This window comes from Vidua chalybeata, chromosome 10, assembly GCF_026979565.1.
Source record: "Vidua chalybeata isolate OUT-0048 chromosome 10, bVidCha1 merged haplotype, whole genome shotgun sequence".
Classification (NCBI taxonomy): domain Eukaryota; kingdom Metazoa; phylum Chordata; class Aves; order Passeriformes; family Viduidae; genus Vidua; species Vidua chalybeata.
The window spans coordinates 6,891,135-6,996,171 of NC_071539.1; the positions used below are offsets into that span (position 1 = coordinate 6,891,135).

General features: G+C 41.7%; 4 protein-coding genes across 13 annotated transcripts; 3 read left to right on the forward strand and 1 right to left on the reverse strand.

The window, feature by feature from the left end:
• Window positions 1-365: 365 nt before the first annotated feature.
• On the forward strand, window positions 366-36,111 carry PIK3CA (phosphatidylinositol-4,5-bisphosphate 3-kinase catalytic subunit alpha). 5 transcript variants are annotated; one of them, XM_053951990.1, is made up of 23 exons: window positions 3,895-4,006; window positions 4,316-4,422; window positions 4,752-4,833; window positions 10,877-11,281; window positions 12,790-12,999; window positions 13,628-13,878; window positions 15,339-15,584; window positions 16,379-16,464; window positions 17,909-18,014; window positions 19,083-19,235; window positions 19,339-19,473; window positions 21,090-21,214; window positions 21,583-21,664; window positions 22,123-22,287; window positions 22,850-22,953; window positions 23,664-23,835; window positions 24,166-24,272; window positions 24,771-24,892; window positions 25,425-25,503; window positions 26,365-26,535; window positions 26,763-26,880; window positions 27,046-27,197; window positions 28,183-36,111. In XM_053951990.1, the coding sequence occupies exons 4-23, from the start codon at window positions 10,930-10,932 to the stop codon at window positions 28,451-28,453; spliced, it is 3,207 nt and encodes a 1,068-aa protein (XP_053807965.1). In that variant the 5' UTR covers window positions 3,895-4,006; window positions 4,316-4,422; window positions 4,752-4,833; window positions 10,877-10,929; the 3' UTR covers window positions 28,454-36,111. The 5 variants fall into 5 exon arrangements, with proteins under 5 accessions (XP_053807968.1, XP_053807963.1, XP_053807965.1 ...); XM_053951993.1 differs by lacking the exons at window positions 4,316-4,422; window positions 4,752-4,833 and adding an exon at window positions 366-2,237 and having other exon boundaries at window positions 3,904-4,006; XM_053951991.1 differs by lacking the exon at window positions 4,752-4,833.
• A 3,591-nt stretch (window positions 36,112-39,702) lies between these two features.
• Window positions 39,703-44,513, forward strand: ZNF639 (zinc finger protein 639). Of its 4 annotated transcripts, XM_053951951.1 has the most exons (7): window positions 39,718-39,804; window positions 40,116-40,272; window positions 40,828-40,932; window positions 41,309-41,385; window positions 41,916-42,011; window positions 42,866-43,000; window positions 43,277-44,513. In XM_053951951.1, the coding sequence occupies exons 4-7, from the start codon at window positions 41,328-41,330 to the stop codon at window positions 44,422-44,424; spliced, it is 1,437 nt and encodes a 478-aa protein (XP_053807926.1). In that variant the 5' UTR covers window positions 39,718-39,804; window positions 40,116-40,272; window positions 40,828-40,932; window positions 41,309-41,327; the 3' UTR covers window positions 44,425-44,513. The 4 variants fall into 4 exon arrangements, with proteins under 4 accessions (XP_053807927.1, XP_053807926.1, XP_053807925.1 ...); XM_053951952.1 differs by lacking the exon at window positions 40,116-40,272 and having other exon boundaries at window positions 39,703-39,804; XM_053951950.1 differs by lacking the exon at window positions 39,718-39,804 and having other exon boundaries at window positions 39,881-40,272.
• Window positions 44,514-47,752: 3,239 nt separating this feature from the next.
• Window positions 47,753-69,016, forward strand: MFN1 (mitofusin 1). Of its 2 annotated transcripts, none has more exons than XM_053951947.1 (18): window positions 47,753-47,853; window positions 48,460-48,581; window positions 49,398-49,533; window positions 50,570-50,732; window positions 51,380-51,504; window positions 52,933-53,041; window positions 55,324-55,431; window positions 56,068-56,221; window positions 56,345-56,412; window positions 60,723-60,844; window positions 62,333-62,459; window positions 62,733-62,837; window positions 63,910-64,012; window positions 65,133-65,362; window positions 65,832-65,987; window positions 66,491-66,687; window positions 67,865-67,999; window positions 68,688-69,016. In XM_053951947.1, exons 2-18 carry the CDS (start codon window positions 48,467-48,469, stop codon window positions 68,755-68,757), a joined length of 2,223 nt encoding a protein of 740 aa, XP_053807922.1. In that variant the 5' UTR covers window positions 47,753-47,853; window positions 48,460-48,466; the 3' UTR covers window positions 68,758-69,016. The 2 variants fall into 2 exon arrangements, with proteins under 2 accessions (XP_053807922.1, XP_053807923.1); XM_053951948.1 differs by lacking the exon at window positions 47,753-47,853 and adding an exon at window positions 47,893-47,910.
• A 1,314-nt stretch (window positions 69,017-70,330) lies between these two features.
• On the reverse strand, window positions 70,331-101,233 carry GNB4 (G protein subunit beta 4). 2 transcript variants are annotated; one of them, XM_053951954.1, is made up of 10 exons: window positions 101,104-101,233; window positions 85,223-85,322; window positions 80,936-80,974; window positions 80,131-80,237; window positions 79,213-79,276; window positions 78,304-78,466; window positions 78,063-78,129; window positions 77,726-77,927; window positions 76,345-76,561; window positions 70,331-75,137 (listed from the first exon to the last, which is right to left on the reverse strand). In XM_053951954.1, the coding sequence occupies exons 2-10, from the start codon at window positions 85,277-85,279 to the stop codon at window positions 75,031-75,033; spliced, it is 1,023 nt and encodes a 340-aa protein (XP_053807929.1). In that variant the 5' UTR covers window positions 85,280-85,322; window positions 101,104-101,233; the 3' UTR covers window positions 70,331-75,030. The 2 variants fall into 2 exon arrangements, with proteins under 2 accessions (XP_053807929.1, XP_053807930.1); XM_053951955.1 differs by lacking the exon at window positions 101,104-101,233 and adding an exon at window positions 90,929-90,998.
• Between the last annotated feature and the right edge of the window lie 3,804 nt (window positions 101,234-105,037).

The following is a 105,037-nucleotide window of genomic DNA, read 5'->3' on the forward strand; positions in this document are numbered from 1 at the left end:
GCCTATGTGGATGTTGAACAACCAGTTCTACTTACCAGTTTATCAAGGCAGTCTCCACTGGTGGGAGGGAAGTGATAAATATATTTTGTTTTATCTTCATGCAGTTTCATGCTGTCACCTCTGAAATATTCAATTTCCAGGTGTTAAGTACTGTAAAAGAGCACTTGTCCCAAGAAAGCCTCTGGTGTTTAAGAGCTAATTTTTAAGCAACAACCAGACATCTGGAATAGTTTTGATTATGATGTATAATTGAGGATGTGCCTGTGAGTTCCACTGCCAATCTAACAAGTTTTTCACAAAGATTGATTTGTGATAAATTGCATTTGTATTTCAGTGTAAGATGGTAATAAATGAAATTGTAATGCTGTAATTGGAGAGGATAAACTTATACAGTTACCTTAAGTTTTTGGATAAGAGATTGCTAGTTAAAATAAAGGGCTTAAATTGATTTTAACATTTTATTTGAGAAGGTAGAGATTAACTCTTTTGCTCGTGTTCAACCAAAGTTGAACATATAAAATTCTAATAACTTGCCTCCCTCTTCAGCTTGCTCTGAAATGGAGCATAAAGCACTGCTGCTGTTATCACAGCTCAGCAGCACTGCCTTGATCTCAGATAGCTCCAGCTTGGAATGTTTTGACAGTTCGGGAGCGATGGCAAAAACTGCCACCAAGAGATAAAGATGAAAACAGAAGTGAACAGGCAATAAAATGGCAGAGTTTATACATGAAGAAAAGGATAGCAAAACCTATTCCTGACTATGGAAACTCTTCTTAAATACGTTGTCAAAGTGCTTTGTAATCCAGCTCTTCAGGTCTTCTTTCATCACCTCTTTTCCAGGCTTTTCACTGCACATCAGCAGATAGTGCAGTATCACAAACAGCTTCAGGGTGATATGAGAAGTGTAACCATGATTATAGATTCCAGTCTCTTGTTGTCCTGGTAGGTGAGCAGGCATTTATTTAAACAACAAAAAAGATGCTTTGCAAGATAGATATGCTTCCCTAATTGCTGTTTTTTTAATGGGTGGAAATTAAATCCAAAACACTTGAGCTTTTGTTGTCTTCTGTTCTATTCTATGTTTAAATTTCACCAGGATGAAAACTGATGTCAGTCTTTTTGAATATACAAACCTACAAAAACATTAATGAAGAAGAACCATCCATGTATTTAAAAAAATACTTCATTTTGTGTGTAAATGTGTAAAATTTCCTCAATAGCAGTGACTGATTACTACCAGTATCTTTTTGACTTTTTTAAAGTAAAGGCCTTTCAATTTAATATATCCTTCTTACAGAGCTCTGATTGTAGTAGTAAGTAGGCTGCATGTGCCTTAGTCTCAAACCATTTAATCTGGATATGAAAGTGACTTTCTAAACTGAGAAGCTGGGAAATCCTTAAACTACTACAGAGAGGTGGCTGATAGTCACTGCTTAAATACCTATGAGCTTATGTCACTTCTTTGGAAGTTCATGTTCACTGCAAACATTATCTATTTAGACAAACACTAGCAATTTCTTTCTGATGCATCAACCACAAATTGCTGGTATGTTGACCTTGTTAGAGAAACAATTTGGGTTACAGCTTGAAGTAGAGGAAAAAGGGATGCACAACACACAGCTTCGTGTCTCAGTAGCCCCATGCTTACCAAGCTTGTGTTGCACAACATGGTTTGCAAAGCAGATGCTGTAAGGAAAGGGGTATTAACATTTCCAGCATCTGCTTTAAACACTTGCTTAGTGGTGAAACTTGTTGCAGAAATACCAGAGCTGCCTGTGCATGAGCCACAAAAATGAAGAGTTTCAGTTCTGACCAAAAGCAGTGCTTTTCACAGCAATGCTCATGGGGTGTGTTATAGAACAAGTGTGTAACTGCACAAGCCAAGGAGTGGGGTCACAAAGAGGACTCTTGGTTTTGGGGGTGTGTGCCTTGTATGACCCACAGAGGAGACCCTTAATGACCACCAAAATAAGACCTGACCATGTGCAATGGTGAGACCACACCCACTCTCACCTCTCATGCTAATGAGGAGCCAAAAACCACTCCCACTCTGCCTCATGCTAATGAGGATCTGGAAAACCACGCCTACTCTCACCTCTCATGCTAATGAGGAAACAAAAACCACTCAAGCTTCTCATGGTCGCGAGAGGGACTGGGAGGGAGCCACGTGGGATTCTGCCACCGCTGTGAAGAAGCCCAGGGCACTGCAGGACCAGCGGGACACCACAGGATCCATGGTGGTGACCTTCTCTCTCTCTTGCTTGCACTCTCTCTCTCCTCTTTCCCTTGTACACTTAATGTGGCAGAATAATGTTGATATAGTTTAACAGGCATTTGGTTTCATCTGCAGCGTAACTTCTGCAGGAAACTTTAACATCAAATCGTAGCAGATGTTTCTAAAGTCATGTACAGGAGTGATAGCCATTTGATTAAGGATGCTAAAGAACCATGTCCCCGTTTACCAGAGCTGGTTTTGAGCTTCAGGCTGGAGTGTGCAGGGCCTGCTGACACAGACAGTCACAGTGAATCGTGTTTGTTTGCACTTGTTGAACACAGATGCAAATGTATTGATGTCTTGAGCATCACGATTGTGGTATCCAGCCTGTAAATGCAGAGAAAAGTGCTGTTCAACCAGGGTCAACAGCTACAATGAGAATAAACACTCCTTGAGGTTTCAGAGAAACTTTTCTTTGTAACTTACATGAAGCAGTCAGATAAGCTTACAGAATCGGGAATTTAGTCTTGCAGTGTTGTTTCATATAGAAGGCCCAGTTTTCCTGTGTGCTTAAGTGCAGTACACCAGTGTGATCTGTGACCTTTAGGGAGATGAAGCCTGATGGGAGCAATTAGTGTTGCCAAATTCTTTGCAGATGAGTATTATCCCCACTTGGTGTGGGGGGTAGGCAGGACAATCTTGGTCTGTTGAAAATATTTTGTGGAAAACTGTTGCTGTTTACCTCTCAGCAGGGTTATCATCTACTGCCAAATGAATATTTAGTTAATCACCATTGACTGTATCACAAACAAGTGATAGGGAGTAGGACTTCATTTGTGACTGACCCTTGAAAAGCTGTGGTATTTTCTTGTTGTGATTGTAGCTTGTGTGGAGGTAGACAACAGCTTCCACAGGGCAGGGTTTGCACGGCACCGGATTTGTTTGCTGCTGACTTATTCCATGTGTCTTTCATAGGATAACCTGCTAAGAACTGTGTGAGTTTCAGCTGTTTATAGGACAAGTGTATTTAGCTGCAGAATTGAGTTTTTTCATTATAGTGGCTGTGCCTTTGTGTTAACTCTGCTACAAACTTCCTTCGCTCAACAAATGGTTTTGAAAAGGGAGCTAAGGAGTAGCTCAGTGGAGAAGCATTGTTTTAGTTTTTCAGTTGAGGAGTTTAAACAAAGAGAAAAATAAAACAATCTGCTTCCATGGCTTTTGCTGAGGCATGTGGTTCCTTACAAATCCTCTAACAGAAATGAAGTTGTGTGCTATCCTCTGTTTGCCAGTAAATAAAAGATAATGATTTCTGCTAACTGAATTCAGTAAGTCCATGCAGACTAAACCCATGCTCCTGTTAAGTACTATTTGGCTGCAGAAGTCTGTAAAGATAGCATAATTGGAAAGCTAATTTATATTTGGATTACAGAACTGAAACTTATGTTTCCAGTTCAGTGTTCTAGGCTTACTATTAAAAATCTGTGAAGATGCAAGAATGGTGCTATCCACTGCCACTGCAAAAGCTTTTCTGGTTTTACACATTGGCTGCTTTCAAGGTCTGGAGTAACTTAGTACAGCAGAAACACTTTATCTCAATTTAAAGTTGCTGCCAGACTGCATCCTAAGAAACGTTATATGGGAAGTAAACAAGATACTGTAAGTCAGTCTGAGTCTGATGTCTTTTTCAGCTGCTTCTCAGGAAAGAAAGGGCTCACAGGATGACTATTCTGTGCAAAGATGAATGTAAATTAATAATTGAACACTCCTGACACCGTTGCTCGTGTCAGAGAGGTAAGTGTAACTGTGTGAGGTCTGCAGTACCTCCGGAGTTTTGTTGCGGTTCTTTCCCTGCCTTTCTGGGTAGGGACAGTTGGGAGAGGAAATCTTTCCTCTTCCTCAGTGCAGCTGGAGGTTCATCGTGCTGCAGCAGTTACTTCTGAAAGCCAAGGTGACAAATTTGGGGAGATCAACACTGGGAAAGGCCCTGGATCTGAGTTACAGGTCTGCTACACAGCTGCTTATGTTGGGTGGGGGTTCAGACTAGACTGGAGCACAGAACACCTGGATTAACTCTGCTTTGGTTCCTTGTCTGTGTGCCAGCACTTCCTGTTTTTAAAGATCCTGTTTACTGTCTGCATTCCAAATATCCCAGGAAGGTGGGAGGATGGGAAGAAACATGGAAAGAAAAGTAAACAGAATTATTTAAGGTGGATTTTTTTTTTGTTATATAACCAGCATTTTTACTTCTCAAACCTGGTTTCATTAGTTACATTCTAGAGTAAGCTTTTGTTTACATCGTCTGGCACTAATTTCCAAAAGTAGAACTGCATGTGAAAGCTGACATTGAAACCATTAATATTTGCAGCAAGGAGCAGAGTAAGGTTTTGTGGTGTGCTTTGGCTTTGTGTTTTTCCTGATGTTCACATAAAACAATGTTTTTCAGCCATATGAAATGGAGTATTAAACAAAAATATGTAATCAAAGGAAAACCTTATTTCTATGGGTACAAAATGGCATGTTGCTCTGATTTAAACAGCTTGAAAGAATTTGGGTGCTGCTCACTGACCTTCAGAGCTCACAGCCTACTGTGCAGGAACAGCACAGAGCCAGGTGGAAAGGTAATTCTCATCCTGCTACACACGAAGCCAAGCTAATTGCTGAAATAATGAGTAAGCAGATATGTGAAGTGTAAATAGATGATATGTTGCTTTTCTAATTTTTTATTGTGCTTTATGACTACTGGTCCTCTATAAATAACAAAATCCTGTCCTTTGAGGTGGAGCTAGGGATGGAATTACTGAATGATTTTGGACTAAAAAGGAAAATTTAATTCCAGGCTTTTCTTTGTTTAACAAAGAGAAAAAGTTCTCTGCCTTTAGCTGGAAGAAAATGTTCTAGGACAGATATTCTGCCTTTGGCATGTCATGGGATCCCTAGGGAGAAGGCACAGTCATAGTGGGAGTTCTGGAGGTCACCAGCAACTTGAAAATGCTTCTTTCTCGTGATCCTGTTTTCATGGCTCCCAGACAGTGAGGGAAGCTATAAACACTGTGCCTGCATGGATGGGGGAGGGCAAGCAAGGGGATTTCAGAATACGAATTCACAAAGGTCTTTTGGTTCACTTGGAAAGGAAAAAAATACTCCAGCAATAGTAAATATTTTTAAATTGATCATCTTGGATTTGTTTCAGCTGTTTGATCCTGCAGCAACATAGCACACATAGTTCCTCTTGGGAAATACTTTGTAGTGAGTTCTTCTTTTTTCAGGATGACCTCACCATTACTTTTATTCATAGTATCTGAGAGTCACTAGGAGAATATTGTATTCTGAAAAACAATCTGGATGTAAGATAACTTTAAAGAGAACAGCTCTGAAACGTAGCCACCCCATATTCTCATATCTAACTAAACTGAAACTGCTTTTCACTAAATTCTAGTGAGCTTTTGCATTCAGGAAAAAAAAAAAGATCTAGTATTTCAGCAGTACTATTATTCTACAGATGTTGCCAGTAATTTTAGGGGTCTTTAGCTCAGTCTAGAACAAGGCAAATGTACTCAGCACTGGTTTTGAAGGGTGGAAGAAATGGGTAACTACAAATAAAATTGGTAGTGTTTGGAAATACTTGCCTGCTTCAGAAGGAAACAAAATGCTAAGATGTTTTTGACGGTGTTAAATCCTCCTGTTTGCTTCCCTTGGGCTGCTGTTTGTGATCAGATAAGGAGTTCCGGGTATCTGCATGTTTTCTGGGAAATACGGACGAAAGCAATACGCATGAATTAGACACGCCTGCAGTGCAAGAGTCTGCTGTTTTCTGTTCTGAACAAAGCAGTATTTTTACCAGCTAAATCTGTGTGTAATAATGTTTTCATGGAGGACAGTTTCAGACATCTTTGTACTAGCCTTCCTGGATTCTGGAAGAGTGCCAGCTTGTCAAACAGGAAGAACAAAAGGACAGTACTGAAAATACCTAGTCTGGGGCAGTCTCACTGTCACCACACAGCAGGTTTGGACAGCAGCAAAATTAGACAGACAATTCTGTTCAGTTCTCTTCATGTTTTAGAGTGTCTGATCTGTCTGATGGTGAGAATAAAACATTTTGGCATTTAGAAATGTCCCTTGCATTCTGAAAAGTGTTATTCTTGTTCCAGGAACTCTTTTATTTGCACAAACTCACAGCTTCTGTTCTGGGGATTACACAAAAAAAGCTTATTTGGGTTCATACCTGTAATTGATACTTCTGTCAGTGTGATAGAGAATCAGGAAAATCATTTAACCTACAGATGAGTGCACAGTAAATCAGGATCATAAATTGTTGGACTGTTAAATGAATAGAAGGCAATGCTAGGAGTCTAAAGAAAACTTCTGCCTGGAAAAGAAATCAAATCCAGACACAAATCCTAATGAGCAGCTCACTGATACCAAAGATGCCACAAAATATTATAAAACATTGCTACATCCTGTCTGTAAAAACAGTGTAATGGGATTTGTCTTGTGACTGGAGAAACTAATGGACTTCAATTAAAGTGTAACAGTTTGCTGAATGACTCATTCAGTCTCAACCGTGGGCTGATAAAATTGTATGGAGCGTTCAGTCTGTCCTTTTGAATGGGTTTTGAAACAGTGGCTGATGTGTACAGCAGTGCAGATTGCTCAGTCACTGGGATGTATGTACTTCTTTCCATGAGCATCCCATACTTTATACTTCAGTACAATATTACAGCACAGTGCACTTTTTGCTTCCTTGTATGCTTGTTAACATTTCTTGCTAGTTGGTTCTTTAGAGAGGGAAGAACTTCTCGCAGAGCCTCAAAAGTAACTGTAGGTACTTATGCTGATGACAGACAGGCTATGTCTGCTAAAGTGAACAATAATATTTTTTTCCTCTAGATTGCCCCTCTGACATGCAGAGCATGTTTTCATCTGTGAGGCAATAGAACTGTCATAGTTTACTGAAACCAAATTTTCTAAACTTGGAATATTATATTCTTAATAAGGAACTATACAGTCTATATTAGATGATATTATTTATGTAACCTATAAGAAAATAGGTTATATAAATTAGTATTCATATGCTAAGTGTGTCTGGAAGCAAGTAGGAATCTGTATTATGGAAGGCATATTTATCTTCCTGCTGTCTTTCCTCATGTATGTTTATTCTTTTTGAATGGATTCCCAAAACTAGAGATTGTTTTGTGCTAGTCCAGATGTCCCAAAGCTTTTGGCAGGAGAAAAAATGTTTAAGGTGCTTTAGGAAGGTCAGGGATTGCAGGTGTGATGAAGTGTTCATTTGGAGTTTGATTTAAATAACATCTCTCTAGAATTCCCTTAAAATTACAGTCCTTTTACTGTCCTTTTACTGTCGAAGAACATAATTGATTCTATTTATTCCAGGCAGCCTTCCAGATTTTAAAGTGTACACAGAAACACAAGCTGCCAGCTATACTTCAAAACCGTTTCTGTTTACATTCTTGCTTTCCAAATCCAAACCCTGGAGGCGTGCTTACATGTGCAAGTAGAATGAATGTGCACACAGTCACTGTATGCACCATTCTAGCACATGCCTGTATCCCAGCTTGGAACAAAAGCTGCTGTCTTGGTGCAGTTGCTCTAAAAATTGTAGATTTTAGTATGTCACATTTGGACCATTTATAAGTTTTTAAAGAAAAGGTACTGAGTTGTCATTTAAGGTTTGAATTCTTTAAGGAAAGGCAAGGCTGATGTTTATTTTGAAGAGATGCTTGGCTAAAAGGATTTACATTTATCCCCCCCACTCCTGTCTCTGTTTCTTTGTTGCTGGTAAGGAGGGAGGAAAACTTGCAGTGGCACGAGGCACCATCCTTGCAGCTGCTCTTGCCCAGCCCTGCTGCAGTCAGGCAGCCCCCAGTGCAGACCTGCATTAGGCTGACTCCATGGGGATCTCAGGAAGGAGCTAAAGCAACAGAAGGCAGCACAAGAAAGGGAAAGTGAGTTGTTCTCTGCCTCTTCCATCCATCTGACCTGGAACAGTTGGCTCAGGGAGCCCCAGTGCCAGCAGGGTGAGGAGTGAGAACACACACCTTGGGCAGGCTGAAAATGGGCTCTCATGGTTCCGAAGAGCCTCAGCAGGATGCTGGAACTGAAATTAAAAGGCTGCTGGTATAAGCTGAGTCTGTGTTGTGAATATTTAATTTGGTTGCGTCCATCTGTACTATCATTGTGTGTGTGTGGACAGGAAAGCTCATATGACTGCATATTCTTGTTTGTTTGGGGGCTTTGTGCTGGTTTGTGCCATAACAGTGATGTGCTTCTGCCTGTGTTTGCAGTTAAGAAATGTAAATAGGCATGTGATTCAGTGATCAAAAAGATGCCATTTAACTTGTGTATTTCATTTTATCTGTGAGCTGAGGATAGTTATCAGTGGTTTGGAACCCTCGGAGTTAGTCTGAATGGTGTTATTTGGGTTCACTGGTAATGTTTTGTAATTGGTAAGCTTCCCAGTTTTGTCTCTGTAAATACACTGTGTGTGCTGAGATCTTTCAGCATCCGCTCACTGAGGCTATCACAATGATGGGGGAAATAAAACAGCTTCTTTAAGCACTTTCTTAAAAAGAAGTCAGTTGCAAAGCGTTTCTAAATATGCATGAGGTGGTAGTGGAGAAGCATTTTTCTAAATCTGCAGTGGCACTTCAAAACTTTTGTGGATATTTTTAAAAGCCCAAACTACAACTACAAAGGAGGGATTAAAAAGACAACCCTATTGCTACTCAGAGTTGCTTAGGAAGCAGTGAATTTGGGAAAACCTCATTTTCATTCTGATGTTTCTTTGTAAGAACCTGAAGCGTGGCAAGAGCAGGTACTGGATGTACTTGGAAGAAAACTTTTTAGAAAAGAAATGCTAATGCAGTAGGGAGGATCACTTTTTCTTTACTTATGTATAAAATGTTACACATTAATTTTATATGTACATAATTTAATTAATATATATAGAAATGTATTTTCATATAGATGCATAGTTTTAAAACTTGCTGAGCAAAGGGCAAGCATTGCAGCCATTGCTTTTCCACAGTGAGAGCTTTCAGGAAGTTGATCCAACAGAAGACATGTGAAGCTGTTGGCTTGTGGGTTTCCCATCCTTTCTGTTGTGAAGCAAACTGAGATACAGGGCCAGTCCTAAGAGGGCTTGTGACTGTAGGACACAGAGGACAAGGAGTAATGGGTACAAACTGAATGAGGGTAAATTTAGGCTAGGTAGATGTTAGGAAGAAATTCATGATTGTGAGGAAGGGGAGACCGTGGCACAGGTTGCCCAGAGAAGCTGTGGCTGCCCCATCCCTGAAGTGTCCAAGGCCAGGTTGGACAGGGCTTGGGGCAACCTGGGATAGTGGAAATGGGAGCTGGAATGAGATGCTCTTTAGGGTTCCTTCCAATCCTTAACATTCTATGATTCTGTGATGGATCTATCCAAAATTAAGAGCAATGAATGCACAGATAAGCAACTTTATTTCATTACAGAAAAATCTAGGATACTGTGTGAAAATATCAGGATTCCAGTAAAAAAGACTAAATATTTTGTAAACATGAAGTGTTCTTCAGTCTTGTCACAGGATGCCAACAGTTTGTATGTGAAAACATTCTGAACAAACTGGATTTCTTTTGCAAATACACAAATACTGCCTCTGGTTAAAGAAATTAAAAATAGGTAGGGATTAGGAGTGTTTATTGGTGAAGTGTCACTGTGTGCCTGCTGGGTAGTTCTGGCATCTCCCCTCACCCACTGGGCTATAAAACATCTCTGCTCTGTCCAGACTCTGGTTTTCTCTTACTCTGTCCCATTCTCATTTTCTCTCTTTCTCATACTCACTTCCTCTGCTCTAAGATGGCCTGAGCAGCACAGATACAGGGTCACACGTGTTCCCCTCCTTTCCTTTGGCTTGGCAGGGACATTCATGCAGCTGCCAAAGGGAACTGGAACAGGGCATTGGCACTAAATAAAACAAGCCCAACTACAAAGTGTTAGTGGGGCTCAATTCTTCTGTCTCATTAATGGAAAAAAGGGTTTGTTGTTGGTGTAGGTAGCTTATACTGATCTGAAGCAGCTATGGCCAAGTCTTGTGTGTACATGGATTCTTAAAATCAAGTTTAGAGCTTTTAGTAAATATTTACAACTATAATGTAAGTGTTGTTTCAATATTTAGAGGTTTGATATGAGAAAAAAAATTAAATGTGGAAGCCTTGGTGTAGCTAAACTTAAAAGAGCTGATGGTTTGTATCATCCAAATTATAGTAAATGCTTCACTTTCCAAATGAAAACTGTGGAGAATTTGGCTTGAGATTTGGTTTAAAATTTCTATAATAATTTGAGTATTAGGTATTTTCATCCCTCTGCTATTGAAGTGTTCTATTAATGAATTAAAAGTTCAGATAAAAAAAAATTCCTCTATTCTTAAGACTATATGTATATTGGCATTTTTCCAAACTAGTATTAACTGTTTTGTTTGAGTAGATATTTAGATTCAAATACAAGTTCTTAGGCTTATTTTTATCAAGTCCTTTTTATGAATGTAAAATACAGCCCTGCATATTCATCTGCAGTTGTAAGTGGCGTTTGAACCATTTTATCTGAAATTCTCGGTGATGTTTGTATTTTAAATTTTGACATTTAAATTTCTGATTTTCACTCAGGTTTACACGTACGAATCACTGTTTGAAGTCCAAAGTTACCCCAAGACTTAAAAATGCCTCCACGGCCATCATCTGGTGAACTATGGGGCATCCACTTGATGCCCCCCAGGATCCTGGTGGAGTGTCTCCTCCCAAATGGAATGATAGTGACTCTAGAATGCCTCCGTGAGGCCACCTTACTGACTATTAAACATGAACTCTTTAAAGAAGCAAGGAAGTACCCTCTCTATCAGCTCCTTCAAGATGAATCTTCTTACATTTTTGTAAGTGTTACACAGGAAGCAGAGAGAGAAGAGTTTTTCGATGAAACACGGAGACTTTGTGACCTGCGACTGTTTCAGCCTTTTCTGAAAGTTATTGAACCAGTAGGTAACAGAGAAGAAAAGATTCTTAACAGAGAAATAGGTGAGATTATATATATATTTTTTTTTTGCAACACTGTTTAACTGATACTCCTCCTCAAAATATAAAAAACTGAAATGGGTCGTGTTTGTCACCTGTATCTGTCATGTTTCACAGCTGCCAGTTGTTGCATCAAATGTCCAAAAATGCTGATCATAGTAAAGCCAATACTTATAATCAGTGACTGAAACTCCTGTTTTCTGATCTGTTTCATTCACCTTGGCTTTGTAAAGCATATTTGTAGTTGCCTGTGGGTTAGAGGGTATCTTTTTGTTCATCTTTTTTTAGCAGGATTTCATATTATTACAGAGCAACGCCTGTCCTATTATTTGGGAAGTCAGTTATAATTTAGTTTGGAGTTTACAGAATTATAAATTTTAGATTTAACTACAAATCTTAAACCACGTTTGTGGGCACAGATTTTAATACTGCTCTAGCTTGCTTAGAAAGTCAAATTTCAGAAATTAGGTTTTCTCACCTTTCTTCTTCCCCCTTCTGACACAAGAGCATAGGGAGAGGAGGGAAACAAACCACTTGAGATTGGAGATGCGAAGGCGAGAGAAATTGATGTTTTGAATCATCTCTGGAGTAGCTTCTGATTTTCCATGATCCGTTGTGGAAGCACAGGGAATCTGACATTTGTTCAAACATCTTGGTTAAGAATTAAATTGAGGCAATACAAACATACCCACTCCTGTTTCATTGCTAACAAATGTGTACTGCAGTGGCAGAGACTTGTCAACTGGAAATACTTGTTCTGAGGTACTGCTAATTGTTAAATTATTTAATTGTGACAAATGCATAATAAGTAAATTACTTCTGTTTTGTAAAGCTCAACGTGTTCAGGAGTTGGGGAGAGCAGTGGTTGGGTAACCATGCAACACAATTGAAAGTTTCCATTTGAACACTCATGCATAAATGATGATTTATCCAAGTAATCCCATTAAAGTAAATGGAATTACATCTGAGACTGAGGACCTGAAAGAAAAGCACTGTTATTATGTGGACCTGTGTCAAAGAGCTTAAGTTCAGTGTCTCTTGGAGTGCTCACTTAAATAATGTAGATCATTAAAAAAAAAATTAATAGCTGTCATTCCATTGTAAGCAAAGTTGATTATGGTCCTAATAGCTACCAATAATCCTGCCAGGGTTTGAGAAAAAATCAAATTTCACAGCTCCTCTGGAAACTCTGTGCTGACTTCAAAGGAAGTTGAGTCCTGGTCCTTTACCTCCAGGAGGAATGTTGGCTGTGAGAGCAATGATTTAAGGCTTCCAGGATCTTCAGGGAATGTACAGCTGTTTTCTAACCTTTTCTGTGTCTGCTGAGTGCACTTAACTTTAGAACTGTGTAGTTCTCGAATGTTTTAAAACAATTATGTATGCATGTAGAAGCTGGCATGTATTTTAGGCTGTATTTTGCTTTATGATGGCTTTTTTTGTGACTGATTGAAGAAATTTTTAGCTCTACTTGTCAGTTACAATTTTATCCTCATGCTGCTCCAATGCTGTAGGTTTTGCTATTGGCATGCCTGTCTGTGAGTTTGACATGGTGAAGGATCCAGAAGTACAAGACTTCAGAAGAAACATTCTGAACGTGTGCAAAGAAGCCGTGGATCTGCGGGATGCCAATGCCCCACACAGCAGAGCACTGTATGTCTATCCTCCAAATGTAGAGTCCTCAGCTGAACTCCCCAAACACATATACAACAAACTAGACAAAGGTAAGGGCAATATTTACAGCAGAAACATATTTTCAGTGTTTGGAATCAAGGAGTACAGCTGTTGACTTAGGTAGATCACTGTTTTATGTGCTGTATTTAGTACACTCCAGCAATATGTAACAGCTTAAGTTATTGAGAATAATCTTCTTGATGGACTCTACATTCAAAAGGATATTCAAAATTGTGCTATTCTAACTGAATCTTGAAATATAACTCAGTAAATAGAGGTGACTTTTTTAGTGGGTGGGAACAACTTGTTGGCTTTGGTTTTCTATGGCATTCAGATATCTGAATGCAATAATAATGCTGAATCATTGAGTTACTTTGCAGTCCTCAAATGTGAAAGAGTTACTGCTGGTTTTTGAAGGCCAAATAGTAGTTTTCAGTTAATAAAAATATTCTTAACCTCAGGGCTAAACATTTGAATTTCCACTAGAGACAAAAATAAACTTAATGCATCTAGTTCCTTGCAGAAATTATAAACCCTCTCTCAGTTTGGGCAATGAATCTTGTTTACATCTTCTTTTAATACTAAAAGCAAATCTTTGTGTTGTGGAGGCATGGGAGTTGTTTGTTTGAAAACTGCATTGAAAATTATAGGCCTGACATTATTTTATATTTATTCCAGGGCAAATTATAGTGGTGATTTGGGTAATAGTCTCACCAAACAATGATAAGCAGAAATACACCTTAAAAATCAATCATGACTGTGTGCCTGAGCAAGTTATTGCTGAAGCAATTAGGAAGAAAACTAGAAGTATGTTGCTGTCATCTGAACAACTGAAACTTTGTGTCTTGGAGTACCAGGGCAAATATATTTTAAAAGTCTGTGGCTGTGATGAATACTTGCTAGAAAAATGTCCACTGAGCCAGTATAAGGTGAGTAACATAAAGGATTTCTTTTGAACTACACCAAAGTAATCCAAATTTATGCAGAGAAAAATGATCAGTATTAAGTCTGGCTTTTTCATTATATTAATCCAAAACATAGGAAGTGACATAGCACAAATTGGCTAGTCCATGTGCTTCAGAAGGGAGAGGGGGAAGAAAAGGTAGTTTGAACTAGAATTTGTATCACTCATGTAATTTTTCTTCTTTGAATGTTTCCCTCTAATGTTAGTGCTAAATCTAACGTAGGTATTTTCAGAAATATCCTAGATTTTTAATGGCAAAAGATGAGCTATATTTGAATGGTTCTGATGTAATGAAACAGGAAATTTGATCAGACTGTAAATTATGAAACAACCATTACTGTAAATCCTGTCCTGAAGGGGTGGTAAAAGAGAAAACCGTTTTCCTGTTACAGCTTTATCGTTACTTTAATAAGATAAAAAATGTAGACATCCAGCACTGCAGAAATCATTGCTGAGTCTTCCTTGTGTCTGTCTGTCCGTCCTTCACTGCCTGGGTTTGTTAGTGGTGGGAGTGTGAGACAGAACATGGGACAGAGGAGCATCTGAGCAGCTGCTGCTGCTTCCTCTTGAAGGAATGTATTGTTGTAATAAACTGCTCCCATTCCCTTGGCTAAAATGGTTGACAATCTGATCTTCAGAGCAGTGGAGGAGAGAAGGAGGGGTGGGGTATCCTGAATAATGGGAAAAGTATCTCTGTACTCTGGGAGCTGGGGAACAAGTGCAGGCATATGTGAATAATTTTGCCGAGTCATCTGAAGATCAAACACCAGACCTATTTGATCTAGCGTGGTTTCTTCAGAAGCATCTGGTCTGCCTTTGCTGTGCCCCAGCAGAGCCTGCTCATTAACTCCAGGCTGGACCTGTCCTAACACACTGTGTTTTGTGGTAGTGTTGCCAGACTAAATGCTCTCAGCACTCAGACCTGAATGGACAGGTGAAGTGTGTCAGGATCAGTGCTGAGCGTAAGGTAATGAGCACAACTGAGCCAAAAATGAGCGTGTCTGCTGCTTACCTTGTGCTCCCTGCCTGGGACTGGCACTGTCAGTCACCTGTGCTGCACTGCAGGCTGCTGTTCCAAAACATCTCAGTTGCTTCCAGGAACAGCTCAAATCCATCTGCTCTGTGCTGTGCTGGGGCTGAGGAGCTCTACAACAAACCCAGCTGGTGTTTTTTTCAGCTCCCATCTCTCTCTCCAGTTCAGCCTTCCATTATTGTAGATCTTCACATCTCAGAACATGAGATGTGGCTGTGTGACCCTACTCACCAACATGTCCAGACTGCTGTACCTGCTATCACTGTGCAGGGTGTGCATGCAGGACACGATAAGCTCTTTCACTTTCCTGTCTCCCCAAGTATCTTTTTAGGTTTCCATTACCAAGAGTGTAGGCTTTGAAAAGACACAGCACTTAGGTTGTTTCCTTGCAGTACATAAGGAGCTGCATCATGCTTGGCCGCATGCCCAACCTGATGCTGATGGCCAAGGAGAGCCTGTACACGCAGCTGCCCCTGGACACCTTCACCATGCCATCCTACTCCAGGCGCATCTCCACGGCCACGCCCTACATGAACGGAGAGGCTACCACCAAATCCCTCTGGACCATCAACAGTGCTCTCAGAATAAGGATCCTCTGTGCTACCTATGTAAATGTGAACATTAGAGACATAGACAAGGTACGGCGTCACTTGGTGGCTTTTCAGCAGCTCATGGTTTCCCTCCTGAGTGTTTTGACATTGGAAAAGAGTTGTTATTTAACATGTTAGAAAATGATACCACTCTTTTACTTAAATTGGAGTATTTAATTCTAAAGAACACACCCATGATTTAGCATCTGGAAATTTTTTTATACTGCTTAAAAAGTGTGAGTTGTGGTAATCAGCTAAATATTCTGCCTGGTAGAAGGAGGAGACAGCTTGTGAAGCACTTCAGCAGAGATTGTAATGGATAGAAAAAGAAATGTTATCTGTCTTCTAAGTAATTATGTTTAAGAATGTATTACAGTAACTGATGAGGGCATGCTGTCTTTGTTTAGGGAAGTGAAGATGTGGGGTAATAGGGGACAAAAAGCAGGTGTAGTGTTCAGTTCCATTTAAGACATCTACAACCCCGGCTCTCTTTCCTTGGAATTCCTTTCACAACACCTTAGCACAGGAAGAATGGAGAATAAATTCCAGGGGTGATTTTTAGTGTTCATTTCAAGTTTGTCACCGTATTTTTTAAGAAGTAGTATTGCAATTAATGAGGAGAAAGACCAAAACACTTTTTCTAGACTGATATGCTTATAAACACCCAACAGAGCATGAATTAATTTGAGGAGTGCTGGAGCTGTTTGGTTTTCAGTTTTGGTTTTGTTTTTCACTTGCTGAAAATGAAAGGATAATGTGTTGTAATCATGGTATGTGTTGACTGCAATGAAAACATTTGTTTGCAGTAACATTTCAAAGACTAATATGGATGTTATTTTCAGATCTATGTTAGGACAGGTATCTACCATGGAGGGGAACCTTTGTGTGACAATGTGAATACTCAGAGGGTACCTTGTTCTAATCCCAGGTAAGATGAATACCTAAGTGACTGTAGAGAACCTGACTTTCAGGGCATCATAAATGATAGCACTGAAGGAGTAAAGGCTTGACTTAGCCATTACTCAGGTAGAGTTCCTTGCTGGGAATCCTTTACCTTAAGTTTTGTAAAAATATATTACACAACCCTATAAATATATATGTCATTAATTTAATTCAAACACAAGCATTTTATCTTGCACATAATAGTACAGTATAGAATATATTTTCAGGATGTTTGACAAACCATCAATATTACCTGGAAAAAATGAATCACCTGAACTTACAAGTGCAAAAAGAAGTTTTATATGAGTATATATAAACATTAGGGATATCTTTTAGCCACCTGTTCTCATAACTTTAGCTAATGAAAAAGTGTGAAATTTCAGCACCTGCTAAGATTAGATGCAAAATATGTGTGCAGAGGTAATTCTTTGCTTGCATTTTCTGATTTCATGTCTTTAATAATAATTTTTGAAACTCTTATTTTTATCTGTACATTTTCTATGAATATGATTAGGTTTTATAATTAAAGAACTAATAATATGCATAGTTGGTGAAAAATAGGCTCTCCTCCTGAATTGCCCTGAATACTGCTGTACTTGAGCTGATAATTTCTACTATGTTAGAGATAAAATCTTGGAAAGGTGGTGAAGGTTATGCCTTAAAATCATGGATATGGTCACACAGATCTGTATTATATGAAATGAACACATAAGAAAAATGAATTAAAGTTTATCTGCCAATTTCTTTATTCCTAGAGAAGGGCTTTCACAGTTATTTCTTTGTAAAACTGCTTTCAGTAGCTACAGATACATTGAAAAATTAATGCCATCCTTGAAAATACAGAAAATTCTGTATGACAATCTGCTTAGGAGAAGAAACTGGATCAGAAGTTCCTCTTCAAAAGCACAGTTCTACCAACTGAGAGCTAAATTCTGCTTAGAGAAGTTCATGAAAACAAACTATTCCAGTAGAACCAATCTGTGCTATTATTACTATAGTAAATAGAAAAATATTTGACTTGGGAATATTGCTTTGGGTTTCCATGTTCTATCCCCATCTTGCAGATATCTTTTTATGTTCCAGCAGTTGAAGTTTAGTTTGGTTTTGAAAGCTATTTTTCCCAGTTGCCTTTTTCCCTGAAGGGAAAACTCTTTCACAAGCTAAACCTTACATCAGTGTAGCATATATGCAAATCCATTATCTTTAGGTTGCAGGAACTGAACTGAACATGGCTTTTTAAACAGTGTTGGGGCTAGAAGGCTATTCCCAAAAGCGGTGAATATGGTCAAATGCATATGTGGGGACTCTTTTTCAGTAACAAAGTATGCTCTGTATGCAAATACACAGTTTAGGAATATAACAAATGCCTTTTGGTTGAGTGAATGATGTCTCCTTTAACCTGGTTTAATTCTGCCTTTTGAATCCTGCAGATGGAATGAGTGGCTGCTGTATGACATGTACATTCCTGATCTCCCACGTGCTGCTCGGCTCTGCCTTTCCATCTGCTCTGTTAAAGGCAGGAAGGGTGCTAAGGAGGTAAAACACCTCATGGATGTATTGCACTAATGAGCCAAAGCTACTTAAATCAAGTTTGGGAAGATATTTGGTAAATGCTGTCCTGGCAATGAGTCTTAGTGCAATGTTTGATTTGAATCTGATTAAAATACGGGTGTTTCTTTCCTTGTGGGTTTTTTTTTGTGTTTGGAAATTAAACAACAAAGAAGAAAGCTTACCAATTCAGCACTGTAACTCATACCTATACTGCATTGCCAGACACAAAGACCAGTGTTAGTGTTTTGAGGTGGAAGTGCTTTTAAAATTAATTTTCAAAACCCATGTTGCTAATGTATTTATTTTTAAAAGACAATATTTGTACCTTTAAACTTGAATTTTCAAGTAAAGAAATTCTGTGTTCCTTTAGCATTTAATGCGAGATACCAAATAGTATTTTTGAATAATCTACATGCAACATTTAATTTTTAGCCAGCAGCATCACTACATTGGGTTTGAGTGTGTGTCACAGGTAATATATAGGATGTTTGTCTATGAGCCTTACAGAATGATACCTTACAGAATCATTTGGGTTAGAAGGGATCCTTAAAGGTCATTCAGTTCCATCCCCCTTCCACTATCCCAGGTTGCTCAAAGCCCCATCCAACCTGGCATTGAACACTTCCAGGAGTGGGGCAGCCACAGCTTCTCTGGGCAACTGGTGCCAGTGTCTGACTACCCTTATCATAAAAATACATATTTCCTTTGTCCAGTCTAGAAATACCAGCCTCAAGTTTAAAACTGCTGCCTCTTGTCCTGTCACTACAGGACTTGGTAAAAAATCTCTTTGTCAGAAAAGCTTTTTCCATCATCCTGACTTAGTCTGGTGTGAGGAAGATACGTGCATGTATTTAGAATTAATTTAGTATCAGTTTGTTAAAGGGCTGCCATGACAGCCATTCCTAGAAAAACATGGTAAAGCTTCCACAACTTGCTTTCTGCTAATCTGAGAATGTAACAACTTGATCTGGGGTGAAAATGTTATTTCTCCTGACTCGCTCTGCAGTAATCCATAGATGATACTGAAAAAAATCATATTTTGATCTCTTTAAGGAGCACTGTCCATTGGCTTGGGGAAATATAAACATGTTCGATTACACAGACACTCTGGTATCTGGGAAAATGGCTTTGAATCTTTGGGCAGTACCTCATGGGCTGGAGGATTTGTTGAATCCTATTGGTGTTACTGGATCAAATCCAAATAAGGTATTTGCATGCCAGCTTCCCCCTTAAGAGTGCATTTTCAAAATATGCTTTATTCTAGTTGCTATCATTCAGCAGAAAAGTAATTTGAATTCCCTTGACGTAGGAAACTCCATGCTTAGAGCTGGAATTTGATTGGTTTAGCAACCCTGTAAAGTTTCCAGATATGACAGTGATTGAAGAACATGCAAATTGGACAATTTCACGGGAACTGGGATTCAACTACAGCTACGCAGGGCAGGTAAGGCAAACTCCCCCTCCAGGATTAGCTATTCAAATATGAAAGTATTATTTACTACTTTATTTTACCCAGTGTATCAGTGACAAAACTTCTTTTTTTACATCCTCATTTATTGTAAAATCAAAAAATCAAAATTTTGTTGTCTGTTTGGTAAAATGGGCAATATATTCTCCTTTCTTTGTATTACCAGTAAAGTGCCCTAATGTTTCACTGACCAACCAAAACACCCCAAAGAAAAACTGTTTTACAGTGTTTTTGACATTTTTGTATCACTAATTCGGGTGTTAAACTACTTAGTTTAACTTTTTAAAAGTTGCAATTGTCCTTCAATTATACTGTTTTTCTTTGTTGCAGTTTCATGGTTGTACTTAGGCTTTCCTGTGTAACTCAAAGGTGCTTAGAACTCTTTCCTGTCTGTTTTATGGGGTAGTTATGACCACAAGCACAGGGAATTTTGAGGGAATTGATTGACATACACATGGGTGTAGTCCTTTATCTCACTTTTTCCACAAACAGAGCTTGTGCATTACAATTGGCTTTTTGGTGAGGTTTGGAGCTTTCTTCAAAGCACTTTTTTGGATGATGAAAAGAAGTAAAAACAGAAAAGCAGTAAAGCTAAAAATGCTCCTTATTTAAAGCCAAGGCTGTGAAATTGGTTGGTGTGTTTCACATTTTCTTCTGGAGGCTGGTTCAAAGCCTTGGATTTGCCCAAGGAGCTCTGTGCTCTGTATGAAGAGCTCTGTGGTGGGAGTTTGGCTGTGCCAGAGAGCATGGAGGTGGAGGGAGCTTCCAGAGTGGGAATTCTGGGGGTGTTTGCAGCATTCCTGTCCTAGTGTATCCTGAACGACAGGCTGTGGGCATTGGATTTCTCTTGATACTCAGCAGGATGTCCATCATAGAGTAGCATTTCTGCTCTTTATGCTGCGACTGAGCAGGGTCTTAATAAATGCTTAAAGGACAGTTGTCTTCTTGGTAAATAACATTCCCCAGCCTCTTACCTGGGCTTCTGTACTCTCAGCTCGTTGTTTTGTTCTGTCTGGCACAAAGAAAAAAATGGTGAGGAGGATAAACTCACTTCACTGACAACGAAGTTAATTTCTGCTTGTAGCAGTTCTGTTTTCTCTGCTCTTTGGGGAATGTCTTACACTGATTGTGATTTAATATTTTCCATCCTCCTGTTACTCAGGCATTCCTACAGCATTCTACCCCTTATTTACCTGTTTTCATACCACATGTTCTGCTTTTTCAGTTCCAAATCCTTTTCACTCCTTTTAACAGTTCTCAGCAATCCCAAGCTGGGGTCAGAAATTATTAGTCTCACTTTGTGCTGCATTGTGTCATTCATCAGATGTCAACTGCTGCTATTTCTTCTCACAGCTGATTTAGTTGAAATGTGCCTCCTCTTGTGCCAGCAGTGACTAAAAGCAGTTGTGGAGATCAAAGGGCCTAGTCTTTCATCTTCTTTCTAATTTTTGAGCTTCCAGTTTTAACAAGTGGATACAGCAAGATAGTATTGCATGACACAGTGGTTGCTGTGCTGTTCAAATACTGTATTTTATGTGTGTGGTTTGGCACTAGAAGTTGTGTGGAGGGCTAAAGTGCCACTGTCTCTGCAGAGTAACAGAATAGCTCGGGATAGTGAATTAACAGAGAGTGACAAGGAGCAACTGCGAGCCATTTGTACCCGAGACCCTTTGTCTGAAATCACTGAGCAAGAGAAGGACTTCCTCTGGAGACACAGGTATTGCAAATCAAAAACCAAACCAAAGAAAAAAACCTTCTTGGCATAAGCAAACTTCACCCCATTCATTCCAAATTTGTCATGGGTTTTGTTTCCTTTTCTTCCATGCTGAGGAGTTGGTGTTTTAGACAAGGCTTGTAAAGCATTCTGCATTGTGTGGTTTGGTTATAATCCTGTGGAAAAAAGTAAGTTGTTGAATGAGCTCCCATTTTCCTTATTACTGCAGTTTTACCTGCATGGATGGATCCTGACAGCACCTTGCTTACAAAGGAAGAAAAAGGTGCAAGGCTATAGGGACATATAGTTGATGGTTATCAAAGCAAAAGTGTTGTTTAGTACATGCAACTTTTCTTTTTCCTCTTTTGCAGACACTATTGCGTGAATACTCCAGAAATTCTACCCAAATTACTTTTGTCTGTCAAGTGGAATTCTAGAGATGAAGTGGCCCAGGTAACATAAAGCACTGAAGAAGTGTTAGATTTTGAAGAAGCTTTAAAATATGCTATTTTAAAGAAAATTTCTGGAAGTTAAAAGCTTATTATGTGTGCATGAGACATTGAATGAATAGTTGGAGTTGCCACTATGATTGACAGGTGTCTCTGGTCCATAGTTCTTGATCTTTAGCTCAGTCTGAAGATTTCCTCTTGCTGGCATTACTTGAATCCCTCTTATGTTGCCAACTTGTCAATTACAGTTAAATGTGAGGCTTTGTTTTCAGTCTTTTTAGAGTGGATAAAACAACAAAGTCAACTGGCAACTAATACCAGATTGTTGATTGAGAGGAGCAGCAATTAAACAGCTTCTACTCAGATGTAGTTTGTGTCTGACAATGCCTTCTAATGGCTGTGTGTTACAGCTTCTTCCTGACCAGTGCAAAGGCGTAAGGTGCTTGTTCTTCTTGCCCACAGATGTACTGCTTGGTAAAGGACTGGCCCTCAATCAAACCAGAGCAGGCCATGGAGCTGCTGGACTGCAATTACCCAGACCCCATGGTGCGAGCTTTTGCAGTTCGGTGTCTGGAGAAGTCCCTGACCGATGACAAACTGTCTCAGTACCTAATCCAGCTGGTACAGGTACTGAGCATATTTTGGCATGTTTGTTGTCTTGTTTATATACAGTGATCACAGAGGCTTAAAACACAGCAAAAGTTAAGTTGTTGTGAAAAAGAGGTCATCAAAAGTGTGTTTGCTTTGTGGATTTTTTAGGAGGAGATGAAATGTTAATTTTTCTGTAGTGCTGTGGTTTTGCTTGTTGGTGCTTAAATGCCAGCATTCTGCAGAGATACAAAACTGTTCCACCAACTGGAACAGGCAGCTATTTCAGCTGTCCTAACATATGGGAAAGGATGAGAAGAAGCATCTTCTCAAAATTTTGAGCAAGTTGAGGCTAAAATATTTGGTAACAGTAAAGCAAGCATCAGATGGTAAGTTCCTGAAATAGAGGCAGCCAGTGAACAGTTGGCATATATTGTTCAAAGCCTAACACATGCAAATATTAATACCAAGATCAGTCATTCCAGAAAAAAAAAGTAAAACATAGATGGCTTTTTATTTAACTGCCTTTAATCTGTATATTGTTCATAGAAATAATAACTGCATCTGTTTTTTTTTTTATTTTCTCTTTATCCTTAACTAGGTCCTGAAATATGAGCAGTATTTAGATAATCAGCTTGTGAGATTTTTACTCAAGAAGGCACTGACCAATCAAAGGATAGGACACTTCTTCTTTTGGCATTTAAAGTAAGCTTATTATCATGTTAAGGGGTGGTGGGCTTCCTATTAGCTGTAAATTATTAGTTGTTCTAAAGGTTTGACATACTAAATGTCCTTTCTTAGAAAAACATTACCACTTGAAATAAAGATTGGGTTATACTGGTTAAGAGTTTGAATACATAGTTTGGTGACAGAAATCATGCCTTGCAGTTTCAAAAGCTACTTAATAGTACTTGGATATGTACTTCTTTTTATCTAATGATGTTTATTCTGAAAACAAGGTAGTCTGAGACTGCTGAAAGCCTCCCATATTGTTAGCTGCCTGATGCCCCATCAATTTTTCCAGAAAACTTTACAAATATATGAGACCTAACGAAAGCCACCCAATTCAACAAGGTAAAGCTTTGAAAAAGACTAGTAAAAACTTTATTTTTACTTCCTTATTAAAGGCTTCTTATAGAGCTTGATAGCTCAATCTGCAACATATTGGGTTGTATCTAGAGGTCACCTAAAAATTCTGTTCTAAGCTGGTGTAATCAGACCAGAAATAGAAGCAAGGCATCTTTGCTGTACTCTCAGTTTTCTACTTGCCTCGGTGTCATCAAGGATAAGGGAGGGGATTGTTTGAGGGGATGTATTTTAGGACTCTATAAAGATGTCACAAGTACAGCTTCATTTTTGGCACCTCTAAGTGGTCTTGTCTCTAAGCTGTAACTGTTCTTCCTCCCTGTGTGTAGGTCTGAAATGCACAACAAAACTGTCAGTCAGAGGTTTGGTTTACTTCTGGAGTCCTACTGTCGAGCGTGTGGAATGTACCTGAAGCACCTGAGCAGGCAGGTGGAGGCCATGGAGAAGTTGATTAACCTCACAGATATTCTCAAGCAGGAAAAAAAGGATGAGACCCAGAAGGTATCAAAAGCTGTCCTTATATCAAAAGTGCTGCTATTGAGTCACAGGAAATACTTAGAACTGTTCTATTTGATCAGGGAGGAAAGTGTTAATGCTAATTTCAGTAGGTGCTATGTTTCCTGGGGAGCTGCAGTATTTTCTGTGCAATGCCATTGTCTAACTCTCAAGGCAATAGAACTAAAGTTAAAGGTTTCAATTTGTGTACTATGTAGCTGAGCTGTACTTAGATTAGAACTGTGCAAAACCATGCTTGAAAACCAAAGCTAAAATCTGATACCTTAATTTACATGTTAATAGTGTTCTCAAGACTTGAATGTGCTTATTGATCAGGTGCAGATGAAGTTTCTTGTTGAACAAATGAGACGGCCAGATTTCATGGATGCCTTGCAAGGTTTTATCTCTCCTCTTAATCCTGCCCATCAACTGGGAAACCTTCGGTATTGTATTCACTTTTGAAGTTTATCTAGATGCTTAAGTAAATGTTTAGTAATGGTAACAATAACAGTGTTGAGGTTGTTAACTTAGTAAGTATCTCCAAAGTGCACTGAATAGAATTTGTAGCAGAGTAATCCATAAAGAGTAGAGTAATTTCAATCTAATGGTTTAACAAACCAGGGAACAACGTGACCTTCAGTTGTTCATTTAAGGTGCCAGGAACTTCAGTCCTTTTTCCAGTTGTCAGGAGCTCATACTGCCAAAGGAATATTTACAATATTCCCTTACAACACAACCCTTCTGTTGGTCTTAGCAAACGGTTAACATAGCATTTACTAATTTAAGTTTGAGTCTGGAAGTGAAAGTGGTCAGTTATCTTTGCATCTTTGATTTGGTGCTGGTTCAGAGTTTGACCAACACAGGGAGAACTTAGCAGTATTAGAGAAATATGGTATAAGGATCAAATTATGCCTATTTCATAGAAATCTTATCTCTTTTAGGCTTGAGGAGTGCAGGATAATGTCATCTGCAAAAAGGCCGCTGTGGTTGAACTGGGAAAACCCAGATATTATGTCTGAATTGTTATTTCAGAACAATGAGATAATATTTAAAAATGGAGATGGTAAGGAAAGATAAGTGTAATTCAAAAGCTACATACCTGTCTCTTTTCCTAACCTTTTACTTAGTGTTTTTTATAACCTTATAAAATACATACATTAAAAAAAAAATCAGCTGAGCAAAGCTATTTTCTTTTCCAGAAAAATTAAGCATAGACAGATGAGTATTTATCTCAGTCAAGTACAAATTTTATATGTCCTAAGGTGCTCAGTCTGGCAGGGTGGAACACGATACTATTTAATATTTGTTCTTTTAAATTGTAAATGTCTTCAAGATATTACAGATGTGTAAACTGTGATTCCATTGTCCTGGTTTTAGTGTATGTTTTTAAAATCACCACGACAACTTTATATTCATTTTTTACTACTTAAAACCTGCTTTTCTCTACTGAGGGAACAAAATCTGCACAAAACCATGCAAACTTTATTACCTTTAGACATACTTAGACATAGTTTTGGGGAAGAAAGGAAACTAAGATCTAACCAAAGATTCTGGTGTTACAAAATTTGCAAATTTAACCTGTTTGACTATTTCAGACTTGCGTCAGGATATGCTGACACTTCAGATAATTCGAATTATGGAAAACATCTGGCAAAATCAGGGTCTTGATCTTCGGTAAGCATTAGAGGTCATTCCCAAGTAATGCTGATCTTAATGGTTTTGGCATTGGTTTGTTCCCAGAGATTGCTTCTGTCTTCCCAAGGGTAATAAATCAAATGCTATAAATAGACATTTTTTTTTGTTAACTAAACTACTGGATTTTATAAACACAAGATCATATTTGAAAAATACTTAATTCTAATTCTTAATTCTAATTCAATTCTAATTCTAATTCAATTCAAGGGTCTGAGTGAGCTGCATACAAGGAATGGATACAAGAGCCAAGGCACAGTAGCCACCCTGTGGCCAAGTGATTGTGTCTGTAGGTTTGGCTTTAAACAAGGTGCCAAACCCTCAGCCCTGCTGAGCAGTGACTCTTTGTAATTGGTATCTTCACTTCAGTCCACACAGAGACATTTCCCAGTTTGCGTGAGCTTTTCCACCTTCAGACAGTCTGTGGGTGCAGCAGCTTCTGCAAGGCATTCAGGATAAACTGTTCTGCTTCTGGTAAACTGTTCCTAGACAGGTTACACCTTCAAATTTGTGTTTGCTGTGTGGTACGTTTTCAGGTGGGAACGAAGGAGCTGCCTGAGCACTGTCTAGAAACCCCCAGTTTTCACTTCCTTATCTAGACAAAAGGACCTGTTGGTTTATGTTATCTCTCATGGGTCACAGTTTTGTCTCCAGTACTGTAATGAGTGGCAGAATTAAGCCTTTGCCCGAGAATGGTTTGCAGAATGGTTACAGTTCCCCATGTCTTAAAGAGTAGCCAGATAGAGGAATCTGCAAGAGTACATCCTCTCCCACCTCTTGCCACCATTCTCTATAAACGAAGAAAAAAACAACCCAACAAAACAACGAACCTTTGTCTTCCAGGATGTTGCCCTATGGTTGTTTGTCAATTGGTGACTGTGTGGGACTCATCGAGGTCGTGAGGAGCTCTCACACCATCATGCAGATTCAGTGTAAAGGAGGCTTAAAAGGAGCACTGCAGTTCAACAGCCACACATTGCACCAGTGGCTCAAGGACAAGAACAAAGGAGACATGTAAGATTCCCTGTCACCTGTTTTTCTTGGCCATATGCTTATTTTTGATTGAAACTTCAAGACAACTAAAGTTCATCAAGTGGGAGATTATGTCCATAACTATGTCCATCTGGTTATGGTTTTGTTTTCTTTTTTACCTGTCCTTGTTTGCTCTTTTGCAAAAGAAAAATGTGCATGTCTGTGTTATTAGAATGTCTGAGGGAAGTGTCTCCTGTTTGTTGGAATAGGTATGATGCAGCTATTGACCTGTTTACACGTTCTTGTGCTGGCTACTGCGTTGCCACCTTTATCCTGGGCATTGGTGATCGCCACAACAGTAACATCATGGTCAAAGATGATGGACAAGTAAGAGATGTTTTCTAAAATCACACCCTAAGGTCATCCTCACTTTGGTGTGAGTTTGTTTTGGAAAAAAAAAATTATTGGAACTGTAAGTAAATGATCAATTTTACTGTGACTTCATTTAAACAAGGAATTACTAATCTTAAAATACCTTTCTGTCTCTCCAAGCTGTTTCACATTGACTTTGGACACTTCCTCGATCACAAGAAGAAAAAATTTGGTTACAAAAGAGAGCGTGTGCCATTTGTCTTAACACAAGACTTCTTAATAGTGATTAGTAAAGGAGCCCAAGAATGTACCAAAACAAGGGAGTTTGAAAGGTGAGCTTTCTTTTATGCATTTAACCTCCAGAGTGTTTTGTACCTAAAATGCCCTTTAGTACTGGTGACCTTTAATAATTAGACCTTTTAAGTGAACAGTAGTATTTTAATTGGCTGGCAGTGGGAATGTTCTAGTTCTTCAGCTGAAGATCAGCCATCCACTTGTAAGTCAGTGGGTAACCTTGCTGATCATGCAGCCACACTTTTCTCTCCTATAGCTGCTCTGATATCAGCTCTTCAGCTGGCCTGTGTAGTTTGTGACAATGGCCAGAACCTGCTGAGCAAGAACTTTAAAATAATAACAGTAAAGAAATAAATCTGTTGCTGTAGTCATTCTTAATACCTCTTTCCAGCAATCCAGTCTTTGAGAGGTTTCAATTTTAATCTTAATTTCATTATGTTGATGACAATGGAAGACAGAATGTGAATTATAGTGTCTGTCTGAATACTGCAGTGAAGCTCTTTTGCATTTTTTCCCTTAACCTGTGTATTTCTTAGCCAGTGTGATATAGTAAATGCCCCTGTTTTCAGTGCATTCTTCAGAGTACCTAAGAAGCAACAGCTGCTGCCCTTGTAAAACTACAGGAGAAATGCAACTCTGAAGATAGCCAGGAAAGCAGTGATTTTAGCAGTGTGTCAGAAATTACCTTTGAAATCTGAAATGTCAGTAGCAGTGACAAAAATGGCCCTGTGAGCTCACAGAAATTCGTGTTGAACAGTTGTGTGAATTGCAGATGGGGTTTAAGACTAGAAAGCCTGTCTTTGGATGTTGTGTTAGTCTGACCACTATTAATCCTTACACAATTAAACTAAGTAGGAGAATGAGTGCATCTTCTCAGCTACATTATGGTGTTCTTACTAGACTATAAGACTGTCTGCTTTTTTAGCATCTGGTTACCTCTAAAACTGTTTTGGAGCTGAAGTAGTGATATGGAGTGATCCAGTAGAGAAATGCACTGAGCTTTTTCCCCCTGGTCTCTTGCAGGTTTCAGGAGATGTGTTATAAGGCTTACCTAGCAATCCGGCAGCATGCCAATCTCTTCATCAATCTTTTCTCCATGATGCTTGGCTCAGGAATGCCAGAACTGCAGTCCTTTGATGATATTGCATACATTCGAAAGACCCTTGCATTGGACAAAACTGAGCAGGAGGCTCTTGAGTACTTCATGAAGCAAATGAATGATGCTCACCATGGTGGCTGGACGACAAAAATGGACTGGATCTTCCACACAATAAAGCAACACGCTTTGAACTGAACTGACAGCAAAGAAAACAAGAACTGATACCCAGCCTCGTGGGTACTGCACTGTTAATACCCATTAGCAGCAAAGACTGGTTGCATAGGAATTGCACAAACCATGAACAACATTAGAATTTATGGCAAGAAAAGAGATGAATTGTTCAGACAACTGTTGGAAAATGATGTAAAACAGGGTTTCAGATAGCACTAAAATTATAAACTTCAAAAATTAAGCTTTAGTACGATGTGTGCAGGGACCTTGATAAATTAGAGAGATGGGCAATCACCAAGTGTATGAAGTTTAACAAGGGCAAGTGCCAGATCCTGCACCTGCAATGGGGCAATCCTGGTTGTGTGTATGGACTGCGGAGTGAGAGGCTGGACAGCAGCTGCAGAAAGGGACCTGGGGGTCCTCGTCGATGGCAGGTTGAACATGAGCCAGCAGTGCCCTGCAGCCAGGAGGGCCACCTGTGTCCTGGGGGCATCAGGCACAGCATGGCCAGCTGGGCAAGGGAGGGCAGTGGCCCACTCTGCTTTGCACTGGGGCAGCCTCACCTTGAATATTGCGGGCAGTTTTGGGTGCCACAATCTAACAAAAAATTAAGCTATTAGAGAGTGTCCAAAGGAGGGCCACGAGGATGGTGAGGGGTCTGGAGGGGAAGCTGTATGAGGAGCAGCTGAGGTCACTTGGTCTGTTCAGCCTGGAGAAGAGGAGACTGAGCTCAGACTTCAAGGTCTGCACCTTCCTCACGAAGGAAGTGGAAGGGCAGGTACCAATCTCTTCTCTCTGGTGGCCAGTGACAGGACTTGAGGAAAAGGCATGGAGCTGAGTCAGGGGAGTTTTAGGTTGGATATTAGGAAAAGGTTTTTCACCCAGAGGGTGGTTGGGCACTGAACAGGCTCCCAGGGAAGTGGTCACAGCCCTGAGTCTGACAGAGTGTTTGGACACGGCTCTCAGGCCCAGGGGGTGAATCCTGGGTGTCTGTGCAGGGCCAGGAGTTGGACTCTGTGATCATTGTGGGTCCCTTCCAACTCAGCGTACTCTATGATTCGATGATTCATGTTATGCCTTAAGCTCAAAAAGGTAAACTTGGAAGAATGTTTCCTTTTCTCATTTGATAAGATAAATTAGAAGGAAAAAGAAAATAGTGCTAGTGTGAACGTAAGAGTCCATCACGTCTTACCTTAGATCTGGTACAGCAGGTGGAGACTATGCTGGATTGTGAAGAATGGAAAAAGAATTCAAGTGATAGCAAATACTTAAATGCAGCATAGTTTAAAGAGAAGGAGTTTGAAGCTCAAAGATCTAAAAACATTAGTTAGAGGACAGTGCCTTTTTAAATGTGCTCAGAGGCATTAACATTTGTGGGGTTTGGGTGGCCCTTCGATTTCTGGGTCCGTCATCTGCACAGTTTCTGAAAGCAGTAGGAAATAGGCCCACTCAGTATGGTGTTTCTTCTGCTCAGTATTTCTAGGTGTGCAATTCATACTTTCACAAAGCAACTCCCTATCATCCCCAAAAACTGACTAACCTGGAAATTGAATGGTCGGAATTGGGTTTAGTGCAACAGAGAGCTGTAGTGTTCATCTTAGGTTTGCTTTAATCTAACTTGAACTGAATAGATTTTTTTCATACATGTTTTCCAGAACCTAAAGAAAGGTGAGTTATTAAAATTATTGAAAGATTATTTTTTTATAAAAGCTATTTATATAATAGGAACTATTATTAATATATATTCTTTATTTACATGATTTGTCCAATATTAACTCTCTTAATTTTGCAACCCAGTTCTATCTGTCCAAGACTCCCGTTTTCATTAACGTCACTGAAGGTGACCAGACAAACTCCTAGGACCAAATTCAGCCCTAGTGAAAGAGGACACAAGTACCAGTGAAGTAGTGGGAATATACCCACTAAAGCCAAAGGTGAACTTGGCCTAAGTCTCTAAAAAAATCTGGGAAATCACTCTTCACATTACTGAAGTGATATGCTGGCTATCCCAAGAACGCTCATTTAAACCCTCAAAATTTGGGTCTACCATTTCTCCTCTTTCTTCCTCCTTTGGAAGTGGTTTTTGACTCCAGTAAGATACATCAGAAATAGCAATTTAGATTTTCAATATGATCAATAATTAGCAGTTCAGCAGACAGATATGTTGGCTAGCTCAAAGCATGTGGAGTTACCAAACATTTTATAGCTTCGTCTGTTTCGTGCGTGTGTGTAATATATATTTGTAAATCTAGTTGTTGTCCTTTAACACAATTACAATGTGTGCAATCAATGAAATTGGCACCATGTTTTGAAACTGGTCAGAGTACTGAGGATTTCAGATTGCCCTTATGCACAACTTCAGGTAGGACTGTTTTTCTAATTCCTAAACAGGTTTTTTTTTAAAGTTAGCAAAGCCCATAATAGTTCTGCGGGTGAAGTTCACCCTAACATTTTAAACTTGCTAGATTGGCAGCACTTGAATTCCAAAGGTTTGCAGCTTTTGGGGGTTCAGCTTGTTCACTTGCAAACACACACACCAAGGTGCCACTCAGAAAGTGCAATACCACGTGTAATATAAAATATGCTGACAGTTGGTGTTAGACTAGAATATAAGCATATAAATAAACTGTGCTTCGTGCAGGCTGTACTGATGAGGTAATGAGTGGTTGGCTTCATTTAGCAAATTGTAATATATTAAAAATGTGCAATCAATTACGTTATGAAAGACTTTGGGGATTGTAAAGGCAAGGCTTTGGTGTTTCAAGACACTTTCAGAGTCAGCATCCTGCAGCTGATTACTGCATGCATGGATACTTGATGTTGTGGGGAGAAACCTGGTTTTGTGAAAACTACAGAAGCCCTGAGAATAGTATGGGAAATGTGAAGTTTTATTTCCTTAGTTCTATGAAATATTTCAGAGTAGTCCAATAGACTTCCCATTGCTCTTTTTATTGACTGTTACATATTCCTTTTTGTTCATATGAATGTTTTAACTCCTGCTAAGCTTGGTTGTACTTTCTAAAGCAAAGTTACCCTTGTATCAATTACTTTGCAGTCAACACACAATAATGGTTTAGCTCCTAAAATGGGTTAGTTTCAGTTTAAGTTTAGTTCACAAAATCTGAAACCCTGTTGGCTATAATTCTTAATTTAACTGAGTAAAACTGTTGCACAGACATCACATTAGGTGCTATATTATCTGTATTTATCTGGTGTTGAAACAATGCTTTACCTCGTTTATGCAAGAAGTGGTCAGCCTTTTCCAGCCTGGGTGAAAAGATCAACTCAAATTTATTGGATGTTATGAAGCCAAATTTGTTTGTACTTTGCCCCTTCCTAGCCCTTCTGTAAATATGAGTATAAATATCTTTCAGTTCAAGCACAGTATTCTGCACCCTTTTTTCCCGAACCGAGGTATGAGGAGTCAGGCTCTGTTTCCAGAAGTTACTGCAATTAAATGTTGTGCATAAGCTGTAGAAGTTATTATGAGAATCAAATAGTAAAAGAAAGGAAACCTCAGAGTAGTAAAAACATAATACAGTTCGGGGTAATTGTAGCCTTTCAGCAATTTTTTTACCAAGTAGGAGAAGCTGCTGGGCTTTACCCAGTTCTTTGCATAACCATGATGGGCATTTGAAAAACTTTCTGCCAGTGTTTCACAGAAAACAACAATCTTTTTCTCAAAGTGTTGAACCCTAATTACTGTATCCTGCCACAGCAGTTCTGTGCTGCTGTAACTTCACTGAGGATAGTGGAGGCACTGTTTGCTTTTGGTGGAAATGAGAGGATGTCATCTGCTCCCAATATCAGAAAGAAGATCTGCTTGCAGACCATGAAAGCACTTGTAACTGAGTCCTAGTTTTTTACAGAAATAGCTTGGAATTTGGCTTATTTTTAACTATTCCCACTTCATGGAGATTTGAAAATTCTCCCTTTGTTCTGGGAATCAGATGCACAAAACACTAAAGTAGTTTATTTTGGGCTTGAAGTGAATCTGGGCACCTTGCTCCTGCAGAACTTCCTTTAAGACTGCCAGAGCAAGGAGCCCAGGACTGGGCCATGTGTTTTATCACAAAGCATTAGGAAATGGTGTTTTAGTGAAATGAAATTTAAAACCAGTAACTTTTTCAGCTGTGAAACTGTGTTTGATATAATGACAGAACAGGCTGCTGCATATTAGCTTTACTTAGAATTACATCCATTGCTTTCCTAAATGTAGCAGAAAAAGTACCTGTATTGATTTTATATATGCATACTCCTTTGTCTGAAGGGGTGCATTAGTAGTTTTTACATAGGTGAAACAGACTTCCATTATAATTTTTATTTTTTAAAAAAAAGGCTTTTAATTAAAACCAAAATTGTAGGTGGTTTGGCATCTTGTGGAAAAGATATGAGCCTGCATATTGAAGACAATATAGAAATTACCAGGTTTATAAGAACTTTGTATGTGATGACCCTGCTGTTGGTGGTATGGTGAGTTTTTTGTGGGTGTTAATCCAACTTTCCTTTTTCTGTAAAGTATTAAATGCCCTTTAGTGGTCAGTCGGCCATGTTAGTTGACAATTTGAAGGTATTGTCTTTGCTTTGTCATTATGTAACTGGCATGTTCAAATGTCTGTTCGTATTAGTCATTATGAATTCCTCCTGTTTTGCATGTCTGTACAGGTTGCAGACCTGGGCTGGACCCATTCAAAAAACAAATATCAGAAACACCACTTGAAATTACTATTTTTGTTGATGTCTTTGACATCTTGAAAATACTTCAAGTTAATGAAAATGGTGTGGTATTACAGAAAGAATTGTAACTTGCTGCTTCTAGGATTTTTTTTAACTTCTTTCACTTGTTTTAGTTTTACTTGAATGGAAGAACCACACTTGTTTTTTAAAAACACTATAGCTGTGGATGTTGTTGCAGACTGTTGAATCCCAATTTAATTTTGCAATACATGTTTCATACAAATAATGAATTTGCATCTTTTTATTTTGTGCTGGAAGTTGTCTCAGTTTAGGAAAGGCTCTGTCTGTACAAAATGATGTGTAGCTCACTACCCCTGCAGCTAGTATTGGTTTGGGGTTGTTTAGTTTTACTTTTTTTTAACATCTGTGTTAATGAAGGGAAGCCAATTGGAAACTGGCTGTAGAAGTTCTCTATTTGCATACACTAACCAAACCCATAGGTGCTCTGCTCTTTGAGAAATTCTGATTTCACTTTATGCTGATACAACACTCACTTCATCAGAATTGCTCTGGATTCACAACAGCATATGAAATCAGAATTAGGCAGTATGTATATCAAAGTTCCAGATTATTTATTTCTATGATTCAGTATGAAAGGTTCTCTTAAGGAGAGGAATGTTTAGTAGCAGCCCAGTTAAACACTTATTAATTTTACTTTGAAATAGTCTTTATTAACAAAGTAGCCTTTTCAGCTCTCCAAAAGAACAGTAATCTTGTCTACAGTTTGTTTCATTCTTGACACGTCAATATTTTTGTTCCTTGCTAGCTTAAATGTTTCCTCTTCCTAATCTTTTGTACCATACAGAATTGTTGAATCCACACTCAGGAAAAATCACCGTTCTTCATTTGCCATACAAAGTTCTGAACGTCTGAGGTTTATGGGATAGACTCTGAAAAGTCTAAGGTCTTTCTGTGTTAGTGCTCCTGACTCAAAGCCAGAGGTGAATCCCTCTGTCCCTTCTCTTCTCTCTCCAACACCCCTCTGGGACATGTCCAGAGCATGAGAACATAAAAAATATTTGTGAGAGATCAATTGAAGCAATGTTCTGCCTGTACTTTGAAGTTAGTGTCCCCACTGGTTTGTGTACGTGTGTTTTAAGTGTCCTTACTGTCACTTCTGTATGTGATGCAATATTCCTACAGCAGAAGGAAGGCAAAAAATACACTATACTGTCTTGATTCTTTTTGAAATTCTGGTGCCTGATTCCCAGTAGTTATTAAACTGCTTCAGGAGCCATTCAGTTCAGCGTAACTGCATTCATTTTGTTAGGCTCCCGTTCCAGTCATAAAATTAATCACAACTAAACCTGACTTAATTGTATTACTGAAGTTACTGAAAGCCTAATTCAGGCAGAAGGTGTTTTTTTCAAGAATCTTTATGTCTGTTGTAGTTTAGTTAATTCTTGTGAGCCAAAATATGGATATTCATAGTTGGAATCTCATTCTGCCTTGTTTCTTTAACTATTTTTAATCTATTTTCAGGCTTTATTAATAATGTTCTATGTCCTGAATTATCAACTGCCCCAGGCTGTCCAAAATTGTCTTACTGTTTTATTTGGGGCTGAGGAATGAAAAGGAGTAGATTAATTTTCTTATCTTATAGCAGTTGTGGTCCAAATTCTTCATTTCTCATGTGAAGATAAATGTGTAATTCATTATCTGGGAGTATCATCCTTTCTCTTTGCCCCCTTGCACCTCTTCAAGTTTTAACTGTGAATATCCACTACACTATGAAAATCTACTTCCCTGGTGGAAAAAAGGCTTTAAATATATATATATGGCTGCAGTCTGATGTCCTGGATTCTCGGGTTTGAAATTTTGTAAGTATTGTTGTCATTGTAAAAGGCAACACAACTGCAGAATTTTCACAGAACTACTGAGGTTGGCAAAGACCTTTGGAGTTCATTTAGCCCAGACACCCTGTTCAAAGCAGAGTCAGCAATAGAACAGGATGCCCAGGCCATTGCCTAGGTGGGTTTAGAGTCTGTCTGAGAAAGAAGAACCCACAGCCAATTTTTTTTTCATAATGTTTATATGAAATCCCTTCTATTTCATTGCCTGTTGTCCTGTCAGTGGACACCTAGAAAAGCTTTGCCTGTCTTTACTCTTCCCTACCAAGTATTTATGTACATTGACCAGATGCCCCCCAGGCTTTCTCTTTGACCAGGATACCAATCCCAGCCCTCTCAGCCTCCTCTATCCATCCCCTTGATAGCCCTTCATGGACCCATTCCAGCACATCCACGTCAGGTTTGTACTGGGAGCCCAGGGCTCCAGGTGTGGCCTCACCAGTGCCGAGCAGAGGGGCAGGGGCAAGGCTCACCTCCCTTGACCTGCTCCTCCTAAGGCAGCCCAGGATCCTGTTGGCATTTTGGGTACAAACAGAGCCCAGGAGGGTGTCAGCTCTCGGTGCTTCTGTGTAACTTCATTGAAGCTGAGAGCAGTTACCTGTCTGCATCAAAGGGAAAGTAAAAACCCCCACCAGTGCTTCAATTATCTTTTAAAAATGAGACAATTACCTTTGAAATAACCACTACTGGGGCGGGGGGGATGTTGCCATGTGTGTGTCATTCTGTGATAAAGATCTGTGGTAAAGTAGGTAGAAAGCAAGACATTTTTAGTAATAATGGGCCAAAAAGTATTTAAGATGCAGCAAGATGCATGTGTTGTCATACTGAGAATAGTCTTGCAGTACTTTAAATAAAAAAAAAAAACACAACCCCTTTTTTAACCCTTCTGCTGTGCTACTCAAGTAACAAAAGTTTGGCCTATGATACTTATTGTAGTTCATGTTCATGGGAAACTGTAAAAAGTCTGCTTTTTATTTATCTTCGCGGTCTGTATCATGTTGTTTATTAAAAAAAAACTACTTTTGTTTGGTTTTTATCACATTTTTGAGTGTTAATGTATATACTAACAACTAAATTAAAATTATATGGTTGGTACACCTGTGAATTATGAAGTGAGAATTTAAGGAATATTCAGTCTTGGTGTGTGATTTGGTGTTGCAGCTCTGCCTTTGAAAAAGGCTAGAAGAGAGGAAATGGAAATTGCATACCTCAGTTAATTTGGGGGGAACAGAAATAGAATTTGCATTATTTAGGGGTGAAAAGTCCAATATGCATGTGGCATTTGTTCTTGTAAGCGCTGATCCACAAAATAAGTAATTTTATTTTAGTTTTATACGTGGGCTGTAAAAATCTGTGACAAGAAAGATGATGTTATTGAAGTGTTTCAGCTTGGTGGTTTACAGTCCCTGCTAAATCAATGTGGTTTTGAAAAATATGCTTCATGCTTTCATTACAAAAATTATAATTTAAAAAAACAAACAAACAAGGTTATATTTTTGTATCCAATGCTAATTTTGAAAAAGTGACAAACATATTTGGGGAAATAACTCACTGGCAGTATAATAGCATGAGGCTGCAAAGAAACTCCTCCTGTGGCCATGTTGGCCTACTTTGGACTCCAGTTGCTAACAAACTGGGAAGGATTTGAGTTCTCTTGTGAGGATTTCACTTTTTTTAGAAGGATGAGGCAAGTGTCAGGGCTTTTAATCAGGCCCCTTCAAAACATTTTTGTCCCCAGTCAGCTCTAAACTTTGTACACTGGTCAGTTCTGTTTCAGGTACACTGCCCAGCTTTGAGAAGGGCTGTGTTCCAGCAGGTGCTCAGTCTGTGCTGGACCAACCCCATAATAAAAGATGGACATCATCATCATCCTTACATTTATTTTGAAGCTTCAGAAGAGCTCTGGTCTGAAAAGTATGGCTGGGGCTTTGGAACTAGCTACTTCAATAACCCGAACTAACAGGTTAAACTTATGTTTATTATACATAAGGTGAGTTTTACCTTTGCCTAATAATTATGAAATGGTTGTGAGTGGCTACAACTGTGTGTTAGTTGCACAGGATGGTTCAGGGTAAGAGGATCATCAGCTCTTGTTCAAATACAAATTTTAGACTTTAGTGCCATTTAGTGCCAGGGTGTGATTTTTGTGGTAGTTCTAAGTCTAAACATGAAAAAATCACAGAAAATTTGAAAATTAATGCTGGTGAAACAAGAAAGATTTGCAATGTGGGCAGTTTGCTTTAGCGTGGGAATCTCAGTAAGCCCTCCTGATTTTATGCTCAGAAATCAGTCTGCTTTCCAACCTGCCTTGGAAAGACACAATCTGAAGTCTGAACCCATGTAACAAAAGAGCAAAGAACCTGATACTAGACCTCAAATAACCTCCTACATGACTTTTAAACACTAACAAACCTACCTCCAGTGAAGGTTATCCTCATGAGCTGTGCTAACTGCTTTCATTGAAGAAAGAGCTTACCCCATGCTTATTTTGGTTAGGATACATCCCCACTAATTGAAATGAACATCATCTATGCTGCCCACTTAAACAAGAATGTCAATGTCACATAGGCTTTTCTGTATTTTCAGTTCTGAGTGATTAAAACCTCACCCAGAGCTCTCTCAACATCCCAAGCACGTGGTGGTTTAAAAAACAAGACTCATTTAGGCTCTTCTGTCTAAAGCATTGACAGCTCTGTTTGATGCGTGTGACTTTGAACTGGAGCTGCAGCTTCAAAGGGGATCCTCCTCAGATGTTCTTTCACTTAAAGCCTTTTAAAGTCTTTTTATCTGACATAAGTGGTGTTGGGCTGCGCCGCTTTGGGTGGAGAATAAACCAGTCAAAAAGCACAGAAGATGCTTTGGTCCGCCTGAGTTTGCCTCACAAGCAGGACTGAATTCAAAGCAAAGGCTTGGGTTTGTTTTTTTCCCCTCTCCCTTTGCTGTGTGTGGATTTTAGGTTCTCATCACTGCCCTCCGCTGGGTACTGGGGAAAGTGCTTTCCTGGAACGCCTGTATGGAAAACATTTTGGCGAATAGAGGGAGAGGTACGTGGGCATCCGCCCTTTTGGGTGGCTATAGCCAATCTGTGAGACCTGTAACACCAGCTGTGCTGGGGAAATCTCAGCAACCATGACTGGAATAAAAAGCAGAGAATAAACTGAACTGGGAGACCAGGCTCTTGTTTGATTGGTAACTCAGTGCAGGAGATTGTAGGCATACAACATTTATTTTGTGTCTGAGGGCTCAGCAGTGTGGCAGCAAAAGGACACTTTTAGTTCTGTTTTGCTGCTTACCACCAAAACTCCTGTGTGATCATAGCATGAAACTCTTTCCATCTGGCTCTGAGCAAGTCTCGTTACCCTAAGGACATATTTCCAGCCTCAGGACTGGTAGGATTTTATAGACAGAGTAAGTCCAGTTTCATTTGCCAGATAATGAATAAAACTAAGGCCAGAAGCAGGGTATAGTTTCTTTTTTTTACTAATCACTGGAGCAACACCATTAGGGATATGCTAATTCAAAACTTTTTCATAGAACTAGGTAAATTCAGGCTAAGCCTGAGCTAAACAATTCAATGAATGCAACACTTAGCAAAATTCCATAAATTATTTTAAGTCATGGAAATAAGGGACTGTCGTGGCCTCCCTCATGTCTTCAAAATTATTGAGGTATTTTTTTAAATAGGAAAATGCTGCTTGAAGTGTTCTGCTTTGTGAACCAATACAATTTGGTGCTTTTTCCTGTGGCATATAAAAAGTGAAGATTAAATCAGCAAAAAGGGATGTGACTATAAATTTGGAAAAGGGAGAGTTGCTGATTTTAATTTTCAAATCCTTATTTATATGTATTTCACAGAATCATGGAATTGATTGTTTTTGAAGGCACCTCTGGAGATCATCCAGTCCAAGGCATGGTCACCTGGAGCAGGTAACACAGAAACACATCCAGGTGAGTTTGGGATGTCTCCAGAGAGGGAGAATCCACAACCTCCCTGGGCAGCTGTTCCAGTGCTCTACCATCCTCAGTGTGAAGAAGTTTTCCCTCATGTTGATGTCAAACTTCTTGTGTTTTAGTTTATGGCCATTGCTCCTCATCCTGTTGCTCAGAACCACCAAAATGAGTCTGGCACCATCTTCTGGCCCTTGCCTTTGAAATATTTATGTGCATTGATGAGATGCCCTGTCAGAGGTCTCTTCCCCAGACTAACCAGGCCCAGTCCTGCAGTCTCTCCTCACAAGAGATGCTCCAGACCCCAAACCACCTTTGTGCCTCCCGGGACCCTCTCCAGCAGCTCCTTGTCTTTCTTGTATGTATATATTTTTTTCCTGTACTGTACATATTTATGATACGCTTTATATTGATTCTCCTACACAGTAGCTCTAAGGGACAGCTTCTACATTGACACAAAAAGTAAAGTTGAGCTTTATAAGGTTCCGGCTTTGACATCGCCGTCTCATTTGTGTAAAATGGGAGTGCTGACAGTGTTCTGAAGCAGGCTTACCTGCTGCCAGGCCTGGACGAGGCCTGTGGCTGGAAACGCGGCCGTGCAGTCGGTGTCGGCTACAAATACCAGCGCAAGCTTTACTTAGGCCCCTCGCCGTCGCTATGGCGACGGGCGGGTGCGGGGGCGCCCGTGGCCGGCAGGGGGCGCTGCGGCCGGCGGCCGCTCGCCCCTTTCCCGCCCCTTGCCCGCGGAGCGGCCGGGCCGGGCCGGGCCCACGCGGAGCGGGGAGGGCGGAGCGGCCGCGCCGGGCCCGGGAGGAGCGGAGAGGCTCTGGCGGCCGGCAGGTGAGTCCCGGCGGCAGCGCCCGGGGAGCCGCGGGGCGGGAGCCGCCCGTGCCCCGGCCCCGCCGGGGAGGTGAGCTGTGACTCACGGCCCGGCCCGCGGCTCTCCGGTGCGGCCCCGGGCCGGGCCCTCTCCCGCCACCCCTGCGGGGTCGCGGCCTCGCCCGTGCCCGCGGCTGCGGAGCCGCCGCCGGGGCGGAGCGGTGCCTTTGCCGCGCTCCCGCCAGGGGCTGCCCGTGCGGCCTCCGCGCAGGCCGCGCCGCCCCGGGGCCGATCGGGATCCCGGTTCTCGGGGCCTGGATCCCGCTTTTCAGGGCCAGGAAAGCGGCTGGAATAGAACCCGCCTTGCTGCCCCGCGGTCCGATCCGTGCAGAAAAGGCTGAGCTTTTCACGCGCGTTACCTGGGGTGAGACTTGCGGTGTCAGGGCGCTATCGATTCTTCCCTTGCAATCACAGAAAATCACCCCACAGGTGAGGGTACTGATACTTCTAGATCATGATATAACGTTAAAATCAATTATTTTTTTCATCTCCTGAAATAAGATTTTAGTTCAGAAAATATTTAATCTCAGGAGAACACCGTTGACTTGATCAGGGCCCTTTTTTCCCTCCTTTCACCTCCGGTGCATGGCACTGACTACAGAAGATCCTGGGCCCCCAAGTGCTCTTTAATTATGGCAACCTGGGTCAGATTCCTTGTTCGCAGCCTCTTGTTCTTCAAGCCTGTTTGTCCCGTATATAGCTCAAATATTTGTGTTTCATTTCCAAATGTATTTTTGCTCTCGGGAGCTGCCAAGTGCAGCAAAAGCCAACTAACCTGAGACAAAAGAAAAAGAAATACACCAGTGCATCCACCATAGTAATTTTGATGCTTTAAACCGAAAGTAATATCAACTTCTTATGTTGCTTTCTAGCTTCAATTTCCACAGATTAATTCTTTGTAGTATTTGTGTCACTTGTATCTGATAGTGTTTTTTCTATTTTGTGCTAAAGTTTTAAGTGGGTTAAAATGCTGTCTCTTCATAGGTGAAAGTCGTTGTGAGCTGATGCATTCTCTACATTTGGAAGCTGTGTAGTCAACAGCTTCTTAGCTGCTCTGCTTCCTGATAGTGAAGAGTCTAGGATTTTTTGGTAAGAGAGCATGACTGTGTTAGTATTTTAAACACTAAAACTCGTTTCTGAAGGGCTCTACCTCAGAATGTCCTGTCTCTGACAAAAAGGGTGCTGGAGAGAAGGCTTGTAGATCACCCTGAGTGCTGGAGTTCTGACTTGTCTGTCTCTAAGGTGAGCTTTATGCTCCAGGGCAGGAATGTGAAACTGGACTTGAGCAGCTGTGTGCATTTAGTGGGTTCTTAACTGTATCAAAATGGGCTGGAGACAAGAAGGAGAAGGAAAAAACTTTTGGTTTTAATATGCAGGTTTTCAAAATGCTTGCATTGGTTCATAAGGTTCTGAAAGATAAACTAGATACAAACAAGTGTAATTCTTTATTGTTTTTACGTTACAGTTCATGTAGACTGTTCAAAATGAATGAACATCCTAAAAAGAGGAAAAGGAAGACTCTGCATCCTTCTCGTTACTCAGGTCAGTCTAGAGCTTGAGTTATGTACACTTTAGTAAGTTAATATTTTTTCTCAGAATAATAACTTTACAAGAAGGGGCCACTTGTGCCAACACGTGGAAAAGCAGTGACAAAGGATGGGATAAAAAATCTTGGCTTGAATGGGCAGCACCCACTCTGCAGGCTCCTTTGTTGGGCCACCTTGAGCCAATGCACCTGAATGGTTTGTTCTCTACTCCTGCACATGGGGAACTGGCTTTAGCTGCAAATGAAGGTGATTCTGCTTCCACAGAGGGAAGGAATGCTGTAAAAGTTGGGTGGGGTGGGTAGAGAGGAATGTTCAGCATGGAACAGACCACACACTTGTCAATGTCAGTGGGAGCAGAGACCTCATACTCCAAACATCAGGGCAGCAGCTGGAAGGTGCAAATCACAACAGGAATTCTTCCAAAACAAGTAGAAATGTGAAAAGAATTTTGATGAACAAGAAATACATCTGTAGCTAAAATAAGACATCAGTACTTAAACTTTTTTTGTTGATGTTTCGGTTTAGATTCTTCAGGTGCAAGCAGATACATAGACAACAGTGGAATTTTTTCTGACCACTGCTACAGTGTCTGTTCCATGAGACAGCCAGATATAAACAGAGGTAAGAATGTTTGGGGGTCTTGTTCTGTAGTTCTTTATTGTATAATGTTCATATTCATAGAAGCAAACAGAATACACAGTATATAGCAGGTGATTTATGAGTGTCCTTATGATCTGACGGGCCTTAGACTGGTGGGAGGTTGTTCAATTGTTACAGCTGAAATACAGTTTTCAAAGTAGAAACAATGACAACAAAAAGACCCTTAAATTTTACATTTATATTGGTGTTTAAACTACTTCCAATACTCACTACCTAGGTAGCAAAGTTGATGAGTTCAGATGGAAATTACCAACAGTTGCATTGAATTGTACTTGTACCTGGCAAAACAAAATGCCTTTTTATAAAACATCCAATAGTGGGTGGAAAGTTAGCAGAGTAAATATGATGGTGGATTTTTAGTCTTACTTATTTTTCTTTTCACTTTAAAAATTAACCATAAAGTCTGCAGAAGTTTTAGAAAGTATCATATTTTAAAATGTAATATCCATAAATATTGAAGAATATTTTTTAAGTTGTGTCTTTTAAATGTAATATTTCATTTATGGATTTTAAGGGTTTTTTTTGTATAATCAGCGGAGTATTTTCAGTAGTAAATTCAGTACTTTCTGCTGAAATCTTCTAGACAGATTTGTCACTTTGTGAATTCTTTTGTTTTTCTCTGCATGTATGGAAATAATTTTCAAGGTATTGTTACTTTTTTCAAATGCAGGTTATGATGTGCTTAGTATATAAAGACAAATATATGCAAATACAATAAATAAATAGTAAGTAAGATCTATGACTAAATTCAGGAATCAGGATGATGCTAGTGTTGGAGAAATGATGACAAGGAAATGCTTCCCTTCCCTTTGCAGGTAGATTCCACAGTCCTGTGCAGAGCCTGGACACGGATGATGACGGGAGTCCGGTGCATGCCGGGAGCTCTCACTGGAGCGGGGCACACTCAAACGTTGGGATGCACTGCACAGACCCTAAAAAGAAGGATAAAGGTAAAGGCCAGTGTGTTTGTAGATGAGGTGCTGGGAGGTTGGAGAGCCCAGCTGCTGCTGGCTTTTTGTGTAACTTCCTTGCTTTGACAGAAATGGCGAAGAATTTATAGTTTCTGGTATTGCTTTGTTAGCTGAAAATACAGCATAGTCTGGCAGAGGAAAAATAACTGGTCTTTGCATTTGACAGCTGCTGCAGCTGACTGAAAAGTTAAAAATGGGCCCAGGTGTTTTGTAGTGGGTTTTTTCCAACCTTCTATTATGTATTTCCTCCTGCAGATAAAGGTACTAACAATGGAATGTGCAGAGACTTGTGTGACTCACCTATATTCAGTGACAGCCCCACAGAAGAAGAGAAACCTCTAGATATCCAAACTGTAGAAATTTCTACAACAGAAGTGAATGCAGTAGAAGTTCACGATATAGAAACACAGACTGTGTCACCTGAGAAGCTGGAAGCTGAGGACCTTGAGGAAATCCCTCTGGAGACGTGTAAAATCTTTGAGAAGAACCAGGCTTTGAATATCACAGCTCAACAGAAATGGCCCTTGCTGAGAGCCAACAGCAGCGGCTTGTACAAGTGTGAGCTCTGTGAGTTCAACAGCAAGTACTTCTCTGATCTGAAGCAGCACATGATCCTGAAGCATAAGACATGTACAGACACTCATGTCTGTAAAGTTTGTAAAGAAAGTTTCTCCAGCAAAGTGCAGCTCATTGAACACGTAAAACTACACGAGGAGGATCCATACATCTGTAAATACTGCGATTACAAAACGGTGATTTTTGAGAATCTGAGTCAGCACATAGCAGACACTCACTTCAACGACCACCTTTACTGGTGTGAGCAGTGTGATGTGCAGTTCTCCTCCAGCAGCGAGCTGTACCTGCACTTCCAGGAGCACAGCTGTGACGAGCAGTACCTGTGTCAGTTCTGTGAGCACGAGACAAACGACCCCGAGGATCTGCACAGCCACGTGGTGAACGAGCACGCGTGCCGGCTCATCGAGCTGAGCGACAGCTACAACAACAAGGAGCGTGGCCAGTACAGCCTCATCAACAAAATCAGTTTTGACAAATGCAAAAACTTCTTTGTGTGCCAGGTGTGCGGCTTTAGGAGCAGGCTGCATACAAATGTCAACAGGCATGTAGCTATTGAGCACACCAAAATATTCCCTCATGTTTGTGATGACTGTGGGAAGGGATTTTCAGGTATGTTGGAATATTGCAAGCACCTAAGCTCTCATTTATCTGAAGGGATTTATTTGTGTCAATACTGTGAATATTCAACAGGACAGATTGAAGACCTTAAAACTCATTTGGATTTCAGACATTCAGCAGATTTGCCTCATAAATGTACTGATTGTTTAATGAGGTTTGGGAATGAAAAAGATCTTTTAAGTCATCTTCAGATACATGAGACGGTGTGATTTGCTTTCTTTCCCTGTAATCAATTTGTTAGAATTTGAATTAATTTCCAGTCACTGGAATGTGATATTAAATGCAATTTTAACAGCAATTGTACATTTCTAATGTTTTCATCTTTATATCAGCAAAGCATGTATAGCACTTGGTGTTGTGAATTTCCTTGTCTAGGGGTGTCAGTAGGAATAATCACACTGTGATGGATCAGATTTTGGGGGGAGGGACAGTGGGAGTAATTGCATGTTGTGATACCAGTTCTGGTGGTCATCCTGCTCTTTCATGTGTAGTGTACAACACCAGCTCTCTTGAGTTTAAAAAGGCACAAAAACAAAGCAAGTATCTAATTCCATGCTTAAGTAACCCAGTACTGGTCTCAGTTCCACATCCAGCTCATGTTACCCTGTGTGGCAGCAGGTCACTGCACTGGTGTTCAGCAGTAGCACTGGCCTGCCAAAGATAAGGGTGCTCCAAAAGTTCCAAAATGCAGAAGCTGTCCCTTAGAGCATGGACATCTCCAGATTCACATACCAGCCTTCATTTCCCACCTCATGCTCCTGATAAGCTTTTTCAATTGTCCTGTTTTTCTCCTGGGATACCTTTCTGACCTCACTGTTCACTTTGTTCTGTGTTTAAGTCCCATCTGTGGGACTGTCCAACACACGTACAACACACTCTTCCACATACGTACTACACGACTCCTACATGATAGTCCCTTTATTTACCTTCAGTTCTTGTCTTTTCATGCACTGAGGAGACACAAATTGCTTGGGTTTGGATTGGATCATGTTCTGCAGAGTAATTGCAAAAAGAATTTGCAATGATCCTTCTGAGAATGTACAAAATTAATTTCTTACATAAAATCCTAATAAAGCTCTCACTGAAATTATGGATGTCACCAACCTCTGACTAGAGAAAACTTCTAGTAGTCTATACTATTGTAGTACTTCTGTATATTTATCTTTCCACCACTAGTAACTTGAGGAATGTTATTTTAACTCTGTAAATTTTAAACTTTTATAAACGGGCTTAAAAGACCAGTACATAACAAAATTTTTACTAATCACTCTCAAATTATTTCCCACATTTGTTTATATTATACAAAGCACTATCCTGCCATTGTAATCATTAGAAGTGAGTTTTTACAGTTCATTCTGTGGCTCTATATAGGAGTGGATACTTGGACAGATGAAAAAACAGGAGTGGGGTCACTTAGATCATGCTAGATACCACGGTGGAAATACCCATGATAACTACTGGTGGAGTTTACATTTCTTTCTTCATTGATTGTAAATTTGTAATGTAAGATTGTCTAATGCAAGCTTTGTATAGAGATAATTAATGTATCAAACATTTCTTGATCAGTGAGATTTGGTGTTATCAGCTTCAAGGCATGCAAAGGTCTTTGGATTTGATTTTTAAATCTAAGGATAAAACTTGACTGAATGTTATTGATTAATGGAGGTTCTGATTTCCAGAGACGTATTTCTGGAAAGTCCATGAACCACTTAGTGTTTATTTTATTGTGAGAGGCAAGACCATTTCTGTCACTTTGAAATGCTGATTTACTACTAGATCTTGTGTTTTGTCATTGAAAGGGCAACCTGAGGTTGTTTTGCTGTATTTCATTACTCCCTTGTATAGAGAATGACAGTATCTGTGGTAGAATTGCCTATTTCCTATTTTGAACACATTCTTCCCTGGCTGGCTTAAAATGGTAGCAATAATATAGTTAACAAAACACTAAGATGAGTTATTTTCTACACGGAAAGTTAATTTTACTCATATATCTGAAAGGGGGAATGCTGGTTGTCTGAAAACTCTGCTCCTGCTGATGGCACAGAGGTGGAATAGCACAGCTGAGCTCTGGAGAGAAAGCTGCTTGGGAGACAGTGACAGGGAGTGGAAAAAAGGCATTTAAAAATCCTCCAAAATAAATAAGGGGGCTTAAGAAGTGTGTATGTTTGTGTAGACCAGCATTGTGTTCTCAGCAGGAAAGGTGGTGTCCTGTGCCAGCACAGAGCCCTGTGACACAGCAAACCTGCTTGTTGACATTAATAACTTCATGGCTGTCTTTGAGTTGGGTTATTTCTGATCTCTAAAATGGGAATCAAAACAATCCCCCACAGGAATGCTGTGAAGCCAAATCATTCCAAACTAAAATGCAGTGTCTAAACAGGAAATGTATCCAAGGTCATTGTAGGCTGGATTTTATAAATGAGGGACTAATGTTAGCATTTTCTTTTTAATATCTATCAGGGAGTAGTAAATGGAAGTGTACAGGAGTGGCATGTCTCATTTTAAAAAGGAACACAAGTACACTGCTGGCTTCCATGTGATCTGCATGTTAAAGCAAGAAAGTTACTAAGTAGTAAGAAAAATAGGTAATGAGTCTGCCTGGAATCTGGAGGGCTGGAAGGCATGGCTGAGCATGCCAAGGACAGGGACAGGGATGACATTTGGGTTATTTGGGTGAAGTGGAAGGTGAGTGCTCTGACCTGAGCGCAGCTGCTCTGGTACCGCCACAGATCCATCACCCTGGAGCCTGAGCAGCTCCTCTCAGTCTGGAGAGGCAGAAATAAACTCGAGGGACCAGGACTGTGCCAGTATTTATTATTTTTCTCCAAGGCAGTAAGTATCAAATTCTGGTTGTTCACTGGTACCTGCAAGGTTCAGCTGTTTCAGGAACAGCATTCCAAGCAGAAGCTATGCAAAATCATGAGATGGGTTTTGGTAGTGTTTTGAATTTGTGAGACACCTGTATTTGATTCTTTGTTTTTTGGACTTTTGAACCCTTCGTTTTGATGTGTGACTCGATTTTAGGGGTATTTTCCAACCTTAACAAATTTCTGTGTGTCAGATTCCTGGATCATGTTTCTTATTGAGCAAAATTTATTTTATGTGAAAGACTGTTGACTTCAAAACAAAGTTTACATCGCACAAAGTATTACAAGATCTTAAAATACAGCGGATTAGTAATCCTCAAATAACGTGTCCTCTAGAATGCTGTTGTCGCCGATTTTCATTTTGGTTCTCGTTTCCTAATGCTCCCGTACCAAATGCATGAGGCACCGGTGCTCTTTAACTCCTGAGAGCCCGCGGCGTTGTCACCGCGCAGACTCTGTCCGAGCCGCGGTGCTGCGGGTGAGCCCCGGGCGATGATCCCGGGGCTGATCCCGGGGATGATCCCGGGGATGATCCGGTGCTGCCCGGGCTCTGCCCCCCGCCTCTGCCCGGCTCCATTTCGCGACCTGCCCGCGCTCAAGATGGCGGCGGCCGCCCTCAGCCCGCACTGAACATGGCGGTGCCGGCGCGGAGCGGGGTCATAGGAGGAGGAAAGGGAAGTGACGCCCCCCCCCGTCCCGGCGGCGGCGGTGACGGGCACGGCCGGGGCCAGCTGGGCTCCGTGAGGGACAGGGGCCGGGACCGGGAGCTCCGTGAGAGACTAGGGGGAGCGGGGGCTCACTGAGGGACCGGGGCTATGCCGCGGCTCCGTGAGACACCGGGGCGAGCGGGGGTTTCGTGGGGGACCGGAGCTGAGCCGGGGCTCCGTGCGGGACCGGGGCCGAGCCAGAGCTCCGTGAGGAACCGGGGCTGAGCCGAGGCTCTGTGAGGGAGCACGGCTGAATGTGTCACCGTGAGGGACTGGGGCCGCCTCGGCCTGACCGCGCGGAGCCGGGGCTCCGGGAGGGAGCGGGACCCGTCCTCGGTGGCCGGCGGGACGGCGCTGACCCGCGGGCGGTGGGGAGGCGGGAGCCGTGATTAACGAGGGAAAAGCCTCGTGTTTCCGGGACAGATAGCACCGGATCGGTTCGAACTTGTCCCCGAGTTTCACCAGCTGCTCTTGGCGCTTGTGGTGAGGAGAGCAGAGTAAACAGCGCAAACTGAGCTTACTGCTCTTTGGAGTTTAAAGCTTTGATTTGGGGCTTCAGGCGTTTTTGGTTTGTTTTGTTTTGTTTTTTAAGGGCTGTGTGAGCAGTGTATGAATTTTAATTAGCTAGATGTACCGAGTGTTTGGTCACCTGCTGCACCTTTCCTTGCAGCTGCAGCATGGCAGAAGCCTCTGTCTCTCCGCTGAAGCATTTTGTGCTGGCCAAAAAGACCATCACTGCCATCTTCGATCAGCTGCTGGAGTATGTCACTGAGGGAGCAGCATTTGTGGAAGGTGAGCTTTCCCCTTAAACATGAGGGCCTTGTCCTTTGTTCTGAGTATGTTTTACAGCAGCATCGTGTACCTTATGTTATCTGGTACTGTGCTGTTTGTATAAATGTGCACCTTCAGAAATAGTCACATTTTTCATTTGACACAGGGTTTTTTTTCAGCTTGCGCTGGAATGAATGCCTGGCATTGCTACATACCTGAAAAGCTGATTGCATTGGCAGTCTGGTCTCCTTTCCATGAGGGTGAAAGTTTAACCACTCTGGCGTGACAGTTCTGTGGCGGATTCTTTTGCATAGAAGGAGGGACAAACAGGTTCTCCCATTTCTCAGCAGAAAGATGCATCAGTGATGCAGTGCAGGGAACCACTGGTCACACCCTCAGAGGTTTTAGTAGCGTGGAATGCGTGTGGCCACCCAGAGTTGGTTGCTCATCATCCCACTGAGCTCTGTGGGGGCAGTACAGCCCAGCTTAGCTGGTGTATCCATGGCAGGTCCTGGCTTTCCTTTCTGAAGGAAGCAAGTGTCCCAAGGAACTGGGCAAGTGAGCCCATCAGGCTGTGTTCACAGGGTTAATGGTTCAGTGGTTGGGCTGGCAATTGATCTGAAGTGATTTATGTCATGATTTCACCAGTGCTTGTGGCAGAGCTGTCAAATGATAAGGGCTGCTATCAAGTGTCTGTAGTGGGATTTTTCTTGTTTTGTTTAATCACTGTAATTAAAATTTGTAGTTGGCATGTTGAGTACTGATTACTTACACTTTGTCTCACAGAACACATTCTCTGTATGTAATTGCTTTTATGTTTTTCCTTTCTGTGTGTAGCCACATGTAAGAACCCAGAGCTTGATCATATAGCGACAGAAGATGAACTAGCAAAAATACAAGCATATAAAAACAAGTTGGCAGTCATTGGAGAGGTGCTGTCACGGAGACACATGAAAGTGGCATTTTTTGGCAGGTAATGAACAAAATTACCAGTACTTAATTTCTTTTTTTTTTTTTTTTTTTTTTGACTTGGGAAAGTTGGAGGTTGTCCCTTTCTCCACAGTGTCTTTTGGGTTGTTTTAAGGTGGTGGTTTTGTTTGTTTAATATTTTTTTTTTTTGTTCTGGACTGTTCCTGCTTCGGATTTTTTTTTGTATTTGATCAGAAGTGCTGAAGAATTAAACTTGGAGCTGTTCATGTTTCTATCTATAAGCAGCTGAAGAGAAACAGAGATGGTTACCTGGTTGGTTGTAACATCAGTCTGATAGATCTGTGTGATGATTTTAAGATAGCAGTAACAATGTGGTCTGCTAGTCCGCTTTGCTTCAGGGAGATTGATTTTTCTGTGCTTACATTTAAGCATATTTTTGGAGTGTAAATCTTCATGGTTCTAGAAATTCTGTAATAGTATTGGAAAAAACTTGTACAACAGTGGTCTTGCCTTCATTTTGCTAAAAGTAGTTTAGTTATTTAAAGAAAAACTATAAAAAGTTCTGGAATAAAGAAATTCATTATATCTCAGCCTTGATATTTCAAAAACTTAAAAGTTGAATACAAGCTGTGATGTGTGGTAAAAGTTTCCCTTTTGCAAAGGGAAAAAGTTCTGAGCAGGACAAAGAGAAGTCAACTCTCCCTCTGGCATTTTGAATAAATTTGTGAATTGTTGTACAGTGAGCTACTTTTTCTGGAAATAGCTCAAAAACAAGTTACAGTCTATGTAACTTCATGCTGTTGTGTAATAGTTAAACCTCAGATATTTATGGGTGAGGGGTAGAGGGTTAGTGCAGAGTTGGACACTGCTGAGGACTTCAAGTTGTTGCAGAAGGTGGAGTTGGTGACCAGTTCCTGTGAATGGGCGCTCCCTGCTCACCTGGCTGGAGCTCTGTACCCAAACCAGCCTGGGCTCTGTGGGGCTGGTGCACTCCAATGGGGGTGCATTCAGTTCAGCACAAAGGTGTGTTTAATGCTGCTGTGCTCTGCTCAAAGTACTTTTGTTTTCTATCCCTCTAGAACAAGCAGTGGGAAAAGTTCAGTCATTAATGCAATGCTGTGGGACAAGGTGCTTCCCAGTGGGATTGGCCATACAACAAACTGCTTCCTCAGTGTGGAAGGGACTGACGGAGATAAGGCTTATCTCATGACAGAAGGATCAGATGAAAAGAAGAGTGTCAAGGTACATTTCTTGGATGATTTCATGCCAGTTTTCACAGGAGCTGACTCTCAAAGGGTGTCTTTTTTAACAACAGTTTAAAGTCCAACAAAAGTATAAGGCTCACTCATTCTGCATCTTCAAGTTCTTATTTAGGAGGGAAGAGCAAACTCATGAAAGTGCTCTGCTCCACAGTTTTTCATGGCTGTTCTAGAGAAACAACTAATGTGTGTCTCGTTGTAGAATAGCATGTGTTGAGTGATTTATTTTTATAGGACTCAGTAAGTCCTGTTACTGATTAAAGATTTGGAATGTGCCCTTCATTTGGGCTTACAAGTACTCATCTTGGTGAACTGCGTACACTGATATCTTAAACCTCTGAGGCAAATTCATGGTGATGCTCAGTAGCACACAGTCCAGGCCTGTAGGGAGCCTTTGTGGCTCAAAAGAAACTCTTGTCTGAGTTTCAAGGCACAACTTGTTCTTTAGATGCTGGTAAGTTGAAGAGCTTAAAGAAAAAAACACAGCTATTCACCAGAACAAAGTATGAACTCTGTTACCCTCTTCAAGATAGATCCTGTCCAAGTTTGCTTGAGAACTGAATTAGACTGGTTCACAGACTTGTTTGAGGTGCATATTCATGTTTGTCTTCTCTTTAATGCTCTCTCTAGACAGTCAATCAGCTGGCTCACGCACTTCACATGGATAAAGATTTGAAGGCTGGCTGTCTTGTCCATGTCTTCTGGCCCAAGTCAAAGTGTGCCCTGCTGAGAGATGATTTGGTTATAGTGGACAGGTATCGCTTCTGTTTTAGTAAATGTTTTCTTAAGGATATTAGCCATTACAGTGCTTAGAAAAGAGATTGGTTTAGATTGAAAATTCTTGAAAAGCTTTTATGTTTGAAAGGACAGAGTTTGTTCTTTTGTATGTACTGCTTGTCATCACCCTCCTGATTTTGCCCTCGTAGCAGTTGGAACAGACGAGTGTCTTGTGACTGAGCTGAAAAAGGGAATAGCTTTTGGCTGAGGATACTTTACCTTTAAACACTATGGAAGTGTGAATAGGGTTGTTGCAGCAACAACCTTTTGCCCATTTCCTTTCTTGAAATCATTCAGACTGATCATGTGAAGTATAAACAATGTGGACTTCATTTTTAAAAGCTTCTGATACGAGTTGCAGTGCCTACATGCCAAAGGAATGGGTGACCTCAAAATGTAGTTGTGACTATGTCAGCTGTGTGTGCCCTGTGTTAGGCTGGCATTTCCTATCTGTTGATGTGTTTAAAGAATTCTGGAAGTGGTTGTTTTGTCCATGCTAAATGCCTTATTTCTGGCCACTGCATTATAACCTCACAGTAGCTTTTCAAACCTTCAGGTGATCTGTACCTGATGTGTAAATCAATAAATACTGAATTTGAGAGTAATTCACACAGGTGTCAGTGAATTTTTAAGTATGATTTCTTCAAGAAAATAACACTCAGAGTGTATTCTAATAAATTGCAGTGTTTTTTTTTCCATCTCTATCTTGTACTTTGAAATCACTGGGAGTTTGTTATTATTTTCTTGGGTGCATGATCTTGGATCTGTACAGCCTCTGTTGCTAAAGGGAAAAGAAAAGAGCATATATTCTGAGAGAGCAGGTACTTGAAAAGAGCAAATCATCCTTTTACTGTTAAATTGAGAACATTTGAACCACAATAAGTTAGGTGTTGCAAACATGACTTAATGCTAATATTCCACTTTTTTTTTAAATGAATAGCATGATAGTTTTAACTTCATTTTGGTTTCTTCTTAAATCTATGCACAGCTTGCATAGCATATTGCTTTATTGGACTTTATTAATGAAAAAATTATTTTATGAACTACAGTCTCTTCTGATTAAAATTAGGATCTGAGGAGGGGAACCATTGTGTGAGGCTGTCTGGGTTTCTGATGGACTGCCTGTCACTTCACTTGGCAGTTAATTATATGTGCATGCTTACTAATCAGAAATTGCATTTTGGAATGAGTAGGTAGTCTAATGATCAAGTGACTGATAAATTCTAGATGGTAATTGGCTTGTGCAATGTTTACCTTAAGTTTGAGGTAGGCATCAGCCTGAAGATACAAACCTCTGTAATTTCTTGCAAGGCCCTTAGGCATTTCCACTCTATTTTTATCAATTTATAAAAATCAACTACTTCTTTGCTGTGTAAATAAGAGTTTGTGTTTTTTGTTCTTGACAGCCCTGGCACAGATGTCACTACAGAACTGGACAGCTGGATTGACAAGTTCTGCTTAGATGCTGACGTGTTTGTCTTGGTTGCCAATTCTGAATCAACTCTCATGAACACGGTATGATGTGCCATGATTTTATGCTCTTTCCTCATTTAAATATTCAGTAGTTCCACAACCAGAATAGCTGAGACTTTTACAGAAAGTGAATCACTGCACTTAAGTCTTGTGAATAAGATTTGGGGCTGGGAGGAAAGAAATAATGTATATCACTCACTAGGAAACGGAGAACAAAATTTAAATTTCTTACTGGCTTGGCTTTCTCTGCCTTGGGCATCATGATTGTCCTTTCCAGTTCAGTTGCATTTTTGATAAATGGGTGATGGAGTGCTTGTCTTGCCTTGCAGTTTGTTGGTATTTGTTACCAACAAAAGAAGAGACTTGTATTATCAAAGAAATTAAGGAGTGTTTCATATCCAAAAATTCTCCATAAATGCGGTAAAATACACAAACTAGGTGAAAGGAGTTGAGTTCCTCTCTCAGGAGAGGGTGAATTCCCTTGACACACCTTGTGTTGAGGATGAGTGCTGCAGGTTCCCCTCAGTGGGCTCTGTTTCTTCTGAAGAAGGTGTTAGCAATAAGGGTTCTGTGCAGTGTGGAGAGCTGAAGATATTTTTATGTCTTTGTTCTGTAAAGCCTTGTTTCAGGAGAGAGAAGAGTTCTCTGAACCTTGCAGCCTAAGTGTTGTAGGACTTGTAAGAGGAGGGGAACATTTAAGGTGGCCAGAGCAGCTGTTGCAATAATCAAAATACGAGACCAGAAATTTGGTGTAATTTTGTAATGATCTCCAGTTTTGACTAAGCTAAGTATTGTGGATGCTGACAGTAAAAGGTTTCCAAGTTGTTGTAAGTGTGACTGCCAGAATGCAGAGTAATGCTACTGAGGAAATTCCTGGTGATTTTTATTAAGCCTACTGCAGACAAATAATATGCTCTCGTTGTTCTGAGTATGGTTCTGACCTGAAAGGTCTGAACTTTCTAACTGTTGAGACAATTTTTGATACAATAGAGAACTGAGTGTGCAAAGACAGTATTTCTTCGCATTCTAGCAAATTAGAATAGTTTGGTAGAAGTCTGAGAAGAATGCAAGTTTAAAAACATTGCATTCCATCTTCTGAGCTGAGTCCACAAAGAGTCAAATGCAAGAGATGTAATTTAGAAGAAAAAGGAAATTCTGAAAACATTCCAGACAAAGAGGATTTGACACCTCTGTGGCCATATCTCCTCTGTTACGCACATGAGTGACGCTTTTAGGCTTTTAGTATGGACAAGACCTGGGAGTTGTTTACATTATGTGTAACATATGTAACATTATATGTAACACAGTTGCTGGGGTCTTTTAATTAAAGGAAAAATAAAAATTATTTTAGTGAACATCTTACTGCTGTATTGATAACATAATTATCCTGCAGATAAAGCTTTTGATAACTAAAAAGTTCTCATCCTCCTTAAGCATTGTTTTTGCCTCTTACCATAACAGGTTTGAGAATACTTGGCATTATTCTGACACACTACCAGAGATTTTTTTTGGTGAAAATGTGATTCTTCTACTGTTCCCTCATAAATTCTCCTCAGACAAAGTTCTGATTTCTGCAGCAGTGATCTGGATTGCACATGCTTATTCCCAGCTGAGGGAGAATAATGGCTCTCCAGTGCTGTGTCCAGGATATGTTGTGGTGTCTTGCTGCAGTCTGGAAAAGTTTATGGCAGGCCAGAGATCTCTTCTGTTTCAGCTTTGCTGAGTGGGGACTCACTGCATCACGACTTACCCATTATGACTCTGTTAACAGCAGTAATGGGTGGTAGGTGCAGGCAAGAGACCTAAATACACTTAATTTTGTTAAATTAAGACATTCATCAATGACTTTTTTTTTCTGTGTCTCAGCCATACGTCCTCATGTAGGAAATATTATTTTTCTGTAGCTCAAGCTGATGTTGCCTAGCTGAAGAATAGTTAGATGATGTATTATCTGGGTATAGACCCAGATTTGACAGGGTTAGCAGGAGCATCTTGGTAGTTCAGGTAAGGGAGACTTCATTCTTTAAGTCAGGCATCAGTGTTTTTTGAACTATTTTTTGGAAGATTTCTTAGTTTGTATTTTTAGCAAGTTTTAGAGAAAGTTGCAGTGTCTTTGACTAGCACTGGCATCAGTTTTAAGACATTTGATGACTTTTGACCTACCCTAAGCCTGTTATGTGCTGAATATCTGTGGGTTTTAATACTGATGAATTCTTTATAATAAACTTTCAAAAAACTGGATAAACTTCAGAATCTATTACAGAAGAAAGCATGACTCTGGTTTGGATGTCTGGGAAATTTTCTGTTTGTGCTTTAATTCTTAGGAGAAACATTTTTTCCATAAAGTGAACGAACGACTTTCCAAGCCAAACATCTTCATCCTCAATAATAGATGGGATGCCTCTGCATCAGAGCCAGAATACATGGAAGATGTGAGTGAACTGATGGCTCTTACATGGGTTGACAGTTAATTAATATGTATTAATATGGAAACAGCAGCTTTTTAATAAAAGGCTAAGTTACATGGTCAGAAAATGGAAATAACCTATTCCTCATTCCAACCAAAAAGCAACTTGTAATTCAAATGACAATATATGCAGGCAAGTAATAAAATGGGAGACTTCTTTAGAACCTTTTTCCTCCACAGTTAAGCTTGTTTTTAATCTTATTTATATTACCTTTTGTTTCTGCAGTGATAGTGCAGCCTGAGGGCACAGTTTATACATTTGTATCTCCATAGAGTAGCTGGGAAAGTGCAGCGTTAGATGGGAACAGTTTGGATCTTCAGATCTTGCCAGCAGCAGCCAGCTTGCAGTGAGAATTATTTCTCCATGTATGGGGAATGAAGGGTTTACCCCAGTAACTGGCTGAGATCTCTACTTACATAAATACAGTTGTAGAAGCTGTATCCAGGTCTGTTTAAAAGAGAAAAAGAAGCTGCTGCTTCTGTAGGGTTGGCAGGCATCTGCTCTCAGAGGGTGGTTCAGCATCTGTTTCTGACTGATGTTGTGATGTGCTGACAGCTCAGTTTTTGCCTTCTTTTCATGAGCTTTTTACCTTTTCCTTAGGTGCGTAGGCAGCACATGGAGCGCTGTCTGACTTTCCTGGTCGATGAGCTCAAAGTTATTGATCCTGTAGAAGCAAGGAATCGCATCTTTTTTGTTTCAGCAAAAGAAGTTCTGAGTGCCAGGAGACAAAAGGCCCAAGGAATGCCAGAGGGTGGTGTGTAGCAACTCCTGCTTTTCCTCAAATACAGAAAACCACTATAAAACCTGATAAATATATTTAAGATGCAGTCCCTGCTGTGAGGTACTGCTGTCTCCCTTATAATGTGTTGTTTCACAGGTGGAGCACTTGCTGAAGGATTTCAAACAAGATTCCAGGAATTTCAACATTTTGAGCAGATATTTGAGGTATTTATGATGGGCTTTTTAAACTGCCTGTTTGTTGTTGTAAAGGTAGCTTTTTCTTATGCTTAGCTTAATTATACTGAGCATATCCTCCACATATTAGCAAGTGGAGGAGTGTATGATATTTAAACCATCTGCAGCTTTGCCTTTTCTATGGGTTCTGTTCATACCTTCTCACCTTGAGTAGAAGATCGTTGTTGGAAAGGAGAATTATGTCAGTGAGGGAAGGGACCAAAACTCTTAGCTCATGTTTTGAGATCTCAAGACCAATATAGTCTATATAAGAAGAAATTATGGTCTTGAAACATATGTATCACTTACAGCCATGTGCTAGTGAATGTTTGCAGTAAGAAATTTCGTTTCATCAATGTAAATCTAAAAATTTACTTTCATTTCTAAAGCCAGAGTTTTGAATCTATCACCATTATGAACCTCTTAGCTCTGTTGTTCTGATCATTAACACTCTCCTTGCATCCTTTGTGCTGTACAGAATCCACCGTTCCACCTTGGTTTAGCCATATTCATAGCTGGGGTTCACAGTTTCTACAGAAGTAGGTCTGGCTAGACAGTTGAGTGGTTTCTTTGTGATAGAATCCATTTGACTTGCTAAATTTGATAACTTTAATTAACTAAAGCCATTCTCAGATATCTTAAGGAAGCCACTTGGGTATCCCTCAATGGTTTTGTATATGAGTATTTTAAAAAAATCAAACTGCCTCTGAAAAGTCTTTGTTCTTACATTACAACAAACCCATTTAAACTTAGCAAAGCTGAATTATGTAATGATGTGTGTATATGAGAAAGGCTTTAAATTAATAGATTGATTCAGTCTTGCATAAGCAAGAAAATGTCAGACTAAATTTAATCCTTATCCACACTCTTGTGATAGGTGACTGAAGTGTTGAAATGATGGGTTCAGGGTACTGGCAGGGCCTGGCTCCATGAGATGTGACATTTCTTGTGTCACTAGCTGCAGTCAAACGTGCATGTTTTTTGCAATGTTTGTCCTCAGAACCATAGTAGGAAACTTTGAGCCAGCAGAAAAAAGTGGAAATTGAGCTTCTAAATCAGTTATTGTTCTTTATTGTATTTTGCCATCTGCTGTACCCAAAGCTTTTTTGACAAAATCTCTTATAATTACAGTCAAGCACTCAACACTTAGAATATTTCAATATGAGGATGGATGATGACTTATTAAATGATGTGATGCTGTCAGTGCTCAGCACATCTGTAAATCAGATGTCACAGACTCAAGCTGGTCACCACAATGAGAAGTATCTGTCACAAGATCACAACCATGATAAGTTTCTGTGGCAGAGGCTGGGACAAGGAACAGCACCGCATGGCCTTAAATTAACCTTTTTTCTTTTTCCCAATGGGTTACATTTGCTGCACACCTGACTCCAACAGTGAGAGTGGATTCTGTAGTGCTTTTCCCTGTTCAGCTGTGTTTCGTCCTAAAATCATTATTTATTGCTTTGAATAGGGGTGTGATCCCATCATTTAGAGAATGACAACTGTGCTGAATTAAGATTACCAAAGCAATTTAAATGTTGAGTGCTTGCTGTTGCAGCCTCTTTCACATTCAGGTTTTGTGGCAGTTTTCTAAGTTACAGTGGCAGTTCATGTGCTTTTTAAAGCAAGGCTGAGACTGAAATGGTTTACCAGGTCTGAGGTTTTCAGACCTAATACTCAAATTTCTGTTACCTGAGTGGATAAAGGAGCTGGCATCAGCATACTGTTGTCATCAGTTCTGCCTGCCAGCTCTAGGCTCTGTATTAATGAGGAATCTCAGATTGCAGGGAGAACTTGCTGTGTGAAACCCTCACTGATACTGTGCCTTGTGCACTGCCAGACCAAACTCAGATGCTGTGCAGCCCTGAGTACAGCTGAAGCACTTGTGCCTAGAGCACTTTGCATTTACTCTGTTTCCTGACAGAGGAGCTGCAAGTCCCAGCATCTGGGGTTACATTTCAGTGTGTGAAAAGGAAGGGATGAGAGCACAGATGCTTCTGTCTGTCCTCATCAAACACTGACTCCTCCCCTGCCTCAGTCTGTCTTGCCTTTAGCTCCTTGTCCTGTGCCCTCCTCTGACTTCCCAGACATCTCTGACTTTTCTGTCCAACTCACATCTCTCAGTAATCTATCACCTCACAGACCTGTCCACATGTGCCTTGTTCTCCCTGGCTGTTACCTGCTGGGTTTGCTCCTCCTGGATTCTCTCACCCTGCTTTTGTCGTTACTAAAATTGGACAGCTTTTCCCTCTTCTCCATATGGGCTGAGAAGAGGAACTGTTACTTCTCCAGTACTTCCACATTCCTGATTTTAGTATCATTTCCTTGATGGGAAAGCCTGTTCATTCCAGGACTGATAGGAGCTCAGTATAGATAGAATCTTAAAAAAAAAAAATCTAGGAACAACCCACCAGTGCTAGTTAGTTGTGATATGAGAAGAACTTGGACTAATTTAGAAAGCCTTGTAAGATTTATGTAGACTTTTGTGTGAGGGCAAAAATCATTCTGAAACTAGATGAAACATGTTTGTCTGCAAAGCACAGGGTGGTTGAAGTTGCTAAAAAAAAATCTGGTGCAGGCATCACTAGAAAAACTTTTAAGCAGTGGGAAAATAAGATTTTAGAGATTCATGTAGTAGCTTTAAAATGTGATGCTACTATGTCAGCTGTATTGCAACAAAGGAAAGGAGAGAGGCAGTCTTAAAGTATTAAATTCTTGGATCAGTGCTGGATTTTTATATTGGGGAATAATAGAAAGTGGTCAGTGTTATTTCCTGCAATTTTACACTGAGGTACATAGAATGCCTTATTAAAACAGCAAAGAAATGCCTGGACCCTGCACTGTGTGCAATAGTGCCTGGAGGATATCCTACATAAAACCAACCCCACCATGCCTTAGGTTGGGGTGCTTCTCAAGTTTCTCAAAAGTACTGGCAGCAGAAGTGGTGTGGGAAGCAGTGGAGGAGGGAGGCAGGGTGGAAGAGTACTCCTGGCTGGCAGAGCTGGAACAAGGCAGCTGCTGCAGAGCCCTTCCCCAGCTCTGCCCAGGGATGGAATACAGAACACACTGGCACTAACTGTCCTGGGATTCTGGCAGTGGGCTGGAAGGTAACTGGTTTTGGTTAGACTGTTGAAACACCTTGGTTTCAGTAAATACTTATGTACAGACTAACAGCAAAACTGCTGCTGTCCCCCTCTTATCTTTCCCTGTTGTTTAACTAACCTTTGTGTTTTTCCTAGTGCTCTAACTTGGATTTTCTGATTGTGTTGTGAGTGATTGTCATCCCTTTATCTACCACGTACTAACGTTGGGAAGACTCTGCTCTGTGCCTAGTCTAGCTCTTACAATGTGCTGATATTTAAGAAACTCTGGCCTTTCATTGCTGATTTCTAGATCTGCTTCGTCGAGGAACAGGGACTGTTTTACCCATTTTGTTTATTTTGTTTTCATCTATTATTTTTTGATAGCTGAAATTTATGATTACAGCATATGCTAAGGTCATAGGCAAGTCCTCTAAAAGCAGTCCGAACCTGTGCCATGAAAGGTGAATGTAGAGATGGAGAACAATTTAAAAATCCCATGGATCTGGTTTAAGGAAGTCAGCTGCTTGCTTTCTTCCCCTCAAACACAAGAGTTCTTCAGTCACTCTTCTGTATTTCTGAATTACTGTTCAGTATTGAAGATTGATTAGAAGTTGTATCATTAGAGCATTTTCTGCTTACTCATTTAACACTTTGATAATATGCAAACTGATATTTTAAAGACTACTTAAATTTTGTTCATCCCATAAGAAAACCCTTGTTTCTTATTCCTAATTGTATATTTTGTTCCTGGATGGTCAGTATTGACGTGAGAATGTCAAATTCTATTGACAGAATTGTCTCTTGAAAGTAAGACTGTGTAGTGCAACAAATAAAACTCAAGCCAGGCCATATTGGTAGAATATATATTTGACATTTGTAATTCCAAATATATGGTTTTGAAAAATTCCTGAAGAGATAGATTTATCTTACATATTCATCTGAGTTTTCTTTTTTTTTTTTTTTACATTATTTATTTTAAAAGAATGAAAACCTATGCACATTACTGTGAATGGACATGAAGGCAGATTTGCTGCTATAGATTCATTTGAGATTTCAGTTTCTGTTGTCTTTTAATTTCTTTATACTTTCTCCCTTTTTACTTCCCACTGGTTTAAGTTCATGGTAAAGTTGGCAGCATATGCTTTCTGACAGTGAAATTCCTGATGGTGTTGGCATGGAATTGCAGTAATGTGTTGTGGCTTGGGCCCCTCGCAGGAGTGTATCTCGCAGTCAGCCGTGAAAACCAAGTTTGAACAGCACACTATCAGAGCTAAACAGATAATAGATACTGTGAAAAACATTATGGACAACATAAACGTTGCAGCAGCAGAGAAAAGGTAGGTGGGGTGGAGGGCTGGTTGGATTTGGTTTGTCCAGCTCATCTGAGAAACCATTTCTGGGCTGGTGATTTTCTTGGGCCATTATGGACTTTAAAGTTCACTTTTTCTGCTTGGTAAGAAACAGACAATTTCCCTGGTATGTGAATATGTCAGTCTTACCATTGTTCACTTGCCCACTCAGTTCTGTTCTTGGTCTGTCATTTCTGTACAGGGATCTTTGGTGTACAGGGTTTACTTTGGTGTTCTTTGTTACTGATTTGCAGTCTGTGTGTTTCCAAACGTTTTTTTCAGAAATATTTAAAATGTGAAGTTTTTCTAGTGATATCCAGCATTTCAGAGATGATATTTGGGCCTGCTCTACTTTCATTAACAGTTACAGTGAAGAAGAAAAATGGAAGCATGTAGATGCTTTAATTTGCAAGTGATTAAAATACTGTAAGGAATGAGATGAGCCCAGGCTAACAGAGGCTTGGCCTCTGGCCCTTTCCAGATTGGATCCTTAAATATCCTTATTCTCTTTTCACTCATGTAATCCTTCAGTGCTAATGATAGCAGCTCATCTGTTCTGTCTGGTAGCTTCATGTATCCTTTGAGGTTTGCATATGTGTACAGTTTTTCCTCACTTTTGTTGCCGCCTTGTGTCTCTTGTACACAGTGAACTTGCTGTCACGATTAATCCTTCCCATCTATCTCCTTCTTGCCTGTCAATAGTGTGTCTTTGTGTTTCAGCAAACTTCACTGTGCTGTCAAACACACTCATCCCCCTGAATATGTCAGTTTTTACATACTGCCTGTTTACATACTGGCTTGTCTCACGTTGTCAAATCCCACGAAAACATGCTGTGAAATGTTTGAAAATATTCTGATATTCTGCTTCTTTCTGTCAATTGACTTAACCAAAATGTGTGTGGTGATGCCTCTTAGTCTGAATTGCTATTTGTTGTTTCTGCTGGCCCTTCAAGAGGAAATTGCTCCAGGTTTTCAGGAATTTTTGCTTAAGTGGTAGGTCAAGGAATTCTAAAGAGATTTGTTTGTGACAAGGTTGGTTTCTGCCACGTCCCCTTTGCTTTGCAGCGTCATCAGACCCACGTCACTGTTAAGGAGTGGTTGAGTGCTGTTTGTGAGCAGCAGTTTGATCAGATTTACCCTTTTTTAAAATCAGGGTAGATGAGTTATTAAAGGCCTCTGATTCTCCACACCTTTTTTAGTTGTAATTATGTGACAATACAGTGATAACAATTCTGATTCGAAATGCTGGTTTTGAGTTGTGTTTGCTCAGCACAGCCTTTGAATGCTCGTGCACATGGAACTACCATGTACAGCCCTTCTTGGAGCAGTGCCTCTGCTTTGAGCAGCCAGTGTTATTTGAGATTCCCCCTGGCTGCTCAGAAACCATCAGCTGGATGATCCAGGCCTGGGTAAGGGCTTGTTTCTTTCCTGGGGGAATACATAGTGGTGATGGTGATTTCCTTTCTGCTGGGTTAGAGTCCATTCCATGGAAGAGCGAGAAGATCAGAAGGACAGGCTGGACTTTGTTAGAAATCAGCTGAACATTTTGACAGAAGACACCAAGGAAAAAATCAAACGCGTTACCGAGGAAGTTGAAAACAAAGTAAGTACAGGCAGTGGGAACAACTTCTCAAATGCAGGTGTTGCCTTCTCTCTCAGGCAGCTCCTTTTGCAGCCCACGCGTCTCAGGAAATGTGTTTGAAATGTCAGAATGTTCTTTTTTTCAGTTAAAAAAAACAACGAAAGCTTAAAATGGCAATCTTTCCTGACTGTCAGGTGATTAATGATTTCTTGGGACAGTTCATGCAGTAGTCTGTTCTCACTCTGTCTGGAAAAGGTAGCAGAAACATTTTACGTGTTTCCTGTGTTCTTCCAGGTCTCCTCTGCCATGACTGATGAGATTTGCCGGCTTTCAGTTTTAGTTGATGAATTTTATTCTGATTTTCACCCTTCTCCTCAAGTATTGAAGCTCTATAAGACAGTAAGTTTTTTTGAATGGTTTGAAGCCAGGCTCTTTGTCTATCCCTTAATTTCTGCTTCTGTATTTTCATAAATTGCATAGATTTTATGTGACTTTGTCTGAGCATTGCAGGATTTTTGCTTGTTGACATGTGCATATCTCTACCCAAAACTGAAGAAGGTTGAAAATACTTCCTGCTTTGTTTTTGGAAAGAAATTAATTTTTTTTCAACATCTTTTCAGTAGTAGAGTGGTTCCTAATTTCAAGTCTTCTCTTCCAGTAAATAAGACTTTGCATAAATAATTTTCACTACTCCTAAAATGAAATAGATCCAAAACCAAAATGAGCTTGCAAATACTCAACACTTTTTATAAAAACTGGTTTGGGCTTTTTTAACTTTTATAAATTCCTCCTCAAACTTAGTGCTTTAAATTAAAGCACATACACCTGTGCTTGCCTCTTGTGCTCAGACTGTGCTGATAATGCTGACTGCCATATCTCTCCCCTAATGTCACAGAGTGTTCTGAGTTGAAAGGGACCCACAAAGAACACTGAGTCCAACTCACACAAATGGCTCATGTGGGGATCAAACCCACAACTTTGGTGTTAATAGCACCATGCTCCAACCAGCTGAGCTCACCTCAGGCTGTTCCAGCCTGGCTGATCACCTGGGAGTGCTGCATTTTCAGGACAGTCTGTGCTGGTTCACCTCAGCAGAGAATCCTGAGCAGGCCCCCATGGGAGTTCATGGGATGGGTTTGTCCCTGTGCAGAGCAGTGGAATTGGCTCCCATCAGATGATACAGTAAGGGCTTGCAGGGCAGTGGGTAGTGGTTTGCTTTTCACTGTCACAGTGAAAAATACAGACTTCTGTACCTTTTAATGTTTACAGTTCTAGGGAAATCTTTCCTGTGTCACTTTAGTTAGGTTTTCAGTCCCAGTGTGCAGTTGGAAAGCATGGTATTTCCATGGAAACATGCTTTTCTTCCCACTGTAAATAACAGTGCTTAGTGTGTAACATATTCCTGTTCCATATAATGTAACTGAATGGCTAAATACAAACTGATGAGCTTGTGTTCTTTGTAACACCTCAGGAGCTGAACAAACATATAGAAGACGGTTTGGGAAAGAACCTGGCTGAGCGCTGCACCACTGAAGTCAACCAGTCAATGCACCAGTCCCAGCAGGAGATGATTGGTAGGAGGAGGGAGAAGGAATGGTAGCACTTCACATTTAAAGGAAGACAATCTAAAAAAATTCAGTTTTAAAAGAATTTTCCTTCTTATCATGCTTAATATTGATGCTATAAAAGATAAAGGAAAAGCCATGATAGATCAGGACTGAGTGTTTAGTTCAGTCTTCTGTTTCTGATACTAACCAGTAACAGATGCTGAAGTTGAATAATAATGAACCAAGATAAATATAGCAATCCCTCTCTCCATTTTATGGACTTTCTGAGCTGGTACATTGCATCTGGATTAATGGCTTAAGCAGGTAGTAATGGGCCTGTCCTTTGGAAACTCATCTAATCCTTTTATAAACGCATTTAAAATTTGGCTTCAACAGGAGACACACCAAATACACAAATTATTAGAAAATGTTCCTGCAATATAATTCTCTCCCTAGGTTCCTCCAGACCCAGAAAGCAAAATAGTTCATTTCACAAAGGATTTGTGCACCCTTTTTTTTTTTTACTTTATAAGTAGTAACTTTATTGCACATCCATCTTTATTGATCTGTTCCTGGTAATAGAAGATTCAGAGCAAGATCATGAAATTATGTGAACCTTTCTGTCCTCTTACCTAATATTGTTGCCTTTTCTGTGTGGCACCATGGAACTGATGGATAAATTGTGGGTGTGGTTTTTTTTTGGGTTTTTTTTTGGTTTTTTTTTTTTTTGTTTTGTTTTGGTTTGGTTTGGTTTTTTTTTGTTTGGTTTTTTTTGGGGTTTTTTTTGGGTTTTTTTTGTTTTTGTTTTTTTGGGTTTTTTTTGTTTTTTTTTTTTTTTTATTTTTACTCCATCCCTATCTTTTGACCACTGGTAGAGTTCTTTCAGTTAATTTGAATCTTTTTTTCCAGCAGTGCTTCCTTGGTGAGTTGATTTTCATTGCTGTTTTCTTGTATCAGAGCAATAAATTCTCTACTCTGTTAGGGTAATCTTGGTGAAATGCCACTGATTTTACAAATAAATAAATAATGAACAGATCCATTTAGGTTCTCTGAATTGACAAAGCTGATCAGCAGTGCAAAGATACTGTTTGTGAATATGCTCTTCTTCTAATGTTAACTCATCTTTACTGTTTGTTCTTATTTCTAGAAAATCTGAAACCATTGTTGCCTTCTAGTGTTCAGGATCAGCTCCACTTGCTAATTCCATGCAGGAAGTTTGATCTTAGCTATGATCTAAACTGTCACAGCCTGTGTGCAGATTTTCAAGAGGATATCATGTTCCACTTTTCTTTGGGATGGACTTCTCTTGTAAACCGTTTCTTGGGTCCTAAACAAGCTCAGAAAGTACTGCTGGGATTAGCAGATCCAAACCTACATGTGAGTCCTTCAGAGCTTGGGCTGGTTTGTTTTACCTTGATGAGAATATGTTGATTTTTATTCTGTGCCAGTGCTATGCTTCCTGCTACCTTTCCCTAGATCCATTGTGTGAAATATTTTTGGTGTGGGTTGTTTTTATTTGATTATATTCAGGGTTAGAATGGAACTGAAAACCACTTAAACATTCTGCAGCTGTTACACAAGTTGGTTTTCCTTTGGATTGAACCCTTTGAGTAGCCTATTCCATTTGTAGCATTTGGATCCTGAGGTCAGAACCAGCCCTACACAGACCCTTATTCTCTGTTGGGGGAACTGTCAAAGCCTCCATGGCTCCTCAGGAGTCTTGTTCAGATTTCACTGCTGAAGGGTTTCCTTCAAGTAAATCAAAACCTGAATATATGAAAATAAAACCCATCTGTGTAGTCCCCCTAATGCTTTTGACTCAGGCTGCCATGTTCCCATCTTCTAGATCCCTCGTCCTCTAGCCAGCACCCCATCTGCCGCCAGCCTTCCCGCCATAACTCCCGAGAACGTGCCCCAGGAGGAGTTCATGGTTCCTTTGGTGTTGAGTTTAGCCTCGCTGACATCCCGGACCTCCATGAGCATCATCGTTGTTGGTGGAGTGGCAAGTAGCACTGGCAACATTTCCTGCTGGAAGGGGTAGTGGAGGCTGAGCTGCTCTGTCCCGCCCAGGGTGTAACACAGAGCGTGCCGTGGACTTGACACTGGGCCAGATGAGCACATGCAGTGCCCTGGATACCCACAGTCAGTTTGTAGTGAGAAACCAGGCTAATCACTCTGAGGATAGCTGGGTGTATTCTCTGTGCCCTAAGTCTGTGTTCAGTGCCTGAATTAAATGGTACCTCCTTCAGTTTGAATTTAGTTGGAGCTTTGCTTCTTCCTTCATGAAAGAGCAGCAAGCTTCTGTAACCTGCAAATTCTCTGTGCCACTGGGGACCAGCTCATGTGAATGAATCTGTATTGCTCTGCAGTACTAATATGGAAAACATTTATTTTCTTAAACAAGTCTAGTGAAAGGGCTATGGAGATGATTTTTAAAATATGGGTGGAATTAGCTTTTATTTTGTAGGGCAACTTATTTAAGCTAATGAAGATTTTGTTTTTCAGATTTGGAAAACCGTAGGCTGGAAACTGATCTCATTGTCCCTGAGCATGTACGGGCTGCTGTACCTGTATGAGAGGCTGACCTGGACCACTCGGGCCAAGGAGAGAGCCTTCAAGCAGCAGTTTGTGGACTACGCCACCGAGAAGCTGCAGATGATCGTCAGCCTCACCAGCGCCAACTGCAGCCACCAGGTGCAGCAGTAAGTGTCACACAGGCTGGCCCCTCACTGGCACAGGCCATTGTCACTGGCCCTGCGTGATGGCACCTCTAGTGTCCCTTGGCACTTAGTGGGAGGGGGTTTGAAGAGAGTTTAAAATGCCCACCTGAAAAGGCCAGTACCTGCATCTGTGTGTGGCTGTGTGTGGTGCTCTGAAGATGGTAACTCTGTGTCCAGCACCTTACAGGAGAGACATGAGAAATCGTTCTAGTGGAGGCTGAGTTGCTCTGTCCTTGGAGTCCCAGAAGGATGAGCAGAGCTTCTGCCCCAGGGGCTGCTATGGACAAGTTCTGAGCAGTTAATCCTGGCTCTTCTGCACTGCAGGAGATGAACTTGGCTAGCCTTTCTGAACTGTTCCCTGAGCTACACAGGAGAGGTGTTCTGCACCCTGCGGGCTAGAGGCCACATTAGCAGCCCTTATTTTCTGAAGTAATAATTCAGTCAAAACACATAGTTTCAAGAAGCAGCTAAGGAAGACAATCAGCTAGACATTACTTAGCAGAGACAGGTGGGAAAGTGTTTTGGAAAGAGAGAACAAAAAGAGAGAGAGAATAGTAAAAAGTTAAGCTTCAGTAGAGGAAATAGATCCATCCCTGTGTCCAGCAGCTCTGTGAGGACATGGGAGAGCTGCACTCAAACCAGTGCTCCAGTAGAGAGGAGAGGGTGCTTCATCTCCTGCATGAGAGCTTGGGTGCTGGGCCCAGGCTGGTAGCTGGGTTTGTTTTCCCTTTGTGAGAGGAGGAGTCTTGGAACAGGTTGGGGTGGGCAGGTCTGGTGCACTCCTCACCCTGCACAGGGCTCAGGTTCCTGTGAGCAGGGCACTGAGTATGGCACAGGGCGCTGAGCTTGGTGGTGTGGGGCTGCTCTGCGCCTCCTGTCACAGCCAGAGCCCCATCTCAGACCTGGACCTGCTAATGTTCTATGAAAATGACCAGGCACGATGCAGGTATAGACTGAGGTGCATTTGGTGTGTTGATGGTTTCTTTTTCTAATTTAAAAAGTACCCAGTTCTCCTGCTTTCTGCTATTCTGTACTCCCTTAACAGCTGGAGGTTTTGATTGCTGTGTTCTGCACACTGCAATGCCATGAGATTTTATTTCTTACTTTTTTTTAGCATAGATTTCTTTAAATCATGATTATAAACTTGTTCTCGCTTTAGGGAAATGGCCACTACTTTTGCTCGGCTCTGTCAGCAGGTGGATATTACTGAGAAAAACCTGGAAAAAGAAATAGCTAGGCTTTCCAAAGAAATAGATCAGCTGGAGAACATACAGAGCACCTCCAAGCAGCTGAGGTAAGTCTTGGTGTGACTGACCACAAGCATCTTAGTCCTGCTGACTTCAGAGTGATCAGTGCTTGCTGTTACTCTGGAGTTGAACTAGGTTAGCTCAGGTGCAGGAGATGCAAAGATACCCTGAACAGCTCTGGGTAAGTTAAATAAATGTATGCTGCTGCCTCAGTGAATCAGTTAATTTCCAAAAAGCTTATTTCTTAGATCATCTTTACCCTTGTCTCTCTTTAGTGTGGGAGACAGGCTTTTCACCAGAATTTTAGTCTCCTGTCAGTAACTTGAGGGTGGCACCTTCCCAAAGCCCCCTCCCCAGAGCGGAGCAGGAGAGCAGCTGTGCTGTTTTGAGTCATCCAGTGCAGGACTGGTGGTGCAGTGGTGGGTGTTTGCAGAGGAGGTACTTCCAGCAGTTGGTGGTTCAGGGACTTGGAAGCAGCCTTGGCTGTAGTTTCCTGTTCTTTGCACCTGCTGAAAGGCTGCCTGGCTCTGGGCTGCTGCCTCCTGGCCTCGGGCATCCACCACCACTGATGGTGAACATCTGCCCCCACACACCCTTTCTAAAAACCTGCATTTATTTATGTTTTCTTAGTGCTGGGGATGGGAGTAGACGAATAGAAATGAAACACTGATATCGATCCTGCCTTTGGGATGTTTGGGCACTGAAGTAAATCCCTTGCTTTTGTTTGTTTTACAGAAATAAAGCCATTCACCTTGAGAACGAACTAGATCGCTTCACAAAACATTTTCTTCAAAAGAGTAAATAAAACATCATTGCGAATCTTCCCAGTGCTCCTTTGTAGGGCAAAGTAGAAATTTTACAGGTGACACTAATATTCTATAAAAATAATTTATATTTTTAATGTTACTATGGTGACAGTTGTAAAACTTGGACTCTGATGATGAACCAAGCAGAAGAGCTGTGGTACTCTTTGAGTGTTATGTTCATTTTGCAGATTTTGGGTTAAAAATCACCTTTAAACACTAAATTTTTTGGGCACTTGACAATAAAACCCCAAATTCTCACTGGTTTTCATGAGTATGTAGCAGTGGCAAGTCTCACTTCCTGGCATCCAGGACCTTACACAGGGAAAGAGCTTAGCCCAGTCTCCTGCTTTCAGCTGCTTAGGAATTGTCCAGGGATGGAGGGTGCTGGTTTTCCATGTGGTGTGATTTTGTTTAGTGAAGTACAAACTCTGGCATGGGAAAGGACTCCTGACATGTTTGGAAAGCAGGTGCCAGTGTGTTGGGTAGCAGTTCCTCTTGAAAGGGCAGCAAAGATGAGGGTGAACTGCAGTAGGGAAATGCAGGGTGCTCAAGGCTCCTCTGGCTACATCCTTGAGCCAAGAGGATATACAAGTGATGGCATAAAAGTGAACCTGTGTCTTGCAGTTGGTAGAGCAGTGAAGTGGTCCTTTGGCTGTGAGCACATGGCTAGAGCCATGCTCAGGTGAGCTCACAGCCAGGCACAGCAGGGTGTGCTGAGATGATCAGAGTACAATTGGTTCAGGTTGAGAAGGGGCTCAGGGGGCCAGGAGAGGCCTGGAGCTCCTGTTGCTGCATTCGGGAGCAGGACATGGTGAAACTCCTGCCCAGCCCCTCTGCTGTAGAACAGGTCTCCTCTAGGTCAGACTCCAGGCAGCTGTGCTGGAGTCCTTGACCTTTGCTCACCTCCAGCAAAGCCTCTTTAAAAGCCTTCTGCTCTTGCTGTCTGTAGTCATTCAACATCTACTTTTTTCTAATTATACTTTTTAAAATTATTTTAAAAGAAAGGCCTTTTCAGAGTATTTATATATTTTTATGGCAGTGTTAATACTGACTAAGTTAAAGATTGAGCTCTAAGGTATACGGAGTTTGCTATTTTCAAGTAACTAAGGGCTGTCTCATCAGGGAGTAGATGTAAGATGTAATGCTAGAGGTGTTAAGGGAAGACAGCAGTTCCACCAGTGTGTTCAGGTGTTTCTTCTGACAGTGCATGGGGAGTCCTGGGGGTTTGAGGGAAAGTGTGGCATCCACCCCTGAGAAACAGCCCAGCCTTGGTGTTGGTGAGGGCACAGCTGGGTATCAGTGCTCTGCTTCTGGAGCATTTGTATTGACAATGTATCAAGATAAAACTTTCAATGCATGTGTTCTACAGTTATTTATTAAAAAAAGTCTACCCCTTTGCTCTACTAAGTTCTTTGGCAGCTCTGTCGCAGGTGGAGGCCTGCACATCACTCCCACAGGTGATGCAGATCCAGGACAGGTCCCAGCTGCTGCTGTGTGGCTGCTCCATCCCCAGCCCAGGGACACTTTGGGCCCAGGGGCTGCTCTAATACAACACTGACAGCTGAGCCAGGCTGGTTAAAAGCACTTGTTTATTGGTTACAATATCAACTCATGGCAACATCTTTCACTGAGCCACTGTACAAATACAAAGAAAAAGATCCATCGTGGAAAAAAAAAAAGCTATAAACAAAGTTCATAGCAAGTGATTTTTTTTTGTCACAGGGAAGTCTTTTTACAACAGCACTGTTAAAGAACAAATGGCACAAGTCCCTGGTTTTTTAATAGCTTAAATAAAAGCTTTAAGACTGTTTCTGAATACATACATAATCCAAAGGCAGTGCAGAATCACTTCATAATTGGTAACATTACCAAAGTTTTCCAAAGTAGTCAGCAACAAGTAAAAACAAAACAAAACAAGCTGATGAGAGATGCTGGGAACTAAAGGCAAAGTAAAATTAAGCAGGTTCAGAAGCACTTTGCTTTGGACTCCTTTGGATGTAATATGTACTACAAGTGTTCAGATGCTTTTATTAAAAAAAAAAAAGAAAAACACAAAGAGAGCACCATTGTGTAAGTAAAACAAAGGCTTGAAATACCTAAGACTATTCCACCGAAGTCCGTATTAGTTAAAACCTAAACATACTGTGTGGTATAAGAATGTCAGGCACATGTAATCTGTTATCAGTTATATCAATTAGTAACACTGTTCACACATTTACCATAACAACACTGCATTAACATTCTGCATGTATTTTACATAACCAGCAATTGGATAAAAGGCTCTGGTGCCTCTGAAGTGTGGGAGGAGTGTGACCAGCATGCATGCCAGAGTACTGGATACACAGTGCACCATCAACCCATGCTAAGTACTTGGACAGGAAATGCTATCTCAAAACCAGCCATTCTGCTACACAACCATTGATACCAACTAGTCCAATTAGCCAAAACTCTCACCAACATCTTAAAGCACAGCACTAAACCTAGTGGAGGTGACAGTGTCCCCAGAGAGGACAGACTACAACTCTGGGAATGTTTTCACAATGTTTTCATTCCATCTTAAAGTAATTAATGTGAACTTCATCAAGGGATGAGTGGTTACACAACTGAAGGAAGGAGTCAACTACTTCCACCCCATGCATTACAGTAAGGACACACTGAGAGCTGCTGCTGCTCCAGCTCAGCTTTGCCAGGGCAAGGTCAGGCTCTGTCTGGGGCTGGAAAAGCCTCTTTAATGCATGTTCCCTTTGGAGTGGTACAAATCCTGTCAATCCATGGAGCTGTCGGCTCTTCCAGTAGTGCCACGGATCTGCAGCTCAGCCCAGCAGAGGACAGCAGTGTTTGGAAGGAAAAGGGCTGCAGACAGATGGAACCAGGCCACATTACTGAAGTGCATGGGCAAACATCAGCACAAAGCCACAGCAGCTTTCTTTGGTTTCCAGAATCTCAGACTGCTTTCTCCACCAATAAACAGCCATCCAAGGCTACATGGGAACAAGTCCAGGCTGGGCACTTGCCTGAAGGGAGAACTCTCTATTGGAAAGTTAGATCACATTAGAAAATGCTGACAAACTCTATCAGAATAAAATAAACCTTGTTACACCAAGCACATGGTTCTGCTTCCCAAGCCATAACAGATTGCCTTTGGAAGAGAGGCTGGGCAAGAGTTACTGTGCCACTGTTTGGCACAATGCTTTTGGTTACTCCAGTTCTGTAATGACACAACTTACTTGAAATTCAGCTAAGGATGTAGTCTGGCTACAAACTGTTAAAGCCAGTGAAGATGTGCCCACTCATGCTGCAAGACCTGCTGCGAGCAAGTTTGCTGTCATGGTGCAGAGTCAGAAGCTGCACACCTGGGCCCATGTCAACTGCAGGCACACACCAGTTTCTTTGAAATTCAAAGCTGGGGTAAAACCTATCAAGGGTCACTTTATTACCTTCCTTCTTTTACAAGGAGCTTTTACCATAAAAGCCACCTCCACTTCAGCTGGGGCACCAACCTCCAGAGGTCCGTGCCAGCCGTCTGAAGAAGGGAATGCCACAGCCTGAGTCGTTCTGTGGCATCACACAGTACCTGTGGGTACTGCAATCTGCAGGCTTGAAAAATAACCCACAGCCAGGGCAGTAATGGAACAGCAAACGTCACCTGGGCAGGATCAATCACAGGCTTCCTAGAGGCTCCAAAGACGCACCAGACGCCGATTCCCCCGCTGTGCTCAGGCTTCTCCCAGGTCTCATGCGCTGACACCGGAGCCCCTCATACCTGGGGTGAGCGAGGAGCAGAGGCAAGAAGAGCTCTGTGATGCCGTTGGAAATCTCAGCAAGTAGTTGGCATTCCTTAGGATTTATTTTAAAAGCAGTTGAATCCAAGAGGCAACAGCCACCCAACAATGACAGTGAAGTTATTTGCAGTAATACCTGTACAAGAGCCATTACCACTGTTACAGGCTACCTGAACTGGTAAGAAAAGTTATATACAGCTGTAAAATTGGTTTTGGAGTTTCACAAGTAGAAACCTGATTTAATACCAGAATGTAAAAATGGCACCTGTCTCGGCAAAGGTGTTGACTAGGAAATTGGTTCAAAACACACTTCTATGGAAAAGAATTTTTTTAGAAAAAGAATATTTTCTTAAAATTCCTTAGTAACAAATTTCCAGAATGATTCACTCAAGGCAGCTGTGAGTTAAAAAAAATAATCAAGTGCACCACTAAAAAATAAACTGAGTCTGCAAGATCCCAAAGAGCTGCTCACTTAAGAGAGTTACAAGAATTCCGTAATAGTTCTATAAATGCAGACAGATCACAAAGCAAAACACTGAGGAATTCCTGTGAGACACAATACAGTGGGATTTTGGTCCTACACCACAGGCTGCTGTTAGGAAATGTTCCTTCTCCAGTATAAGAAGCGCCTTTTTCTTATTTTGAAAGTGAATTTACCGTGATTGACTGGTACATTTATTGGCACCTTCACCATTACAGACATGGTGAGTTTACAGGCACAGTCTGGAAGTACTGAAATTTAGGACTATAAAATATCAGAAACTTGACAAAAGTCATCTCAGACAGAAATCCATTTGGATATACTACACTATTCTGGGTCCTTCTCTTTCCTACCTGACCCAGAGACATCCAGACTTCCCATCAGTTCCAATGAATGACAACTAACAGAATCTTCCAACCTGGTAATTTAAAATTCACGTTATCCTTAAAGTAAGTCACTTAAGAGAAGCCAATAGACTTAATCCCCCATTCCAAAATAGCCACAGATGTTCAGATTCCCAAGGCAACATCCACTGTGAGTGCAGACATGCTGCCAGGCACCAAAAAGTTAAGCAACCTCCCTGAGCAGTTTCAAATGGGCATCAGTCACATGATTTTCCTGTCTTTGCACTCAACTCTACTTGGTGAGATTTCTAAGCAACTGACATCAAAATCAGAATCAAATCAGGAAAGGAGCAGAAATGGCCATCTACGGTGTTGGAGCTGCAGAACATCTGGCATCACAAAACCCCCATGGCACAGCCCTCAGTGAGCACACAGAACAAGCACATATCCTCAAGGTTATCCTGGGAAGTTTTCAGGGCTCACACAGTTGCAGTTAAGTTACACAATTCCTTTGGTAATTCACACTGCACAGAACTGACAACAAGCACTTTTGGCTGTGGTGTGCTTTGGCAACCCCTGAACTTGGAGGGGAATTACGAGCAATTAACTGCACAGTTAAATCCTCTTTAGGAATTTAAGCAAAGTCCTCCTGAATTTCTCAGTTGGTGTGGAACAAGCAATCTCTGCACACACTGCTCTGGGCTCTGAGCATCAGCCAAGTCACTGCGAGTGCAGATCAGCTGGAGCTTGTGAGGAGCCAAACCCACACGTTTGGCCAGAGCTTAGCTGGCCACAGCACTCGGCCACTTGGCTTCTGTACCCACAGACTGCATGGAATAACTGATGCAAAAACCTGCAGGGAGGAAGCTAAAACATCTGGATTTACTTTATTTTCCAATTATTTCTTCTGTTGGTGCAAGTATACCTGGCATTAACTCCTTGGTGTTTGGAGGTCATGACTGCCAATGGATGAACCAGGAACCACTGGCTTGAAGGAAGAACCCCCCTGATTAAAAATAGGCAAGCAGGTCAAGAAGTGAGTGAATAAGGCGGTAGGTATTAACTGGGAGTCTCCAGGGCCTTTAAAAAAATTCAAATGCCTTCCATTATAAAAAACACATACATACCATTGGCTTCACTTTATCTACAGTAAATTCACAAAAACATTTAAAACAGCAATCTAGTTCACCCACTACAAAACTCAGAAGTGACATCTCAAGTTAAAAGCAAAGCTATAAATGTAGTTCCATAAAAAATGCAAACATATTTCTTTACATACAGACAAATGTTACATGATTGGCTGCTATAACATGTATATTCTGTTATGTACAAAAAAAAGTACAGGATTAGCAGACTGAGCACAAGCAAAAACCCTTCAAGGACAATCTAACCAAACCACCAAAAACAAAAAGACTGGCTCTTAGTTTGTCGGTCACCATGATTATGTGTGCTGGCCCCTTTTAAAAAGTCAGTGATTTCTTCCCCCCTCCCCTATTTCTTCACTTGATTTTTTTTTCTAGTTTACAGAAAGCCTTTTTGTGTAATAATCAGTGAATAGAAAAACTTCACCTGCAAATACAAGGTAGAAATGTTATTTCACAGCTATAGGCTGCAGCATTGATCTCTCCAGATCTCAAATGGAGAATGTACATGTTTGGCTCCCAGTTAATTCCAGATTCTTAGAAAACTGTCCCAAGACCCTGTAGCTACAGCCATGCCGTCATCAGTAACACCTAAACAGCTGACACGGTTGTCATGGCCAGCCAGGACACCTGGAAAAGAAGAAGCAATGGAAGTTTAGTGTCTGTAAGATGTCAAGGACTTCAATTGTTACTCTGCTTTCCCAAGTAAATCTTAAGTGTACCAAAAAAGATGCAACGCAAGATCTTAATTCTCCTTTTTGTCTTTACTCTGAGGAACCACATAGACCGTAACAGCCTTATCAAAAAACTCAACAATAAGGTATGTAAAAATATCTACACACAATATTGCCTCCATTTTTCTCTCTGCCCTTATGGCTCCTTTCTGTCCTACAGATGTCTTCCCTCCTAGACAGGCTCTCTACCGGTTTTTCCCTGTTTTCTACAGTGCTGTCCACAACTTCTGTCATCCATCACTGCCAAAATCCAGTGTGATGTCTCCTGACAAAGTCCTGGATGCATTAACTACCTTGAGTTTCCCAAGGTTTGCAAACCCTAGGGATTACAAATCCCCCATATATTGTGACAAACAGAAAAGCAGCATAGCCTGCTTCTTTCCTGCTTTGGTTCTGTTTTCTCTCTAAGCCTTCTTGCCCTTTTCTGCTCTCCCAAGGCTCCCCATCCAGGTGTAGCAAAACTAAGGAAAAGGATTTCTTTTCAGTCTGAACAGCAGAACTGATGTTCAGAACTGAACCAGGCCCAAGCATTTAGATTACTGTAAGAAGTGAGAAAGAAATAGCTGTGCTGTAAAATATGCTGTGTCTTGACAAAAGTGACTGATTCAAGGACCAGAAGTTTCCACTTTCCCTTTCTCCCAACAGCAGGGAATGCAAAGCCAAAAGACTCCTGTAGCTACATCTGAATTACTGCCACTCATGGGTGCAAAATACAATGCAAACGTGTAATTTTGCACTACTTAATTCCATACACTTCAGTGAAATACATTTTCTGTAGATGAAATTTTGCAGGGCATTCCTCTGCCTCTAGAGCTGGGATCTCCCAGCACACAGATCTGTAAAGCCCAAGAACAGACCTGTTCTCCTGACTCATTTACTGCTCACACCACGGAGATGGAACTAAAATGCAGCGTGACTTCTGGAAGACGCAACCAAATGCAATAAAAGGATGCCATTTCAAGAGAAAACAGCATTGAAAGGAATCAAGCAGATCGACACCATCAGCACCAGCACTGGCAGCGCCCTGGCTCTGCATTCTGCACGGATTTTGGCTGCACAGGGCTGCCGAGGCTCGGAACAGCAGTCGGCAGCCGTGTCCTCACCTGCCCTCTCCCCTTTGAGGGTGTCCCACACGTTGCAGTTGAAGTCGTCGTAGCCCGCGAGCAGGAGGCGCCCGCTCTTGGAGAAGGCGACGGAGGTGATGCCGCAGATGATGTTGTCGTGGGAATACATCATCAGCTCCTGGTCGGCGCGCAGGTCGAACAGCCGGCACGTGGCATCGTCTGAGCCGGTGGCGAACGCGTGTCCGTTCGGGAAAAACTGCAGGGTGCGAGTGAGACACAGGAGTGACACCAAAAATATACACTGCTCATGCGTCAGCTGGACAGCACGGGATCGTTTTACTAGGCAAAGGCAGAATGGTTTATTTTAAAGAATTATCTGCATGTTGAAAAATGCATGTACGCAGCTATGCAAGGGAACACCTCTGGAACAGTACTGGGGACACCTGAGGGACTGGAATTACAGCCAGGCTGTTCCTGTGTGTGCTCCAACAGGAATCACAGGGGATGCCACTGACTCCTACAAAATGAAGCAAACCCCAGCTCTGCACATCCTGGCTGAAGTGGAACACAGTGTTCCATCCTGAGCTGGTCAGCCAGGCTGGCTCAGCCAAGACAGAAGACTGCAAACGAGCAATTCAATTTCCTAAAAAAATCTACTCCAAATCCAAGTTATCCTCTTAACAGTGATATTGATTGAAATGGGAATGGAGAGAGCCCAGCACATCTCAGGGTCCAGGTCTAAGTATAGGAACTGCATTTTTATACTGGTCATGTGTTTGCTATTTTCTCAGCCTTAACAATTTTTCATGTTTATCAAAAACAGATGCAGCTTCGATTTAGATTTCTTTCTCTATTTACCAGAGCCTGGATCTTGCAATCAGAACACAGTGTTACTGTGACAGAGGGGAAATATAATCCAGTTTCTAAATATTACCAAATGATTCCAGGGAATATTCAACTTCAGTAGTGATTTTAACTGCCTTCCAGAATATTTTGCTAAAAGCTCTTTTTGTTCAACAAAAAAACTTTAAGATGAGGATGCCGGGCTGTGTTGCACACTCTCTGTTATATTGCATTTTTCTACAATTTTCAGTTTTTAACACGTTGCCACGTTTCAAAAAGTTTCCCTAGTCCATTCTTTACTTCTTAAAAAGAGTGATGTCTCAGTTACTGAATAAAAACACAGGTGAAACTATTCCAGGAACAGCGCAGTGCATCACAGAAAATGACAATAATAATTCAGTTACAAAGTAGATTGTAAGTTATTACACAACCTTCTCCATTACATACAATTTAACATTCTCTACCCTAACTAATTGATTTTAAATCAAGGCAGCTCAGTAGACTCTAAGCTGAATTCATGCAAATGTAGCCTTTATCCTCCCCCTTTCTTCCCACGTGGAAACAGGAGATCACTTACACAAACTGCATTAATGTCTGACACGTGCCCTGTGAACGACTGCCTGCACATCCCATCGCGGATATCCCAAAGCTTCGAGGAGGCATCGCAGGCACCCGAGACAAAAGTCCTCATGTCTGGACTCAGAGAGAGGCTCATCACATCTCCAGTGTGCCCAGTGAACGTGGTGGTCTGCTGGCCAGTTTCAATATCCCACAAAGCACTGCAGATGAAGTTAACACAACGTCTGTCATTATTTCAGAGTTCAAATTTTAAATACAAATTAAGGCACTGCAGAGAAAAAAAAAACAGGAAGAAAGAGGGGGTGGGGGAAGGCCAACAGAGATCAAAAACTCACCAAGTGGTATCTCCTGAGCTGGTGACAATTTGGTTGTCATCTAGGAAGCGACAACAGGACAAGTATCCTAAAAACAAAACAGTTGTGTAAGGTTTGACCCAGGAGTAATGACTGAAGGTTAAAATGCAAGAACAGCATCCAAATTCTCCCTCATAACCAGAGCACAAGCACTGCCCAGCCCAAAGCAGGGCTGTTCCCCTCGGTGCAGTAACCCAGCAGGTGAAGCAGCAGCACAGCTGACCTGTGTGCCCTGGCAGCTCCCGGCTCACTCGCACGTTGCCCTCCCTGGTTTTCAGGTTGTAGATGGAGCAGATGTTGTCCAAGCCTCCACAGGCCACGTAGTTGCCAGAGGGAGCGTAGGCACAGGTCATCACCCAGGAGGACCTCAGGGGGATGGCATGCATCTGCAGAGACACAGCTCCTGGGTCAGAGCACACAAGCACCAGGGCCACGGGGCACCCCCAGCGCCAGTATTTGGGTTTACAACCCATAACACCCAACTGATTGCATTTTACACACCCACACCTCCTGGGTGGCAGATACCAGCAGTATCTGCAGGGCAGATTTACAGACCTTCAGTACGTTATTTCACAGCAAAGCTATTGTAAACTTAAACATTTACAATCTTCGTTTGTTCTAGTAAAGATTTCTCTGTCCAACTTTTTTACATCTTTACACTACAGGTTGTTAGACAGGATGGCTGTCCCCATGGAGACTGCCTGGTTTACAGAGGAACAGCTCCACTCCACACTACCGAAGCTTTCCCCTAACAGCTGTTTTTCTTCCTTCTCCTTCCTCTGCCCTCAAACCCAAAGCTCTCTTGTAAATTCTGAGGTTGTGTATTTCTATAATTCAAAACCAAATCAGTTTTAGAAGCAACACCACACAGGCAGAGAGCTACAGCTACTGCACTAAGCAAAGTAAGAGTGAAAATGTTACACATTACTATGTAATTAACTATTGCTTCAGAGACACAACCTACAACACATCACTAATGCTCACCCAGCCGTGAAAGGAGCAAAAAGAGATTGTCTAAATGAGAAAGACTGCTTTTGATTTTTGACTTGCAAACCATGGTAAAAAACAGACACAAACCCATTCAAACACACAAGTTATATGTGAATTACTGATAAGGATTATAAATATCTACCTTATTTGTTGTATAACTATCCCAAATAATTAATTTTCCATCTTGAGAAGCACTGACTAGTAGCCTAAATATGAACAGAAAATAAAATATGTTAATATAAAACCAACAAAAAATCTCAAAATAGACATACATCATACATGATTATCAAGTGATTCAGAAGTTTCATAATTTATTACCTTCTGCTTTTTCATTTTTATTGATGGGGTGCATTTGTTGGAAAAAATCTGCAAAGATCTAGATCTCCATATCACCTGACTGAGGAATCCCATGGGGACTCATGATTGAAAATGAACACAAGCAAACAACTCACTAAAAACACATTTTATGAACTCTCTCCACAAATGCTTTCATTATTCATATAACTACACAGTTACACAAAACAAATGAGGAATTTAGGAAAAAATAAATCTTGAGAACAGATTCTAGATAAATTCCTCTCTGGAGGACACAATACAGAGCAGACCACGAGGCAGTGTTTACACCTCACCATCAGCTGCTCTAAAGGCAGCAAAACAAAACTCTTAAGTTTTTTTTCCCACTATGTACAAAAAGATCTTTTTTTCAATGAAATAAAAATTTGTCAGTAAAGTTTTTAAACCCCTACCATAGAAGTTACATAATTTTCAACATTTTGGAAAGTACAATATCCAACATTCCAAAAAATATGCCTCATCACATACTCTCTCTTGCTTAAACAGACTCAAAAACTTAAGTTAAAACTGGAAGAAGGAGAAAGCAAAATGCCTATGGCAAGAACAGGCAAAGTACCTCCCTCTGAACCCCCCAGCAGTGCTGCTCTGCCATCCCCTGCCAGGCACTGACAGCACTCCAAGAGGCTCCCAGGACCCGGCATTAAACTGAAGGTGCCAGTGGGAGCCCCAGCCCTTCCCTGGCAGGTCCAAGGCTCCCTGTACACACCTGGAGTCAGATCCCCAGTGCATGGCATAGATTTTGGCTAAGTGACCTCTGAGCGTGCGCCGGGTTCGCATTTGGATTCGACCCACGGAGTCCAGACTTGTTGTGATCTAAAAATAAACAAAACAAACCCCTGAGATACTGGGAACTATTTTTAATGCACAAGATAACAAAAATACATTTGAACTTTGATAGAATATTATCTATCTTGACACACAACAAAAAACATTAAAAAATAGGATACTGGTGTACACCCAGCAACACCGACACAAACAGATTTTACAGAGACATAACACACTTCACAGTGGCGACAATGAAACTTCAGGAAGCTCTTTTAAAATACTTCTACCTTAGACTATTTCAGATTATTAAATCTCCAAGTTTTCAATTTAATCCAATGAAAGAAAATGCTCCAGTATTCACTACACCGTTACTTTTTAAAGTGTGGCAGAACTTTATATGCAAAATAATTCTGTTTCGAAAAAGCTGCTAAAAGATGTTTATTTAAGTCTTTCTAAATATATTTAACACAATAAACATACTCTACTTAAAAGGTAAACTGGAAGCAGGATCCATTAAGGTAGTGGGGGGGGTTGACTGGTTGGGTTTTTTTGCTGTTTTGTTTATTTGGGTTTTTTGGTGGGGCTTTATACAGTTATTTAAAACTAAACAAATACACTGTACATTTCAAAAGGCTTCTTTCACTTTATTCTTTCAGTTACTGAATAGGAACATGGCAGAGTCACAAACTGGTATTTTTATTTTTTTATCTCTCAAGTAACAGCCTACACAAAGAACAGGAACATACCTGAGCAAGAGTTGTGTCACTACAGGCTTTCCTGGCATCCTGAAACAAAAAATGGAACAAGTTGAATTGGAAAGGCAACACTGAGCATCAGCTGAGAGGGTCTAAAGGAAAAGTAACTCTTGAGCTAAATTTCAACACACTCAAAGCCATACACCACCACCAACTGACATGCCAATATTCCTTCTGTCACCCTAATCTGTTTTATTGTGCAAGGAATCTAAAAAGCAATGGCACACAACAAGGGGTATTGGAGGAAGAAGGACTTAAGAAAGGCCATGCCCCAGCAGCCTTTGAATCGCCCTTTCTACAGACTATGGGATTCAAAGGCATTTGGAGCCATCCTGAAGTCCCAGTGCCTACCCTTTTCCCTGTATTCCTTCCCTGGGGTGGATGTGCTTGCTCAGGGTGTGCTGAGCACAAGGGAAGAACTGATCCACCTGGAAAAGCAACCACATATTACACAGGATTAGCAAGCTCAGTGCCACACAAGGCTCTTGCACAGATTAGCCCTCTTGCTGGATGGGAGAGGCAGGGTGAAAATCAGCAGGCAGGATCCAGGGAGCAGGACAGACAGCAGGATTACCAAAGCTTAGTGATGATGTACTTGACACAAACTGAAGGGAAAAAAATGGCCCAGTTACACCCTCACCCATTTCAGGGAATGGGTGGTGCCCAGATCTCCATGTTTTTTTCCTTATCACAGACTCTATGGACACAGGACTTACACAGGACTTGTTTCTTGCATATGATTCAACCTGACCTAGAAAACAGACTTGACTTTCACTTGCGTAATTCAGAGTCCCAGATTGAACCCCTGGCACAGGTGAGCTCCACTGAGCCTCACCTGCAACACGGATTGTGCAAGACCTGGTTTTAGTCCCAGCTGTGACTGCGCCGCTCTCCTGCAGCTCAGGGCCCATTCCCAGGACACAGACACAGGCATGGCCAGCACCTCCTTCTGAGAACATGGCTTCAACTGGCTTGAAGTTAGGCAGGGACTGGGCAGCACAAATTGAAGTTAAAACCATCAACAGCAGCAGCCACAGAACCCTCTCAACTCCTGGAAATTTCTCCAACTTGTGCAACCACTGAAGCAGCCACCCCAAAACGATGGTGCCTCTTCACCAGCACTTTGTGTGTCCCTCCAAAGTTCAGTCTGTGCAGATTGCTCAGTCTGTCCCTTTGAGAGCAGGAACAGAAACATTTGCTTGCACATTTTGGAACTGCCTCAACACGTTCAGGCTGGGATCTTCACGTTTTTTCAAGCTCTTGCTTGAGAGTTACTTGACATTGCAACTTTAACATTTCCTAAGTGCATGTTTATTTTGACCACCCTTTACAGCTCTCCTCCCAGAAAGCAAGCCTGAGAGTGGATTAAGTCATCTCAACTTATTTTTACAATGTCTGAACTGCAGAAATATTTATAAAATGTTGACGTCTGGAATCAGGAGGGGTTTAAAATACCAGAGCAGCAAATCCCTTAGCACTCAGGACTTATTTCATCCACAGGAAGAAACACACTGGATTTTGAATGACTATTTGATTGTCCTGAAATAGTTGAAAATGTTCAACATAAAATGAATTCTGAATGCAGTCTGAATGAAACAAAGCATTTTTTTCTGTTTAAGAGTGAGCTATTAGCAACTCCTGTATCTGAGGCTGTCTAATATTTGCCATACAATTGGCAAAATTGCAGGAAAAGGAGAGTTTCAACAGGCTATTTTAATTCTTACCTTAAAACTGTATTTCTACAAATGCATCATCGTAACAGAATCATTAGTGTCAAAACATAAAAAGGCTCCTCTATGTAATTGCAGGTTTTTCTCAGTTCATGCAGCAGACAATGCAAAATTTGTGAGAAAAATCTAACTGCTTGATCAGTGTGCAGCCCCCAGACTTTCCTAGCACACACTTCAGGTTTCAGTTTTTCCCCCAGACTACCTGTATTTTTTAAAATATAGTGTTATTTGTCCAAAATGTCTGGTTTGAATGACACTGTGCCAAGTAAGCAAAACTTCTAAAAATCATCATCCTCAATTTCAGTTCTCACAGTGAGGATACACGTATCACAGGGGAACTTCATTACAAACAGAACTAGGAGTTAACTTCCATCAAGCAATCTGACAAGATATCTGACAATTCACTGTTCAGTGTTCCAACTTCTGCACTACAGATTCCTGCAGTCTCAGGTTGTACAGTCTGTGCACAGACCAGAGCTCCAGCAGCAGGGAGAGACACGGGTGCCCAGATCACCTAGATACTGCAAAAATAAAAATAATAGTCATGAAACACTTCTAAAATACTGCAGACTGAAGTCCATTGGGGAATCAACAGCTCTGCACTGCAGTGTCTACACCTGAGGATGCTGCTAGGTACAATCTTATCTGGACCTCACTTATAGGCACAAAGCTGGTTTTTGGTGATTATATTGTTAGAGGAAATAACAGACAAAACCCAAGCGTTGTCAACAACTAAGACAGAAAAATGGTAGCTACACATAAAACATCAAATGCTGTTAGTGACCTCATCTCTTTTCAGGAGTGCATCAAAAACAATTCCTGAAAATAACCAGCCCAGTAGATATTCTTGACACTTAAAAATCCCTATTTTTCAGATGGTCTATCTAACCTCTTACCTATCCCAAACAAAAACTGTGCAATGATTTAATAAGCAAGATAAATAGCCATCTCTTCAAATATGAAACTGAATTATTTGGTCAGAAAGTTTCATGGACATTAAGTCATCAGAAGCATTTTTAATTGCTTATTTATCTGAAGTTAGAATTAAGCACAAGGTAGCCAAGCCTGCACTCAGATGCCAAGAGGCAATCACCAGTTGCCACTGATGAGCCAAGGGACTCCAAAGGCAATATAACCACGGTTACTCAGCTACAGCTGATAGATCCAGTTACAAGTTTGGGTGGTAGAGTTACAAAGGAAATGTTAATTCAACCTAAAGCCACAAAATGGAGCCATTACCCACGAGTCCATCAGATTTCTGTGCTCCAAAATTTAAAAAATAAGCAAACATTCCTGCAGCACAGTCTAAGCCTTCTAACTTGCCTGGTAGCTCTTTCTTCCCACAGTTTTGCATGAAACCAGACTCACTGATTACCAAGACTGAACAAAGACTTAACTGGCTCCCCTCAACATAACATCATGATAAAGTCTTTACACAGCGTGCAGAGAAGAACTGAAAAATTATGTACCCCTTTTAGCAATGCAATTCTGTAATAAAGCTTAAATTGGAACAAAAATATTAGTATTTTAAGCTAAAAATTATTTGTATCCTCTACAGAGTTGGTGGAAGGGGCACAGTGCCACAGCACTGCCTGATCCCCACCTTGTCTCTCCACAGTGTGTGAAGTGAGAACAGGACACAGAGCTCTCTTTGGATGGCACTGAATGAGCAGCATCTGTCCCCAGCACAGTCCTGACACACCAAGTGTGCTCAGCACAGGGCTGACACCACCCAGCAGCCTCACATCTCACACGAGACACCACACAACAACTGCTGCCAGCACATGCCATGCTAAAAAAAGCCTCTGTGCATGCAACATATTCCAAGAAACCTGTACTCTTCACTGATAGGAATGTTTGCAAATAAGCCATTCCCATATAAATCAGATTTATGAATCCTTCATGCTTTGAAAATTTTGATGAAAAATAAACAGACTTTGAAGATCTTTATTATACTTTACTGAAAACTGCATCACTGATATATAAATGCACATTGCAAAAGATTCCTGGAAAACTGACTTTGGGCATGACAGCTCATACTTGGTTTATCTTCACTGAGTAAATACAACAAAAAAAAATAGCCTGTATGGGGGCATCAGCATTTAATAAACTCAACAGGAAGCCAAGAAACAGTGCTTGTAGAAATGACATCCACTCTGGAAGGCTCTCTCACACTCCCTGCTTTAACCTCAGGCTTCTAGCCCAGGACCAAGCTTTTCTAAGACCCTTAAGCCAAACTTGTCATGCCTAGGTTCTAGAAGTTTGCTGCTCCCCTCTGTTTCTAAAAACCCAGAACATAAAACTTGCAGAAACACATACACTCCTAGCACCAAAACCCAGCAAACTAAAACAGGAAATAAAATATTTTGTTCAAGAAATATTACAAATTTACTTTATTATACCAATGGCTTTTCTGATTTTTACTCAAATATTCTGAAAATATTTTAAGCTCTGTACGAGTTAAACAGGAACAACTGATAGATCTTTACAGTTTGGTCCCATAAAGGAACAACTTTATCATGGAAAATAGGCAAGTCACAATTCTTACTCTGATTTGGTTTCGCAGCTGCTCTGCCTCCTGCCGTAACTGCTCCAGCTCACTCATCTTCTTCAGCCTCTATTTCTCACACTCCACTGGTGAAGAAAACCTGCCAAGAAGAGGGAAGAAAGAGATACTGAAAGTTATTTTTCTCCTCTTTAAAAAACGTAACAAAAAACCTAAGAATATGTGTATATATTTTTTTTTAATTCAGCTTTTAGAAAGGCTTCCAAATAGACATTCCTTTTAGTAGACCATGTTAATGAATTTGGCAAGACCTAAGTGATTTCAATTCCTGAATTACCATGAAAAGCAGAATTAAGTGAAGTCTATTTTGAATATAAAAGCAACTGTCAACAGAACCACCCACTGTACTTTATAAACCTGTTTTGTAGCAGCTCCCTGGTCCCCCACCCAGAAATCTCTGTCAGTCTGTGCCCCAGGATGGCAACACAGAGCAGAGGCTGCAGGAGCCCCCAGCATTTACTCCTGGGCTCAGCAGGGCTGTGATACAGGCACCTTGCACAGGACATCCAGGGCAGACTTGGTTTTAATTAAAGATGAAATTTTTGAATCTTAGACTACAGCTGAAATAACAGATTATCTCCACTTTTTTCTCATGCATTTTTCGGGCAAAACACAATGATCTTTTCATTTCAAAAGCACCCACAGAGTGAGAAGGGATAGCAAAAACCAAACCCTCCCTAAAAGCATCCTTTCGCTGATACAGCCCTCTGCTCCCTAAGGCAGCTGTCATCTGAACGAGGACTCCAAGCAAACTTAATAAAAAGATCAATTAACAGTAAGACCACATGCAGGCACACTTTCAGGTTAGTAAGCTGTTTTTTCAAATCAGATTTTTGCATTTGATTTTTTTCAGTGTGTTGAACAAAGTTTCCTCAGATAAATTTTCAGGTTTTTTATCCCCAGCACAGCAGCGCATTCAAACACCACTAGAGACCTCTTAAGTCTATTCACACACATGGAAACTTCAAAATCCTTGCAGTGAAAGCAACATCAGCAAGTAAATTGCTCACAGACAAGCCAGGCACTTATTTGTAATTTTTTCATGACAGAAAAAGCACACCAGAAAGGTGATGATGGTGGTCCCATGACATTATATGAAAAGCCAAAACACTTCTAGCTTGTAGAAGAAGACAGACAAGTCAAGACTACTGCTCACAAAATTAAAATTGAGGAAGAAAGGAAAATAAGCAGGAAGAAGAACCTATTCAAAACATTAGTCTAAGTTTCCTATTTCCTCCACTAAAAATGGCCAAAAACCAGAGGAAAAAAGGTCACAGTGTGTCTGGTAAGCTGTAGACCTCTGGGGAAACCCCTTTATTTGGTCCAGCTATTGGTCCTCTGCAGTTCAGTAGTGATGTGCCCTAACAGGCTGACTTGGAAAGGTTTTTTTCATCTGTCAAACACCACACTCAAAGATTTAGAAGAGTGAGAAGTTTTGGTTCAAAGCAATTTGCAGTAAAATTATCATCCTTATACTAACAGTTTATACAAGTGTTTGAGAGCTACAAAGTTTATTCTTCTCAAGAAGAAAAGTATCTTCACTAATTATCCATCTATTTCCTTTCAATCTCTGTGCTTGCCACAGGTATCACTTCAAGTCCCTTTCAGAACCAACTCACAAACACACATTAAATTGGATCATCTCCAAATCAAAATACATCCTCATCAGTAAGAGGGATGGTGACTCAGCTCTAACTAGTATTTCCAGCTACATGTAAGCAAACTGTGAGGTTCACACATTTCCCTTCCTTAAACCTGTGCTCTGCTCAACTACAAAGATGTTGTAATTCACATGGGAATTCTTGAGGAGATGTCTCCATCTCCTACTGTGCTCCTTTTTTCAGCAGCCCAGACTATTTAACACTGCTGAATGCACAGCAGGCATGACATACAAGCCATCAACATTCATGTCCAATTTTAAAGATTAAGCATTAAAAACATTACTTTAGCACACACATTGATCACATACCTTTATAGGCTATCGAGTTTAATTACAACCTTAATGCCTTTAATGGAGATACCTCCATGAAACATAGTCCCACTTTCAGTTCTGACAAGGCCAAATTAATCTTTTCAGTATGACTTTCCCTTTTTAGTCCAGAACCTACTCAAAGGTAGCACAGACAAAACAATGGTCTCAAAGGTCTAAAGCCAGCCAGCCATGCTGCCTGCCAGTGCTTACTAGTCTTGTGTGCTATTTTTAACAGGAGATGAAGATTCCTGGCAGGGAAGTTGATGTATCTCCAATTTTCTGGGAAGGGAAGTCAGCTTCTGCCCTGTGATGTGCCACACACTTCAGTGCTCTGTAGACAGTCACTTCAAATTCTCACAGAGAACTACTGATCATAAAGAAAGTGACATTATTCACAACTGGAAGCACGCATGGCCAGTCACAAGCACCCAAAGTCAGGGCATTTTTCGATTCAGAGGTAAAGCTGTGAGCAGATTTGAGAATGGGCTGTAGCATTGCACTGGCATTCAAAGACCATGAGGGACAATTCTGCACATAAAGTTGATGTTAATTAATGCCCCTCATATCAGCACTGTTCACCACTAATGTCATTTCTGCACCAAGCTGCACCAGCAGCTGCACAGCTGTTAAACTTCACAGCTTTAAATCATGTTACACTTCTCCAAGCTCCTACATGGACCAACTACAGAAGCCTCCTCACTCACCCACACGTCTTTAGTTTAAAAATAATTCTGAAGCAAATAAAAGGATAATGATCCTTCATACTTTTGAAAGAAAGTTTTTTAGTAGTGGAAAAGCCCTAGCAGCACCAGCATGTTCTAAATCTGCAAAGCCTTAAGCATTACTGCTCAGCAGAAATGTGTCAGTGGTTCAAGGTCAAGCTAGACCTCAATGAGCAGAGCTGCCTTCAAACCAGCACACAGTTCCACAAAACCCAGGTTCACTTTAGAACTGCTTCACTCTAGCTTTAAGCATTGAAGTTCTTTTCCAGTACACAGCATTTGAACAATTAACTCTGAGATATTAAGCTATGTATAAACACCAAGATACTACAGTAAACAAACTAAGTGCAGTTCAACTATTAAATTGAAGTCTATCCAACATTTGCACTGCCTGGCAGAAGCTCCTAATGCAAAGGCCTGTGTGTTCAGATCATCCCCCACCATTAAGTATTTAGCAGAACTGGGAGAAAGATGCTTCCACTTGGGATTTTTACTTTTTTTTCAAGCAGTATTTTCATGTGCCCACAGGAAGCTACAGAATTTGAGCGAGTAGGGAGGAAGCTCTCACGGATGCATTTCCAGATTCACACTAACTCTTCAAGCAGCATCTCTGAACTCCTGTCAAACTCCTGTGGGAGCATCTTACTGATGTCACCAGACTCACAACTCCAACACAGGAAGATAAGCACATGATTGGAAGTTTGGAACTCATGGATGCATCTGTGTCTGTTTTAATAGTTCAGATGCTCCAGCAGTATTGTTAAAGAGAGTTATGTTCAAAGACCACTACCCAGACTAGATTTACTTGCTCTAATATTGTTTCTAAGCCTACCAGCGAGGTGAGCAGCGATGCACAGAAGAACACAGAATTGAGATGCTTGGCAGCACTGGCAAAGCAGAGGCTGCATCCTACAAACCTGTCCTAACACCACCACAACCTTGAAGTGTGCTACCAGGCATCAGGTAAACAAGTTGGGTTTTATCAGATTAAATGCTGGGACTGCTTTGGCAGGGCTTATGAGGATTGCCAATAACAGAGGTGACTGCTGTGTGCAGATTTTTCCTCATACAAATTACTGAAAACCTCAGTGGATTCATCACCAACCCATACTAGGTTACAAAGGACACAATGCCTGTTCACTCTCCAAGATCAAAATACCACAGCCTGGAAGGAGTGCAGCTTCACAGCCTGGAAAAATCTTTATTCCAAATACAAATTTCCCCAGAAGCCCAACTGTACCACGCTTGGTCACATACACAGCAAAGCCATCAGCTCTTGCATCTGCAGGGGCAGAAAGAGTGAGTGAGGATTCCTCCTGCCATCTCAAGAGACTGGGGGTAATATGATGTCTACCTCCCTGACTTATTCATAATTTTAATACATGTTGAATTAGAGAAAAAAATATTCTGAGTTTGCTCAGATGCAGAATACTCGTGGTATCTGCTTTTCAGCACTCAGAGGCAGCACCTCTGATGAAAGAGGTCAGATGCCTCTCTTCAAATAGAACTCATGATGTGCATGATGTACTATGAACAGTTCCACCTGCTGAGGCCTTGAGGGGAAGAGCAAGGACAGGGAAGAACCTTTTAGCACCTTTGGTAGCCGAGGGTGTGCCACTGCAGGACACCCAAAGCAGCAGGAAATGGAGCCAAGGACGTGAGATGTTTCCATCAGAAGCAGCAGCACAGGGAGCTCGTTGGGAGCAGGGATTTGCTGTAGCCAGGGAGGCACATCCTTGCCCTCAGTCATTTGTAGGCTGAACTGCACCTCAGAGCAACTTCTCCTCAGCACACTTGGACAAGTGAATTTACTGATACCAAAATAAAGTGCCTCCCAAGGCAACATATTAACTAAGTCAGATTCCACAGTGTATCTAGTGCCAAGAAAGCCACTGCCAGGCTTGAGCGCTCCACAGATAAATTACTCCTTACACTATTCCGATTCAGTAGCAGGATCATTTGCTAAGAGTTTAATTCTTCATTATATAGGCAGGCAGTGACAAATTGCCCCAGGGTCTTGTCTCCATAGTACTCTCCCTGCAACTGTGAACTCAAAACCTTGTGACTGGAAAAACACGATTTTCTCTGCAAGAGTTACTAGAGAAGTGTAAATATGCCCCTCCCCACAACAAAGGTTTGCTATTTTTGTGCCAGAAATATAGAGATTAAAGGGACTGCAGAAAGAACAGTCTGTTTGACTGGATTCTTAAGAGCTATCAGACAGTTATTTAAGTAAGAATTTCATTTTGTATCAAAAAATCAGTCCTTTAGAACTGAAATAAGTGCTTACCTACACATATCAACCTCAGGTTTTCAACTCCTATGCAGCAAGATCTCAGTGATCAACAGACAGGAGGAGAAAGGAGGATCCACATGGTTTCCATGTGATCATCCCTACTAGTGATCACACAGGTGGCTAAACATAAGGAATGCTAACTATAGCACTTTACTAAATATAGGGGAAGGACACCAAGGAATACTCCAGCTCTCTCAAGGGAGATCCACTGGGAACTCAGACACTCAGGCTGTGGACAATGGGTTCTGGCTCTGAAGCTGAGCCCTGCCAGCATACACAGACCAACACGGGATGTGCCAGAGAAGATTTTGATAAAACATTTCTTCATTCACTGACACTAAACAAGACTTTGGCAGCTTTTCCCAGTCATTTATGTCTCCCCAAAGCCATGAATAGAGAAGAACAAAAGGAGGTTCTATCTTTTACAGCCTGAAGAGAATGGATTTGACATATTCAAAATCTACAAACTTGGACACAGTGGACAAAGCCTTACATCAAGTATAATCTCTGCCTGCACAAGAGTCATGTAAAGTAAAGGCATTAATGCTGTGCTGCAGTTACATGCCTTCATACACAGCAACTATTTCAGGTGGAATTTTGCATAATGTATTTTCTACAGTAGAGCTGTTTGAGAACCACACATACACTCAGCTCTGCACTGAAGAAAATGAAACATTTAATGGCTTTTTTTACTATACCTTGGCCCTATGCTGCCTCTCCCTTGTTTCTCAGAGACCTTTCCAGCTATCCATTCTCCAAGCCTTCTTTGTTCTGACTTGTAGCAGTACTGCATCAATAAACAAAGACAACAAAGCAAAGAGCTTTTATATTGGTCAACTAATACTTGAATCCCAGGAGAATAATGCTGGGGGTAAGTTGAAATAACAGTATGTAAGGGCTATAATTGCCCCATTGTGTACCTTGGTCTTTATCTCTCCTCTCAAACCTCTTCAGTGCATCTCCCTCCTTTCTTTAATGTACATTTTGAGGAGTGCACTAACTACAGAACATCTTACAGTTAAGTAAGAAAATAATGGTTATTCCCTCAAAAAAGGGTTACAATTTAGAAAATAAGCCTGGAAATCCTAACTGAATCTTTTCCTTAAGATTTCTATATGTTCATTTTGTCAGAAGGAATGAATTGCCGCCCTGATTTCCGATCCCCAGGCAGATGCAAAGGAGAGTTCTCCCATGCTCAGGGCCTCTGGTCTCCCCAAGAAGAAAACAGGAAGCAGCCTGGGTGTGACCTCGCTCACTGAGGTCAGTGCTATTGTTGCACTTCTGCACATTTTGGAAGTGTTTTAAAGTGATATGTCTCCATTATAGCTTTGGTACAAAAACAGGAAATAATCAACCAACGCCTCTCGAGAGGAAGGGTATGAGCAGAACTCACTTAAACACCCATTCCTCTAAGAGACACCATCCCCAATTTTAAGGGACCAATGAATGTGTGTGCTCAAAAACTGCATGGACAACTGGAATGGGGAGGTCACAAGAGAGACTCCAGCAAACTGCAGATGAGTGGGATTCCAGTCTCGCCTCATGGTGTGCTCACATGCCCTGAGCAGTTACATCAGGAACACAACCCCACCCACCAACCGGGGGGCACCAGCAGTTTCAAGGCAACAACACTGCTCCTCCCTCCCTTCCCCAAAACACCTCGGACCCACTCATCATAAAGAGCAGAAATATGTGCCATTTTACACACACGTACACACCCAGCCAGGGATTTTAACAGGACTTTGAAATAAAGCCTGCCACATCAAAACACTTCTATATACCACGAGAACTACTTGGAGTTATGAACAGAATTTAAATAAGCTCTGCGTTTGCCTTCAGATTGAGCCCTGTGAACATCACCTTGGAGTTGTTTTTCAGCCAGAGGGGAGCAGCAGCTCCAGCACATCCTGTGGTGCTGCTGCATCTCAAAGCCATCACTTGGCTCAGAGAGGAACCCACACAGGCCGGGCTGGAGCTGGGTCATCTTCAAGGTCCCCTTCCAACCCAAACCGCTCTGTGGTTCCACGGGACCAGCCCCAGCACACCAGGGCACGGCCCATGTTGGCTGTGGTGACTGGTTTGATGACGGTTTCCATGGAGGACAAACAGACCAACAAACACCGACCTTGTTGACAGCAGTCGCAAAACAGACAAAGGAAATCAGTTTAGAAATTAAAGTGAAGTGATTCTTAAGTTTACTTGTAAAAAACATCACTCACTTGAGACTGTTACCCTTCATTTGGCTGACAGCTCATGAGACTGGTTTCTTAAGCTCAGAGATATGAGAGTTTATTTCTAAGACCCAGCTGAAGTCTAAGCCAAGTATATTCATAAAACACATACAGAAAGGCCTTACTCTTCTTAACCCACACATATTAGATTCTAGAAAAAAAGCCTCATGAAATTCAGTGTTAAGCATAAGGCTGAGAAAAGCACAGGAAGGAAGGAATTTTTTAGTCATGAATATTTCACAGTCCAACAGTGATTTTTCCAAAATTAACATTCTTGCATCTTATATTCATTATGTTCGTTTCCAGGTCAAAATGTTTTGGTACATAAGCACAGATTTATTTTTATCACACTCCCTGCAAACAGAACTACATGTGAAATTCAAATTATCTTGTCTTTAGTGACTATTATAATGATTCCACAGTAAAAACTTGCTTCACTGACCTCAGGACACTTCATCACTGAACAAATTATTGCTGGTTCAAAACATGTAAGAAATGGCAAGAAAGATCTTAATGAAGCAGAAAGATATAACCTAAGTAAGAAGACAGAGATGGTTCCAGTCCAATTTCTTCCTTGGGGACAGACAGGTGGACACACATATGGAGTGAGCTGAGGATTTTTGTCTCTTCAAATACCCAGCCATACCCAGAAGCCATTTTAACATTTTAGTAGGAAAAGTGTACTGCAGAGTGACAATTCAAAGTCATTCTGAAAGACTCTAATTTACATTTAAATCCACTTCAAAGCAAGTTTGACTTTGGATTTTTTAAGGGGCTAATGCATTGGTATTTACTGAAGTGGCATCATGTAGGGCCAAGCAGTGCTATGCATATAAAATCTGGTCTGGCACCTACAGGCACAAAAGATTACTGAAGCAGCCTCCTGTTATCTGAGAGTGAGCAGACTGCACAGCGTGCATAAAAAGCAGCCAGTGCACAGCAAATTTTAGATTTAAAGTCAGCGAAGATACACATTAAGAGAAACTATAGTGTCTACAGGAAAAGTGTCTTCATTCATCTCAGATGACTGTTCACTTGCCTGCAATAATTTCTGGCTGACACTTTTTGAAAGTGGAGCATTCTCACTCTCCTGAGGAGCAGAAAGCCCAGCAGTACCAGCTACACACACACACAGTATCCTCTCAAATGTACCATCAGCTCGGGAGAAGCCATGCATTTGATGGATCCATGGTCCCCAGCCCCTTCCCTCCTCCCACCCAGCACCACAGGCACCCCCCTGGTACCGCAGTCACAGCGAGGCATTATGTGCAGCTCATCCCCACGCAGCTGAACACAGCTTACAGCTGCACCCTTTCACAGCAGAACAAGGCAACATCAACATCTGAGCTTTTTAAAATACCAATTATCCAAAGGTCAGATAAAACTACTGCCCTCAGGTCTCATTTTAATTTTGCTTTTACATTTCTGGTCAATTACTTGTGATTTGAAGCCATGAAAATTAAGTTCTCTTCCAGACTAGAGTTCAGGTTACCTTAGTAGGCTTTTCAAAAAAAAAAATAAAAAAAAAAAAAATTTAAGATTCACATTTATATGAGATGCATACACTTCAAAAAAATCTACCAAAAAACTCACACTACAGAATGATCAGAAATCCAGTGCTAGGAAGTAAAAACCCTATGTACTGTTTTTTCACCCCTATTACTGCAAATATAGGATTAAGAGCACACAGGCTGTGTAGCCACTTCTGGTACCACTTGTGATGAGATTGATATATCTAATCTATATTCCTTGGAAGTGCTTTTGATGTTTCTCAAACAGTAATGTCTGTTTTCAAACAGTCACTTGCTAAAGAAGATACAACATCCAATACTGAGGAAAGAAGTTATGTTAAGGAAATCAGTAGCACTGTGTTCTTAATTATCTCCACACTTGCAGGGTTCTCAAAACAAAGGCTGGCTTTGTAGAAGTAATTTTTAACTGGTTCGAAGTCAGAAATTACATATCTGCCTGGAAAGAAAATGGCCCTAGATTAAGCTTCCAACAGAAGAGGATAAAAGAGAAACAAACTGCTGCTGCAAAGTACAGTATTGATTCCCACCTGTAGTAGTCTTCGACAAAGTATAACTTTTTTATTTTTTATATGAAAACTTTTTTATGAATACATGATGCTCACTAGGTTATAAATAGCAGAATTCCCCTCTGGAGACAAAGCCTAAGGTTATACACAGGAATCATCAGTCAGGCACCATGGCCAGGAGAGAGCCCATGGCTCCACAACCTGCTTTGCTCAAGGGTCTTTCCAATCCACTGGAACTTCTGTTGCTGTAAATGCTCCCTCCATGTCTCAGTCATGGTCAGCCAGGCCAGCTCAGCTAAATCCATCTGTTCTAGTCCTCACCACAGAGCAGACACTGCTCTTGGAACTCTTTTGGGTTTAATGTTTGAGATTCACATTCCACCACTCAAGTTTTTCTCAGCAATAGTGACTGACAGATTGGTAAAAGTGGCTAAAGATTCTTGAGCTCCTGCTGCCAGAAGCTCCAGGCCAAGCACAGAGATGCCTGACTCCATGAAAAGGCAAACACAGGCACAGCTCTGAAACTCTGCAGCAATTCAGCTGTTTGCTAAGGCTGTTGGCCTTTCAGCTCTCCTCCTGCCACAGCTATCAAAGCTCTACAACTCAGGGCCATGAGCTTTCTGTAGAGATTGAGAGCAGAGAATTCCTTGAGCTTCTGAATCAGCACCACCAGGAAACGTCAACTTTCTTCACTCCATCCCTTTTCAAAGTGCATGTTTGGCTTTTGATGCCCCTCTATCTGCATTTTTAAGAACGGTCTAACAGATAAGCAGGAAGAAAAAAAGCCTTAATCATTTCCCATCTCCAGCTACCTGACCTTCCAAATTAGCTGCTTTTTCCTAAAGTGTGGGCAACTGCAGTGAAGCACTCACATCATCAAAAACTCATTTCCAGGACATTTACTCTGGACTAGAATTTTATTTTTATTTTGCTGTATAAAAATAAATAAAAAATCCAGCTCCCTCTTTTGGGATGCTTCCAAGACAAAAAAGGAGTTTCCCCTTTCCTGGTGCCTATCTTAGAAATTAAGGTTATGTTTGTAGCACCAAAGCCACAGTTTTACTTCCAGCCCAATCTCATTCTCCATACTTTCAATGAATTTTGTATTTAGACACCTTGTATTAAAACTACTTGAAAAAGCAATTAAGAAGTTTCTTGTCCAACAAGTGTCATGCAGTGAGAATGAAAGCAGGCATTCACTGTCCTATAAAAAGCTGTAACACTTCCCTGTGGACCACTGCTCTTCTCCCTGAGATTGTCAGGAGCACCCAACCCCCTGCTATGTCCTTCCTACCATTCAATGGAAGGAAAATGGTACTAACATCATTATTAATTTCTTGAAATTCTAGGACATCTGGACTTAATGCTGTCATGGAAACTTTGCTGTGCTGTTTTTTTTAACTCTGCTTTATCGTGCCTAATGTTGATATTACAACAAAACTTAATCTTCCCATCAGCACTGTGCACAAGCAAAGGCTCCAATCTGCCTCCTCAACAGCAAGATAAACACATGGTCCTAAACCTAATTCATACTTTTTTTTTGGGGGGGGGGAGTGAAAGCTTTTATAAAATTTAACTACCTAAGACCTAGTGTACTCCAATTTACTAATTTTTAGTACCGTGGCATTACATTGTACTGTCAAAATCTTTAAGGCAAATCATCAACACTGATCAAAATCACTAGGTACACATTAAATTTAGTGTGTGAAATCAGATTTTGACAAGCATAACATCCATACATAGAATATGAATACTTTTTTCAGCTCAGTAACAACTAAGCTCAACTTAAATCAAGAACTGAAAGAAAAAAAATGTCTTCCTTTTCCAAGCTAGGAATAAAACTGTTTTATATAAACAATCACCTAAAGCAACCAATTATGATACAAAGGGTCACCAGAAAAATACTCCGATCAAATATTTCTTTTAAACAGACCAATTTTAAATATAATCTGTCAACAATAGATCACAAAACAGCATCTTCAATTTTAATGCAAGACTTCAAAGGCATACAAATGCCACACAAATTTAATTTCAATATATAAGCACAAAATTACACAAGTGCAATTTATGCTAGATGTAAATACTACATATATATATATAAATATCAGAAAAACACATATTAAAAAATAATCCAACAAGAATTAAATCATCAGGTTATCCTGAAACTGCTTGGATGCTCTGTGCTGGACTAGATGCTGACCACCTGAATTAATGCCTGCATGATGAAAACAAACCAGGCAGGTCCAAGAGTTCCCACTGCTGATTGCAATGAGGTGATTTGTTCTTGTAAAGCTGCCAGTCACTGAAAGCAACTCCAAGACCAATCTCATTTAAGAAGCACATTCAATCCTGGGATTGATTTTATTATTTCATTTTGTTCTCCTCCCCACCCCATTTGAAAATTAAAACCTTATAAAATAATTTTAATGTTAACATTACTCAGCTCTTTTAATGTTTCAAAACACTGGGATTCACAATGACTCAAACATTTGGCTTACACTGAAAATCCATATGATTAATATTTGTCTGAGATCTAACGTAACAAGGAGGGGGAAAATAGCTCCTGCAAATTGTCAAATCTGTTTTGCCCCAAATAACTGATTTTATGTAATAGGTGGCACTTGAGAGTGCTTTTTGCTCTACAATACAATCAGGCACTTCCATCTTTCCCCTTCTTTCCAGTTTAAGCCCTTTTGGAAGGCAAGAGATTGCAAGAGTTACAGTAACTGAATCAAAATCTGGCTTAGTGCTTGTCAGAATTTCACAAACTTTTGGAAGCCCGGACACCTTAAAGGAAATGAAACCATCTTCAATGAACTGCAGAAGTATTTGCCAGCCAATGTCCATGTGTAGTTGTGTTAATTCTGGCTTTCATAAACCCTCAGCCCAGCTCTCTGGCAGTGCCCACAGTAACTCCAGTGATCTGTCTGCACACCCAGCCTCACTGGTGGCATCCAAGCTGACATTCACTCCAAGCTTTCACCAGTCCCCCTCTTGCTCTTCTGTTTCAGGTCTCTGCAAAGCCAGCTCTGTTGTTCAAACACTGCTGAAGACATGTCCCCACGGCTGAGCAGTGCCATCCTTTTAATTAAAGCTGCAGCTCAGTGCAGCCCTGCCTCCTGTCATCCTTCATGGAGCTTTCTGCTCCATGAATCCCTCTGCACCAGAATCAGGTACCAAAGCACAGCCTCAAGAGAACAGCACACACTCTGTGTTTTTCAGGAGCATTTGCTGTAGTTCTGTTTCGGATCTTTCATGTAAATTCTGTTACAAAACTCTGGGTTGCAAAACACAGAAATTTCATACAAGAACAAAACAATAACAACTAAATTTAATTACACACTTCCGAAGATGAAGTAAGTGACAGTTTTGCGTCCAATTAGAAAAGAGAAAAATGTTGGTGGAACTTAAAAAATGTTTTCTTGGTTAGCAATACTATGAGTACTTTCTAAACAGCCGGTTCCAGGCACTTGGGAGCTGCATTACTCTGAGCATTGATATTTCCAGACAGTGTTAAGTACAAAACACAATCACTGCATTATCACTGTCCCAAAGTATTCACCTTCCAGGAGCATGCACAGCATGTCAAGCTCAGAGATTTTGAATTTCTTACTAGTTTGATAAGACATTTCGAAGTCATTTCTGAGATATAAAAAAATATAAATTACTGCCTTCAGTAACACAACAGTCATGAATTAAAGACTCTGGCAGAAAAGAAGAGTAACTGAAGAAGATCACTTCTCTAGATACTGTGGGGATTTTTTTATTTGTATTTCTTATTCACCTTCAAAATCTTTTATTCATAAATTTTGTGCCATTTTTGAAATTCCATAATGGTCCAGGAGAGAACTACACAGTTCTGTATTCAAAAATATTTTTGCAAGGTTTTCTAGTGAGGTTTCTGAGTCTATATTTTTCTTTAGAAACTTGAAAAGTAAAATACTTGGACAAATTAAACACAAGATGCATTAGTCCTCAACTAAGCAACATGAAAATACAGCTGAAACGTTCACTATCTAACATAACACATGACATTTGCAGCCAACAATTTTTTAAGATTTAAATGACCTGAGCAGTTAATCAAGACTAACTTTCCAAGCACTCAGGAAAGGGCTGAAGTAGAGATAGAGCAGCAGCTATTTGCTGTAGCACTTTAACAAAACAGAAGAGAGAAGAAGACGCATCTATAACCTGAAACTCAATTTTTTCATGATTAACAGGTGAAAGGTATATACTATGTGCTATTATAGCAGCCTTAGTTCTCAGCCCGTTAAATCTGTATAACCCATCTACATTGTCCACCGTGAAAACTGCTCATTTTAGAGAAATAATAATTCAAAATATAGTTTGCCACAGCAGACACACAATGAGACATATCCACACACTTACAATCTCCCTCATTTCCCTAGCCCCCTTCTTCCAAGATAGCATCAGTCTGTTCTTTGGAAGCACAAATTAACTTCACCACAGCTATCGTGCTTAAAAATCACAAACAAACACTGCAAAAACCCACTGAAGATTCCCATCCCATTAAGAGACTTTCAGGACTGTGTGTGCTTGTCATGTGGTTTGTTTCATCTTAATTTGTTGATATAGTTATTATTCCTTTAGCACAGCTTCAGACTTCCTCCAGCTCTAACCAGCAAATGCATCTCCTGCAGCTGACACTTCACTGCCAGGTTAGTGACCATCTTTGACATCACTTCCCATATTTCTAACAGAAGTCAGGAAGCAGCTTCAGGTTTTCCTCTGAACACTCCCATGACTTTGCAGACTCATGTCCCTGCTATTCCTACAGAACAGTTTTCATCTCTCCCTGTGCTTTCACAGCAGGTTTTACAGGCTGGTACCTGTCTCCTCTCTCTGCAGCATTTTGCCATTCCTTCCTTCTCCAGTACTCTCCACCCAGCAGAGGAGCATCTACTCCTCTGTTGCTTCAGAAACTGATTATACCTAATTAAATTAAGCACTTTTTCCCTCAGCTCATACTTAGCTTTGAGACTTACCCGGCTTCTGTTTCAGAACTGAAAACCATCCTGGAAAATCATGTACTTTCCAAGCTACAATAACCAGCCTAATAAAAGACAACATGCTCAACTGTATAATTAACAGGAGGGAACGGATCAGAGGTTTATTTTGCATTAGTTCAGATAATATTACAGCATAAACTAGTCTATCACATCTATAGCTGGTAGCAATTTGGATGCTTTTCACAATTTCCAACAGAAATCAAACTAAAAATTAAAGAAGACAATAGTCTCAGCAACAAGTGCAAAATTAAAAAAGCAGATTCAAAATAAATCTGGATGGAGAAACGAACGACACCTACGAAGTATGACACGAAAAGCACCTAATGACTTTGCACTTTTCCTAAAGACGGGGAGCACCTTCCGATTCACCTTTGCCACAACAGTCACGTAAGGCATGCAAGTCACAGCCCCTCGCCACAAAGCCGATTTACGGAATGCCGAAACCCAAACGAGAGCTGGGTCCCTCCAGTCCGGTACAGACCCGAGCGCGGAGCTCCCCGAGCGGTTCCCGCAGCCGGGGAGCCGCCTGTCGCTGCCCGCAGCACGCACCGGACCCGGCGCCGGCCCGGCCGATGCCGCTGGGCTGCCCGGAGCGCTCCGCACGCCCCGCGCCCCGGCCGGCACTGCCCACGCCGGGCTGTCCCCGACCCCCAGCAGCTCCTCCCCGGCCGGAGGGGCCCGCGGTGCCCCGCACCCCGATGTGTCACCGCCGCCGCCGCGGCGCCGAGCCCGACCCGGCGGCACCGGGGGCCGCTGGCCCTGCCCCGCCCGCTCCTCACCTCCCGGCCCGGGGTACCGAGCCTCTCCCTCCCTTCCGCACCCCCCGTCGCCGGCAGCACCTCGGGGACCCTCCGCGGCCCTGCCCCGGCCCCTCCCTTCCCCGCGGAGCCCGGGCGCTGCGCCCGCGCTCCGCGGCGGGCGGGACGGCACCGGGTGATGCCCGCCCGCCCGTCCCGCCGCTCTCGGCGGAGCCCGGGACCGCGCCCTTGCCCCGCGGCCGCCCCGAACCCTCTCCCGCGGGGCTGTCCCTGCCGGGGGCTTCACCTGCCGGGGTCTCACGGCGCTGGGGCCGCTGCCGGCGGCGACGCCCGAGCACTGCCTGCCTGCCTCCCGCCCCCCCCCAGCGCTGCTGTGGTGCCGCCCATGCCCCCCCCAGCGCCGCGGATGGGGCCGCCCAAGGGGCGGGGCGGGCGCGGCGCTCCCGGGCGGCCCCGCGGGGGCAGCGCCGGACGCGGCACCGGGACCTCCCCGGGACCCTCCCCGGGACCGGCGAGCCCGAGCCCGCCCCGCTGGGGCCGAGCCCGTCCTCGGGCTCCGCGGCCTGAGCGGGAAGCGCACTGGAGCCTCCCGCCCGCCCGCCCGCAGCCCCGCGGGAGCGGCCGGCGCTGCAGCCGCGCCCGGAAGCGCGGCCGCGGCCCCACGCGGCCCCGCCCGGGCGAGGCTCCCCGGCGCGGCGAGCGGAGCCGCGGGGGGACCGGGCACCGCCCTGGGGCGGCCGCGCGGAGCCGCGGGGGACGAGCAGAGCCGCCCGGGGGCAGAGCCCGGCCGCGGGGACATCCCCCGGGCGGAGGTACCTGCGGTGTCCGGGCGGCCGCGGAGCGCGGTGTCACCGAGCCGCCGCCATGGCGCTGCTGGGGCGGGAGCGGCTCCGCCCCGCCCGCATGGACCGGACAACGTGACGGGCCGTTACCATGGCAGCGCCGCGTGACGTCAGAGCGCGCGCAGCGCCACGCCCCCTGCGGGCGGCGCTTCTGTCACCCCGCGTGTGACAACCGTGAGGGAGCGGACCCGGGGCGGGGGACACGGGGCAGGGGGACAGTGAGGGTGACAACCGTGAGGGACCGGACCCGGGGCGGGGGACACGGGGCAGGGGGACAGTGAGGGTGACAACCGTGAGGGACCGGACCCGGGGCGGGGGACACGGGGCAGGGGGACAGTGAGGGTGACAACCGTGAGGGAGCGGACCCGGGGCGGGGGACACGGGGCAGGGGGACAGTGAGGGTGACAACCGTGAGGGAGCGGACCCGGGGCGGGGGACACGGGGCAGGGGGACAGTGAGGGTGACAACCGTGAGGGACCGGACCCGGGGCGGGGGACACGGGGCAGGGGGACAGTGAGGGTGACAACCGTGAGGGACAGGACCCGTGGCGGGGGACACCCGGGGCGGGTGACAACCGTGAGACATGGGACACTTGGCATGGGGACACTGAGCGTGGCAACCGTGAGAGACGGGACACGGGGCATGGGGACACGGGGACTTGGGGAATATGGACACCGGGGAATGGGAGCTTTGTGGGTGACAAGCCTGAGTGGTGGTGGGACCCCAGGGCATGGGGACCGAGAGGATGGGGTCACTAGGGAATGGAGAGCTGATGTGGGGACCCAGAGATCTCACCTGAGGGTAGGGCCCCTGGGAATGGGGACTTGGGGGTGGGGACACTGGGGGACATCAGTGACATGGAGATGGGGGTCCAGGGAGCAAGGCATGGGTGGTGGGGACCTGTGGAGAGCAAGGGTGGGAGTGGGGATGGGGACGTGGGATGTCCCCTGGAGCCAAGGGGAGCGCTGCCTTCCGGGAAGGCTTCGAGTCGCTGAGCAGCCACAGGGCAGGCAGCCCCTCTGCTGCCCCCGGGATTCCACGGCTGATGCTCCACTGCAATGGCCCCGGGAGCGACCCGGGGGCTCAGCCTGGAGAAAAGGAGGCTCAGGGGGGACATTATTGCTCTCCACTGACAGGAGCGTGCAGCTGGGTGGGGTCAGGCTCTGCTCCCAGGGAAACAGCCACAGGACGAGAGGACACAGCCTCAAGCCATGGGATGTTTAGCTTGGACATTCCTTCCATTAGAAGAATTTCTTCAAAGAAAGGAGTTGAGGGTGGTGGTGGGGTCACTGTCCCTGGAGGTGTTTAAGGAAAGACTGCTCATGGCACTCAATATCATGGTCTGGTTGACACAGTGGTGTTCAGTCATGGGCTGAAGTTGATGATCTCAGAGGTCTTTTTTTAAGTGATTCTGTGAGCAAGTAAAGTCCTGTCTCCTCCTCAGCATGCAGCAGGGAGTGGTGTTTCTCTTTGGTTAGCAGCAAGGACTGCCTCCACTGAACTTTGCAGATCAGTAATGTGGGGAATAAAAAGTGAAGTGTTGAATGGGCACTCAGATCCTGTGTGTCCCTCACAAAGCTGCAATCCCACATCCCAGAATGGGGCAGCCCTCCTCACGTGGGAGGCATGTGGGAGACAGACAGACCTTCAGGGGCTGGCTGCCAGGGCTCTGTCAGTCGTGTTGGATTTTCCGACCATTCCACGGCCGATGCTCCTGCTGCATCAAATTGCCAAAATACAACCACAGCCAGGCAGAGACCTGGAAAGATGTGAGATAGCTGCTCTGGGGATGCTCTGGCCACACCTCTGAGTCTCTCCTGCTCCGCTGACCCTGATGCCACAGGGACACATGTGCAGAAGTCAGAGGCTCAGCACAGCCCTAAGGCAGCCCTGCTCAGCCCTCCAGCACCAGCCATGGCACACTTGCACCATCCATCTTCTCAGCACGGCTCTGCCACACCCTCAGCAACACAAACTGTCGAATTTTTGCAAAATATTTTCCATGAGTACCAAAACCTCTGTGAGTAAAGCAATCTTTGAGCTATTAGTGTGTTACTGATACATGGCTCAGTATCAATGACAGCACGTGCTGGAACATACAGTACATACTGTAATGAAACAGCTCATTGCTTACCCTAAATCAGCCTTAAAAAACATGCACATTCCCTAACTGACTCAAGCCTATGATTTTAATAGCTCTGTCCTGGTTGCAAAGTCTGCAATACATCTGTCTTCCATTTATCCAAAGGACAGATGCCATTCAGCAATGTGTTTACTTTGCATTTAATGAGTGATCATACAGCAAAAATCAACAAGGAACAGGATTGATTTTGTTGGACCATACTTGAGGAAAATACACTTGTCTCAGAGTCACTGTATCACCATATAAGTAACTTAAATTTTTATGAAGGGAGAAACTGGTACAAGGATAGTTCTCCCTTGAAAAAATGCTTGTTCCTTTACATTCTTCCTAATACAATCTTGAGAACCCTGAGGAGTGATTGCTGACAAGATGCCATCCCAGAATGAGCACACCATTTCTTGTCTTCTGTTTTCAAACAACTCTGGAAAATAACAGCAAGGAAAGCCCTAGAAAAGTTCAGATGGTGTTTGGGTACTTACATATTATTCAATTATCAGGTTTCATCCTTCCAGTGCTAACTAAACATTTAAAATTACATAATTTATCCTTATGACTCATTTGGGAGACAGGGAAGATTCATCAGTTGCAGGCAGTGAAAATGAAGCACCCAGGACAGGGTTCTCCACAGGGGAACTCATCCTGCAGGGGTGGCATTGATGTGGCTGTGGTGGTCCAAGGCAAACAGGAATATCCTGTCTTGGACCAATCAGTACAAATAACAGCAACTGCCCCTTCTTATAAAACTCATCTCACCCACTGGGTACTCAGCTTAGTCATTTATTAGATGTAGTTACAAATTCCTAATGAAATAGAAATCCCCAGTTCTCCTGCTGGCAGTGTTTTACCACCAGCTTTTATCCAGTTCAGCTTCTGATCACTGGTTTCATATGCCAAACCCCACTCTGCAAAATCAGAGCTACCCCTAATGGAGCCATTCTTATGCCAGTTCTGCAATATGCTTTGTATTATTTTAGAATTTATATAAGGCATCAATTTGTTCTGCAGTGAAAGAGAAAACTTGGGACACAGTGCCAGATTAGTTTTTAAAATCAATATCCAGATCAGTTTCTCTAACATGTTCCCTTTCAATTATGAACTACTACAGCCAACACAGCAACTTTGGTTTCTGATAGATTAAATGCTACTGGAGGCCTGTGGTGCTTGGATTCCTGCCCAGTGAGTCTGAAACACCTCCGAAGGGAAGGCAGAGGAAGGGAACCTGTTTGGAGATTGTGCTGATTCAGCTGTAACTGAAAACTTCAGCCAGGGCAGCTCCAGCAGAGCCCTGAACACCCTTTGGATGGAAATTTGTGAAACAATGTGTTAGATCAATGAGTGGGTATGAAAAAGCAAGGAGATATTTTCTAAAAAACTTCCCAGTCTCGGCAGGGCTGAGGCTGAAAGGCACAAAGATGGACAGGGACAGGTATAATCTAAATTACTAAAAATTCCACCAGAGACTCTGCCTGTTTTTTCTTGGTTCCAGAGAAATGTAGGGTTCACTGTCAGCCTGGTACTTTGCCTGTACCAGAAAGCCCCCACATTTCATTAGCCCATTATCTAATTGCTTCCCAAAACACTTCAGGATACACATGAAGGTGTCATGTTTGCTCACGAGACAAGTCAAAGGAAAAAAAACCTAACCCATAGCTAAGAGACATAGATCCACAGGGAATCCTCTGCACCGGTGTGACTGAATCACACAACCCCTTTGGCTGACTTCAGGAAAACAAAAGAAAAAATAAACTGCTCATTCAGACTTCAG

Excerpts from the sequence above, each read along its gene's own strand:
- PIK3CA (XM_053951993.1), top strand. The coding sequence starts at position 10,930 with ATGCCTCCACGGCCATCATCTGGTGAACTATGGGGCATCCACTTGATG. Across the intron at positions 11,282-12,789 it reads GATTCTTAACAGAGAAATAG|GTTTTGCTATTGGCATGCCT; the intron begins GTGAGATTATAT and ends CCAATGCTGTAG. Across the intron at positions 24,273-24,770 it reads CATCAACTGGGAAACCTTCG|GCTTGAGGAGTGCAGGATAA; the intron begins GTATTGTATTCA and ends TATCTCTTTTAG.
- GNB4 (XM_053951954.1), bottom strand. The coding sequence starts at position 85,279 with ATGAGTGAGCTGGAGCAGTTACGGCAGGAGGCAGAGCAGCTGCGAAAC. Across the intron at positions 78,467-79,212 it reads ATAGTTATACAACAAATAAG|ATGCATGCCATCCCCCTGAG; the intron begins GTAGATATTTAT and ends GTGTCTCTGCAG. Across the intron at positions 75,138-76,344 it reads CCTCAAAGGGGAGAGGGCAG|GTGTCCTGGCTGGCCATGAC; the intron begins GTGAGGACACGG and ends CTTCTTTTCCAG.
- MFN1 (XM_053951947.1), top strand. The coding sequence starts at position 48,467 with ATGGCAGAAGCCTCTGTCTCTCCGCTGAAGCATTTTGTGCTGGCCAAA. Across the intron at positions 53,042-55,323 it reads AATCAACTCTCATGAACACG|GAGAAACATTTTTTCCATAA; the intron begins GTATGATGTGCC and ends TTTAATTCTTAG. Across the intron at positions 62,460-62,732 it reads CCGAGGAAGTTGAAAACAAA|GTCTCCTCTGCCATGACTGA; the intron begins GTAAGTACAGGC and ends GTGTTCTTCCAG.
- ZNF639 (XM_053951952.1), top strand. The coding sequence starts at position 41,328 with ATGAATGAACATCCTAAAAAGAGGAAAAGGAAGACTCTGCATCCTTCT. Across the intron at positions 41,386-41,915 it reads GCATCCTTCTCGTTACTCAG|ATTCTTCAGGTGCAAGCAGA; the intron begins GTCAGTCTAGAG and ends GTTTCGGTTTAG. Across the intron at positions 42,012-42,865 it reads ACAGCCAGATATAAACAGAG|GTAGATTCCACAGTCCTGTG; the intron begins GTAAGAATGTTT and ends TTCCCTTTGCAG.